Here is a 120,066-nt window from a genome sequence, read left to right as displayed (position 1 = left end):
TATCGTTTAATATGAATTTTTGTAGAAGTCTGATGCCTGGTGACGTACGCTGCTGTTCTTAGTGATTATACAGGTGTGCGCTTTTGATTATTCAGGTGTGCGCTTTTGATTACTCAGACAGTGTGAGCAGTTTTGGATGAAAACAGCTTTTTACCGTGTCCAAGCCTTATAGAATGAATGCAACTTGTACTACGGACCCTTTATGTTGGATTAAATTCAAGAACGCACCACAATCGTGTTCCAGTGAATTATTTCTTCTTTGGGTTGGATACGAGTCAGAAACCGCCTGCTGCGAACACTGAAGGAAGTGGCTTTATAATGGAACGCAAACTAAAAACAAAAATTTTGCCATTACACATACAAAGCTTTAAAATTCCACTGGCACTGATGAGTTGATGGAGATGTGTCAATTCAATCAAGTATTGGAGCTGAGGACAGTATTAAAGTGACTATTTCTTTTGTATCCTACTTTATAGCATTTATTCCTATAAATTAGTAGAATATAATAAACACTTTTCCATTTTTATTACAAAAAAGATTCGTTTTAATTTATTCATTTTCATTTTTACCCCACAAAGAAAACACATACGCAAAAATACTGTTTCAATGCATGTGTTCAGCTTCATTTTCCAACTTTAAGGCCAGATTAGAGTCCATGTGTTTCCACTCAGTATAATCAGACTGTCCATTTCTCCTCACCCTCCTAAATCTTTAAACCATATCTCTCTCTCTAAACTCTCCAGACTATATAAACGCTATCCAAACTCTGAACTGACCGCAACTCTCCATCAAAGAGTCTATATTGCTGTCAAACATCACGGCAAAGTCCGAACCACTTCCTGAAACAGTCACGTGGTACAGCCGGGCAGCGAGGCTTCGGACGTCATTATTTTTGGCTCCTCCCCTAAATCATCCAAGCCTCCATACCTGCTTCGCGGAAACGCCCCCTCCATGACTCGACACGCGCTTGGAAGCCTCGGCACGTCTCGTAACGTCACTAAATTTTAAATAATTTGACAAGTAAGTATATATTTTTTATATTTTTAAAGGGTTTCACTCTGTTTGTAGCGCTACCGAATTAAATTAAATAATCACAGGTTTGTTCGTGAATCAGTGATGTGTGCGTTCAAACTCACTGGAAGACACTTTAACTATTTTGGGAGCTAAACGGTGAATGTTTGACATGTTTAAAGAGAGCGAGACATTTAGATTAACATATAAAAGTAAAGATCTATGATGTCGCTAAATTTCTTCGCTGTCAGCTGCTCAGTGCTGCCTCTAGTGGCTTTAAATGACACCGCAACAACACTTATGTCGAATAATATTTTAATACTGTCGCATTTAACAAGTAACGATACAAGCTGCTTCAGATATTAAAAATATTATTAATATTATTTATGTTAAAGTCATTTAAAATGTTAAGAATGAAATATCCTCGAGACGTTTTTGTGATGTAGCTTCCGGCCAGCGGGGGCAGCACTGAGCTCACTGCTGCGGTGTGAGTGTGAGAGCAGGCAGAGAGCGAAGAAGACGGTGTTTATAACTTTAAAAGCTAAAGTAAACACTTTAAATACAACAGTCCTGCGTTAATGATGAGCTCCTTGGCCGCTGTAATGTTGAGTTGTTGTCAGAAAGGTGGTAATTGATGACCATGTTGGAGGATTTAGTTTGTGGTGCTGTTAGGATTTCCTTGCGGGGATTTTGGAACAAGAATAGAATAGAATAGAGTTAATTTGCCGCTTGCACAGGTACATTTGAATTATTGTGAATTTCCCATAGTCAAGCTTACTGAATTATTATTATTATTGTTATTATTTATTTATTTATTTTAAGAAAGCAGTCATAGATAATAAAAACAAATACTAAAAAATACAAAAGTTTGAAAGTGCACTTACAGGCACAGAATTATATTTATATTCAGTATATTTAATATGTACAAAATGTGACTAATATTGGCACAAAATCAGTATCAGACGTGGTCTTGGGGTCAAATCATGGAGGATGTGTAGTGTGAACAGAGTTGCCCATATTACACATAAGCTCTGGAGTCTCTCTCAGTACGTTTAAGACAATAGCACAAGTTATTTATTTATTTATTTATTTATTTATCTCCACCCTGATGTTAGCTGCACACTTGCACATCAGTTGCACAGGACGTGTGTTAATGTGAGGTCAGAACAGGCCTTTAGCTACCAGTGATAATGAATGAATTCTACTATAACAGTCCTGCTCTAAATTCTCCTTCATGACTTGTTCTAATGTCCAGTTGTTATCAGGTTGGATGTAGATTGTGGTGCTGTAAAAACTAAACTGGGTTGAATTAAAACACTAAAGTGTATCTGCTGTTTAGCCACGCCCACTGACTACAATGCCACAATAACAGGAACAAACGAACCTGAATACCAGATCCTTCATGGAGAGAAGATTTAGAGCAGGACTATTATATTAGAATGTCTTCACTACTGTACCTAATGAACTGGCATGTGAGTGTATTTCTGCTTCTTTACACTTGCCAATCGGTGGCTTGTGAAGTGTAGACGCTAAATAAAAGGATCTTATTCGACATCCTGCACATTCACACGAGCAAACACATCCCTCATCATTTGGAAAGAGATTTACAAGCTGTCTGATCTCTTTCAGCCTCCAGCAGGAGCAGGCAGGATGTCTGTGAGCATGAGCAAGGCTGATGGGGTCACTGTGTTCACTCTGACCTCTGACCCCCAAAGTCCTTGGCCTCCTCTGTGCCAGATCCTCAAGAGCCTTTGCTACAGCCCAGTGTGCTGCTTGGTGTCTCCTCAGCTGAGGAGGATCCAGGGAATGTCTCAGTCAGTGCTGGGGGTGAGTTACAACCTTCAGTGCTTCAGGTCACACGTCTTTGTTTTAGAACATAGTTTTTACACGGTCACAGTCCTGTAACTGTCTCAGAGCTTCGTTCTTTTATTATGGACAATTTCTTGAAAACACTTGTTGTTCCTCTTGTGCTTCCTCTTTCACAGGCTCTGCAGATTATGGTTGGGTTGCTCAATATTGGCTTTGGAGTCCTCCTCAGCTGCACCCGAGCTTCATTTGAACTTTGGTTCTTTGGATATCCTTATTGGCTCGGAGCCTTGGTAAGAGAGCTGATGCTGGATTAGATTACTTTTTCCTTATTTTTAAAATAAAGTTTCTCTTGTGTTGTAACCAACAATAAACCTGTTTACTCATAAGCCTCTGCAGTGTTTGTGTGAAATCATGGATCTTAAATGATATATTAATATCTTTATCTTTTATTTTTGTAGTTCATTCTCTTTGGCATCATGTGCATTGTGTCTGAGAAGTACCCCAGTCCATGTCTGGTGAGTAATTATGGCAACTCTACAGGTAATGTTGCAGGGAGTTCCTAAAATGAATACCAGCAGTTAGCTCTGCAGAGACTTATTTATTCCCTGACTGTAAATAAATTGACAAGTCTTGTGTTTTAGGTGGTGACCAGCGTGATTCTGAATCTGGTAGGAGTCGCCTTTGCCATCACAGGCATTGTGTTCTACTGCATTGAACTGGGAGATACATATGTGTGGTGGGATTGCGGGAATAATAATCGTAATTATCATAATTATGATTCCTGGGGCCGTCGCTCTACAACACCGAGCCCGTCTGCTGAGGAGCAGCTCATGATTCAGAAATGTGAGGAGGGAAGAGAGATGGTTAAGGTAAGTGTGCAAGTTATTTTACAGATATTGTTTTTAGAAATCCACGATCACCGTCTCCAGAGCTGCCTAGTAAGATGCGTTAGTCTGAGCTGATATTTGTAGATTGTTTTGGGGAGACTCTGTTCAGGAGCAGCTAACCAGTATGGTAGGCTTCATGGAATATTATTAATGTTTATGACTGGATCTAAGAAGTGGAACTAGGCTGGAGACAAAAATAATGTTTGCAGTGGCAGATGGATTTGTTCTGATCTTTATTAAACCTCTATCAAAGACAAATATGTTCACGTACTTTAAAGGAAACTCTGCTGTTTGTGTCCCGTCAGATGCTCCTGAGAAGCATCAAAGGCGTGCTGATCGTGTTGTCGGTCCTGGAGCTCTGTGTCGTCATCAGCGCCACCGTGTTGGGGATCAAGTCTCTGAGACGCAGAGGGAAGGAACAGAGCCAGGTAGAATCAGAATACCTTATTAATCCTTCAAGGAACGAGTCAAATACAAATAGAATAAGAAGTAATATATAAAATAAGATGTAAGATGCATATAAACCAAATATTTCACAAGTATTCCCAATGTGACAGAGGTAAATGGTTACAAACAGATTATAAAAGAGTGTTAAGAGTGACCAACACTCAGTGGGAGGAGTTATAAAGTCTGATAGCAACAGACATGAGCTCCTGTGGTGTTCTGTGGCTCATGTCAGTAGGAAGAGTTCACTGGCCACCACAGACTCAAAGAACATCCTCAACATTATCCAGCAGACATTGAAGGACCTCAGTCTCCTCAGAAAGTAGAGTCGACTCTGGTCCTTCCTGTAGAGTAGCCTCAGTGTTCTTCAACCAGTCCAGTTTATGTAGTCGTGTGTTATTTTATTGTGATATTTACTTTCCAAATGTTCTGTTTTTTTCTCTTTCAGAGCGCTCATGACCCAGAGCTGTGCAAACCACTGCTGGAGGAAGACCCCACTCAACCCACAGCCTAAATGTCTTTAACCCTGCAGGTTTATACCACTGACTCTGCGTAGATTCACAGAGTATAGTCTCCAACCTCTGGCTCTTATTTTCTACACTCATTTCAGTCTCTTTTTAACTGTGTCCAGTCATCGTCTGCAGAGCTCCTTGTGTTTAAGAAGGAGCTTCATGGATGTGTGTGGCATTCTGTTTTTGTTATTTTAGGATCTTGAGCTGAGCTTAAAAACTTGAATAAAGGCATCAACACTATTGACTGTTGCATATCTCATTACTGCTTATATTTCCATATCATACGAAGCTTTAAAATTCCACTGGCACAAATGAGTTGATGGAGATGTGTCAATTCAATCAAGTACTGGAGCTGAGGACAGTATTAAAGTGTGTGTTCATGACTATTTGTTTTGTATCCTACTTTATAGCATTTATTCCTATAAATTAGTAGAATATAATAAACACTTTTCCATTTTTATTACAAAAAAGATTCGTTTTAATTTATTCATTTTCATTTTTACCCCACAAAGAAAACACATACGCAAAAATACTGTTTCAATGCATGTGTTCAGCTTCATTTTCCAACTTTAAGGCCAGATTAGAGTCCATGTGTTTCCACTCAGTATAATCAGACTGTCCATTTCTCCTCACCCTCCTAAATCTTTAAACCATATCTCTCTCTCTAAACTCTCCAGACTATATAAACGCTATCCAAACTCTGAACTGACCGCAACTCTCCATCAAAGAGTCTATATTGCTGTCAAACATCACGGCAAAGTCCGAACCACTTCCTGAAACAGTCACGTGGTACAGCCGGGCAGCGAGGCTTCGGACGTCATTATTTTTGGCTCCTCCCCTAAATCATCCAAGCCTCCATACCTGCTTCGCGGAAACGCCCCCTCCATGACTCGACACGCGCTTGGAAGCCTCGGCACGTCTCGTAACGTCACTAAATTTTAAATAATTTGACAAGTAAGTATATATTTTTTATATTTTTAAAGGTTTCACTCTGTTTGTAACGCTACCGAATTAAATTAAATAATCACAGGTTTGTTCGTGAATCAGTGATGTGTGCGTTCAAACTCACTGGAAGACACTTTAACTATTTTGGGAGATTAACGGTGAATGTTTGACATGTTTAAAGAGAGCGAGACATTTAGATTAACATATAAAAGTAAAGATCTATGATAGCGCTAAGTTTCTTCGCTGTCAGCTGCTCAGTGCTGCCTCTAGTGGCTTTAAATGACACCGCAACAACACTTATGTCGAATAATATTTTAATACTGTCGCATTTAACAAAAAACGATACAAGCTGCTTCAGATATTAAAAATATTATTAATATTATTTATGTTAAACCCATTTTAAATGTTAAGAATGAAATATCCTCGAGACGTTTTTGTGATGTAGCTTCCGGCCAGCGGGGGCAGCACTGAGCTCACTGCTGCGGTGTGAGTGTGAGAGCAGGCAGAGAGCGAAGAAGACGATGTTTAGTGTTTATAGCTTTAAAAGCGAAAGTAAACACTTTAAATACAACAGTCCTGCGTTAATGATGAGCTCCTTGGCCGCTGTAATATTGAGTTGTTGTCAGAAAGGTGGTAATTGATGACCATGTTGGAGGATTTAGTTTGTGGTGCTGTTAGGATTTCCTTGCGGGGATTTTGGAACAAGAATAGAATAGAAACTTCAAGATAGATATCATCTGAACTGGAACCAGGATGCAATGAAATATTTGGGTGTACTGTTTCCTAAAGACATTTCTACATTAGCAAGGATCAACTATGACCCCCTCCTTACCAGAATAAAACAGGATATACAAAGATGGAACTCCAACCCCTTTATGAGCTTCACTCAAAGGGTGGAGACCATAAAAATTAACATACTCCCGAGACTTCTTTTTTTATTCCAGGCTCTTCCGGTGGAGATACCTACAAAACAATTCTCTGAGTGGGATAACATTATTTCCAGGTTCATATGGCAGGGAAAAAAACCCAGGATAAGGTTTAAAACATTACAATTATCGAAAGAGAGAGGAGGCATGGGAGTACCTAATTTAAAGGATTACTTTTTCTCAGCTCAAGTTAGACCACTGATAAGTCTGTGTAATAAAGACTACCATGCTAGGTGGAAAGATATTGAGCTCTCACTCATTAAGGACCCTCCACTCCTGGCAGTACTGGGTAATAAAGATCTGGAAAATTTTGTAAACAAGTTGCAGAATCCATGGACAAAATTCCAAATTAAAACCTGGAACTCAATTAAAGACACATATAAATTGCATGACAAATTAGGAATAATTAGGTGGTGCGCATACGACCCTGACTTTAAACGGAATCAATTGGACCATGGATTTAAAAGCTGGATAACTAAGGGAATAACAACATTTTATTCAATAATAGATAAGGGACAACTTAAGAGTTTTCAAACTTTGAGAAGAGACCATTCTTTAGAAAAGCAAGATTTCTTCAGGTACCTGCAACTACGTGACTACTTCAATAAGGTTATTAGAAACTATACAGTGGATCCAGAAGACCCCATATTGAAAGAGATATTACGTGCTTATTCATCGGAGCGAATCAAAGGTACCATATCTAGATTATATAAGGGCTTCATGATTAAAAAAACCCACTCTACAGATTACATTAAAGATAACTGGGAGAAGGAAGGTAATTTCCTAATTCCCAAGGAGGAATGGTATAGTTGTTGCGGGTATCAGTGGAAATGTACCAATTCGCATACATGGAGGGAATTTGCGTGGAAGTGTTTAATCAGATTTTTTGTAACCCCTAAACAAAAAACTCACTTTGCAGGAGAGGACCCACAGTGCTGGAGGAAGTGTGGGAGCCGGGATGCAAACCACTGCATATATTTTGGGGATGTCCAATAATTGTAAATTTCTGGTCAGAGATGCATAAAATATTAGAAAATATGTTTAATATGAAAATACCATATCATTTCAAAACTTTTATTCTGGGAGAAACTAACTTTCTCACAGGGCATCTCAACAAATATCTATTTGGCATTCTGATCTCCGCTGGCAAGAAAATCATCACACGACACTGGCTGCATCCTGACTCCCCCACAATAGAGGAATGGACGGATATTGTTAATGAAATATATAGACGGCAACGTCACAAGTGTTTGCGCGCGCAGACAGGGGTCAGAAAGACGTCTTTTCAGAGAGTGTTGATAACGGAGGAGGACTGAATCTTTGCGTGTTTCGTTTAGTAGTAGTAGTAGTACAGTCAAAATACCAAGGAGTTGTTGTGTTGGCTGCGCTAAAAGAGCCAGTGATGAGTGCCAGATGTTTAATATTCCTAGGGTGAATCATACTTTTGGAAAAAACCGGAGGAGGTTATGGCTTCAGGCAATAAAAAGGGCAGATTGGGGTCCAGATGGTGTTTTGTTTTAGAGCTATCTTAATTCGCTATCTATGAGTTTAAGTTAGCACTGCATACTCGTTCACGTTCATTCATGTTAAAGTTTAACAAAGTTGTAAACAAAAGACGTTGCGTTCAGTAAATCTGTTCGTAGCAGGCTAGCAGCTAGCGCTAGCTAAGTGATATCACGTTTGCGAGTGCTAATGTTGTTATAGCATGCCGGTTGGATCATTACTTCGGAGATATCCCCTTTCAACTTAACTACAGGTTGTATTTTAATACTTAAAACACGAAATACGTAAACATTAGCCAACATATCTTAGCATAGCCTGCACGTCAAATGACAAAGAGCTCGAAATCTACAAAAATGTAAATTCAGCTAAATGTTCAAGATATGTGAGCAAGCCAGGTAAGCTCTGTGACTAAAGAAAAACGAAGGGTTCTTAACTTTAATTTACATACCTGCCAACTTTTCAAAAAACCTTGGAGTGAGATTTTGTCGTGGGTGACCAAAATGATGCCGTGCACGCAGTCACACAAATTGGTGGCTCAGATATTAAGATAATTGGAATTAATTTGATGTTGTACCCATGTTGTACCCTGCATTCTGGTGGTTTGCGGGGAGGTCCAAAGCTGCTGATAGGGGCAGCCCAATGAAGATGGACAATATTGGTTACATTCTGTGAAGCAGACATAGCTGAAGGTCCACCCCCAGGAGATTCTGGATTAAGTAGATGTGGTTTCCAGCATTCTAGTGGATTTTTGGGCAGTCTGCTAAAGATGTGCAATACCTGAACTTATTCTGATTCATGTTCGGCATCATGACTTGTAGGTCTTAGTCTGTAGACTTGAGCTGAACATTCAACCAGAAAACTATTGGTGTGCCTAAATGACAATAAAGACTTATTCATAGATCAGTGTTTAAGATTTGACCTAGGTAGGTTGATTGATATTTTGATTAAAATGGTATTAAACTTAATGCTTTATATTCAGCCAAAAACGACACAAGATTAGTTAGAGAGGGACATTATTCTTCATTCAAAGTCTCCCACCACATGGTCCATCAGAGACAAATAAAGTGCAACAAATAAAGTGCTTAAACAGTACAACTTTTTCAAGCAATAAAACTGATGAATGCATTACAAAAATAGCTAAAATGAGGCATAATCAGTATCAGATGCAGATCAGAAGCTGGGTAAAGTCCTTCTCTATGTTCTGTGTGCATGGTTATACTGGCCTAGTCTCAGCTCAGATTCTCTTCTTTATCAGACTTCTCAAAGTAGTTTTTGGTTTCTCCTGCTGTCTTGGCGGTCTCTGTATCTCTTCTTCTGTCTACTTCGGGGTGCAGGCATAGACAGTAAAGGGGTGCACTGCAGGTGTAGCGCAGCGCAAAGGTTCAGGGGCGCTCATCAGCGCCATCTACCGTCGTGGAGTTGGAAAAGGAACGGAAGAGTCTCGGACCAAGAGCGGATTTTTTTTTGCGTGAGAAATTGAATGTGTGGCGTGAGTGCGTGTGAAAACAGGCAAAACCGTGTGTCACATGGCGAAAGCGTGAGAGTTGGCAGCTCTGAATTTAAAAGTAAAATCGGGCTGTCCGATTGATGCCGCTGTTAAAATGGGCTACGTTTTACATTACCCGCCTAACATGATAATTATAGCCTTACATATACGGTAACATTGCAAAATTAAAGATGGAAAAACAGATCCAACTAAAATCACGTTTTATTGAGTCTGCAGTTGTGCATTTATATACAAACAAAACAAAAAAGCTTCAATACTTAAGATTGTTGTCGTAGGGGACCAATAAGTCAGTCTGGCTTTCTGCCCCCTGGATGCGCGCGCACCCAGTAATGTTTGTAAACAGGAAACCCGTCTATATAATGGAAAAGATTACTTTCTCACTTCGTCTACAATTGGACAAATTCACAAGGTCATGGTCAAAATGGATTTCCTATGTTCAAATGTCACAGTCACACCCTAGAATCTAATTCACTTATCTATATCCATTTTCCATGTCATTTCTGTTGGTTGGAAGGACTGCCTGGTCTTATATGTCTTATATATACATAACAAAACTCAGATAATGTTGTTGTTTGGTCTTCCTACAACTGAATGCAGCCATTGTTACAAGCCCCTACATCCTGTTCTGGTTCATCTTTGTTGTTCTTATATATTTATGTATTTTTGTTTGTTTTGTTTTGTTTCTTTTGATATTCGACTTTTTGTCTGCCCTTGGTTAGTTTTGTGTTTTTTGTTTTTTTTTTTCTCTTTAAATATAAATATATGCAGGTTATGTTTCTTTTAACATTACACAAGGATATTATGGTGACAGCTATGATCTGATATGCTGATGTTTTCTTTTCTTCTTGTTATTCCGTAATTGTGAATCAAGAAATCGATACCAGTTGTGTAATGTATCATGTGAGAATAATAATAAAAAAGAAAAAATTGAAAAAAAAAGAAAAAAAAAAAAAGAATAGAATAGAATAGAGTTAATTTGCAGCTTGCACAGGTACATTTGAATTATTGTGAATTTCCCATAGTCAAGCTTACTGAATTATTATTATTATTATTGTTATTATTTATTTATTTATTTTAAAAAAGCAGTCATAGATAATAAAAACAAATACTAAAAAATACAAAAGTTTGAAAGTGCACTTACAGGCACAGAATTATATTTATATTCAGTATATTTAATATGTACAAAATGTGACTAATATTGGCACAAAATCAGTATCAGATGTGGTCTTGGGGTCAAATCATGGAGGATGTGTAGTGTGAACAGAGTTGCCCATATTACACATAAGCTCTGGAGTCTCTCTCAGTACGTTTAAGACAATAGCACAAGTTGTTTATTTATTTATTTATTTATTTATCTCCACCCTGATGTTAGCTGCACACTTGCACATCAGTTGCACAGGACGTGTGTTAATGTGAGGTCAGAACAGGCCTTTAGTTACCAGTGATAATGAATGAATTCTGCTATAACAGTCCTGCTCTAAGTTCTCCTTCATGACTTGTTCTAATGTCCAGTTGTTAACAGGTTGGATGTAGTTTGTGGTGCTGTAAAAACTAAACTGGGTTGAATTAAAACACTAAAGTGTATCTGCTGTTTAGCCACGCCCACTGACTACAATGCCACAATAACAGGAACAAACGAACCTGAATACCAGATCCTTCATGGAGAGAAGATTTAGAGCAGGACTATTATATTAGAATGTCTTCACTACTGTACCTAATGAACTGGCATGTGAGTGTATTTCTGCTTCTTTACACTTGCCCATCAGTGGCTTGTGAAGTGTAGACGCTAAATAAAAGGATCTTATTCGATATCCTGCACATTCAAGCAAGCAAACACATCCAGAGATTTACAAGCTGTCTGATCTCTTTCAGCCTCCAGCAGGAGCAGGCAGGATGTCTGTGAGCATGAGCAAGGCTGATGGGGTCACCGTGTTCACTCTGACCTCTGACCCCCAAAGTCCTTGGCCTCCTCTGTGCCAGATCCTGAAGAGCCTTTGCTACAGCCCAGTGTGCTGCTCGGTGTCTCCTCAGCTGAGGAGGATCCAGGGAATGTCTCAGTCAGTGCTGGGGGTGAGTTACAACCTTCAGTGCTTCAGGTCACACGTCTTTGTTTTAGAACATAGTTTTTACACGGTCACAGTCCTGTAACTGTCTCAGAGCTTCGTTCTTTTATTAAGGACAATTTCTTGAAAACACTTGTTGTTCCTCTTGTGCTTCCTCTTTCACAGGCTCTGCAGATTATGGTTGGGTTGCTCAATATCGGCTTTGGAGTCCTCCTCAGCTGCACCCGAGCTTCATTTGCACTTCGGTTCATTGGGTTTCCTTATTGGCTCGGAGCCTTGGTAAGAGAGCTGATGCTGGATTAGATTACCTTTTTCCTTATTTTTAAAATAAAGTTTCTCTTGTCTTGCAGTGTTTGTGTGAAATCATGGATCTTAAATGATATATTAATATTATTATCTTTTTATTTTTGTAGTTCATTCTCTTTGGCATCATGTGCATTGTGTCTGAGAAGTACCCCAGTCCATGTCTGGTGAGTAATTACGGCAACTCTATAGGTAATGTTGCAGGGAATTCCTAAAATGAATACCAGCAGTTAGCTCTGCAGAGACTTATTTATTCCCTGACTGTAAATAAATTGTCTTGTGTTTTAGGTGGTGACCAGCGTGATTCTGAATCTGGTAGGAGTCGGTTTTGCCATCACAGGCATTGTGTTCTACAGCATTGACATGGGATATATATATCTGTGGTGGGATTGCAGGGATGATAATCGTAATTATTATAATTATGATTCCTGGGATCGTCGCTCTACAACTGAGAAGCAGCTCATGATTCAGAAATGTGAGGAGGGAAGAGAGATGGTTAAGGTAAGTGTGCAAGTTATTTTACAGATATTGTTTTTAGAAATCCACGATCACCGTCTCCAGAGCTGCCTTTAGTCGATATATTGATCCAGTGTTTTTATGTTGATTGGACAAAAGAAGCACGGTTGCATTAGTCTGATCTGATATTTGTAGATTGTTTTGGGGAGACTCTGTTCAGGAGCAGCTAACCAGTATGGTAGGCTTCATGGAATATTATTAATGTTTGTGACTGGATCTAAGAAGTGGAACTAGGCTGGAGACAAAAATAATGTTTGCAGTAGCAGATGGATTTGTTCTGATCTTTATTAAACCTCTATCGAAGACAAATATGTTCACGTACTTTAAAGGAAACTCTGCTGTTTGTGTCCCGTCAGATGCTCCTGAGAAGCATCAATGGCGTGCTGATGGTGTTGTCGGTCCTGGAGCTCTGTGTCGTCATCAGCGCCACCGTGTTGGGGATCAAGTCTCTGAGACGCAGAGGGAAGGAACAGAGCCAGGTAGAATCAGAATACCTTATTAATCCTTCAAGGAACGAGTCAAATACAAATAGAATAAGAAGTAATATATAAAATAAGATGTAAGATGCATATAAACCAAATATTTCACAAGTATTCCCAATGTGACAGAGGTAAATGGTTACAAACAGATTATAAAAGAGTGTTAAGAGTGACCAACACTCAGTGGGAGGAGTTATAAAGTCTGATAGCAACAGACATGAGCTCCTGTGGTGTTCTGTGGTTCATGTCAGTAGGAAGAGTCTGTCCTCAAAGAGTCCAGCTCCACCTCTACAACATCACTGGCCTTGAGGATCAGTTTGTTGAGCCTGTTAGCGTCAGCCACTCTCAGCCTGCTTTCCCAGCATGCAACGGTGTACAGGAGCGAGCACTGACCACCACCGACTCATAGAACATCCTCAACATTATCCAGCAGATGTTGAAGGACCTCAGTCTCCTCAGAAAGTCGACTCTGGTCCTTCCTGTAGAGTATCCTCAGTGTTCTTCAACCAGTCCAGTTTATTGTCAATGTGCACTCCCAGATACTTGTAGTCCTCCACAATATCCACATGGTCCCCCGGATGGTAACAGGGATCACTGGAGCCTTTTTCCTCCTCGTGTCCACAACCAGCTCCTTTTGTCTTTGTCCTACTACCACAGAGTCATCAGAAACCCTCTGAAGGAGGCAGGACTCTGTGTGGTAGTTGAAGTCCGTGGTTGAAAAGACCACGTTGAGTTTCTTCCACAGTGGTTCTAATAAAGCAGACCAGCACCGCAGTCTAATTCATGAGTCTGAATGTAGTCGTGTGTTATTTTATTGTGATATTTACTTTCCAAATGTTCTGTTTTTTCTCTTTCAGAGCGCTCATGACCCAGAGCTGTGCAAACCACTGCTGGAGGAAGACCCCACTAAACCCACAGCCTAAATGTCTTCAACCCTGCAGGTTTATACCACTGACGTTGTTGTTCTTTTTATGTAAAGTGTCTTTGAGTACCTTGAAAAGCGCTTTTAAATAAAATGTATTATTATTATTATTAGATTCACAGAGTATAGTCTCCAACCTCTGGCTCTTATTTTGTACACATACACATTTCAGTCTCTTTTTAACTGTGTCCAGTCATCGTCTGCAGAGCTCCTTGTGTTTAAGAAGGAGCTTCATGGATGTGTGTGGCATTCTGTTTTTGTTATTTTAGCATCTTGAGCTGAGCTTAAAAACTTGAATAAAGGCATCAACACTATTGACTGTTGCATATCTCATTACTGCTTATATTTCCATATCATACGAAGCTTTAAAATTCCACTGGCACTGATGAGTTGATGGAGATGTGTCAATTCAATCAAGTACTGGAGCTGAGGACAGTATTAAAGTGTGTGTTCATGATTATTTCTTTCATATCCTACTTTATAGCATTTATTCCTATAAGTTAGTAGAATATAATAAACACTTTTCCCTTTTTATTACAAAAAGGATTAATTTTAATTTATTCATTTTCATTTTTACCCCACAAAGAAAACACATACGCAAAAACAGATGCATTACTGCACAATGTAAAGTTTTCTCAGAACTAGGCTCTCTTGTTCTGAATAAAATGACTCAAAACATCAGAAACATTTTCACAAAAGTCCTGAAAGTAAACAAAGAGAACCCAATCAAACCCATGAAACAGAAATATTACACTTTGGTGTTTGTTTAATCAGGAAAAAGAGCCAATATTACATATCAGTGAGGTGCAGAAGTTAACAAGTTAACCAGATTAGAGTCCGTGTGTGTTTCCAGTCAGTATAATCAGACTGTCCATTTCAGTCCCTGTTGACGTTCTTTTAAATGGTTTCCAGTCATTCTCTGTTTCTCTTAACCGTGTGTTCTGAATGTTAGTTTGGGATGTTTTCAAACTCCTGCTCCTCAGATAAAAAATGACAGGCTGTGCAGGAATAAAACTGAAACAAAGACCACTTTTACAGCCTTAGTTAGGGGCTAGACTAGCAGCATCAGCCAGCAGGGGCCTCTTAGGAAGGTCTGTTAGTGTAATCAAAAAGTTAATGCATTGGCACTGCTGTAGTCTAAAATGTCTAAGTTCTCAGGGGCCTCTTAGGAAAGTCCCCTCCTGCCATTGAAGATTTAGCACATTGCCACTGGTGAAGTTTCAAGTTTGTCAGCCTTCGGGGGCCCCTTAGTGAGGGCCTCCTTCTGTCACTGATAGTAGACTTAGCACGTTGCCACAACTGTAGTTTAATGTCTGTCTTGGGGGCCCATTTGGTAGGTTTGAAACTGTCACTGAAAACTTAGGACATTGCCGCCGCATAAGTGATGATGATTGGCTAAGGTAGGGTAAGATTTCATGGTAAGCCAATCAGCGGCAGGGCAGTGTTCAGTTGGGCGGGTGTTGTTTCCACACAAATGCGCGCATAGCAGTATCACACAAGTGATCAGAGATAGATAGATAGATAGATAGATAGACGACTTTATTGATCCCTTTGGGAGGTTCCCGCAGGGAAATTGACATCTCCATCGCAACCAGCACTTTCAGACATACATGTAGGAGACAGTATAAAAAGCCCAGAATACCAATACACCCAGTGAAGAATAATAAAAATAGTAATACAAAAATAAATATTGACTGTACATGCATGGTTGTTGCATAAATAGAGAAATAAATATTGTGACTGTACATGACTGTACATACACTGTTATTGCACTTTACTTTACTATTGCAGATTAGTTAAAAAAGTCATTCAGGCCCTTTCCTTTTTGTCCTCCTCCCCCCAAGTGAGTGGTGGTTGTACAGTCTGATGGCACGGGGGACAAAAGAGTTCCTCAGTCTATTTGTCCTGCACCTTGGGAGGAGCAGCCTCTCGCTGAAGGTGCTTGCCGCAGTAATGGAGAGTTTGGAGCATCCAGAGGCAAAGTTGCTGTTTTCAAGGTGGTAGTATAGGCACTATACACATAGTTTTACAAAAGGTTTTTTTAAACATTTTAAGATTTTTTTTTTCACCATGTGGCATTAACAATTTACCTCAACTAAAAGATCTGAGCACTTCCTCCAATACTTGTCAAATAAAATAAATAAAAACAGACCTTTTTCTTGGAGGTGTTAGATTTAGATGCTCATGTGGTGAAATAAGAATTTACTGACAGATAATCAGTAAATCATTTAGTAAAAAGCAAGGTCATTATTCCATCGTGTCACCTGTTTTTATTCAGTAAAGGGTTAAGTCTCCAGCTTCCTGATGGAGGCCGATACTTCTGGGAAATCAGTTTCTGATCCTGTTCTTCCAGTTGCCCAAATAAAAACTGCGCATCCAAACACAGAGGCTCGATTACCGGTGGATTCTGACAGTTCTAAATAATTCAATTGATTTGACAAGTAAGTGTGCGTTCAAACTCGCTGGAAGATGCTTTAACTGTTTTGGGAGCTAAACGTTGAATGTTTGACATGTTTAAAGAGAGCGAGACATTTAGATTAAAATATAAAAGTAAAAATCTATGATGTCGCTGGTTTTCTTCGCTGTCAGCTGCTCAGTGCTGAATGATTAGCTTTTTGGCCGCTGTAATGTCGAGTTGTTGTCAGAAAGGTGGTAATTGATGACCATGTTGGAGGATATAGTTTGTGGTTCTGTTAAACTGGATATTCTTGATGGGGATGATGCATATTTTGGAACAAGAATAGAATAGAATAGAATAGAATAGAATAGAGTTAATTTGCAGCTTGCACAGGTACATTACAACACAGGTACATTTGAATTATTGTGAGTTTCCCATAGTTAAGCTTACTGAATTGTTTTTGTGTTTTTTTTTTTTTATTAAAAAGCAGGCATAGATAATAAAAACAAATACAAAAGTTTGAAAGTGCACTTACAGGCACAGAATTATATTTATATTCAGTATATATTTAATATGTACAAAATGTGTCTAATATTGGCACAAAATCAGTATCAGACGTGGTCTTGGGGTCAAATCATGGAGGATGTGTTGTGTGAACAGAGTTGCCCATATTACACATAAGCTCTGGAGTCTCTCTCAGTACGTTTAAGACAATAGCACAAGTTGTTTATTTATTTATTTATTTATCTCCACCCTGATCTTAGCTGCACACTTGCATTTCAATTTCACAGGACGCATGTTAAGGTCAGAGGCCTTTAGCTACTAGTGATAATAAATGAGTTCTACTGTAACAGTCCTGCTCTAAGTTCTCCTTCATGACTTGTTCTAATGCTCAGTTGTTATCAGGTTGGATGTAGATTGTGGTGCTGTAAAAACTAAACTGGGTTGAATTAAAACACTAAAGTGTATCTGCTGTTTAGCCACGCCCACTGACTACAATGCCACAATAACAGGAACAAACGAACCTGAATACCAGATCCTTCATGGAGAGAAGATTTAGAGCAGGACTATTATATTAGAATGTCTTCACTACTGTACCTAATGAACTGGCATGTGAGAGTACTTCTGCTTCTTTACACTTGCCCATCGGTGGCTTGTGAAGTGTAGACGCTAAATAAAAGGATTTTGTTCGATATCCTGCACATTCACACAAGCAAACACATCCCTCATCGTTTGGAAAGAGATTTACAAACTGTCTGATCTCTTTCAGCCTCCAGCAGGAGCAGGCAGGATGTCTGTGAGCGTGAGCAAGGCTGATGGGGTCACTGTGTTCACTCTGACCTCTGACCCCCAAAGTCTTTGGCCTCCTCTGTGCCAGATCCTGAAGAGCCTTTGCTACAGCCCAGTGTGCTGCTCGGTGTCTCCTCAGCTGAGGAGGATCCAGGGAATGTCTCAGTCAGTGCTGGGGGTGAGTTACAACCTTCAGTGCTTCAGGTCACACGTCTTTGTTTTAGAACATAGTTTTTACACGGTCACAGTCCTGTAACTGTCTCAGAGCTTCGTTCTTTTATTAAGGACAATTTCTTGAAAACACTTGTTGTTCCTCTTGTGCTTCCTCTTTCACAGGCTCTGCAGATTATGGTTGGGTTGCTCAATATCGGCTTTGGAGTCCTCCTCAGCTGCACCCGAGCTTCACCTGCACTTCAGTACTTTGGGTATCCTTATTGGCTCGGAGCCTTGGTAAGAGAGCTGATGCTGGATTAGATTACTTTTTTCCTTATTTTTAAAATAAAGTTTCTCTTGTCTTGTAACCAGCAATAAACCTGTTTACTCATAAGCCTCTGCAGTGTTTGTGTGAAATCATGGATCTTAAATGATATATTAATATTTTTATCTTGTTATTTTTGTAGTTCATTCTCTTTGGCATCATGTGCATTGTGTCTGAGAAGTACCCCAGTCCATGTCTGGTGAGTAATTATGGCAACTCTACAGGTAATGTTGCAGGGAGTTCCTAAAATGAATACCAGCAGTTAGCTCTGCAGAGACTTATTTATTCCCTGACTGTAAATAAATTGACACGTCTTGTGTTTTAGGTGGTGACCAGCGTAATTCTGAATCTGGTAGGAGGCGCCTTTACCATGACAGGCATTGTGTTCTACTGCATGGAAGTGGCAGATACATATGCGTGGTGGGATTGCAGGGATGATAATCGTAATTATTATTTTGATTCCTGGGGCCGTCGCTCTACAACACCGAGCTCGTCTGCTGAGAAGCAGCTCATGATTGAGAAATGCGAGGAGGGAAGAGTGATAGTTATCGTAAGTGTGCAAGTTATTTTACAGATATTGTTTTTAGAAATCCACGATCACCGTCTCCAGAGCTGCCTTTAGTCGATATATTGATCCAGTGTTTTTATGTTGGTTGGACAATAGAAGCACGGATGCATTAGTCTGAGCTGATATTTGTAGATTGTTTTGGGGAGACTCTGTTCAGGAGCAGCTAACCAGTATGGTAGGCTTCATGGAATATTATTAATGTTTGTGACTGGATCTAAGAAGTGGAACTAGGCTGGAGACAAAAATAATGTTTGCAGTAGCAGATGGATTTGTTCTGATCTTTATTAAACCTCTATCAAAGACAAATATGTTCACGTACTTTAAAAGAAACTCTGCTGTTTGTGTCCCGTCAGATGCTCCTGAGAGGCATCAGTGGCGTGCTGATCGCGTTGTCGGTCCTGGAGCTCTGTCTCATCATCAGCGCCGCCGTGTTGGGGATCAAGTCTCTGGAGCCCAGAGAGAAGGAACAGAGCCAGGTAGAATCAGAATACCTTATTAATCCTTCAAGGAACGAGTCAAATACAAATAGAATAAGAAGTAATATATAAAATAAGATGTAAGATGCATATAAACCAAATATTTCACAAGTATTCCCAATGTGACAGAGGTAAATGGTTACAAACAGATTATAAAAGAGTGTTAAGAGTGACCAACACTCAGTGGGAGGAGTTATAAAGTCTGATAGCAAGAGGCAGGAATGAGCTCCTGTGGTGTTCTGTGGTTCATGTCAGTAGGAAGAGTTCACTGGCCACCACAGACTCAAAGAACATCCTCAACATTATCCAGGAGACATTGAAGGACCTCAGTCTCCTCAGAAAGTAGAGTCGACTCTGGTCCTTCCTGTAGAGTAGCCTCAGTGTTCTTCAACCAGTCCAGTTTATGTAGTCGTGTGTTATTTTATTGTGATATTTACTTTCCAAATGTTCTGTTTTTTCTCTTTCAGAGCGCTCATGACCCAGAGCTGTGCAAACCACTGCTGGAGGAAGAGCCCACTAAACCCACAGCCTAAATGTCTTTAACCCTGCAGGTTTATACCACTGACTCTGTGTAGATTCACAGAGTATAGTCTCCAACCTCTGGCTCTTATTTTGTACACATACTCATTTCAGTCTCTTTTTAACTGTGTCCAGTCATCGTCTGCAGAGCTCCTTGTGTTTAAGAAGGAGCTTCATGGATGTGTGTGGCATTCTGTTTTTGTTATTTTAGCATCTTGAGCGGAGCTTAAAAACTTGAATAAAGGCATCAACACTATTGACTGTTGCATATCTCATTACTGCTTATATTTCCATATCATACGAAGCTTTAAAATTCCACTGGCACTGATGAGTTGATGGAGATGTGTCAATTCAATCAAGTACTGGAGCTGAGGACAGTATTAAAGTGTGTGTTCATGATTATTTCTTTCATATCCTACTTTATAGCATTTATTCCTATAAGTTAGTAGAATATAATAAACACTTTTCCATTTTTATTACAAAAAGGATTAGTTTTAATTTATTCATTTTCATTTTTACCCCACAAAGAAAACACATATGCAAAAACAGATGCATTACTGCACAATGTAAAGTTTTCTCAGAACTGGGCTCTCTTGTTCTGAATAAAATGACTCAAAACATCAGAAACATTTTCACAAAAGTCCTGAAAGTAAACAAAGAGAACCCAATCAAACCCATGAAACAGAAATATTACACTTTGGTGTTTGTTTAATCAGGAAAAAGAGCCAATATTACATATCAGTGAGGTGCAGAAGTTAACAAGTTAACCAGATTAAAGTCCATGTGTGTGTTTCCAGTCAGTATAATCAGACTGTCCATTTCAGTCCTTGTTTATGTTCTTTTAAATGGTTTCCAGTCATTTTCTGTTTCTCTTAACCGTGTGTTCTGAATGTTAGTTTGGGATGTTTTCAAACTCCTGCTCCTCAGATAAAAAATGACAGGCTGTGCAGGAATAAAACTGAAACAAAGACCACTTTTACAGCCTTAGTTAGGAGCTAGACTAGCAGCATCAGCCAGCAGGGGCCTCTTAGGAAGGTCTGTTAGTGTAATCAAAAAGTTAATGCATTGGCACTGCTGTAGTCTAAAATGTCTAAGTTCTCAGGGGCCTCTTAGGAAAGTCCCCTCCTGCCACTGAAGATTTAGCACATTGCCACTGGTGAAGTTTCAAGTTTGTCAGCCTTCGGGGGCCCCTTAGTGAGGGCCTCCTTCTGTCACTGATAGTAGACTTAGCACGTTGCCACAACTGTAGTTTAATGTCTGTCTCGGGGGCCCATTTGGTAAGTTTGAAACTGTCACTGAAAACTTAGGACATTGCCGCCGCATAAGTGATGATGATTGGCTAAGGTAGGGTAAGATTTCATGGTAAGCCAATCAGCGGCAGGGCAGTGTTCAGTTGGGCGGGTGTTGTTTCCACACAAATGCGCGCATAGCAGTATCACACAAGTGATCAGAGATAGGCCGCAGTAATGGAGAGTTTGGAGCATCCAGAGGCAAAGCTGCTGTTTTCAAGGTGGTAGTATAGGCACTATACACATAGTTTTACAAAAGGTTTTTTAAACATTTTAAGAATTTTTTTTTTTTCACCATGTGGCATTAATACTTTACCTCAACTAAAAGATCTGAGCACTTCCTCCAACACTTGTCACATAAAATAAATAAAAACAGACCTTTTTCTTGGCAGTGTTAGATTTAGATGCTCATGTGGTGAAATAAGAATTTACTGACAGATAATCAGTAAATCATTTCGTAAAAAGCAAAGTCATTATTCCATCGTGTCACCTGTTTTTATTCAGTAAAGGGTTAAGTCTCCAGCTTCCTGATGGAGGCCGATACTTCTGGGAAATCAGTTTCTGATCCTGTTCTTCCAGTTGCCCAAGTAAAAACTGCGCATCCAAACACAGAGGCTCGATTACCGGTGGATTCTGACAGTTCTAAATAATTCAATCGATTTGACAAGTAAGTATGCGTTCAAACTCGCTGGAAGATGCTTTAACTGTTTTGGGAGCTAAACGGTGAATGTTTGACATGTTTAAAGAGAGCGAGACATTTAGATTAAAATATAAAAGTAAAGATCTATGATGTCGCTGGTTTTCTTCGCTGTCAGCTGCTCAGTGCTGCCTCTAGTGGCTTTAAATGACACAGCAACAACACTTATGTCGAATAATATTTTAATACTGTCGCATTTAACAAAAAACGATACAAGCTGCTTCAGATATTAAAAATATTATTTATGTTAAAGTCATTTAAAATGTTAAAAATGAAATATCCTCGAGACGTTTTTGTGATGTAGCTTCCGGCCAGCGGGGGCAGCACTGAGCTCACTGCTGCGGTGTGAGTGTGAGAGCAGGCAGAGAGCGAAGAAGACGATGTTTAGCGTTTATAACTTTAAAAGCTAAAGTAAACACTTTAAATACAACAGTTCTGCGTTAATGATGAGCTCCTTGGCCGCTGTAATGTTGAGTTGTTGTCAGAAAGGTGGTAATTGATGACCATGTTGGAGGATTTAGTTTGTGGTTCTGTTAAACTGGATATTCTTGCTGGGGATGATGCTTTGGAACAAGAATAGAATAGAACAGAACAGAATAGAATAGAATAGAATAGGATAGAGTTAAATAGAATAGAGTTAGATTTGTTATCGATAATAGTAATACATTTTATTTGGAGGTGCCTCTCTGGGCACTCGAGGACACCGTACAACATATAAATAATAATAAAAACACTAAGAAGAAATAAGAAACAGATAAGAAGAGACAATGAAGATGGTTAAGTTGGGTAGGCAGTTCGGAATAGGTGAGTTTTTAGTCCGATACCAAGTAGCCATCTGACTTTTTTAAAACTATTGTAAGCTCTGTCCAAACAGATCTGCAGCAATAATAAATTGCTCACTTCAATCAGGCGCGTTTCCTAAAGCCCTAAAAGTAGCTGCCATCAAACCACTCTTAAAAAAGAGAACGCTGGATGCTTCCATGTTAACCAACTACAGACCTATCTCAAATCTCCCTTTTATAGCCAAGATCATTGAGAAAGTGGTTTTTAATCAACTTAGCAACTTTTTAAACTCCAGTGGACTCTTTGATAAATTTCAATCAGGCTTTCGACCTCACCACAGTACAGAAACAGCTCTCATTAGAGTGTTGAATGATATAAGGTTGAACACTGACTCAGGCAAGGTGTCAGTTCTGGTCCTGTTGGATCTCAGTGCTGCTTTCGACACTGTAGACCACAGTATACTGCTGAACAGGTTGGAAACCTGGGCAGGACTCAGCGGAACAGTACTAGATTGGTTCAGGTCCTACTTGGAGGAGCGGAGTTATTTTGTGACCATTGGAAGCTATCAATCCGATCCAGTGGCTATGACATATGGAGTTCCTCAGGGGTCAGTTCTTGGACCCCTTCTGTTCAGCCTATATATGTTGCCTTTGGGTCAAATTCTCCAGAATTCAAATGTAAACTATCATAGTTATGCAGATGACACACAGATATATCTTGCATTGTCTCCAGATGACTGCAGTCAAATAGAGTCATTGTGTCACTGTTTAGAGAAAGTCAAAAATTGGATGAACCAAAACTTCCTGCAGTTAAATCAAGAAAAAACTGAGGTCATTGTTTTTGGCAATAAAGAGAAGAGGGTTACTGTCAGTAAACACCTTGAGTCACTGTCTCTAGAAACTAAAGACCAGGTCCGAAACCTTGGCGTGCTGATAGACTCAGATCTGACCTTCAACAGTCATATCAAATCAATCACCAAAACAGCCTTTTATCAACTTAAGAACATATCCAGAATTAAGGGCTTCATGTCGCAAACAGATCAGGAGAAGCTGATTCATGCTTTCATTTCCAATAGACTTGACTACTGTAACGGTCTTCTGACTGGACTCCCCCAAAAAAGTATCAAACAGCTGCAGCTCATCCAAAACGCTGCAGCTCGAGTTTTAACCAGAACAAAGAAATCAGAGCATATCACCCCAGTTCTTAAGTCTTTACATTGGCTCCCAGTCAGCTACAGAATAGATTTTAAAGTTCTGCTACTGGTTTACAAATCACTGAATGGTTTAGGTCCAGAATACATGAATGACATGTTAGCAATGTATAAACCCAGTCGAGCTCTGAGATCGACTGACTCAGGTCAGATAGTGGAGCACAGAGTTAAAACCAAACACGGTGAAGCAGCATTTAGCTGTTACGCTGCACACAAATGGAACAAACTACCAGCAGAGCTGAAATCAGCCCCAACTGTAAGCACTTTTAAATCTAGGTTAAAAACATTTCTTTTTTCATGTGCATATGGCTGAGCCCTTTTAAATCATTTTAAATCGTAATCTTGGATTTACACTGTAAGTCCTCTTAATCGTTTTAATATATGTATATATATAATACACTTTTCTTTTTCTTTTTTTTCTTTTTCTTTGTTCTTGCTTTTAACTGTGTGTTCTAATTTGTTCTGTTTTTATGTAAAGCACATTGAGTTGCCTCTTGGTATGAAATGCGCTATATAAATAAAAATGCCTTGCCTTGCCTAGCCTAAATACAGGACCAGTATCGCCGATACCGATACCGATATTGATACTTTTTAATAATTACGGTGGACGCATCAACAGTCTGAATTAAATCTAAATCTGAATGATTTTTCATGACATTTAAGTGTTCTTGTGACTTTCCTTTTGGATTATTAATCAGTTAAGATCCAGTACATAATTTGGGCAAAGTTTATAAGTAAATAGAAAATACTTTATTATCGCAATAAAGGTTTTTGTTCAGAAACAACACAAAATGATCACTTGAGGACAAATAAAAACAAATTATTTTTCAGGCAGTGTTCAGAAACTACAATACAATTATAAAACTAAATCTCTCCCTTCGTTGCACTTCTTCCTGGATTTTTTTTTCTTAAATAAACAAAGTGTACAAAATTAGGCTATCACTCCACAGCAAATATTATAAATGTAAGGAAGTGTTCAGAAACTACAATACAATACAGAAATAATACATTTATTTCCCAGTGCACGTTTTTTCTTCTTTTCAGGGCTCTGTCGGGGCCAGGTGGGCGGGGGATTTTAAAAAAAAATCCATATGCTTTAACAAGTTTGTTGTGTTACCACTGTATCTTACAGCCTTTTTACAAATAGCACAACTTGCTATCGTTTCATTTTCGGCCCGAAAATATAACCAAACAGCCCTACTCTTTCTCTCGTTGTGTGTAATGCGTTGCTGCTGGTACAACAAACACACGAAAAGGGGAGGAGGAGCTAAATGAGCTTCCTCTGCTCTGTGACAGCAGCGGTATTTAGACAGTCAGGTCGCCTCTTAATAAAACGAGAGAAACTGAAACTTAAGTATCGATCTCATTACATTGGTATCGATCAATCTCGATACCAACGTTGGTATCGATATTATCGATATTTGGATCGATCTGCCCACCACTACTAAAAAATACTAAACTGAAAGTGCACTTACAGGCACAGAATAATATGTATATTCAATATATTTAATATGTACAAAATGTGACTAATATTGGCACAAAGTCAGTATCAGATGTGGTCTTGGGGTCAAATCATGGAGGATGTGTAGTGTGAACAGAGTTGCCCATATTACACATAAGCTCTCTCTCAGTACGTTTAAGACAATAGCACAAGTTATTTAAATTTCACAGGACGCATGTTAAGGTCAGAGGCCTTTAGCTACCAGTGATAATTAATGAGTTCTACTGTAACAGTCCTGCTCTAAATTCTCCTTCATGACTTGTTCTAATGCTCAGTTGTTATCAGGTTGGATGTAGTTTGTGGTGCTGTAAAAACTGAACTGGGTTGAATTAAAACACTAAAGTGTATCTGCTGTTTAGCCACGCCCACTGACTACAATGCCACAATAACAGGAACAAACTAACCTGAATACCAGATCCTTCATGGAGAGAAGATTTAGAGCAGGACTATTATATTAGAATGTCTTCACTACTGTACCTAATGAACTGGCATGTGAGTGTATTTCTGCTTCTTTACACTTGCCCATCAGTGGCTTGTGAAGTGTAGACGCTAAATAAAAGGATCTTATTCGATATCCTGCACATTCACACGAGCAAACGCATCCCTCATCGTTTGGAAAGAGATTTACAAACTGTCTGATCTCTTTCAGCCTCCAGCAGGAGCAGGCAGGATGTCTGTGAGCATGAGCAAGGCTGATGGGGTCACTGTGTTCACTCTGACCTCTGACCCCCAAAGTCCTTGGCCTCCTCTGTGCCAGATCCTGAAGAGCCTTTGCTACAGCCCAGTGTGCTGCTCGGTGTCTCCTCAGCTGAGGAGGATCCAGGGAATGTCTCAGTCAGTGCTGGGGGTGAGTTACAACCTTCAGTGCTTCAGGTCACACGTCTTTGTTTTAGAACATAGTTTTTACACGGTCACAGTCCTGTAACTGTCTCAGAGCTTCGTTCTTTTATTAAGGACAATTTCTTGAAAACACTTGTTGTTCCTCTTGTGCTTCCTCTTTCACAGGCTCTGCAGATTATGGTTGGGTTGCTCAATATCGGCTTTGGAGTCCTCCTCAGCTGCACCCGAGCTTCATTTGCACATCAGTACTTTGGGTATCCTTATTGGCTCGGAGCCTTGGTAAGAGAGCTGATGCTGGATTAGATTACTTTTTTCCTTATTTTTAAAATAAAGTTTCTCTTGTCTTGTAACCAGGAATAAACCTGTTTACTCTGCAGTGTTTGTGTGAAAGCATGGATCTTAAATGATATATTAATATTATTATCTTTTTATTTTTGTAGTTCATTCTCTTTGGCATCATGTGCATTGTGTCTGAGAAGTACCCCAGTCCATGTCTGGTGAGTAATTACGGCAACTCTACAGGTAATGTTGCAGGGAGTTCCTAAAATGAATACCAGCAGTTAGCTCTGCAGAGACTTATTTATTCCCTGACTGTAAATAAATTGACACGTCTTGTGTTTTAGGTGGTGACCAGCGTGATTCTGAATCTGGTAGGAGGCGCCTTTGCCATGACAGCCATTATGTTCTACTGCATTGAACTGGTAGATTTATATGCGTTGTGGGATTGCGGGAATGATAATCCTAATTATCATAATTATGATTCCTGGGGCCGTCGCTCTAAAACACCGAGCTCGTCTGCTGAGGAGCAGCTCATGATTCAGAAATGTGAGGAGGGAAGAGCGATAGTTATCGTAAGTGTGCAAGTTATTTTACAGATATTGTTTTTAGAAATCCACGATCACCGTCTCCAGAGCTGCCTTTAGTCGATATATTGATACAGTGTTTTTATGTTGGTTGGACAAAAGAAGCACGGATGCATTAGTCTGATCTGATATTTGTAGATTGTTTTGGGGAGACTCTGTTCAGGAGCAGCTAACCAGTATGGTAGGCTTCATGGAATATTATTAATGTTTGTGACTGGATCTAAGAAGTGGAACTAGGCTGGAGACAAAATAATGTTTGCAGTGGCAGATGGATTTGGTCTGATCTTTATTAAACCTCTATCAAAGACAAATATGTTCACGTACTAAGTACTTTAAAGGAAACTCTGCTGTTTGTGTCCCGTCAGATGCTCCTGAGAAGCATCAAAGGCGTGCTGATGGTGTTGTCGGTCCTGGAGCTCTGTCTCGTCATCAGCGCCGCCGTGTTGGGGATCAAGTCTCTGGAGCGCAGAGGGAAGGAACAGAGCCAGGTAGAATCAGAATACCTTATTAATCCTTCAAGGAACGAGTCACATACAAATAGAATAAGAAGTAATATATACAATGTTGGGCCTGGGTACTAAGGCACTCAATATTGGGGTTTGGCTATCATAAATAATTAATAATTATCAAAAATAATTATTTATTATTAAATAATTGGATCTGAATTACTAGATCACCTCGGGGCACCACCCTTCTAGGAAGGGAAAAGATAGCCAATCAATCAAATCAGTCTCATAAATTATACTAAATTGTCAATTTGGATTTATGATTAATAATTAACTTAATAACTATAACCAAAATTACCACGTTAACAACTAGTTAAAGTTGAAGGAATTTGGAGTTCTTGACAGTGTAGAGGCTGGCAATATTCACTCTTATGCAATATTAAACAGACAGGTATGTTTAAAAGACATTTATTAACAAGAATAAAAGTAAACATACAATCTAACTACAGTATACTCAATACAGGTGTGTGTGTGTGCCAAAATGGCCGCCGGTTGTTGGCGTGCCAAGATGGCCGCCGGTTGTGGGCATGCCAAGATGGCCGCCGGTTGTGGCCGTGCCAAGATGGCCGCTGAGGCCTTGAGGTCTTGAACACTAAGGAAACAATGGCTGCTATAGGGACACTTTCAGACCGTGTGCTGGCTAGTAGATATGTGGAATGTGATAAGGGTTTTATGAGGTGCCAGGTTAGAGGAAGGATGGTTAGTTAAGCATGCAAGAGACCCTGAGTCTATGTGTTGCATAATCTAACTAACATCAAACCACTATACTATAAATAACTCAATATAAACAAATATCACATCAAATCAACATTTCTAACTCTAGCTTAGCTTAGCTTGACTAGGCCCAGGTCATACTACCAGATTTGGTGGAAAGTCAATTTCTGGTGTGTTGCTCCTTTAGCTGGCGGTTCCTGATGGAAAGCCAAACCGGGAAAAGTTGAAGTCCTTGCTGTGTGTTCCTGATGGCAGACGTTGGAAGGAAACCGGCCGCTCCTTGAGTCCTTTGAAGTGGCTTGTTAGCAGCTCGGTGCTAACTAGCTGTGTGGCTCCTGTTGTTTGGGAGTTTTAGCCTGCAAACCTTCTGTTTGTTGGCTAAAAGAGCTGGTGTAGATTCCTCAGCAGGATCTCGCTTCGCTGCTGTAAGGAGAACAGGCCTGGAAGTAGTTGCTCTTTGTTAGCAGACTACCTGGCACCCAGCTGCAGCCGAGCAGCTGGGGGTCTCCACGTGGAGGTGTGGAGTTGTAGAGGGTAAAGGTTAGATTATGCTTCCGCGTAGTGATCACGCAATGGTCACGCAATGGCCACGCAGTTGCTCGGACGCAGTCGTGAGACCGTGATGGTTCTGCGTGGGGTTTACGTGTCGAAATGCATGCCACACCGGTAGAGGGCGCTATGATTTTTTGTGACCGACCGACCGAGACTCTTGTGACGTATCTTGCCTCATATAGTTATTTACCTTCCGGCTTTTGTCGTAGTCACAGTGTACGATGGACACCGAGACAGAGAGACTGGCGTTGGAGCTCCAAATTATTCAAGCAGAGGAAGAAATACTTCTTTTGCAAATTAGGGCACGACAAAGGAGACAATGATGTTTATGAGTGGAAACCGGAAAAGCGGTCTCCAGCGGATGTAGTTAGCGGACCAATCACAGCCAATGCCGCTGCGTTGCTGCTGCGTCGCCTCGACGCACGTCGAGGATTTTTGGGAGGTGCGCGTCTGGCCCTTGCGGAAGCATAATTTGGGCTTAAAGCCCAAATTATGCTTCCGCGTTGACACAGCGCGTCCGTGCGTACGGACCTATTACGGACCTATTGCGTCCTTGCGGACTCCCGTGCGTCCTACGCAAGGGCCAGACGTGCACCTCCCAAAAATCCTCGACGCGCGTCGAGGCGACGCAACAGCAACGCAGCAGCAACGCAGCGGCATTGGCTGTGATTGGTCCGCTAACTACATCCGCTGGAGACCGCTTTTCCGGTTTCCACTCATAAACATCATTGTCTCCTTTGTCGTGCCCTAATTTGCAATAGAAGTATTTCTTCCTCTGCTTGAATAATTTGGAGCTCCAACGCCAGTCTCTCTGTCTCGGTGTCCATCGTACACTGTGACTACGACAAAAGCCGGAAGGTAAATAACTATATGAGGCAAGATACGTCACAAGAGTCTCGGTCGGTCGGTCACAAAAAATCATAGCGCCCTCTACCGGTGTGGCATGCATTTCGACACGTAAACCCCACGCAGAACCATCACGGTCTCACGACTGCGTCCAAGCAACTGCGTGGCCATTGCGTGACCATTGCGTGATCACTACGCGGAAGCATAGCATAGCTCACCACCAGGTTCAGGTCCCAACAAAAATAAGATGTGAGATGCATATAAACCAAATATTTCACAAGTATTCCCAATGTGACAGAGGTAAATGTTTACAAACAGATTATAAAAGAGTGTTAAGAGTGACCAACACTCAGTGGGAGGAGTTATAAAGTCTGATAGCAACAGGCAGGAATGAGCTCCTGTGGTGTTCTGTGGTTCATGTCAGTAGGAAGAGTCTGTCCTCAAAGAGTCCAGCTCCACCCCTACAACATCACTGGCCTTGAGGATCAGTTTGTTGAACCTGTTAGCATCAGCCACTCTCAGCCTGCTGTCCCAGCATGCAACGGTGTACAGGAGCGAGCACTGACCACCACCGACTCATAGAACATCCTCATCATTATCCAGCAGATGTTGAAGGACCTCAGTCTCCTCAGAAAGTAGAGTCGACTCTGGTCCTTCCTGTAGAGTAGCCTCAGTGTTCTTCAACCAGTCCAGTTTATTGTCAACGGCACTCCCAGATACTTGTAGTCCTCCACAATGTCCACATGGTCCCCCGGATGGTAACAGGGATCACTGGAGCCTTTTTCCTCCTCATGTCCACAACCAGCTCCTTTTGTCTTTGTCCTACTACCACAGAGTCATCAGAAACCCTCTGAAGGAGGCAGGACTCTGTGTGGTAGTTGAAGTCCGTGGTTGAACAGACCACGTTGAGTATCTTCCACAGTGGTTCTAATAAACCAGACCAGCACCGCAGTCTAATTCATGAGTCTGAATGTAGTTGTGTGTTTTTTTTTATTGTGATATTTACTTTCCAAATGCTCTGTTTTTTCTCTTTCAGAGCGCTCATGACCCAGAGCTGTGCAAACCACTGCTGGAGGAAGAGCCCACTAAACCCACAGCCTAAATGTCTTCAACCCTGCAGGTTTATACCACTGACTCTGTGTAGATTCACAGAGTATAGTCTCCAACCTCTGGCTCTTATTTTCTACACATACTCATTTCAGTCTCTTTTTAACTGTCTCCAGTCATCGTCTGCAGAGCTCCTTGTGTTTAAGAAGGAGCTTCATGGATGTGTGTGGCATTCTGTTTTTGTTATTTTAGCATCTTGAGCTGAGCTTAAAAACTTGAATAAAGGCATCAACACTATTGACTGTTGCATATCTCATTACTGCTTATATTTCCATATCATACGAAGCTTTAAACCAGTTCCACTGGCACTGATGAGTTGATGGAGATGTGTCAATTCTATCAAGTATTGGAGCTGAGGACAGTATTAAAGTGTTTGTTCTTGACTATTTGTTTTGTATCTTACTTTATAGCATTTATTCCTATAAATTAGTAGAATATAATAAACACTTTTCCATTTTTATTACAAAAAAGATTAGTTTTAATTAATTCATTTTCATTTTTACCCCACAAAGAAAACACATATGCAAAAACACTGTTTCAATGCATGTGTTCAGCTTCATGTTCAAATGGTTCCAACAGATGCATTCCTGTGAAATGAACATTTTAAGTTTTTTTTTTTTTCATTAATACTTTACATAAAGATCTGAGCACTTCCTCCAACACTTGTCAAATAAAAGAAATAAAAACAGACCTTTTTCTTGGAGGTGTTAGATTTAGATGCTCATGTGGTGAAATAAGAATTACTGACAGATAATAAGTAAATCATTTAGTAAAAAGCAAATTCATTATTCCATCGTGTCATCTGTTTTTATTCAGCAAAGGGTTAAGTCTCCAGCTTCCTGTTAGGGGCCGGAACTTTTGGGAAATCAGTTTCTGTTCCTGTTCTTCCCGTTATCCAAATAAAAACTGCGCATCCAAACACAGAGGCTCGGTTACCGGTGGATTCTAACAGTTCTAAATAATTCAATCGATTTGACAAGTAAGTATGCGTTCAAACTCGCTGGAAGATAGTTTTGGGAGATTAACGGTGAATGTTTTACATGTTTAAAGAGAGCGAGACATTTAGATTAAGACACAAAAGTAAAGATCTATGATGTCGCTGGTTTTCTTCGCTGTCAGCTGCTCAGTGCTGCCTCTAGTGGCTTTAAATGACACCGCAACAACACTTATGTTGAATAATATTTTAATACTGTCGCATTTAACAAAAAAAGGAAACAATATGCTTCAAATATTAAAAATATTATTAATATTATTCATGTTAAACCCATTTTAATTGTTAAGAATGAAATATCCTCGAGACGTTTTTGTGATGTAGCTTCCGGCCAGCGGGGGCAGCACTGAGCTCACTGCTGCGGTGTGAGTGTGAGAGCAGGCAGAGAGCGAAGAAGACGGTGTTTCGTGTTTATAACTTTAAAAGCTAAAGTAAACGCTTTAAATACAACAGTCCTGCGTTAATGATGAGCTCCTTGGCCGCTGTAATGTTGAGTTGTTGTCAGAAAGGTGGTAATTGATGACCATGTTGGAGGATTTAGTTTGTGGTTCTGTTAAACTGGATATTCTTGCTGGGGATGATGCTTTGGAACAAGAGTAGAATAGAATAGAATAGAATAGAGTTAATTTACCGTTTGCACAGGTACATTTGAATTATTGTGAGTTTCCTATAGTCAAGCTTACTGAATTGTTTTTGTGTATTTTTATTTTATTTTAAAAAAAACAGGCATAGATAATAAAAACAAATACAAAAGTTTGAAAGTGCACTTACAGGCACAGAATTATATATATATATATATATATTCAGTATATATATAATATGTACAAAATATATTGGCACAAAATCAGTAGGCTATCAGATGTGGTCTTGGGGTCAAATCATGGAGGATGTGTAGTGTGAACAGAGTTGCCCATATTACACATAAGCTCTAGAGTTTCTCTCAGTACGTTTAAGACAATAGCACAAGTTATTTATTTATTTATTTATTTATCTCCACCCCGCATGTGTTAATGCGAGGTCAGAACAGGCCTTTAGTTACCAGTGATAATGAATGAATTCTGCTATAACAGTCCTGCTCTAAGTTCTCCTTCATGACTTGTTCTAATGCTCAGTTGTTAACAGGTTGGATGTAGTTTGTGGTGCTGTAAAAACTAAACTGGGTTGAATTAAAACACTAAAGTGTATCTGCTGTTTAGCCACGCCCACTGACTACAATGCCACAATAACAGGAACAAACTAACCTGAATACCAGATCCTTCATGGAGAGAAGATTTAGAGCAGGACTATTATATTAGAATGTCTTCACTACTGTACCTAATGAACTGACATGTGAGAGTACTTCTGCTTCTTTACACTTGCCCATCGGTGGCTTGTGAAGTGTAGACGTTAAATAAAAGGATCTTATTCGATATCCTGCACATTCAAGCAAGCAAACACATCCAGAGATTTACAAACTGTCTGATCTCTTTCAGCCTCCAGCAGGAGCAGGCAGGATGTCTGTGAGCGTGAGCAAGGCTGATGGGGTCACCGTGTTCACTCTGACCTCTGACCCCCAAAGTCCTTGGCCTCCTCTGTGCCAGATCCTGAAGAGCCTTTGCTACAGCCCAGTGTGCTGCTCGGTGTCTCCTCAGCTGAGGAGGATCCAGGGAATGTCTCAGTCAGTGCTGGGGGTGAGTTACAACCTTCAGTGCTTCAGGTCACACGTCTTTGTTTTAGAACATAGTTTTTACATGGTCACAGTTCTTAGACTTAGACTTAGACTTAAACTTTATTCATCCACAAAGGAAATTGCTTGGTCACAGTAGCTTAGTTGTACATAAAAAACACTCTTAAGAACCTCAAATAAAAAAAAAAAAATTAAATAAAATATAAATAAAAATAAGTAAAATAAAATCTAGTAAAATAAAATAAAAATAGTATAAGCAAAAATTTACAAATTAGCATATGGACAAATGTACAAGAAATAGAGACGGAAGATTATAAATTATATATACAGGGTAAGGTGTAAGGTGCAGTAGTGTCCATTTACATGAATAACACGGAGTTGTCTGTTACAGAAAGGTGAGGACAGCTGGACAGAGAATGGTATGAATGACGTCCTGTAGCGTTCACTGTGGGAGTGGAGCTGGATCAATCTGTTGGAGAATGAGCTCCACTGTCCCTCTATTGTCTGGTGTGGTGGATGAGATGGATTGTCCATGATGGAGAGCAGTTTGTCCAGTGTCCTCCTGTCCCTCACTGAGACAAACGGCTCCAACTCACTGCCAATCACATGACCAGCCTTTAGGATCAATTTGTTGATCCTACTTATGTCCTTTCTGCTGGTGCTGCTCCCCCAACAAACCACAGCAAAGTCCAGACTGGTAGAAAGTCTCCAGCAACCTGCTGATCTTCCTCAGGAACTAGAGTCTACTCAGGCCCTTCTTGTACACAGCATCACTGTTGTCCCTCAAGTCCAGTCTGCTGTTCATGTGGACTCCCAGGTACTTAGTGGTCCACTACTTCCGCCTCCAGGCCCTGGATGGTGATGGGCTCAGTTGGTGTTCTCTTCTTCCTGAAGTCAATGACCAGCTCCTTGATCTTTTCCACATTCAGGAGTAGGTGGTTTGTCTGGGACCACTCCACAAAGTCTCTGATCAGTGTCCTATACTCCACCTCATGTCCATGTGTAAGACACCCAACCACTGCAGAGTCATCAGAGAACTTCTGCAGGTGTCAGGACCCAGAGCTGGACTGGAGATCAGAGGTGTAAAGAGTGGACAGAAATGGAGACAGGACAGTCCCCTGTGGTGCCCCCACATTACTGACAACAGTATCAGACAGAGAGCCCCCCAGCCGCACAAACTGGGGCCTGTCAGACAAGTAATCAGTAATCCAGGAGACACTGGAGGAGCTGACACCCATCCTGAGCAGCTTCTCACTAATCAGAAAGGGCTGAATGGTGTTTAAAGCACTGGAGAAATCAAAGAACATGATCCTCACAGAGCCCATCCCACCATCCAGGTGAGAGTGAGCACGGTGCAGCAGGTAGATGACAGCATCATCCACACCAACATGAGGCTGATACGCAAACTGAAGAGGGTCCAAGACAGGGTCCACCAGGGGTCTCAGCTGAGCCAGGACGAGTCTCTCCAGGACCTTCATGACATGTGACATCAGTGCAACCGGTCTGAAGTCGTTGAGGCCAGATGGGATGGGCTTCTTGGGCACCGGCACTACGCAGGATGTTTTCCACAGCACCGGTATCCTTTCCAGCTTCAGACTCAGGTTGAAGATGAAGTGCAGGATGCCAGACAGCTGTGAAGCGCAAGTCCTCAGGATCTGGGCCTGCTGTCTTGCCTTTCTTGACTCTCTCCAGCTGTCTTCTCACCTGGCCAGGCGTCACAGTCATAGGGCTGGTCTTCTCAGTGGGGGTGGGAGTTGGGGGGAGAGCAGAGGTGATAGACGGGAAGGGATCTATTGTGAGTTGTTGATTGGCCGTCTGGGGGGGTGTAAAGACTGGAGTGGTGGGGGGTGGAGGGCCAGCAGGGGGTCCAGTGGTGAATCTATTGAAGAAGACATTAAGCTTGTTGGCTCTGTCTGGGCCGCCGTCCTGTTGTTTGGCTTTGATATTGAATCCAGTGATCAACTTCATGCCCCTCCAGCTTCCTCCTGTAGGCGTCCTTACATTTCCTCAACTGGACCTTGAGTTGCCACTGCATCCTCTTCAACTCGTCCTTATCTCCAGGAGGCCTGCTTCTTCCTCAGCAGATCCTTCAGCTGGCTGGTGATCCAGGGCTTGCTGTAACTGTCTCAGTGCTTCGTTCTTTTATTAAGGACAATTTCTTGAAAACACTTGTTGTTCCTCTTGTGCTTCCTCTTTCACAGGCTCTGCAGATTATAGTCGGGTTCCTCAATATCGGCTTTGGAGTCCTCCTCAGCTGCCCCCGACCTTCATGGCAAATTCAGGACACGTTGTTTCCTTATTGGCTCGGAGCCTTGGTAAGAGAGCTGATGCTGAATTTGATTACTTTTTTCCTTATTTTTAAAATAAAGTTTCTCTTGTCTTGTAACCAGGAATAAACCTGTTTACACTGCAGTGTTTGTGTGAAAGCATGGATCTTAAATGATATATTAATATTTTTATCTTTTATTTTTGTAGTTCATTCTCTTTGGCATCATGTGCATTGTGTCTGAGAAGTACCCCAGTCCATGTCTGGTGAGTAATTACGGCAACTCTACAGGTAATGTTGCAGGGAGTTCCTAAAATGAATACCAGCAGTTAACTCTGCAGAGACTTATTTATTCCCTGACTGTAAATAAATTGACAAGTCTTGTGTTTTAGGTGGTGACCAGCGTGATTCTGAATCTGGTAGGAGTCGCCTTTGCCATGGTAGCCATTGTGCTCTACAGCCTGGGAGTGGGAGATTTGTATTTGTGGTGGGATTGCAGGGATGATGATTATCATAATTATGATTCCTGGGGCCGTCGCTCTACAACACAGAGCCCGTCTGCTGAGGAGGAGCTCATGATTGAGAAATGTGAGGAGGGGAAAGCGATGGCTATGGTAAGTGTGCAAGTTATTTTACAGATATTGTTTTTAGCAATCCACGATCACCATCTCCAGAGTTGCCTAGTAAGTTGCGTTAGTCTGAGCTGGTATTTGTAGATTGTTTTGGGGAGACTCTGTTCAGGAGCAGCTAACCAGTATGGTAGGCTTCATGGAATATTATTAATGTTTATGACTGGATCTAAGAAGTGGAACTAGGCTGGAGACAAAAAATAATGTTTGCAGTGGCCGATGGTTTGTTCTGATCTTTATTAAACCTCTATCAAAGACAAATATGTTCACGTACTTTAAAGGGAACTCTGCTGTTTGTGTCCCGTCAGATGCTCCTGAGAGGCATCAATGGCATGCTGATCGTGTTGTCGGTCCTGGAGCTCTGTGTCATCATCAGCGCCGCCGTGTTGGGGATCAAGTCTCTGAGACGCAGAGGGAAGGAACAGAGCCAGGTAGAATCAGAATACCTTATTAATCCTTCAAGGAACGAGTCAACGAGTCTCCTCCTTGAACCGTCACCTTATCGTGGTGGAGGAGTTTGAGTGTCCTAATGACCCTAGGGGTTATGCTGTCCGGGGCAATTTGCCCCTGGTAGGGCCACCCAAGGCAGACTGGTCTTAGGCGAAGGGCCAGACCAAGAACGGTTCAGAAGACCCCTCATGAAGAAGAACATGAAGAGACCGTGTACCCGGCCCGGAGGGTTACCGGGGGTATCTCAAGGCTCTGGATGTTGTAGGGCTGTCCTGGCTGACACTTCTCTGCAACATTGCGTGGACATCGGGGGCAGTACCTCTGGATTGGCAGACCGGGGTGGTGGTCCCCATCTTTAAAAAAGGGGACCAGAGGGTGTGTTCCAACTATAGGGGGATCACACTCCTCAGCCTCCCTGGCAAGGTCTATGCCAAGGTGCTGGAAAAGAGGGTCCGGTCGATTGTTGAACCTCAGCTCGAGGAGGAACAATGCGGTTTTCGTCCCGGACGTGGAACCATGGACCAGCTCTTTACCCTCACTAGGGTGCTGGAGGGGAAATGGGAGTTTGCCCAACCAGTCCACATGTGCTTTGTGGATCTGGAGAAGGCTTATAACTGTGTCCCCAGGAGCATCCTGTGGGGGGTACTCCGGGAGTATGGGGTGGATGGCCCCTTACTAAGGGCCATTCAGTCCCTGTACTGAAGGAGTGCGAGTTTGGTCCGTGTAGCCAGTAGTAAGTCAGACCTGTTCCCAGTGAGGGTCGGACTCCGCCAGGGCTGTCCTTTGTCACCGGTTCTGTTCATAACTTTTATGGACAGAATTTCTAGGCGCAGCCGGGTGGGGGAGAGTGTCGGGTTCGGTGATCAGAGGATCTCGTCCCTGCTTTTTGCGGATGACGTGGTCCTTTTAGCTTCATTGAACAACGACCTCCAGCTCTTGCTGGGGCGGTTCGCAGCCGAGTGTGAAGCGGCTAGGATGAAAATCAGCGCCTCCAAGTTTGAGGCCATGGTCCGCAGTCGAAAAGGGTGGATTGCCCACTACAGGTCGGGGAGGAGGTCCTGCCTCAAGAGGAGGAGTACAAGTATCTAGGGGCCTTGTTCACGAGTGAGGGTAGGAGGGGAGGGAGCGGGAGATCGACAGGCGGATCGGAGCGGCATCTGCAGTGATGCAGATTCTTAACCGGTCGGTCGTGGTGAAGAGAGAGCAAAGCCGAAAGGCGAAGCTCTCAATTTACCGGTCGATCTACTTTCCAATCCTCACCTATGGTCATGAACTTTGGGTAATGACCGAAAGAACAAGATCGCGAATACAAGCGGCCGAAATGAGTTTCCTTCGCAGGGTGGCCAGGCTCAGCCTTAGAGATAGGGTAAGGAGCTCGGACATACGGGAGGAGCTCAGAAGATGCGCTGCTCCTCCACGTCGAGTTGAGGTGGGTAGGGCACCTGGTAAGGATGCCTCCCGGACGCCTCCCGGGAGAGGTGTGTCGGGCATGTCCCACCGGAAGGAGACCTCCATGCCGACCCAGGACACGATGGAGGGATTATATCTCTCGTCTGGCCTGGGAACGCCTGGGGGTCCCTCCGGAGGAACTGGCTGAAGTGGCTGGGGAGAGGGCTGTCTGGCTTCCCTACTGAAGCTGCTGCCTCTGCGACCAGGACCTGGATAAGCGGAAGAAGACAAGACGAGACGGAACGAGTCATATACAAATAGAATGAGAAGTAATATATAAAATAAGATGTAAGATGCATATAAACCAAATATTTATTTTATAAGTATTCCCAATTTGACAGAGGTAAATGTTTACAAACAGATTATAAAAGAGTGTTAAGAGTGTCCAACACTCAGTGGGAGAAGTTATAAAGTCTGATGGCCACAGGCAGGAATGAGCTCCTATGACGTTCTGTGGTTCATGTCAGTAAGAAGAGTTCATTGGCCACCACAGACTCATAGAACATCCTCAACATTGTCCGCCGGATGTTGAAGGACCTCAGTCTCCTCAGAAAGTCGACTCTGGTCCTTCTGTAGAGTAGCCTCAGTGTTCTTCAACCAGTCAAGTTTATTGTCAGTGTGCACTTCCACATACTTGTAGTCCTCCACAAAGTCCACATGGTCCCCCAGATGGTAACAGGGATCACTGGAGCCTTTTTCCTCCTCATGTCCACAACCAGCTCCTTTTGTCTTTGTCCTACTACCAGAGAGTCATCAGAAAAAGTAGTTAAAGTCTGTGGTTGAAAAGACCACGTTGAGTTTCTTCCACAGTGGTTCTAATAAACCAGACCAGCACCGCAGTCTAATTCATGAGTCTGCATGTAGTCGTGTGTTATTTTATTGTGATATTTACTTTCCAAATGTTCTGCTTTTTCTCTTTCAGAGTGCTCACGACCCAGAGCTGTGCAAACCACTGCTGGAGGAAGACCCCACTAAACGCACAGCCTAAATGTCTTTAACCCTGCAGGTTTATACCACTGACTCTTTGTAGATTCACAGAGTATAGTCTCCAACCTCTGGCTCTTATTTTGTACACATACACATTTCAGTCTCTTTTTAACTGTGTCCAGTCATCGTCTGCAGAGCTCCTTGTGTTTAAGAAGGAGCTTCATGGATGTGTGTGGCATTCTGTTTTTGTTATTTTAGGATCTTGAGCCGAGCTTAAAAACTTGAATAAAGGCATCAACACTAGTGTTGTAGTACTTGAGACCGGTCTTGGTCTCGAGACCGCATTTTCAAGGTCTTGGTCTTGTCTCGGAATCGACTGCATTTTTACTCGGTCTTGTCTCGGTCTCGGTCGAACCTGTGACCCTTCGGCCCCAAGCCGCATCCTTAACCACTATACCACAGCTACCCCCAAAGTAAAATCGTTCAACCAATGTATAGGCCTATGTGTGTGTATAACCATCTGAAAAACTTGGCACCTTGATACCCTCTCAAGTTATGAACTTAGCTTTTAGATTTTCCTTTTCTTTGTTTTTTTGACGGGGGCGAAGGTGAAGTGTGTTTGAAGATTGGCCAGTTGGCCTTACCAACAGTTTGAAATAAATTTATTCTTCAATATGACAAATAAACTAATGCTTCTGTTATTCAGTTTGGTCTCGGTCTTGGACTTGGTCTCGCTCCTCCTTGGTTGTCTTGACTACAGCACTAATCAACACTATTGACTGTTGCATATCTCATTACTGCTTATATTTCCATATCATACGAAGCTTTAAACCAATTCCACTACCGCTGATGAGTTGATGAAGATGTGTCAATTCAATCAAGTACTGGAGCTGAGGACAGTATTAAAGTGTGTATTCATGACTATTTGTTTTGTATCTTACTTTATAGCATTTATTCCTATAAATTAATAGAATATAATAAGCACTTTTCCATTTTTATTACAAAAAGGATTAATTTTAATTTATTCATTTTCATTTTTACCCCACAAAGAAAACACATATGCAAAAACAGATGCATTACTGCACAATGTAAAGTTTTCTCAGAACTAGGCTCTCTTGTTCTGAATAAAATGACTCAAAACATCAGAAACATTTTCACAAAAGTCCTGAAAGTAAACAAAGAGAACCCAATCAAACCCATGAAACAGAAATATTACACTTTGGTGTTTGTTTAATCAGAAAAAAGAGCCAATATTACATATCAGTGAGGTGCAGAAGTTAACAAGTTAACCAGATTAGAGTCCATGTGTGTGTTTCCAGTCAGTATAATCAGACTGTCCATTTCAGTCCCTGTTGACGTTCTTTTAAATGGTTTCCAGTCATTCTCTGTTTCTCTTAACTGTGTGTTCTGAATGTTAGTTTGGGATGTTTTCAAACTCCTGCTCGCCATATAAAAAATGACAGGCTGTGCAGGAATAAAACTGAAACAAAGACCGCTTTTATTCTGGCAGCTGAATCCTGCTGCATAGTTGAGAGTTAATAAATAGAGAACTTCAAGAAAGGGACAATACGTGTAATCTCTCTGCTACGGTGAATAATCACGGCTGAGATGCATCTGCATATTTGGTTTTGATAGGGTTGTTGATCGATACCAGAGACTCTATTTGCTTTGGCAGCTGCTGAGACTTCCTTGCACTGGTTCGTTCTCTGTACAAACACCAACCCCTTACCTGCAAAACAAATGAGTCAAGAGCAGGAGGAACAGACGTCTCCAGTGGGAGACAGGTGTGAGTGCAGGACTGTGACGAGACCTGTAAACCGTCATCAGTGCGATGGAGGACGTGTTTCCACCTCCGTGCGGGATCCTGAAGAGTTGCTGCTGCTCTGTGCAGACCTGTGTGACGCCAGCTTTTGCAGTGAGACATGCGTTCACATATAGTTTGTAACTGGTGCTCAGACAAAGAGGTTTAAGGCTTTGGATTGTTTTGCAGATGATACAGATCATGGTGGGACTGTTCAACATTGGACTTGGTCCTGGACGAACGAGCACACATCCTGGGGACTTGACCAGCCTGGGAGCTGCCTACTGGCTGGGAGCCGTGGTAAATACATAGAGCTCTCCTCTTATGTTTTTAGCTGTAGATCCAGAACCAGTGAAATAATGTGATGGTAGTGGAAGTTATTTTATTCAGATGTCTCTCAGCCTTAGTTAGGGGCTAGACTAGCAGCATCAGCCTGCAGGGCCCCCTCAGGGAAGTCTGTTAGTGTAATCAAAAACTTAGTGCATTGGCACTGCTGTAGTCTAAAATGTGTAATAGGGGCCCCATTATGAAAGCCTCCTACTATCGTTGAAAACTTATCACATTGCCACTACTGTAATTTTAAGGTTGTCGGCCCTCAGGGGCCCCTTTACGGAGGTCTGTTTCTGTCATTGAAGATTTAGCACATTGTCACTGGTGTAGTTTAAAGTTAGCCAGCCTTTGGGGGCCCCTTAGGGAGGTTCCCCGCTGTCACTTGAAAACTTAGTACTGGTGAAGTTTAAAGTTTGGCAGCCCCTAGGTGCCCCAAGGAATCCCATTAAGAGAGCCTTCGTTGAAAATTTACCACATTGCCACTGGTCTAGTTTCAAGTTTGTGAGCCTTCGGGGATCCCTTACGGAAGTTTCCCACTGTCATTGAAGATTTGGCACATTGCCACTACTGTAGCTTAAAGTTCGTCATCACTCAGGGGCCCCTTCGGTAGGTCTGAAACTATTACTTAAAACTTAGCACATTGCCACTGGTGTAGTTTAAAATATGTAAGTTCCCTGGGGGGCCCTTAGAGAGGTCTCCTACTGTCACTTGAAAAATTAGCACATTGCCACTGGTGTAGTTTAAATTTGTCATCCCTCAGGGGCCCCTTAGGAAAGTCTCTACTGTCATTGCAAACTTAGCACATTGCCACTACGTGAAGTTTAAAGTTTGTCATCCTTCAGGGGCCCCTTAGGGAGGTCTCCATCTGTCGTTGACATTAGACTTAGCACGTTGCCACAGCTGTATGTCTGTCAGTTCTCGGGGGGCCCATTAGAGTGGTCTCCCACTGCTGTAGTTTCAGTCAACCCTTGGGGGACCCCTACTGGCCCGGGGCCCCAAGCAGTTGCCTTTCTTTGCTGTCAACAAGCTGCACCTCTGAGAACGAGTAGAGTTCATGTTTATTTACTGGTGAGGAAAGCTTCTTTAAAATTTGAGGATTAAAATCACAGATTAACTTCTACAATTATTACAAATTACTAGAGGCCCCCCAGATTAAACTAGTCCCCTGCACATTAATCTACATTCATGTCATTCACTCCTTTGTTTTATTAATTGCATATTATTATTTTTAGTTATCATTACGTCTACTGACTACTCTCATCAGTTCATAGCGTCTGGAGTCGTGACCTTTTTCACTGGGAAGTTCCCTTCAACCTGCCTGGTAAATAAAATCCACTGTTAATAGAACATTGTGTTGACTCTACTCTCAGAGAGAATTTCAACTAAAGGAAAGTTTCCTCTCAGATGGGCTTCGCTGTCTTCATGAACGTCGTCGGTGTGATCTTCGCCATCACCGGCATCGTCCTGTACGCCATAGACCTGGCAAACGCTTCTCTGCTCTGGATGTGTGACGGCAGCAGGGGCCACGCTGAATACTACCAGGACCCCTGCAGAAGAGTGGCACTGTTGGCCCAGGTAGATGCGTAGAGATGATCCTCTATTTTATTACTGTATGAATATTTATTTTAATTATACTCTGTCGTCTGTCCATCAGAGTTTATTGACATACATGGACATCACGCTGATCGTCCTGGCTGTTCTTCAGCTCGTCGTCAACATCTGGTCCACTGTTCTGGGCATCATGGCTCTGATCGGTGTGATGAAGAGGGAAGAGGTATGTTATTCATTGACCTTGTGAAATTAACTGACATGCTTCTATTATGCTTATGGTGACAATAGTCTTTGCTGACCCTAAGAGGGTCTAGGGGAATTTAGGGACAAACACAGGACAACCAGGAAGTAGAGTCTGGATGTAAAGAAAGCTTAACAGAATTTATTTAAACACAAAAGGTAACTGAAAAATCTGCTTGAAGCACAGTAACATAAATAAAAGTAACATACACTGCCTGGCCAAAAAAAAAGAAAAAGTCTCCACCTGGATTTAACTAATCAAACATGTAGGAGCCTCCTATTGGATAATTACTGCATGGATGATTATCTTTCAGCTGGAAACAAGTTATTTAACTCCAACTGATGCAATGAGTAGCTTCTCATTTCTTCAACAACCATGTCTAAAGACACATCCTGTGGTCGTGGAAAAGATGTTAGTCTGTTTGAGAAGGGTCAAATCATTGGCATGCATCAAGCAGAGAAAACATCTAAGGAGATTGTAGAAACTACTAAAACTAGGTTAAGAACTGTCCAAGGCATTATTAAAAACTGGAAGGATAGTGGAGAAGCATCGTATTCCAGGAAGAAAAACAACAGTAGAACTCAGGGCTATGTTTAATAGAGCATTACGTTTCATGTTGCTGTTTTATGTCAGGAGGATGATGGACAGAGATGTGGAGGATCAGTTGAAGGAACTGAAGATCGGACCTGGAGCTTAAAACCATTTCAGCCGTGGATGCAGGAATGAGCAGCGGGTCGTGGCCGTGCCTCTCTACACTCTAGCTAAACGTTTCATCGTCTTAATTTCTAAATGACTGGTGGGGAGTTGAGGGTTTTCTCTAACACGACTCCAGACTCAATCTGGGACACATTAACAGTGTGTTGTAATAAAACCACCCTGCAGCTGGCCTTTAGAACTGAAGAAGCTACCTGCATGAAACCAACCTGGATGACTGAGAATCTTCACGGACATAAATAGACAACCATTTATTATTTTTATTTTTTATTTTTTTTTGTATCTGTATGTTTGTGAGTTATTTTTAATGCTTGAATAAAAAGTTTGCTTTTTAAAAATGTGCATTGTTGTTTGAGTTTTCACAGTAGTTTAGTCTGTGTGTTTTTGTACTCTTTGAGACACATGAGATCTTAATCTGAATGAGGAAAGAAAATGAAAACTGAAACACAGATATGAGTGAATTATAACTAGATTACTTTGTACTAGTGCTACTTTTACTCAAATAAAGCCTCTAACTATAGGACAGTCACTTCTTTGTAACGGCGCTCTTATTTTGAAGAAACAGACAGGAAGTGAGAGGAAGGGGGTTTTTTGCAGCTGCTGGCTCAGAGCAGACTGTCAGTGAATGCACCGTTTGCAGAGAGTCAGCGGCAACTCATCAGGTGAGTTCACATTTATGATTATTTTGATGCTGTTTGAGTTATCATAGCTAATATTGAACTAAAAGGTAAGTTTGGTTCATTATAAACTAGGCAAAGTTGGGAAAAGCAAAGACATCTAACTGAAATAAAGACTGAAAACTGAAATGAAATGAAATGTGTGTCTTATATTTTTGTCTTTAGTCAGTAGGTCGACACAAGAAGAAGCACGATGAGACACTGGTGCATGTTTTTACTGAGACCAGCACAGACACATGACAATTTTAAAACAATGATAAATAAATTAAACAGCTTAGCTTCAAGCTGAGGGATAAAAAAGTCTTATAAACCTTTTTTCTGCCTGTATGAGATCATTTAAATGTTTATTTCAAGGTCACATGTCATCTTTTTGTAAAAGCCTTCGCTGCATTCTTTCTTGTGTCGGCAACAACATGTGATAGAAGGAAGTGTGGGACTTTCTGGGAAGTTCAAAGTACGGAACCGGTTGAGCATGCATGAGTCTTACTGTAAATCAGCTAAACTGACTCAACTTTGCGGGGGGGTTTACGGTTGTTTTGTGCCTGTGTTGGCATTTCTGCTTCCTCTGTATGCATTCGTGGTTGAATGAAAACTTCCTGACCCTGTTTTGTGTGTCTTTGAGGTAGTTTTGTGTCTGCGTCTGAATTTCCGCTCTCTTTGTTGCCATTTTGCATCTATTTGAGGTTGTTTTGCATCTTTCTGAGGATATTTTGTGTCTCGTTGAGGATGCTGTGTGTCCAACATCTCTGCTCTTGTTTTGTTGTGTCTCTTTGTGGTACATCTGTGTCTTTTGGAGGTTGTTGCATCTCTTCATGATTGTTTTGTGTCATTCTGAGGTGTTTTTTGTAACTTTGAGAGTCTGTTTTGCGTATGTTCATCACTTGTTTTGTGTCTACGGGTTATTTCCAGTCATTTGTGGTGATTTTGCGTCTCTCTGAGGTTGTTTTGTGTGTTTTTCCTGTCATTTATTGTCTTTTGTTTTGTGCATTATGTTTGTTTGGAGGCTTTTTCATATCCCGTTTGTTGCCAATTCTACTGTTTCGTGATGATTTCACAACTTTCTAAGATACGTTTGTGTCATCTGGATGATGTAAAAAATAGATTTTTTATTTGTCCCAGTAAAGCACAGTTGCCATGCTAGTGCACGACAATGTGCACCGCTGAGCATTTTGTGTGAATACATTAATTAACTGTGTGGTCCTGGTTTCCAGCGTATTCTCACTATCCCTCTATTGAAGCTTTCATCCTCAAGTCTCCTTCTCACATCACAGGTGTGAAAGATGACCTTCATTGCTCTTAAAGAGAAGAAAGCGACGGTGGTGTCTGTGCCGTCTGAGACCATGTGTCCTCCGTGGTGTAGACAGTGTTGCTCGATGTTCCTGGGTTGTTTCCTGAGCCCTCTGTCTGTTGGGGTGAGAGGAGTTTAAACTCTTTAAAGCCTAGCATTGATCAGGAGTGACACAATGTGATGTTATAGGTGTGACTCTTCCACAGGTTGTACTGATCATGTCGGGCATCTTCACCATCGGGCTCGGTCCTGGTCGAACCAGCACTCATCCTTATGATGTGACTGATTTGGGAGCTGCTTACTGGCTGGGTGGAGTGGTAGGATGTTACTGACAGATGAAAACCTTTACAAATATAATGATGTTTAGTTTAGAGAAGCAACACCATTTAATGTTTCATCTTGCTGTCTTCTGTTCAGTACTTGGCAACTGGAATCACAACACTTGCTATGATATGTATCCGTAGATTCTATGTAAGTAAAGACTAAAGACACAAACCTGATGACAGCTACAGGTGTGTTGGAGCAGGGTGAGGAGAATAATGACATCTCTCCTCTCAGTTTCTGTTCGCAGTGATCATGAACGTGATCAGCTCCCTCTTCAGCATCGCCGGCATCGTGCTGTACGCCATGGACCTGGAAAACACATCAGTCGTCCAGATGTGTGACAGGAGCGTGGACAAATCTGAGGACAACTGCTACTATGTGGCCTACCTTGCTCAGGTAAACATGTATTAAAAGATCTAACTGGCTTAAAGCTCGGTTTTTCTCCCACTGCCCTTCTCTTTCCTCTATCTATCTCTATCTATCTATCTATCTCTATCTATCTCTCTCTCTCTCTCTCTGTGTCTCTCTCTCTCTCTCTATATATATATATATATATATATCTTTATCTCTCTATATCTCTATATCTCTATAGCTCTATATCTATATCTCTATCTCTATTGCTCTATATATCTCTATATATCTCTCTATATCTCTATATCTATATCTCTATCTATATCTCTCTCTATATCTCTATATTTCTCTCTATTCCTCTCTATATATCTCTATATTTCTCTCTGTATCTCTATCTCTCTCTATATATCTCTATAGCTCTATATCTCTATCTGTATCTCTCTCTCTATCTCTATATATCTCTCTCTATATATCTCCATATCTATATCTATCTCTATATCTCTATCTATATCTCTATATCTATCTATCTCTATATATCTCTCTCTATATCTCTATCTCTCTCTCTATATCTCTATATCTCTCTATATATCTCTATAGCTCTATATCTATATCTATCTCAATATCTCTATCTATATCTCTCTATATATCTCTCTCTATCTCTATATCTCTCTATATCTCTATATCTCTATAGCTCTATATCTATATGTATCTCTATATCTGTCTCTATATCTCTATATCTCTATAGCTCTATATCTATGGTTTACTTTTAATCCTGTTTGACTGCGATTGTATTCATCCTTCCTTCTCTCCTTCTCTCCTCCTCTTTCAGAGGCTGTTGAAGGGGATGGACGTGACGTTGATCGTGGTGACTGTCATCCAGCTGTTACTCAGCGTCCCCTTCACGATTTATGCCCTCTATTACATGCACTGCAGACCAAAGAAAGACGTATGAACCCAAACACTCTCACAGTCTGAATAAACCAGTCTACCAGCGTCAGTCAGTCAGTCGTGTCTCTGCACAGAACAGCGTCTAACTTTGTCCTTGTGTTTTTTACTCTGTCTGTCTGCAGGGGGTTGCAGATGCTGAGGTTTACCAGCCAGTGTTGCAGGAAGTCCTCATGACCAGACCTGGTGCTTAAAACCAACTCTCCCAAACTATATCCTAAATTCACATATGACATTTAGCACTAATCAGCAGAAGATGATTGAACACTGATTTACAAGGATACAGTTTAATGATAAAGGGAATATTTACTCTTTTTCACTTCAGTTAAATCTTTTGAACTTGTTGATTAAAAGCTTGTTGAATAAAAACCTCATATTTTCCCCCATTCATATCATTCCATTCACTTCACCGCGTCTTTGCCAACATTTAGATCCTCTTACAACAAGTTTGAGGACCGACAGCAGCCCCGAGAGCTCAGAGCACATACAGAAGAAGTGATTAACCAGTGCACATCATGCATTGGTTTCATCTCCACACCATGCTGTTACGTTTTGGTATTTTATTCTCTGTAAAGATGCATCATTTCAATTTTCATCACTTCATTCGGCTGCCATGAAACAGTTGCCCACTAGATGGTGTTAACTCTCTTCATTTCATTAAATCATCCAGCACAGTGGTGTGATGGTTAGCACTGATGCCTCACAGCCAGAAGGTTCTGGGTTCTAATCCAGGCCGACTGGGTTCCTTTCTGTGTGTAGTTTGCATGTTCTCCCTGTGTCTGTGTGGGTTCTCTCCAGGTTCTCCAGCTTCCTCCCACCGTCCAAAGACATGCTGGTTAGGTTCATTGGTGATTCTAAATTATCCAACATGCAGCTTGATGACGTTATCCCTGAAAATAAAGATTAAACATTAGATCAGGAAACAACAAATGCATTTTCACATGCTCAGCCTTTAAATGTTGGTTGTAAAATGAGAGGAACGTTAGAGAAGGACACATGAAACATAACTGAGACATCTTGTTTATTATCCTCTTAGATTTATTTGAATTTAAACTAAAATTGCACATAATTTGTCATCACCAGAGAGTCCGTTTGAGCCTAAAGATAATGAATGAGTCCACTTTACTCAACATGACTCCTACTCATGGGATTCTGGGGAAAACTCTTGTTGATTCATGCAGGACAACTGTTGCACCATGCAGCTGCAAACCGAGCAGCTTGAGGCAGAGCCACAGGTATGTCTGTGTTTTCATGTACGTGTTAAGAAGTCTGCACGAGCTGCGTTTGAGAGGAGTGGAAGCTGGTGTCGCCCACGGTCACTGATGGCTCGTTTCATTGAACTCAGTTTTATTATTGAGTAACAGCTCCCTGCAGCTGAACTCAGACAAGACTGAAATCACAGCCGCAGATTAGTTCTACTCTGGGCTGGTTGCCTCGGCAACAACATCAGTCCTGCTGTGAGGAACCTGTTTGTCTGCTTGGACTCTAGCCTACGATTCTAGTCCCACATAACGAGACCAGGCTTTTAACCAGAACCGGAAAAGATGGTTCTATCAGATCTCCACTGGCTCCCAGGTTTTTGTAGAATCAATTTTAAGATCTTACTGATTACTGTTAAAGCTCTTCAAGGCCCTGGGTTACATTGCTGACGTTTTTTTGCACCATACAGGCTGGATCTTACCTTGAGATCTTTAGGTAGAGGTCTACCGCCAGGGGCCAGGGGCCAGGGGCCAGGGGCCAGGGGCATTGGTCAGCTGTGATCTCATTTAAAGCTCTACTTATTTTTTATCTTTATTTTATGAGATTGCTTCAAAGCCACTTTGTAATTTGACCTAGAAATATAGCATCAATAATAATGCAAATGACCTAAAAGACACTTTAGGGAACCCAGAGCCGTTATGTGTAAACAGCTGGACAATAAAAGCCGCTCTCTTGTGAGAAGTTGACTTATGAACCAAACATTCATGTTTTGAAGCCACCATCCTTTCTGCATCCTCCCAATTCCCTCCTAGAAAACATGAAATATGATATTCATTCATTTATCTTCATTTATCTAGTACTGTTCTAAAACAACTTTATAAGTCACCGAACAGAGCAGATGTGTAAATAAAATCTATAAAAACTGTGCTGGACACAAACAACAATAATATAAGAAGCTAGCACAGTGGAAAGTATAAGATAGAAGCACATAAGAAAAACAAAGCAAGATAAATTAAAGACAAGGCCTTACGATAAAAGAATGATTTAAAAGAAGATCCTCTGGTGGGGAACTTGTAATTTATAGGCCTGGTTACCTCTGGACACTATGCACCAGTGAGGAATGGTCATAGAGGTGCTCTAACATCTTTGATAACAGGAAGTAAAATCCTAAAATCTAACAGGCAACCAGTGAAACCAAGCAAGAGTTTGAGAAACGTATAAAAAAGCTTTTTTTTGGCCGTGCAGCAGGAGTCAGAGAGCAGATGATATTTAGCTGCATAGTTTGCATAGTTTGCTCTGGTGTCATTGTTTGTTCTTGTATTGCAGTCAAAACATGTGGCGTGAAGCGTTCTGATGGAAACCTTGAAAACGATAACAAGCCTGAATGTGAAACCAGCTCTGGAGCGTTCCATCGACACAGAGCCGGTGAGGAGAACCACTCACACGTGTTGGGTCTTGTCCAGATGCTGGTATGTACGTAGAGAGGACGAAGGACTGCAGCGAACATGGGTGGAGAAAGAGACCAACAGGGTTAGAGGAGCTCTTTCCCAGCAGGAGATAATATCTTCAAAGTTATTCAAAATATTTAAAGCTGAACTGAATAAGTTTCATCCACTAGGGGGCGGCAAAGTAAGCTGTAAACACAACCATCAGCTTTCTATGAATCATGTCAACCATGGAGGTTAAACAAATACTGACTGGAGTAATTGTCTCATGTGCAATATACATATGTACGACTTCTGTCCTGTACTTACATCAATCAGCCATAACATTATGACCCTTGATCTTGTGTGTGTGTGTCTGTGTCAGGCTGCATCCTGCTGGGGATGGCTGCTGCCATCAAGGAGTGTCATTGCTATGGGGTGGGGGTGCCTGGTCTGGTCTAGGTGGGTGCTACATGTCTAAGTAACATCCACACCAATGAATGCCAGGTCCAGAAGTTTCCCAGCAGAACATTGAACTGTCACAAGATGGTTTAAATGTTATTCACTTCTCCTGATTTATTTTGGACATTATTAAGCTTTGTTTTTTCTTTACTAATGAGTGAATTCTTCTAAATTAAGCTAAAACCACATTAGTTCCTGCCCAAAACTCTAAAATCTATTTATGTCTGAATGTATTTGATGCATGAAGAGGTCCTTTAAAGAACAAGACATGGACTCTTCATGGAACCATCAGTAACCAACTAACTGCGTTGGGTTTTCTTTGAAGTTTTCTCCAATTTGTTCAAAGTCAACCAAATATTTCATGACAGAAACTCAACAGATTTGCTTCCACATCCTGAACTGAGCTGCATTCAGATCCCGGAGCAGATGATGCTTGTCCAGCATTAAGCCCCTCCCACGAACCATCTGACCTGCAGCACCTGACGAAAATAAACATGCAACCTCCTGTTCTTCTTGAAATTACTTCTGTTTCCATTGAAACTGAATTAAGTCAGCGCCGAGGGTTACGCCGGGGTGACGGGTGGCAGCACAATGTATTCCTGCAAGGCGGGCGAATCTTATCGTGGCCCACGTGATGTTTTTCTGCGTTCCTGCGGTCACCTGATGGGCCGGCCTCAATGCAGGGCTGTGTGGCCAAATCATATTCATGGAGGAGTAATTCTGGTCTGATTAATAGCAGCACTTCGCCTATTCCACTGTTTTTTGGGTCAACGGGCCCTTTGACCTACCTGGACGTAGGCAGGAGAAAAAAAATAAGAAAAAACGGCCTCTGTGCAGCATGTTCTTACAGGAGAAGATCGGAAACACTTTAGATGCTGAGCACATTCAGTTCTTATGTTTCTGTATGTTTTGTACATCTCTTAAAGCCAGTAGAGAGATCTTATTAGGTATTTTAAATGTGATTTCAGCATGACTGAAATGATTTCTTTACGTTTGTATAGTTCCGCTGACGTTAAATTGTAAAATGAATCCAACATTTACAATCTAATGTGAAAGTTTGATGTTTTTTCACCACATTGGCGTCAAAATAAATAAATGAATAAATAAATCACTATCAATGGACATTAAGTTACATGTAGCATCACCTTTTGCGCGAATATAGAAAATGTAAGTTGTGTTTCTGACCACTAGATGAATGTCAGGACAAATATTTCCTCTCTTTTAGCTCCGTTTTTGGTCTCCATCTTCTCTCATAGGAAACGTCAGGCTCTTTCTGTGATAAACACCAAAGGTTTATTATCTTTCAGGCAACCTACTGTGTTTCTCTCTCTCCTATCCCTTGTTTGATTTTGTAGGCGTTAATTCCACAATTGGTTTCCACCTGGTAAGTCTAGTGGTGGCTGCTGATAGGTTGGTTTGGCCCCAGATCATCCAATCACTACCATGGGCCTACTTGAAAAGGGATCCGGTCTCTGCTGCTGCTGCTGCTTACTTTGGTTTCTGTTCTCCTGTCTTGTTAGTCATTGAGTCATGTGGACTCATGCTCTCTGTTCATGTTAGCTGTGGTGGAAGGGTGCCCTCTACACCTCCTCACATACCTATAGTTTATACACACTAGGGTTATTGGCTGGTTCCACACATGTATTTATGATTACACCTTAATTTGTAGATGAGATAGTTAGGCCTTTTGTTTATTGGTTTCATCCATAGACTGTATATAAATATGGACAACACGTCTCCTCTTCCTCTCATTGGCCAAACTGACTCTATTTTCCCGGGGATACGGGTGGCGCCATCTTGTGAGTTTGGATCCAGAGTCTGATCAGTACGGTCTGAGGCGGGAGCCACGTGGAGCCGTGATATTGATGCTCGTGTTTTAGTTTAATTAATAGTACGCTCTGCTCTACCTCCACCTGTTACAAGGACATGTTGGATTAGACACTGGACTTGTTTTGTTCTTATTTTAAAACTCTCACGGTCCTACTGGGCCACTTTACAGAGCGGTTGGCATGGCAGCCGGTGGTCACCATTATGTCACGTCCTGTTTCTATAGCATCAAATAAATAACTAAAACAAAACTTATCCAAAAAAATGACACTCGAATATTCATCAACATTGTATTAACTACCTAAAATGACAGAAATCATCCTTGAAAAAGATTTATGTGACGTGTATTTTAGTATTTTAGTTTGGCCCAAGTCCCGCCCACAAAACATGGAGGGGGTGGAGCTTATGACCTATACTGCAGTCAGCCACCAGGGGGAGCTCTACTTGATTTGGCTTCACTTTGGAGGAGCTGTTCTACCGTCCATCTTTCTACAGTCTATGCTTTCAACTGTTTTCAAGTGTGTCAGTCATGTCTTGTTTCGTTACACTGCTTTCATTTATTTGGCACAGTTTATTTGTCCATTCCTCTCCCCATTGTCTACACTTTTAGCATTTTTCAAGTACTTTTATTTTGCTGTTTAAATAAATAGCATCCTGACTCCACTTCCTTGGTTGTCCTGTGTCTGACCCTAAAGTCCCCTGCACTGTAGAACATTACAGCCCTGTTATGTTTTTCTTCTCTTTAACTCCAATAGTCATGACAACCTTTTGATACTGTCTTCTAAACATAAAGTAATCCATTGTTTTGACTTCTTGTGAGTTTTTGTCTGTGTGCTCATGTCTGTAAGTTTTGAGTTGAAAAAAGTGATGGGAGCGGAGGAGGAGGAGGAGGAGGAGGAGGAGGAGGAGGGGTGATATGATTTGAATACTGGGAAATATATAAGCTGCTGACACTTTCTCAGTTTTTTAATTAGATTGAACTATTACTATAAAATGGAGTTAGCTTTGAAACAAGGTTCTGCAGAAGAGGATTAAACCACGGTATTACAACATCAGCAAAACTATTGGCACCATAAGCGTAACAGAAGCTGTTTCGCTGCCAGTAATGAATTCCAGCGTGTCTGTTTTTGGTTGATAAAATTTAAAGTCCTCCTCTTTAAACAGCCTGAATAAAATAAATGTTAAATTTCTGTGAGCTCAGTCTGTCTGACATTTAGATACGCTTTAAACTTGCCATTAGTCGTCAAGATGTGAAATCCAAGTGGAAACTAAAACATTAGTGCTCTCAGCTTCATATGGCAGTTTATGTGAATTTAGTTAAATTGATCAGAACCTGGAAATCTGAGTTTTGAATTGAATGTTTTACGGTGTAGATCCACCTATAACATCTGGTGGAGGCCAAACACGGAGCTAAAAGAGCGTGAAGACTGGATAAAAAAAAAAAAAAAAACACAACTCCACATGGATGATGGTTTTCTTTCTTTCTGCTTTACGCCTGTGAACCCTCAAATAAACCAGATACATTCCTGCAGTGTTGCACATTCTTGTTGCCGTTTGCCAGTTTCGATTAGTTTCAGGCTCATTTTCTGAGAGTTGCTGATGAAGCAGCGTGAGGGCCACGGCTCACTGAACGCTGATTCAACAGAGTCGCTCTGCCAGTGGAAATCTGGAGAGAGAACCTGGGAGAGATTTTGGTTCGTAAGGAAGCTAAGGGAATGTTTAAATTTCTTCTGTCAGGCAACAGTGTCCAGACAACAAGGCCAGGTTTGATAAATGGAAACTTTGTTTAGCCTTAATGATGCATCTGTTCTATCCTCCAGCCTCTACTCTCTCTGCTTTATTGTGAATCTATTTAGAGCCTCTTGTTCATTGACCCTGAACATGAAATTGACAAAGAGCAGACGCTGATAAAGACGGGGCCGTGCAGTTCTCAGCACAGACTCAGCAAAATCCTCTCACAAGCCCTTCACAAAGGTATTCATATGAGTTGTGAGCATTTTCAGGGAAACTCAGACTCATTTTTATTTCTTTATATGGAAGGACCTTGTATATTTTATTGTAGGTAAAACATCACAGGTAATTGTTATGAAAAAGTCCTGAAAATGTCTTTCACATCCTTCGTTCTTCGTCTTTGTCTTTGTCTTCTCCCGCTTATCCAGACAGCCTCTCCCCAGCCACTTCAACCAGCTCCTCCGGAGGAACCCCCAGGTGCTCCCAGGTGAGACGAGAGATATAATCCATCCATCGTGTCCTGGGTCGGCCCTGAGGTCATGGGACATGCCCAAAACACCTCTCCCGGGAGGCGTCCGGGTCTTTCACATCCATAAAACCAAATTCATGGACCTGAATTTTGTTTATATATTAATTATTTTAGACTTGTCACAAACAAAACCACCAATAAACACATAAATATTCAGAATTATTTAAATAAATGTATTTATTTTGACCTACTCTGTTATCTTTATCTATAACTTGTAATATATTATTTAAATTCATTCAATTTAACTATATATATATATATTTAACTATTTTGTATATATGTTTGTGTATGAGCTGTCGTGTACTGTATGTAGAGGGAACATTCTTGGATTGAATCCCAGTAATCTGAATCTTTCTTTTCTCAGAATTTTCTTTTTTTTTCATGTACAATAAAAGTAAATCTCAGTAAAAATAAATCTTTGCTCCTCGTGGATTCCCTTGCACTTGTTCATTTCTGTCTGAGGCACTTGTCTGTAAAATACTGCAGGGACGTGAGTGTTCATGTGCCCAAGATAGAAAAGCCACAACCACATAATTACAGAGCATCATTGGGTGTTTCCAAGCTAGAAAACCAGCGGTATCCTGTTTCTCTTTCTCTTCTAAACTATAAAATGTCTCCAAAGAACAGCTGAGTGTTAAACATCTCCCTCAGAAGCAGATATTTATTCTCTTTTTGGTGGTATTTAAACAGATCTCTGCTGTTTATCTGTGACGTTTGACTGGGGAGGAGGAAAGTTCCAGATTCACCCTGGAGGCGTCTGCACCAGGACCGAGCTTGATCTGATGTTTCCTGTGAAGGCTGCAGAGCGTGACACGTTTACTGAAGAGGCTACTCGATGCTCCTCCAATTAACATGTTTGTGCCTCTTTTAGTCTGTTGAACAGGTTCAACAACTTTTTATAAAAATAAGGCTGAAACATTCTTGAAGATGTTTCTTTAACTGTTGGGGAGCTGGGCTTTAAACAGGAACATCTGTGGGTGTTGCTCATCATATGACTGGGGTCTGTCAGCAACCAGATACCTGAGCTATAAGGCTGTTCTTTACAGTTTAGATTAGGCACAAGTAAAAATGTCTCATATCTCACTCTGACCTGTTGATGGAGACACACAGACTTATTCTCAGGGTCAGTAAATGCTGAAATCTGATGAGGCGACAACTTCTCCCATCTTTCTATCTTTATTTTATTTTTATTCTTGTTTTATTTTATTTTATTTTTTTATTCTTGTTCTTATTTTTATTTTTATTTATTTTATTTTAAGTTATTTTATTTTTTTATTTTTATTTTTAGTCTTGTTCTTATTTTTATTTTTAGTTATTTTATTTTAAGTTATTTTATTATTTATTTATTTTTAGTCTTGTTCTTATTTTATTTTATTATATTTTTAATTATTTTATTATTTATTTATTTTATTTTATTTTTCTTGTTCTTATTTTTAATTTTTAATTCTTAATTTTAATTTCTTGTTATTTTATTTATATTTTTAATTTATTCGTATTATATTTATTTACCCATACTACCTCTGCAATAACATGTAAATATATCATCCCTGTAATTCATGTTTACAATTGCATTTTATTCTCTTTACCCTTATTTACATCCTCCATGGTCAGTTTGGACAGTTAATACATTTAAAGCATAGTGTTTTCTTTTTTATATATATATATTCTTTGTATTGTTCTATTTTTTGTATTTTGCTTCCTTAAAAGTGTCTTTACTTGCACGTTAAGCTGCTCACTTGTGCCTTAAATCGCCCCCCGGGGACAAATATACTTTTCTGAATCTGAATCTGAATCTGGTCCTGATGCTGACATCTGGAGGACCAAATATCTGGATGTTCCTTTCAAGAATCAATAAAACATCAAAACATTCTGTTAATGTAATGAATGAGTCCACAGAGAATAACTACACATGTGGGTAGCTTTAAGTTCCTTGGTGTCTCTGCTGATCTCACCTGGGCTTCACTCATCTCCCACCAGGTGATCAAAGCACAACAAAGACTCTACTTCCTTAGGAGGCTAAGGTCTGCTCACCTCCCCCAGCAGCTCCAGACAAACTTCTACAGGTCAGATATAAAGAGCATCCTGACCTCCTGCTGCACCGTGTGGTTCAGCAGCTGCACAGAGGAAGAGGAACAGGAAGGATCTGCAGCAAGTGGTGAGGGCGGCAGAGCGGACCATCGGTTCACCACTACCCCCCGAGAGTCATCTAAAAGAAAGCCAGTCATATTCCCAGGGACCACACCCACCCTGGATATAGTCTGTTCACCACTCTGCCTTCTGGGAGTCATCAAATCCAGAACTAATAGATTAAAAACCAGCTGGATTAATCTGAACGGATCTCCTAGAAACACCCCTACAGTCAGCTGATTAAAGTGGAGGAGGGATGAGACATTTATGAATGGACGTTGAGCTAAATGATCAACCATCCCCCGAAAATGTGCATCATAGACAAACTCCAAGTGATTCACAAAAACACACAATCAGAATATGTACGACTGATTTTATTTATTTATTACATTCACTGCTTTACCCACAGGATTCACCCAAACATATTGAAAAACAGATCATATAAAACAAGATGTGCAACATTTTTTGTACATTTAGGGAAATAACACACAAACAATCCAGTGGTTCTATGATACATGTCTAGTGTTCCCAAACCAAAGCATGCAGCATCTAAAACAGCTTCTTCTGTGTCAAAGTAAAACCGTTCAAAGCTTCTTCCAGTTTGTGTTGCACAACCACACAGCTAAAGAACAGAGCTATGCTAGGCATCTGCATGTAAACAAGAGGTTTCCGTCCTTGCGCCTCAGCTTGTTCACGGCAGAGTGTGCAAACAAGGTTTCATGGGTTCTTACACACGGCGGCAGAAATTACGTTAGAGGCCTCAAACTGGACGCCTCCATCTTAGTCTCTGTGAGCTGTGAGTCAGAATCTAGCTAAAGCAGGGGTATGAAAATTAGTGGGAGTGCTGGGACAAGTAAGAAACCAGTGCAAGATATCAGAGAACGTGACCATAAATGTAATTGAGTCATAAGGGTTCATGCAGTTTTGCAAGGTGTGCCAACATACAAGACACAGTAGCTGCTCTAGACAAACTCATTTGCTATCAGTATCGAGGGTTTCTCCAAAAGATTTAAAATCTTCTGCTCTCCTGACAAAAAGAAACACAAGAATATAAAAGCATCAAGGGCGAGAAAGTTAAAACAAGTAAGAATTTGATTTTGATTTCTTGTGGCTGCAACTCATGTCAGTAAAATGTCTTAGAAAAAGAGTATAGAGAGAATAAAAAGGCAGCGTTCAAGGCACATACGGTGGGTCAGATAAGGTGAGAGGCAGATGTGCAAACAAAGAATGAGAGACTTTTGAGAGTTTTTGTTTCCGGAGTGTCAAACTTCAAGCCGAGTGAGCGCAGACGTAGAAGTCATTGTGCTTGTCCCAGTAGTGAAGCTTGTCGTTGAAGCTCCAGGAGCAGGCCAGGTCTTTGCTGGGTTTGATCGTGTGCACCACGCAGTCGCCAGGTAACTTCTCAAACAGGATCTCTGCTGCCACCTTGAGTTTCTTCTCGTTCTGGATCAGTTGCTGGACCTGATTCTTATCCACGGGTTCAGGGGAGGAGCTGTAGGACACCCAGACGTTGAGATTGTCGTCTGACGTGGGCACCTGGAAGCGACTCTTCCCCTTTGGGCAGTGGAAGTCCTTCTTGTTGGCAAAACAACCTGAGGGGGCCCTGAACACGCGCACCGACCAGCCCACCCAGTCGTACTTTTTCTTTAGCTTCTCTATGATAGCATCCGCTAGCTGCTGGTTGGTTAAGTTGGACTGGTCTCTCACCAGTCGCTTTGAATCCAGCTCAGCTTGTGTGGGGAAGCTGACGATACAGTCTTCAATGGCAACGTTCATTTTAGCCTGGACGTCTTTCATCTTCTCGGCCCATTCCTTCAGAAGCTCGTCCTCCTCGTCGTATCCCTTCAGAGCGGCGTGGCCCAGCAGCGCAATGAGCCCAATGCAGAAGAGCTTCTTGAGCCTGGCGCAGAAGTCCTCCAACGGCCGGCGACTCTTCTCCTCGTAGTTCAGAATGATCTCCAGCACAGGCTCCCCGTTGAGGTTATCCCCCGTCACAGCGCTGTACAGGGTGTGGAGGTTTTTGTCACCTCCAGTCTTTGCAAAGTGCTCCAGGAAAAGCTTCTTCTTGACATCCCGGAATTTCGGTTTGGCGCTGAGTATGTCCATGTACTTCCTGAACTGGTTGGTGATGTTTTCCTCCACTAAGAAATACTTTGCGTCCATACCGCTCTTCTTGAGCTCGTCGTTGATGCGCTTCATCTCCTCGGAGGCCACCTCCAGGCGCTCTCGGACCTTCTGAAACTGCTCCTTCATGAACGCAGCCTCTGTGCTTTCCACGTTGTCCAGGGCCAGCTTCACGATCGGGGCAGCGATGGAGAAAATGGGGAAGAGGTCGCCAGCGATACTGGCCACCACCTCAGCTCCCTGTTCGAACACTTCCATCACAGTCTCCACCATGTCCTTTTTATCGGCTACAAGCTTTTGCAGCTGGTTGGCCATCTTTGCTGGTGTCTCTCTCAGGAGTGATTCTAACAAGAATAAAAGCATTTAGAAACTTAGAAAACACCAAGAACTATCTCTCCTAGTAAACTTTTTCTACAAATGAAAACACAGATTAGTGGATTTACTTACAGCTCTGTCTCCGGCGCTGTTGGACCGTGGCCTGCTGCCGTGCTCCTCTTGCAAAAAACTGATAAGGAAAGAAGAGAAACAGCCAAGTGAGCTCGAGTGCAAGTCACACCCAGTGAGCAGTGACTCAACAATGCAGAGAGGACTGGTACGACTGGAATTGTTGGTGTGCTGGATATCGTAAGAATTGTGTTTAAAGTTTAAAGCCTGCGAGAAAGGAGAGTCGCTGTTGTTCCTTTTAAAACCTCTAGTCAACATTTCTCAGCAGACTAGCTTGTTCTATTGTCAAGAAAACACAGAGAAGCAGCTTCGAAATGCACAACCAAGAAATACAGTCTCACTGAGCTCCAAAACAAACAAGCTGAGGCCTTTGTCTCGGCTTGTTTTTGGGATATACCATGACCTGGATGACTGAGAACCTCCACAGATGTCTCACTGAACACCTGCAATAATAGTTAACACCAAAGTAGCATGTAGAATGGTGTGCATGAAAATATCTTAAGAAGACCAACAGCATTTCCTTAGCTGTCCGTTAGTTATAAAACTGCAGCCAGTTAGCTCAGCTCAAACTGCAGACATGTTCACTTGAAGCCCGGCGCAAACAGGGAGTCCTAAAAGTTTACCAACCTCAGAGGAAGATTGTGTGATATGTTTGAAATCTCTGGAGGTTTAACTAGAGATAAAAGGCCTGTTATTGTGTCTGCGATGAAGGAAAGCTGTTTCCGTCCTGCACCATTTCTCCTTAGAAACGTGAAGTCCGCTGGAGTTGGACAATGTTAATCTAATTCAAACTCATCTCGTCTAAGTGCCAGGAATCACGGAAATAAGTCAGAGAGAGAGGGAGAGAGAGAGAGAATCTGTGGACATGTTCAGAAATGTCTCTTTGCAAAACTGGAAAAAGAACAGAGTAACTGGGAGGTAATGTGATTTTATTGCCAAATAATGATGCAGTCACCCTCGTGGCTTCACAAACACAGTGTCACTATCAGAGCTTTACTGTTCTTGGTAACAAACAACAGGTTTCTGGTTTTATTTTTAATTTTGTCTGAAGGAGAAGCAGCAGCAGCTTCAGGAGCAGAGGAGGAGGAACAGGAAGGACCTGCAGCGAGTGGTGAGGGCAGCAGAGCGGACCATCGGTTCACCACTACTACTACCACACTAGAGTCATCTAATAGAAAGCCAGTCACATTCCCAGGGACCACACCCACCCTGGATATAGTGTGTTCACCACTCTGCCTTCTGGGACTCATCAAATCTGCAACTAATAGATTAAAAACCAGCTTCTACCCTCAAGCCGTCAAATCCTTCACACCTTCAACACCTTTACTCTCCAGTCCACCTGCACTTAATGGGCACATTTGTACTAACATGGATACCATTTGCACTATTGTTTAACTGTTTACTGTTTTAAAATGCTGCTATTTTTTTCCTCATTGTACCAATTACATTCAGTTGTGTGCAACGGTGTGCTTTTATTGTATATATTGTATTTTATTGTGGATAGCTGCTATGGTTTCTACTTTTATTGCTCCGGAACCAAAAAGCTGCCAAACTGTATTTCCTTATTTTTCACCAGACAATGACAAAAAAACTTCTTATTCTTATTTCACTAAGAAAGAGTTTGCCTTAAAGGATGCTAGGAGGTTTATTGGTAGACAGGACATGAGGGAAATGGATGAAGGGATGAGAGTGGTTGATGGATCACGGATGGATGATGGCAGAGAAACCCAGGGAGTGAGACCCGGAGTGGGGGTTTGTCTTCTCCCCCTGGTTCCTGTGATGAAAGGTGGACGTGGAGGAGAGCAGGATGAGGAGGGAAGGAGCTGAGATCTGAGACGAACAGAGAGGGGGAGGGTTAAAATACACCTTTGTAGGTAAAACGTTTGAAACAGGATGACATGTGGGGTGGTCTTGTTCTTGAACTTAGGTTAAAATAACTTTATATATTTGTTTGAAGAGTGAGGATTTATCACGTGAGAATGATCTCAATCAGGAAACACATAAAGATTTATTCCATGATGTGCATTTCAAAAAATTGAAAAAGTCATCGGTGAATAGATCTATAAGTACAGAGTATAAGATTTAACTGGATGCAATTTAACTGGATGAGGAACGAACTCTGATGACCTGGAGCTGGGTGTGGGTGGAGGAGGGGCACAACGACATCTGACAATATGAGAATGTGGATAAATGTGAACGGATCTCCTAGAAACACCCCTACAGTCAGCTGATTAAAGTGGAGGAGGGATGAGACGTTTGTGAATGGACGTTGAGCTAAATGATCAACTATCCCCCGAAAATGTGCATCACAGACAAACTCCAAGTGATTCACAAAAACACACAATCAGAATATGTACGACTGATTTTATTTATTTATTACATTCACTGCTTTACCCACAGGATTTTGAACGTGAGATCACCCAAACATATGGAAAAACAAAAAATATAAAACAAGATGTGCAACTTAAACATTTTCTATCTGTATCTTTACAGTAAAAGGAGGATTGTACGTGTTTTAACTAGAGGAACATTTAGGGAAATAACACACAAACAATCCAGTGGTTCTATGATACATGTCTAGTGTTCCCAAACCAAAGCACACAGCATCTAAAACAGCTTCTTCTGTGTCAAAGTAAAACCGTTCAAAGCTTCTTCCAGTTTGTGTTGCACAACCACACAGCTAAAGAACAGAGCTATGCTAGGCATCTGCATGTAAACAAGAGGTTTCCGTCCCTGCGCCTCAGCTTGTTCACGGCAGAGTGTGCAAACAAGGTTTCATGGGTTCTTATACTAAATGACGTTAGAGGCCTCAAACTGGACGCCTCCATCTTAGTCTCTGTGAAAACCTGCTGCCATTTTCTCCACGACTGTCCCCGACTGGGGCGAGGTCGGCACTTATCACCAGCAGCTCTGACATAATCTCTGTTTAACAGCTGGACTCTAGACCAACACAGTCAGTCGCTAGCGGTAATAGAAACAAACACCTCCCACAGACTTTCAAAATAGAGTTTTTCCAAAAGTTAAAAAAAAAAAAATCCTGCTAAAAACGACAAACAAGAATATAAAAGACCATGAGAGAGGAAGTTAAACTAAGAGCTGTGAGTGAGAATCTAGCTAAAGCAGGGGTATGAAAATTAGTGGGAGTGCTGGGACAAGTAAGAAACCAGTGCAGGATATCAGAGAACGTGACCATAAATGTAATTGAGTCATAAGGGTTCATGTAGTTTTGCAAGGTGCACCAACATATAAGACACAGTAGCTGCTCTAGACAAACTCATTTGCTATCAGTATCAAGGGTTTCTCCAAAAGATATAAAGAATATAAAAAGATCAAGGGTAAGAAAGTTAAACTCATGTCAGTAAAACGTCTTAGAAAAAGAGTATAGAGAGAATAAAAAGGCAGCGTTTAAGGCACATACGGTGGCAAAGTTAAGGCGAGAGGCAGATGTGCAAACAAAGACTTTGTCAAACTTCAAGCCGAGTGAGCGCAGACGTAGAAGTCTTTGTGATCCTCCCAGTAGTGAAGGTCGTCGTTGAAGCTCCAGGAGCAGGCCAGGTCTTTGCTGGGTTTGATCGTGTGCACCACGCAGTCGCCCGGTAACTTCTCAAACAGGATCTCTGCTGCTACCTTGAGTTTCTTCTCATTCTGGATCAGCTGCTGGACCTGATTCTTATCCACGGGTTCAGGGGAGGAGCTGTAGGACACCCAGACGTTAAGTTTGTCGTTTGACGTGGGCACCTGGAAGCGACTCTTCCCTGTTGGGCAGTGGAAGTCCTTCTTGTTGGCGAACAGGCCTGAGGGGGTCCGGAACACGCGCACCGACCAGCCCACCCAGTCGTACTTTTTCTTTAGCTTCTCTATGATAGCATCCGCTAGCTGCTGGTTGGTTAAGTTGGACTGGTCTCTCACCAGTCGCTTTGAATCCAGCTCAGCTTGTGTGGGGAAGCTGACGATACAGTCTTCAATGGCAACGTTCATTTTAGCCTGGACGTCCTTCATCTTCTCGCCCCATTCCTTCAGAAGCTCGTCCTCCTCGTCGTATCCCTTCAGAGCGGCGTGGCCCAGCAGCGCAATGAGCCCAATGCAGAAGAGCTTCTTGAGCCTGGCGCAGAAGTCCTCCAACGGCCGGCGACTCTTCTCCTCGTAGTTCAGAATGATCTCCAGCACAGGCTCCCCGTTGAGGTTATCCCCCGTCACAGCGCTGTACAGGGTGTGGAGGTTTTTGTCACCTCCAGTCTTTGCAAAGTGCTCCAGGAAAAGCTTCTTCTTGACATCCCGGAATTTCGGTTTGGCGCTGAGTATGTCCATGTACTTCCTGAACTGGTTGGTGATGTTTTCCTCCACTAAGAAATACTTTGCGTCCATACCGCTCTTCTTGATCTCGTCGTTGATGCGCTGGATCTCCTCGGAAGCCACCTCCAGGCGCTCTCGGACCTTCTGAAACTGCTCCTTCATGAACGCAGCCTCTGTGCTTTCCACGTTGTCCAGGGCCAGCTTCACGATCGGGGCAGCGATGGAGAAAACGGGGAAGAGGTCGCCGGCGATACTGGCCAACATCTCAGCTCCCTGTTCAAACACTTCCATCACATTCTCCACCATGTCCTTTTTATCCGCTACAAGCTTCTGCAGCTGGTTGGCCATCTTTGCTGGTGTCTCTCTCAGGAGTGATTCTAACAAGAATAAAAGCATTTAGAAACTTAGAAAACACCAAGAACTATCTCTCCTAGTAAACTTTTTCTACAAATGAAAACACAGATTAGTGGGTTTACTTACAGCTCTGTCTCCGGCGCTGTTGGACCGTGGCCTGCTGCCGTGCTCCTCTTGCAAAAAACTGATAAGGAAAGAAGAGAAACAGCCAAGTGAGCTCGAGTGCAAGTCACACCCAGTGAGCAGTGACTCAACAATGCGGCTGTACAGTACGGCTGGATATCGTAAGAATGGTGTTTAAAGTTTAAAGCCTGCGAGAAAGGAGAGTCGCTGTTGTTCCTTTTAAAAACCTCTAGTCAACATTTCTCAGCAGACTAGCTTGTTCTATTGTCAAGACAACACAGAGAAGCAGCTTCGAAATGCACAACCAAGAAATACAGTCTCACTGAGCTCCAAAACAAACAAGCTGAGGCCTTTGTCTCGGCTGACTGAGAACCTCCACAGATGTCTCACTGGACACCTGCAATAATAGTTAACATCAAAGTAGCATGTAGAACGGTGTGCATGAAAATATATACGCTACTATCTCCGTTCTAAACTTTCAGGATCAATCAGGACCAATCGGCCAGTTAGCTCAGCTCAAACTGCAGACATGTTCACTTGAAGCCCGGCGCAAACAGGGAGTCCTAAAAGTTGAGCAGCCTCAGAGGAAGATTATGTGATATGTTTGAAAGCTCCTAACTTGAGGTAAAAGGCCTGTTATTGTGTCTGCGATGAAGGAAAGCTGTTTCCGTCCTGCACCATTTCTCCTTAGAAACGTGAAGTCCGCTGGAAAATGTTAATCTAATTCAAACTCATCTCGTCTAAGTGCCAGGAATCACAGAAGTAAGTCAGAGAGAGAGAGAGAGGGAGGGAGAAGCTGTGGACATGTCCAGACATGTCCAGACATGTTTCTTTGCAAAACTGGAAAAAGAGTAAAAAAGAGTAACTGGGAGGTAATGTGATTTTATTACCAAATAATGATGCAGTCATCCTCGTGGCTTCACAAACACAGTGTCACTATCAGAGCTTTTATCGTTCTTGGTAACAAACAACAGGTTTCTGGTTTTATTTTTAATTTCGTCTGAAGGAGAAGCAGCAGCAGCTTCTCCTCAGTCGATATTAGAGCGGCAGGCGTGGGAAGTGATTAAGTACGTGGCGTTAAACTTGCTGGGCGAGGGTGCCGTTTTCCAATGAAACTCAGCAAGTTACCACGGCAACAAGACAATGGAAACGAATCTGTCAGCTCATTTGTCTTTCTGCTGAAGTCTGTTCTGTCCCAAGGGGAGGGAGGGGAGGGGGGGTGTTATCTCACTAGGCTGCAGAGAGAAGACGGGACCCATTCCTCAGCCTGAAGCATCGCACACCTCTGCAGCTGTCAGACATCGATGAGAAGGATGTCTAGCTGGGTGCACAGATCTGAACAAAGATGCCTAATGGCTCCAAAATGAATGAAAATACATTTAAAGCCAAGAGTGGGTTAGCTTAATTGACACATATCCTGTTTGTCTACTCTGCACAAACAATAGCAAACTGTGGTTTTATTATAGTCAGGACTCTTCTTGGCCAAAAGCACAAACTTCTTGGAGTCAAAGCCACTGATTCAGAGCCCGGCTCGTTGTTTCCCTTCGTTTTTCTGGACTTTATGCTAAGCTAAGCTAGCATAGGTTGAGTCTCCATCAAAATGCAACTTTTCTGCATTCAACAAGAATCCACACCGAGCTCTAACACTCTTCTACTGATCTAAATAAAACATCTAATATTTTACTAACTGAGACCTGAAGCCTCAGAGAACAGGGCGGGGGGTTTCGGCAGGATGTCGGAGCAGATCCTGTATCTCATCTGATTTGCTGCCGCTAAAACTGTGATTCCTGTTTCCACTGATGTTCTCTTTCTGCCTCAGGCTCCCGGGGGTTTTGTAACTGCAGTCTAAGTGCGTGAAGCACCTTCACACAGACAATTCTAACACAAAAGAGCTTAAAGAAATTGCATTTTCAGAGACGAAGAGCTGCCGAAGCTCGCGTAACGGGATACATGGACGTCAGCCTGTAGACAAGCTAAACGGGACTCATTCCTCACAATCTGCTTTTCTTATTTTGGCTGCATTTCGGAGGGAACTCTTTTACATTTAACCTGCTGCATTTAATTAACTTCCACTCTAGAGTTCAGATTATAAATTTACACTAACGTCAGATAACCTTTGGGGCCCTTTTGTCATGTTTCAGGTGGCTGTGAGTTGTTTGCATGAAAAAAAATCATCCTTTACATAAAAGTTTCCAAAGAAAAGAAAGCTGGTGATCTAGCATGTGATGATGTGCAGGGGCTTGACCTTTAGGTGTGAAGTGAAACTATGCACTGATGCATATGCACGAACAATCTCATCCTGCAATATAATAACATACTCAACATACTGAATGCAGCATTTAAAGAAACGTTTAGTCTGAGGCTATGTTTTCTGGGTCTGGCACCAAGCGTGCAAAAGAAAGCTCCTTTTCCTGATATTTTATTTATGTTATTTGATTATTTTTATTCGCTGGCATTTGTGGTAATGATAAGAGCAAAATAGAGTGAACTCTAGCTGCTATGTCAGAGAATGGCTTTAACTGGAGCCATTTCACTCTGAACAGATAGATGACCAAAGCCTCCTCCCCTCCTCCCTCCCTCTGACAGCTGACCGCCCGGTCTGACCAGACGACTCCACGCTCTTAATGCGCCCTCATAATGGAGAAGGCATCGATCAGGCCGTGTACAACAGCTCTAATTGTATCATTTTACAGTCGACAGGACAGAAGGAAACAAACAAACCAGGCATGTTAACACCACAGATTAGATTTTTGTTACGACGCGACTTTAAAGAAGTTAAGACAAACACTTCCTGGAAAAAGTGGAGCGGTGGTGGCAGCAGAGCTGGCAACCAACGCCCATTAAAGTTTCTCTTCTTTCTTTTTTTTAGTTAGAACAGCATTAAATGTTGCTGATTCTTCTAATCACACACTTTAATAAATGAAGCTGCGTCGACAAAAACATAAATCTATACGCGCGTTTTGGGTTTTAACAGCACCGCGGTGCGTAAAAGGGATTTAATAAGAAGAAGAGCTCGATTATGTAATAAGAGGCTGAGATCACGTCGACGAATCGATCATTTCCTATCGAGTAGCTGTGTCACTGCCTCACGGTTAACTTAGACACGTGTGTTTGAAGCATTTTGAACAGAAACGGACTCACCTTGTAAAGTTTGCGGAAGGACTCTAACTTCCAGACTGTTTGTCTTCCTATTGGTCATGTGGCTCTCGTGTTACAGAGAAGAGGCACACCCAGTCAGACAGAGTACAAGAAAATGCTTGGGTGGTGGTGGTGGAGGAGGGGGTGGAGGAGGAGGGGGAAGAAAAAAAAAGTTGTAAGCATAATAGGCTGTAGCTGATATTACAGATCAGCCTCCACCCTTTTGATAAACAAGTGTCAACTGAATTAGATCTGACTAACAGTACGGTCTACAGCCATTCTTTGCATCAGCTGTAGAAGAGTTTGGCTCATTGAATATGAATAAAGATGACAAAAAAAGATCCTGATTTCTTGTTTATTACAAATCAAACTAAAACATACATGAACAGATTGTGGGTCATTTAAAACTTTGGCCCTGCAGCGCTAGATATTCCACCAGAAGCAGCACAGTTATTACTATTATTGTAATAAACCCAGATATTTCTAGGGAATGGAAACATAAATGACATCCTCCACCGTTGCGTGCACCACTTTTTGTGTAAAAATCAACTGATTGAAAGATATTTATGCATAAAATGATTAAGGGACAAACCAGTTGCTCACTCGCCTCTGGAGCTATTTGATCGTATTACATGTTCCTCCTCAGTTCCTCCTTTCTTGTCAAGAGTTAGCTGAGAAGATCCACTACTACTACTTTAATGTTTGAGCTATAGACACAGTTAGCTTAGCTTAGCGTGAAGACCGGAAACAGGGAGAAACAGCGGACCGGCCTTCGTCCAATCTGTTTGTTTAAGCCGTTGTCATTTCTTTACTCCGTTTTATATGCTAATGGGACGATTATATTGTGTTGCAGCGTTGTTTCCAGTCTTTACGCTATGCTAAGCTAACTGTCCTCTGGCTTTAGCTTCATTTTTACTTCAGGTTTCAAAGTGCGAGCAAGTAAATTAGCACATTTAACCAAAATGTGAGATTATTTCTTTAAATGCCGCATCTGAAGGTTCATTTTTGACCTTGGATAAACCACTTCCTTGCTTGTCCGCTTGTTCTAAAGATTTTGGCGACAAATAATGAACTGAAAAACTCAAAATGACCAACAGTGTGGCAAACAAAGCAGAACGTTTCGTCACAGGGATGCAAGAACATCGTTGCCCTGGGAGCAGCTTAATTTAAAACAAAATCAAAGTCATAGTCCAAATCTAGAAATATCCAGTGGGTACAGAGTCTTTACCATAACACTGAGATGAAGCTGGCACGTAGATATATGGCTCTGATATCTCTCTATCACCCTGAAGCTGCTTTGTCAACAAAATAAAGACACATCTATAAGAAGAAAGACAATGAATCACATACCAGAATCCAGACGGAGCAGATTATACATGAACAGAGACGATATTTATGAATACATTTCTAGATCTCATCGAGATATTTCCAAGTCTCTGGTGAGGACATTCATGAATTCATTTTAAACGTCACATTCCTCCGCGAGCCTACTCGGGGTGGACGCACACGTAGGCTGATTTGTGTTTACCATAGTAGTAACAGTCCTCGGGGAAGTTGTTGGTCTCCACCACGGCCTTGTAGTGGCTGACAGCGTGGACCAGGCAGTTGGGGAAGCTCTTGTTCAAAGACAGAGCCGCTGCCATCATGTTGCCCTTCAGCTTCTGCTGGTCTATCTGCTCCTGGATCTGACTCTTGTTGATGGTCTTCGGGCTGACGCAGAAGGACACCACCACTTTGATCTTGTTCTTGGTCAAAATGTCAAACCAGTTGGCGCCTCTGCTCCCGTGGTACTTCTTCCCCGCCAGCCAGTTGAAGAAGAAAATGCGCTCCCTGTCATTGAACACCCTGATGGACCAGTTCACCCAGTCGTATTTCTTAACGAGCGGCTCCAGCAGGGACTTGGTGAAGTCCTGATCGACGGTGCCGGGATTCTCCTGCAGCTGATGCTCCATGTCCAGCTTGGCTTGCTCGTGAAACTTCTCAGTGCATTCATCCACGGCCGCTTTCATTCGCTTTTCCACATCCTCCATTCGATGTTGCCACGTCTTCACCATCTCCTCCCCGACTGCTCCTTCCTTGAGGGCGGCATAGCCCATGACAGCGATAATACCCACCACGAACAGCTTCTTCAGCCGAGCACAGAAATCCTCGACGGCCCTTCTGCTTCTCTGCTCCACGGTGACCACCGTCTCCAGCATGGGATCGCCCGACGTGTTCTCCCCGGTGACGGAGTTGTAGAGGGCGTCCAAGTTCAAGTCGGCTTCCGTGTTCTCGTAGTGACTGAGGAACTTCTCCATCTTCTTCTCCTTGAACTTGGGCTTGGCGTTGACAAAGTCCTGGAACTTTTCATACTGACTGAGCATCTGCGCCTCCCGGTCAAAGTTCTGCTTGTTCAGTGACGTCCTCTGCAGCTCCAGGGCGATTTTATCAATCTCGTCTTGGATGCCTTCAAGCTTCTGGTTGACCTGTTCAAACTGCTGGCTGAGGTAGCGAGCCTCTTTGCCCTCCGGGTTGCTCAGCAGCTCGGCCGAGGCCACGAACACGGCCTCCAGGATGGGATGGAGCTGGCCCACGGTGGAAGCCAGCACCTCAGAGGCCTGCCCCATGATCTCCACACCTTTCTCAATCTTGTCCCTGTTCTGCACGAGCCAGTCTGCCACACTGTTCATCTTTGCACTATGAATTGCACTGCACCTAATCTAATTTGTTTTCCCGAGACTTTGCTGGAGCCTGAAAGAAGAAGAAACATGAAACCCTTGTAAAGTTCATTGTAGAGGGAATTTACCACTTTTCTAAAACAAAAAGCTTGTTTGCTTTTTTTTTCTTTTTATTCACGTATGGCAAAGCAAATGTAATCAACCAACATTAGTCAGGGTTTTTTTTTTCCTTTGAGGAGATTTTCCTGACAAACAAAACCTACAATAAAGCAAACGGTAGGTCATGTCAGCACATGTAGGCATCCAGTTTCATGCCGCACCCTCACAGCCTCAGTTAATGACAGGGACTCGTTTTTTTAAGCCTTAGTGGCATTGACACGAATAATAATAAAAAAAGCTTCATGAAAGTACACAAGCTAGACGCTCAGCGAATATCAAACAAGCTATGTGTACTCATGAATTATGACGTGACGTATTGTGCAACGCTGCAGCATTGGCCCTCTGGGATGCCATTTTTTTTTTTTTACAGCTTTAACAATAGCCAAGAGTCAAAGCAAATACAGATGTTCACAACATGGGTTAAAAAAAAAAGGGGGGGATTTACTAATAATGATAGAATGCTCTTCGATGTAAAATACTCAGGAGAGATGACCTAACTCTTGTTCCCTGGAGTCCATATCCAGTTCAGAAAAAAAAAAGGCACACCCAAGTCTGAGAGCAGAAAACCCCCACCACTGCACTTGTTCATTAATGCAATCACACTTCCCTCCTCATTACAGCCTCAATATATCCAAAACACAACCAAATCTCAAGTTTTTGGGGTTTTTTTAGGGTTTAGCATGAAGTAAAACACAAATACAGGCTGATAAGTGTAACCACAGAACATAGGCTCACCAATAATTGCTGCAGTGATGAGATCAGTGGTGTCATTTTACAGCCTTTCCTGTCACAACGCTAATTAGATTCACTTCATTCAGTCACATGCCTTCAGTGTTGTCTTTTACCACAAATTCTATGTGAACCAGGTGATTAGGAAAAAAAAACAAGAAGTGCATCATTTAAAATTTGGAATTACACAACTGAGTTAAATTCTATTTAAATGGAAAAGGTTTAAATAAATTAATAATGATTTAAAAATACTTAATGAGTATTTATCTACCAATCTGCTGGGCTGTTGTTGGAAATAACTTCTATCTGTTTAATACCAAAGGTGAAATATAGTTTTTGTGGAAGGAAAAAAGGCGAGTCCCTCACACAGCACTTGATCAAACACTGGTGTCCTCTTTCACTGGGACAAAGCTTAAAAGATTTAATAAAAACAGCTCCACAAGAACAAAAATAACAATTATCTCTAAGTCTGACATCTGAATTTGAGCATTTTATTCTCATTTCAAAGAAACAGGTGGTTTATAGAAACTAAATCAAAGGTCAGAGGACAAAACTAGGGCTGAAAGTTTTTCTTTCTGTCAATTTTTTTTTGCAGAAAATTGAAAATAGTGATAGAGCAGAGATAAATGAGGGGGATGCTGAAAGAAGAATTAGGAACAATTAAGAGGGACTCACCTTTTTGGCTAAAAAAAAAGATCCAATGGGCTACAGTCCAGTTATCCAGTTATTCCAGCTGTGTCTGTGTGCACCAGCCTCCTTAGAATATATATGCCCTCTCTCTCTCTCTCTCTCCCTCTCTTTCTCACTGTCTCTCTCTCTCTCTCTCGTCACTCCCCCTTTGGAACTCCTCCATCCCTTTCCAGCATTCCACCAAAACCCACTCAGAGGGATGAGGGGCCGGCACTGAGACAGATAACATCCTGTAAACACTCCCCCATGCAGGGACACCAAGCACCCTGGGAAAATTAAAAAAAAAAAAAAAAGAGAGAGAGAGAGAGTGAGAGAGAGAGGCTGGTTTGTGTTTGTGTGCATGCATGTGAGAATGACAGCCAGGATAAAGAGGAGACCAGTCCCAGTAGGGCTCAGCCAAGTGGCCCACCAGGACAAAACCCCTCTTGTTGCGGCTCCAGCATGGTTACCATGGCCACCGCACCGGCTCCTCAGACCTATTTGAGACTACTGTGCATGTTTGAAGGTCTCCAGCAAGTTAGCGGTTAGACTTGTGAGATGATTTTTATAAACGCTGACCTACTTCAACCCTGATTCAGACAATTAGCGATGGAAGGCCATTGGTCGCTGGATTCACGCTTCGCTAAGAGGGGGGTGACATTTGCCCTGCAGGGGCGGCGCACTCAGGATCAGTCGGTCACAGATCGGTGAAAGACGGTCTGTGTTTCTGAGTGTTCACCATGACAGACAGCCAGAGCTCCCTCATGGCCTTTGTGCTTTATAAAGCAGCCACAGTTCACTGTGCTGGATCGTAAAGAGGCGGGAACAGGAAGCAGAGGCGGAAATGCAGAAAGGAAAGTGACCATGGTCAGCCGGGCGGGGAAATGTCCACCGGCTGGTTCCTGTGTCATCCCTCTGTCAGATCTCACAGTTGACTCGCCGGTGACTCGTCAGGAAGTGGAGACGAGCTTTAGCAGGGACTCTGTGGCGTGATGGGTGGTGCAGGCCGACGCTGGTGAACAGGCCCGATTCCTGACGTCACCCAGCTGGACGGCCTCCTCCCCTGCTCTGTATGGGCGCCGTGCAGTGTGGTTGGGTTTCTTTTACGTTGGCAAAGAAAGCGATCTCCACACACATAATGTCCCGACAATTTGGAGCTTTTACGTGAGCAAACAACGCTGCCTGTTAACGACAGACAGGCTCCAGCATCAATGGAACGTGTTGAGTTTGTGGAGAAGTTTGTTCTTTGTTTGATTGTTGTGGTTTCATGCTCACCAGGTGGCTGAAATGTTTCAGATAATGGTAGCCAGCTGAGGGAAGAGAGCCAGAAAGCTTACAACTCTCTGTACTCAACATGTTAGACGAGAAGAACTAAAAGAAATCTCTTTCATTTCATGTTTTTTGCTGCGTTTATGTGGATAAAGCACAGATTTCTACTAACATTAACACGCACTTGCACAGTGAGATGTTCTGGATGCAATTATAACTTTAATTCAAGTTTAGTTCAATCAAACAAGAGCTGTGATGGTGCATTAATGCTAAGTTAAGATAACGGCTGTTTTGTCTCGTTGCTTTTTCTTTAAGTCTAATAAGAAATTCCGGTCACAGGGTTGTTGTTTGTGTCTAGAAGCTGAAATGATAAACGACGTCCTTGTCCTCCGAGGTCGTTGGCCGTGTTTTATCTTTTTAACCTTGGTCAATGACTAGTGGTTCCTCCTCGCCACAAGATGTCTCTTCAGCTCACAGCGAGTCGAAGGTGCACGCCGTTTTCTGGACGTTGGAAAACATCAATAATTCTAATTGCTTCACGCTTATTCATAAGAGAAGGGTTTTATCATGCATACGTACGCGTTTTATCTAAATCAGTCAACGATATGCAAGTTCCTCCATGTTTTGATCACCCCTGCCTGCAGCCTCAGAAGGATTGCTTCATCAGTAGAACGCTGTCAGTGGGAAAGACGGGATTCAGAAACCGTCACGCTGGATTTGGCTGACTCGCATGGGAAAATAAATGTGGGCAGGATAGACAGGTTCTTAATAAACATCTGAGGTGTAAAAACGAAAACTGCGGTGTAATGGATGCTGCATTTTGGGATATCGCCAGAAGCTCTGAACAGAAGCTTCACAGACAGTTGATCTCTCTCTTCAGGCTTTATCACCTTTTAACATTTCCCTTAAAAGCTGCATGAGTTTGAATGAGAGGAAGGGATGAGGGATGAGTGTGTGGTGATATAAAGACATGCTGTAGGTAATCAGATTACATGAAAGAAGGATATTAATATATATATATATTTTATGATTTATGATTTATTAAGAAAAATGTGTCTTTGTAAAGTGATTGGTCTTCGTTCACTTTTGAATGTTTTATGTTTTTATTCCTGCTTAGTCTTTAACACAACATTTTGTTGTTGTCCTCATAAGCTTGCACATGCACACTTTATGCTTTATACACACTTTATGCTCTTGTCCTCAGTCCTGTGTCTTCATGTAGCTCCACGGTTCTGCAGGAGCGTCCTCTCATCTCACTATGTGCTGCACCTGCTGTATATGGTTGAAATGACAATAAAAATCTTGTTGACTTTTGACTTTCAGATGCCGCGCATGACCACTGTTACTCTTCTGTCCATCACCACATAAAGACCCGCCCCCAAGCTGTCTGATTGGCTCATTACATCTTTCTTTGCAGGAGTAGAATCAGCTCCCAACGGAGAGACTCCCAACTAACGTCCTGTGTGCCGGGTGGTGTTGCTCTAGCTTCAGAGCTGGTTTTTGCTCCTCCTGCCACAACATGATGTGCAGCCATTGCAGAGCGATGATGTTTCACATTTTCAATCCATTAACTTCCTTAAAACAGTTTAAAAAAGGATAAGGAACGTGTATGTGTTGCGTGCTGGGACTCAGATGGGACATTAAGAGGTGATCTGGCTTGAACTGCTAAGTCGGCTTTAAATGCAATAGATTCATGAACCACTTTGAACTCTGCAGATACAGTAGCTCACCCGTCTACTCCTCCCACCTTAACCAAACACGATGATGTTCAGCAACAGTATAAATCAGCTGGACCTGATCAGGAAGCTTTCTTATCTAGAGATGTCTTGTCACCCAGTTTACACAGAGGCCTGTGTTTAAACCACAGCATGACTGGGAGGGGTCAGTGCTGAACTTTTTTTTATCTTACTACATTTCTCCATCTCTTCAGATTTACCACACATTCAAGGAGCATCTCATGGAGGGCTTACTTTCTTAGACCACCTTGATTTGGTTAAATATGTTCGTATAAACTCTGTTGTGACCTTATTTGCTGGTTACCAACCTGGACTCTGCAGAATTTCATAACTTTAATATCTTGCAAACTACATATATATCTCAGATACTCTATCTATCTATCTATCTATCTATCTATCTATCTATCTATCTATCTATCTATCTATCTATCTATCTATCTATCTATCTATCACTGTCTGGAGCTCCTGCATCTGATTTCAGATCTCTGCAACTTATCCCCAAACCAAACCTCTCCTTGGCTCTCTACCTGGATCCACGTCGCTGTGTCAAAACCAGTTAAAATCTCTGGTGCAAGCCCTAGTCAAACCTTAGGCTACACCCTGGCCTGTCCATGCCTCTGGATGTTGAGCTGTCCCAGTGTCAGGACGGCAGAGTCTCTAACCACAAGATAAAACCCCACCTCTTCAGCCTGCATCTCAACAGATCTATGGCAAAGTTCAGAAATACATCAAATTTCACATCCAGTTATTTCTTGCACAAGGGTTGACTTTCCTGTGTGTCACTAAGACGTGAATGCAAAGCCACTGTTAGGGCAAGAACGGCACGCTGTTGTTTAGCTCGCGTGAACATGACTGCAAAGACAATTCTTAAATCAGTTGTCCAGACATTTTACTGCAAATCCTAGAAGGGCAACCTGCCATTAGAGATATGTCATCATGCTGCATCCTTCAGGGCCGTGGGCGTGTGTGTGTTCAAATTCCACATTCCAGTGTATTTTATAGCTGTTGAGATATTTAAGTTTGGAAAGAGGAAGACTGAGTGACCTACCAGCTAACACACACTCATAATGAGACTGTAACGTCAGCAGCAGGGCGACTTCTTGTTTGTTTCTAAATTGTCCTGTAGGGAGTTTTTAGGGTGAAGTCAGCCCAGTACGTCAGCTCGCTCTGTATTTTCACAGGAATGTCAGTAGTTTGGGTTTTTGTGAAGGTGGTGTTTGCAGCCTGAGCCACGCCAGGCGTTCCTCCTCTCCTCCCCTTCCCTCCCCTCCCCTCCCCTCTCCAGATGTTTCCAGGTCACAGAGAGCTGGGCCGTCCCGTCCGATGGCAGAGTGGAACATCATATGGAGTAAAGAAGTCCGGGGAGGGAGAGAGCTTTCCTCGGTCTCTGCTATCAGTTCCTCATTGCTGACTGTTCACTTATTATCACACGCTGTAACTTTAACTGTGGGGTTAAAGTCCTTGTTTAAATGACACCTTATGCAAGTTTTTCTTTTCTTTTTGATGAATAATCAGATCTGATTTTATCTCAGTTCAACGTGGTTATGATTGAGACGGGGCTTCAACCTGCTAGTAATTTTGCAAAAATGATTTAATTCAGAAATTAGCGATAACAATAATCACTGTTGAATTAGGAGTATCACGGAGCAACACTTTGTAATGGCACTTATCGCTCCCTAACCCTCTTTTTATTGAGTGGCTGTGTACAGTTTGCTCGTGAACTTTGCCCAGTCTGAGTCACGCGCCAACGATCTGTATGCACAACAGAGGCTCAGCGGCAGAGAAAAGGCCGACAGTCCGCCTCCATGCAAGCCCATCTGTCACTCACGCAGATCAATACAAACTCGGGTTAGATCTGAGGAAACAGATAAAGGTTCAGAGGCTGGAAGAAGAAGAAGAAGAAGAAGAAGAAGAAGAAGAAGAAGGCGGAGTATTGATTCCAGGCAAATTCACCCCTGAGTCCATGTTTGTCCTCACACAGGAGAGTCAAAGCACCTTCAAGCTAAATGGAAATTGCAAATCCAATTACTCATGCTGGCAGACATCTTGTTTAACCATGTTGGTGAACACCGGTTTGACTGATTTATCCTCCAAAAACAAGCCTGTGTGTTCTGTGTTCAGACTGCACATAGATATTATTAATTTAGATTGATGTAGTCCAGAGTAAAACCAGTCTGTGTCGCCAGGGCCCGTAAAGAAAGACCTGGCCACCAGACGCTCCCCTCCAAGGTCTGGCTCCAGACGGGTGACCCGGTTTCCTTAATCCGGGCGAGGTGCTGCAGTTCGTATGGTGCAGACTCATCGAGGTCTATGAATCGGAGGAAGCTCAGAGTAGAAGCGCTGCTCCCTCGAAAGGGATTGTAGAAGTATATCTCGTCTGGCCTGGGAACTTCCCCGTAAGAACTGGACTGTGTTGCTGAGGAGAGGGACGTCTGGAGTTCCTTACTTAGCCTGTTTCCACAGCAACCTGAACTCGGATAAGCGGATGGAAGAATAAAACTGGCGACTTAGTTAAAGGATAAAAGAAACTCATGCAGGAAATAGAAAATGTTAAAAAAAAAAAAAACAGATCAATAGAGCAATTACCAGTGTCATTAGCTAATGGTTCTGAGGACTGACAAGTACGCCTGGGAGACTATTTATACTGTGTGTGTGGTGGTGGTGGTGGTGGTGGGGGGGGGGGACGCTTCCAGCACCTCCCTGAAATTTGAGGTTACACATCGTCCCCCCCGGACTCTTAGAGAAATTTAAACCTTTGAGAAACCACACTCAAACACAGTGGACTCCCACACATGATGCAGGAGCGGTTCCTTTGAAATGAAACGGCTCCTTGAATTATCTGTTAGTGGAAAAATATCATATGTTAAAGACTCACAATCAGGCTTAAAGTTCAGCTGGATAAACATGTGCCACATTCAGTCACGCGCTGACTTAAAATCCAGATCTATTTTTTGTTTTTATATTGTGCAACAGCGGTCAGATGGTCAGTCTTCTCTAGCTGACCTTTGACCCTAAACACAGCAGCTATAAAATCATCTATCGATCTATCTATCTATCTGTCTATCTGAAATGACAGGTTCTGGTTCTGGTTCTGGTTCTGGCTCTGTTGCTGCTGTACCTGTTCACGATGCATGTGATGAACAATAAACCTTGACTCTTTAAATCGAGGCTGAGTCTCTGTAGGAACATTAAACCTGGTCTCCTGTTGTTAAAGTTCAGCGTTGTGCTGATTCATGACTCCAGTCTGAGCCTCTGTCAGACTCAGAGAGCATACTTACATTAAACCACAATCATTTTTCTTTTTTTTAACCTAAACCTAACCACACGCGCACTTAGCTGACCCACCATCCACCCCGACCACCTCCTAATGCCTGAGTGCAGCTCCCAGAATAACGTCACGGCAGTAGACGGGGCGGGGCAGCAGCTACGAGTCCCAAAACAAACCAGAAACAACTGTCTTTGCAGCTATGTAGCTTACAGCTGCAACACAGAAACATCTGCCTCTGGTTCTGGCTTTCAGATTTTGTATGATTGTCATTTAAAGACTGAACTTTTCTCAGACTCTGTGCAGGAACATCAGGTTTCGTTGAAACAAGCCTCGTTCTAAAACGCATCTTCATAAATACTTTGCTGAAACCGGCTCAACTGAAACTCTCAGGGGCACGGGGTGGAATTTTCCCTCGGGCCTTTAAATCATTAAAGCCCGCTCCTGCATCTGATCCCGCTATTTGCTGATGCTCTCATGAGGATTTGGGTCGAGACTGTGAGGGATAAACCCTCTGAAGGCGGGGGGGGGGGGGGGGCTCTCTGTGACGTGGCATTTCCTGGTTCACTCTCCTCCATTTCCTCTTTCTCACGCTGTTACTCATTTACCTCCCACTCCCATGGGATCATTACGGTACTGTTGCACGGGTCGTACTCGTGGAAATGGAGTGGCTGTTTCTGATTTAGATACAGAAAGGGGATTTTTGCTCCAGTCATTGTCAAAAGTGTCTTTTGAACTTTAAAAGCATTAAATTTACTGACAGGCTGGTAACTCCTGATTAATGCAATATGTGGAAAATGTGTTTCTCTTTTTCTGCTGGGGAGTTGTTGATGCTTTGTGAGAGGTGGGATTTAAATCTTCTTAATAAACACAGAATTAGAGGCTTAACAAGCTGCAGACTACAAATGAGCAAAGAGAAAGAGGTCAGGGAGAACATGGGTTCATTTTCTAACATTCCTCAATGCTGACAGGACCAGTGACCTGCTGGAAGTGAGAGGAATCTGAATGTCTAGGGGTGGTGGAGGGTGGTAGTGGAGGGTGGGGGCAACATGAGGCCTTGTAAAGGGGGAATGCAGACAGAGATGGAGCAGAAAAGAAAGTAAGAAAGCGTTGGAAAACATGTGGGAAATATTGAGGCAGTGCAGGCGGCCAAGACACGTGTTTACCACCCGGTGGATTTCCACTTAAAAGCTTCACAGGCTGATGGATTCAGCAGACACACCCAGGAACATAAACACGCCCCACGCCCCCACTGCCCCCACCCCTACAGATGTATAATAAAATATTACCCAGGTATCATCCACAGTCATCAAAGCTCCTCTAAATAACAGACTGATTGAGTTTAAACTTGACGAACACGAGCTGGTTGCTTCAGATTTACAGCTCGATAACACACGATAAGGACACATAAAAACTGAATCCACTCGTAATGTTAAATCTGTAAGGCATTCATTGCTAAAATATAAAAATAAAAAACACAGGTTACTTTATTAATTTCAGAATGTATTGAAAAAGAAAATGTCTAAAACTGTTGTCTTCTGAACCTTGACATGAGGATGGAGGGTATTTAACAGGATGCTGCACGCCCAGTCACAGAGGTTTCACTTTAAAAGACGGCTGCAGTCCAGCACAAAGTACAATCAAATAAGGAAGTCATTTACCGTAGGATAAAGGGTGATAATGATTGTAAAACAAAACCTGTAAAACCATTAAAGCCTTTTATGTCCAGCACTTGCATATTTTTAGTAACACGTTTGTTGCATGCTTTTATTTTGAAACGTTTCACTTTCAGGGGCTGGCCTTTTTGATTTGTCAAGCTCTCATTGGATAATTGGTAAAGAGTCGGCCATCTTGCAGCTGTATATATGTCCTGCTGCTGAATGTGCTCTGTAACCCCTCTGAGGACGACCCTGCTGGACGTCTGTGGTGAGTTTAGTGTTCATGGTTCAGCTGTACGGTTACTGAAGCACGTAGAGGACTCATGTGGCAGCTATTTTGGAATGGAAGGCCTCACCTTGATCCAGGTGGACAGCTTGTTGGATTTCTAAAGATAAAACCAAGTCACCTCAATGTGATTCTGTAGCTTGTATTACTTTCTGTCCAGCTTTTTACTGAGACACAATAAATTAAAGATTCTCCTTGATGCAGCAGTAGATGGTGAGGTAGCCGCTAATGCTAACAGCTAACAGCTAACAGCTAACAAACAAGTTGCATAAAGACTGAACGACACCACTTAGCCAGTGCACATCATTCCATTTAGAAGTTAACCCATGAAGGGCAGGCATATGATTGGTTCAGCCTGACAAATGTCACACATACACAGATGAGCCACAAGATTATGACCACTGACAGTAGAAGTGAATAACATTTAAACCATCTTGTGACAGTTCAATGTTCTGCTGGGAAACTTCTGGACCTGGCATTCATTGGTGTGGATGTTACTTAGACATGTAGCACCCACCTAGACCAGACCAGACCAGGCACCCCCACCCCATAGCAATGACACTCCTTGATGGCAGCAGACATCCCCAGCAGGATGCAGCCTGACACAGACACACACACAAAAACACTTTAGGAACAACTAAAAAAAAAACATGAAGAACGGCACAAGGTGTTGACCTGGCCTCCAGATTCACTAGATCCCAAACTGATCAAGTATCTGTGGGATGATCCACAGAGGCCCCTCCCCTCAAAGGCCCCCCCACTGAAAAACAGGACACCCTCAGAAGGCCCATGTCCATTCTCTGATGTCTCCACTGTTTTGCAGGCACAAGGAATGATGATATGCATGATCGGTGTATGTGTGTGTCTTTATTATTTGTCTTTCAGAATCAGTCCTAAAGCCTTTTCCTTGACTCTAAATCTAAATCTCTTCATGTCAGTCCTTAGTTCTGGGCTCAGACCTGCAGCCAGTGTGTCACTGAACAAATGTTTTAATGCTTTTTATTGGATTAGTCCACTCAAAGAGCAGCAGGCTGGTCGATGGTCCACTCGGACTGATGGGTAATAGCATTATCCCGCGCGGGGAGCTGGGATTGGCAGACAGCGGCGGGGCAGGAGCTATCCTACCACTGATCGATCCTTTCCCCTCCAGGGCCGCTCTGATGCGAGCCTCCATCCAGTCTTTCATTTGTTTATGAAATATTGATATTGGCTGCTATCTCCTGTTGGATGAGGAGATTCACTCTGATGGAAAGGAGAGCACGTGGGGGATGCGGCGGGCAATTCTGTTTATTGTTTCCAGAATTGCACAATGTTGGCTTTCCACTCTTAATGCCACGCTTCCTCCTTTAAAACTCCCCTTTATTGACTCATAGCTCTACGACGCAGCAGAGAAAGGGAAACGTCTCTGAGAAAGTGTCATAAAAATTGCATTTGCACTGATTCTCCAAAGCTTGAGAAGCCTTTTTACTGCAAATAAATAATCAACATTGTGAAATAGGTTGAAAAGCATCTCGTTGTTAATGTTTCTAAATTGACCTCTTGAGAAAATGCTTTAAAATGAAGCAGCAGGCTGATGGTTCCTGTCTGGAGTTGGTTTCTTGAGTCCATTATCTTCTAGTTCTATATGTTGACAGCGCCCTCTGTCTGCAAACCCCCTGTGGTACCAGTTCCTCACTAGATCTCACTCTTTTCTTTCTGAAAACCTCACTTTTAACTTTCCTTCGACCACAGAACCCTGCAGCGTGAAATGGATGCAGCAGATCCTGGTCAGTGAGCGGATGCTTCAGTCTTCCAGTAATGACGGTCAGGATTGACGTGTTAACACAGCCAGAGCCTTTTATGCAGGAGATGAGCCTCACGGATCAATAGTTGTTACCTCGGCTGAGCCCACACAACCACTAATGAATCCTCTGGCTTACAGCTCGGGGAGCTGCTGCTCTGAGGGGAGGGGTGGTGGGGGGGCAGAGAAACACTCCTGATGTTAATGTTAAATATTCACCACACTGGATTTAGGATTAAATGAACCACAAATGGAAATCCTGACATGTGAGCAGGCCTGCAGTCCAACAGCAGGTTTGTGGTTTTTAATGGTTGTGACATGTCAGTGGTCTGGTCTCTGAGACCGGTTCTGTGTCTGAAGGCTGAGCCGACGTCTGGCGCTCCCTTTCTCACTGTCTGCTCCGAGTTTTCTGCTGTTTTTTAACCCCAGGATTAGAGATACAGATATATCAGGGGCGCTGGAGCACGTTAGTCACCTGTCTGGGACGTCTAAATGTTAAAAGGCTTTGAGCCAACGAGGGAGCAGGTGCAGGATTCTGTTGAATTGTTCTCAGGAGGAGGAGGAGGAGTTTCTTGCTGTTTTGATCCTCAGTTGTTGTTGTTGTTTTGTTTTTTTTTGATATTACAAGAGGCAATGATAAGGTTATAGTTTCTAATCCCTCAGCACAGAAGAATCATAAATTCATGCACTTCTTATTCCTCGTGGATGTTGTTGTCTTGGGCTGTCATGTCATTATCAGTTCCTTCTTTTTAATCTGTGAGTGATTTAGGGAATGTGTTGCCTTAAGTTGCCTGTAGAAGGAAGATTTAAGTATTTTGACTTGAACTCATCGTTTATTTTTTGCAGCAAACATCAGTTTGTTTTCTTAAGAGCTTGATGCAGTGATCATGTTAAAATGTAAATGACCAGTTAAATTAGATTAGATTAGATTAGCAACAGGAAGCTAAAGCCTGACATGTTCCCATGTTCAGCACCTATTAATGCTGCACATCCATAAAGCTACAGACAGTTAGCTTAGCTTAGCATGACTATATTAATACTGCTGTCAGGTTTGTCTCTCCTTCATGACTTTATTTTTCTCTGCCTCTTCTTCCTCCTTTGTATGCATATACTGTACGTCTTTCCAGACTCAACACACACTGATCAGCCATAACATTATGACCATTGACCATCTTGTGACAGTTTAATATTCTGTTGGGAAACTTCTGGACCTGGCATTCATTGGTGTGGATGTTACTTAGACATGTAGCACCCACCTAGACCAGACCAGACACCCCCACCCCATAGCAATGACACTCCTTGAAGTGTCAAGGAGGTGGTCATAATGTTATGCCTGATCCTGTGTCTTATAGATGTCCTGAAAGTAGTTGCGTTCAAAAAATAGTGATAGAACTTAAAATCCTGAGGATTATAATGGACTAGTTATTATTTTGTCCTCATCTACACATTTATGAATTGTCTGATCTTTAATTCAGTGTCTGCTGCAAAGTAAACCTCGTGATGATTCCTCTCCGTCCACGTCCTCCTGAGCTGTTCTGTATATCACAGGAAGCTCTGGATAGATTCTGACAGATTTACGACAGAGCAGCCCAGCAGCCTCGGGCCCTGCAGATCCACCGAGATAAGAAATGATCTCCACCCGCTCGGCGCCCACACCCAGCTCCGCCATCCTGCTAAGCCAAGCACTTTGCTGCTCGTCTGCAGGATATTAGCTCGGCCAGAGGTTATTCATAGACTATCAAACCTGGGCTGCGGTCAGGAAACGCTGACTTATGTGTAAATATCAATTCAATTAGCGGGAGTCAGTGTTGCTGATGGTGCACTGCCTCGTTTTAATGGGATCAGGCACTAAGAGCGCTGCGTTAATCACATCTGTACAAGAAAACAGAGGCAGATATTAGATTAGATGTGTTTACACGTCCATTTACTGTTTGTGTTTGGTCGTTAGTTGTCATAAAGAATAACAGTCACACTGACCACGGATCATCATGCACTGAGTTTATTGAGATTTGTTGGAGCTGATGTGGTAAAAAAAATACATGAATAATACTTTCTGATTTACAATATATACACTGATCATGGCGTAACATTATGACCACCTTCCTAATATTGTATAGGCATCACGGATAGCCATCAAGGAGTGTCATTGCTATGGGGTGGGGGTGCCTGGTCTGGTCTAGGTGGGTGCTACATGTCTAAGTAACATCCACGCCAATGAATGCCAGGTCCAAGTTTACCAGCAGAAGATGGTCGATGTTATTCACTTCTCCTGTCAGTGGTCATAATGTCATGTCTGATCAGTGTACATAGATGCCAAACATGGTGAATTTACTAATTTATAAAAAATAATTCATTTAATGTGCAAACAATAGTAAAATTATTTTGAAAAATTAAAAGGCATTGTTGTGTTTTAAAGAGTTTAATCAGGAATCAGACAGACCCAGAATAAAAGCATGGAATGGAATGGAACATAAATAATTAAAAATTGTTCACATTTGGTTAAGACCTGCAGAGCAGCTCAGTCTTTGCCATCAACACATTTTGCAGAATGTGAAATCACAGAAATCTTTCCATAATCTCAGGCACGGCACTGGTCAGCAGTGAGGTTCGGCAGTTTGGGTTTCCTCTCTGGAGGCTTTGACTGTATTTAGAACACAAGGCACGGCGTCTCGTCTCCAGGCCTCTGGAAACATCCCTGTCACAGCTATGTAGGCCAGCGTGCTGAGCGGAGATGAAATGGGAGCACGGCTCTGTGGATGCAGCCTCAGCAAAAAAAAAAAAAAAAAAACATCTCCTCAGAGCTGAAGGTGCAGGATGTGTTTCCCGGGAGGAGGGGGCTCATGCAGCTGAGCTAAAAGCCTAGAGTAATATTTGTTAAACTGTTAGTAAGGCATTACATAGATGCAAGTGGTTAGTATTTATAGAATAAATTCACATCTAATATTTGTTATTAAACATATAGAGCTGACAGAACACTGGCAGCTCATAAAAAAAGTGCATTTGTGGTTAAATTAAATAAATTCTAAATCTGAATCAGTTTGTTTCTCACAGTGATGAACTGATCTGATATCTTTTATCCATATAAATCTGAGGTATTTGTCACTGCTGAGCTCTAACCTGATCTCAGTGCTCCTCTTCATTCTCCATGATTTACTGCATTGGATCTAAAGGATGCAGTTCTTGCATAAAGTGACAGAAAGGAAATCAAAGAGTAGATAAGGAGGTAGAGCCTTCAGCTACCAGCTCCCAGTCTGAGTTCAGGATGCAGACACCCTCCCTCATACTGAACCATCGCTGCGTTCTGCTGCTACAGGTCCAGGCTCTCTTGCTCTCTATGCATTCAAGTGCTACTACTGTCTAGCATGTTATTAGCTGTTTTATGCCCCTTTGGCATTTCTATAATTAAGATTTTGAATGCCAGCTCTTTCCTTTCTCTCTTTCCTTTCTGTTCAATCTCTCATGTAACCTGCATCAATTTATCTTATACTCTTGTATGCTCCTATCTCATCTTATCTTATCTTATCTTTGGTCAGATGTATTTATGGAAGACGGATGTAGTGACCGTCTCCTTCCTTCTCTCCTCTCTTATCTTTCGTTTCCTGTCTCTAATCGGCTGACCTCAAGCAGATGTCCCCAAAAGTGAGTTAAAATTCCTTCCTTTGCTATAATTTCCGTTTAACTTCACTGAATTGATCTTGCTGCTGGAGTCACTAATCAAACGTTGTGTTTGATTAGTGACTCCAGCAGCTAGTGAAATATCTAAATAATTATTTGTGGCTCAAACCTGTATCCAGTCTTTCACAAAAGGTAAATAATGTATTTCTTTCTTTTCTCACCATTAATTCATTAATCTGACATCTTAAATGTATCTGACACTTTACAACATCAATAATCTAATAAAGACTTGTGCAAAATACTTCACAATTAATATTTTAACTGTACTGCTGATAATATTTAAGTTTTATTTCAATATTTTATTTTAATAGATCCCCTGAAGCATTTTTACTTACTTGCGATATTGAAACTGAAGACACATCACCCAGCTGAAGCCCACTGTTTGGGTCGTTGCAAATAATTTAAGATGCATAAAGAAAAACTAAGGTACTGGAGTCAGTAACTGCAGGGAAATATAGAAAATGACGTCCCTGATGGAGCCAGTGTATCAGATCAGTGCACCACTATTTTCAGCTCTGTCCTGCAGCTAAACCCCCCTAGATTACCTGTTTTTATTTTATCTTTTGCTGTAAAATCCTAAAACCGTAAACCGTGTGTCAGCTTCACTCTGAGTGGACGCACACGGCCACGTTCTTGTGTCTCTCCCAGTAGTGACAGTCCTCCGGGAAGCTCCACGCTGCCGCCGACTGCTTGTGGCGACTGACCGCGTGAACGACAAACCCGCACAGCTGCTTCTCCAACACCTCCACCACCGCCGGGGCGTTCCCCTTCTTCCCCTGACCCTCCATCGCCTGCTGGATGCAGTCGCGGGGCACGGGCTGGGGCTTGGTGCTGAACGACACCACCAGGTTGATGTTGTTCACCTGGAGCACCTCGAACCAGTTCTGTCCTGCCACGTGGTGGAAGTGTTCCCCCGCTCTCCAGTTGCGGTAGGTGCTTCCTGAGTGGTTGATTAGCCGCACTGACCAGCTGACCCAGTCGTACTTTTTCACCAAGAACTCCAGGAGCCGCTGAGATGTCTCCTGCAGGGTTTCTCCTTCCTTTTCCAGCAGGAGGCGCTGGGTGTCTTGTTTGGCTTGCTCCGGGAAGGCAGCAACACAAGACTCGATGGTGGCCTTCATCCTGGACTCCACTTCTTCTATTTTAGCGCTCCACTCCTGGATCTTGTCCTGTTCCTCGTCTTGGCCCTGGGTTAAGGCGCAGTGGCCCAGCAGAGCAATGAGGCCCAGGCAGAAGAGCTCCTTCATCCGAACACAGAAGTCCTCCAGGAGACGGCGGTTCCTCGCCACATACCTGCAAAACAGAACCATTTGTCTTTATATTTTGATCTGATCCTACAACGAGAATCTATAAAAATAATGAAATATGAAAATGTACCTTTCCACCAGCTCTAAAACCGACTCTCCGAAGCAGGTGGTGACCATCAGAGCATCATAGAGGATAAACAAGTTCTTATCTCCTCCAGTTTTGGCAAAGTGCTCCAGAAAAAGTTTGGTCTTCACCTCCCTGAACTGCTGCTTCGCCTCCAAGATGTCCATGTACTTCCGAAACTGGTTCCTGATGTTCTCCTCCACAGAGAATAAGTTGAAGTCCATTCGGCTCTTCTTGATCTCGCAGTCGATGTCTCCCAGTTGGCTGGAGAGCACGTCCAGTTTGTTCCTCACCGCCAGGAACTGCTCCTTGACGTAGAAGACCTCTTTGCTGTGGACGTTGTCTAGGGCCAGTTTTAGAACGGGAGCAGCGGCCTCGCAGAGGGGGAAGAGCTCCCCGACGGCGCTGGCCAGCACCTCGGCCCCCTTCTCAAACATATCCATCACTGCCTCGATGGCCTCCTTCTTCTGGGCCACGACCCTCTCCAGTGAACTGCTCATGTTCTGGGACGCAGAGGGAAAAATCAAACATGCATCACAGTTTGGGGGAAAAGGGAAAGATGCTACGCATGTGTATAGGCTGCATTAGATTTACAAGTTTAGAGCAGCAGACCATAGATCTAGCAGACTGTTCTGTTGATTAATAACTTATAGACACAAAAGACATCCTCCTGTTTCGTAGTGAAAAAGCTTGGATATAAACATATTACCATAATAATAAAACTGTAGAGCAGAACTCATCCACGCCCCTGAGGATTGTCAAGGTTATCATTTGTTTTTCTAAAGAATATTAAAGGCAGTCGACTCAGAATGCTTTTAGCAAATCCCAAAATTAAATCAAATCAGCTTTATTTGCCATGAATGCAGCACCACTTAAAGGTTTTTAAGTCCTTTAGAATGTAGACAAAGAGAACACAATCACACTTATATAGTTATATTAATCATTTCTACATAAATGTGACTTGGAAAAGTCAGAGTCTCCTTGTGTCCAGTATCTGCTGTGACCTCCTTGTCACTAACTGTTTCTGGTAACTGCTGATCAGTGGTCTACAGCAGCTTGGAGGAATTTTAGCCCATTCCTCAGAACAGAACCACTTCAGTTCTGAGATGTTGGTGGGTTTCCTCACATCAACTGCTTGCTTCAGGTCCTTCCACAACATTTCTATTGGATTAAGGTCAGGACTTTGACTTGGCCGTTCCTAAACATTCATCTTGTTCTTCTTTAACCGTTCTTTTGTAGAACCACTTGTGTTCTTGGTTCTCGTTGTCTTGCTGCATGACCCAGTTTCTCTTCACATTCAGCTCATGGACAGATGTCCTGACATTTTCTTTTAGAGTTCACTGGTAGAATTCAGAATTCATTGGTCCATCAATGATGACAAGCCGTCCTGGTCCAGATGCAGCAGAACAGGCCCAAACCAGGACATTAGCACCCCCATGTTTGATGGAGGGATGAGGTTCTGATGCTGGAATGATGCAGTGTTGGTTCATCTCATTTAAACCAAACTATTCTACTTTGGTCTCATCTGTCCACTAAACATTGTCCCAATAGTCTTCTGTCTTGTCCACGTGATGTTTAGAAATGTTCTTCTTGGAGAGCAGTGTCTTTGTCCATCACACCATGGTTGTTCAGTGGATTCATCAACATTAACATCAGCCAATGAGAGAGAGGCCTTTAGCTGCTTAGAAGTTCCCCTGGGTTCCTTTGGGACCTCTCAGACTATGATGGAGTGATGTTTGTTGGTGGACCACTCCTGTGGAGGGGAACAGTCGTCTTCAATCTGTCTGACTGTGGATTATTTGTGGGTTCCAAACTCTTTAGAGATGGTTTTGGAACCTTACTTTTCCAAATACAAAAGTATGTTTCTGACTGAGTTCTCTTTGTGTCTAAGTTTACACCTTGTGTGACGTTTTTAATCACTTTTATACAGAAATGTAAAAAATTCTAAAGGGCGCAAAAACTTTAAAGCTCATATGTCACACACATTCTGTACAGGGAATTTGTTCTCTGCATTTAACCCATTCAAGTTAGAACTCACACTTGGATACTTGGGGAGGTATTACATGCTTCATAAAAGCCCCCCAGCCACGGACATGAACCAGTGACTTCACAGTCCCAAAGCTGCTTCTCTAAGGGCGTCTTTCCCTCAGCTCAACCCAAATTTTCACCGTTAACATCCAAAAGAAGAAAAGTACCATTTTTTATCGTCATAAAAGGAGTTATTCATGAGGCATTACACCTTTTTATTAACACTAAAGATTTTCCAAATAATTTTAAGCATAAATCACCAAAAACATGATCATGAACATCTCCTCTTTACTGTCTTTAAGCTATGGAGAGCAGATATTTGAGGCTCAAATGATCAAACCTTCATCAGTCCCTAAACTACAGGAGAGAGAGAAAAAAACGACCTTCGTAAAGGATGCAGGTAATTATGTCATGTAAACAAAATGGAGGCCTGAGATACTCGGATGAGAAAATGTCACACATGCCCTTGGGTCTGAGAATGAGTCATTTCAGAACAAAGCAGACCAAGGCCAACACGAAATAATCTCCCATCCTTCCCTGCAGCCTGACGTGCATGAATCAGGACACGGTGCCCTCTCTGTGGAGGAAGATGAACTCCAGAAGCTGCGTCACCCAACTCCTCCACAGATTCATGTTGTTTATGTTGTTCATGTTGAACATTTATACCTGAAAAACGTCTGTTTTTAACAAGCAGGTAGACTGGGTGAGAGAAATAATCTTCAACTGAATTAATGAAGAAGATGTTTCAACTGTCAAACTGAAATGCGCAACGGCAGCCTTTTGACGCACAGATCCCCTCAGAGCTGTGGACACACCTCACAGCATATTAACCCCCCCCCCCCCCCCCCAGATGGAAGCTAAACACATTCGTCACATTCCTGGAGTAAAAGCGTTTTTTTCTGTACCTGAATGTAAAGACTCCTTCACGCCTGATGACCTCCAACAGCTGCAAACTTTCAGAAAAATCCCCACCCTGTTTCTGTCCGCCGTGGAGCTGTGGAGCTGTGGAGGGGTCCAACACAGGATCCAGGAGAAGATGCGCACTCAATATCTGCAAAGGAGAGAGAGGGAAAGAGAGAGAGGGAGAGAGAGGAGGAGGAGGAAAGAGCGCAAAATGCAGGAGGTGAAATATGTGGCGGATCCATTTTTCTTTTCAGTCTTACAGCTTAAATAGGCGAGTTGGATTCATCAGCGAAACATCATTTAATTCAGATAATTTTCTTTTAACCTGTCTACCACATATTGTGACTGTTTTATTTTTGTTTTTTAGTTTTTTGCCGTATTGAGGCTTTTTTATTTTTGCGCACATTCTTGGCGCAAATGTCTCACCCTGGCGTGTCTGAGCCGTCGTGAAAAGGATCCAGACTTGAGGTAAGACCTTCAGGAAAATAACTGTGTTTTTGTCTTTTTCGTGTTTGAATATTTAACAACCAGATTTATTTCTTTTTATGTATTTATTATTTTTTACCAGAAGCTCATCTCAGATCCTGAAATGACTGACTTGTTCCTCGGCTTTAAAATAAATCTCCTGCTCCAGTCGTTTAGATGTGTCATCTAAGACTGTACTGATGTTAAATGAGATCTTAAATGTGCACGGATATTTATAACAAGACGTGCGTCATCCTTCTCCATTCAGATCCATCAACCAGACATACACAGCCTGAGGAAAGATTCGTTTTTAATTGGAAATAAACACCTATGATGGTTTTATTTTTATGATCCGAAGAGTTTGTGATGATCAAATTAAACCTAACATCCACCTCCCTCTCTCTCTCCCTCTGTTCTGTGCGCACACGACGCGCCCTGAGTCCAGGCTGAGCCTCCCTCACCAAAAAGAAATAATCATTACGCAAATCATTTCTCCTCCAAGAATTCATCAAGCCTTTCACGTCATACACAAACATTTAATATTTATCTAGTGTTTTATTTTAATCTCTGATCCAAAATAATCCAAAATGTCTTCAGGTGAAAAATCTTCGACTCGAGCTCATGTCATGAAGGAAGAGGAGAGGAACATAAAAGGAGCAGCTCCATCACATGACAGACGACGTGCGTCGGCGGCTCAGAGCCTCATTAGTCTGCAGCAGGTAATCCTCGTGTTTCACTCATCTGCTCTGTTAATGTCTGCAATGCACATTTTCCTGTTTCGGTTCCCAGCTCTGAGCTTTTAAGTCAAACCTGTTCAGCTGGATAATGATGCATGAGGGCCATACCAGAGGGACTTAACCTCGGCTCTTTGTGCACATTTTCATCTTTCTCCTTTTGATCCGGTGAGTGAGTTTAGGTTTGTACTGGTGCAGCTCCTATAAAAGACTCAAAATGAAAAAGGAAACAGTTTTTTATTTGTAGATCTTAAGTGTCGAGACGCAGATGTGATGCTCCAGTGCTGTGGCCCCTCAGAGAAAACAGGTGTAACAGGGACGTGAGTGCAGTGTTGGCGCCCTCTTGTGTGGAAAACGGTGAATTACACATCAGCTGAAACGAGGACGCATGGACTTGTTGGGTTTCTTAGAGACATTTCATCCAAGTCTTCAGTTCTAAATGACTGGTGTCAGGGTTAGAGGTTTATTAGGAACATCTGTGCGTGGTGTTCACCTGAAACTCATATGACTGGAGTCTGACAATGACTAAACTCTCACCTCTAGTTGGAGGAATCTATTTTGATCTTCCCCAATTTCTGTTTCTCTAACAATTGATTATCAGCCGGAGGCTCCAAACAAGGAGTGAACCGGGGTGAAACCTTTTGGGGACAGGTGTTCAGACCTTCCCTCCTTTCGTCCCTGGCTAATGTGTGGATGCTGTCGTCCTGAAAAGACTGTCCTTTGTCCTTCAGGTGAATGTGGACGGCTGAATTCTGACCTAAAAAGTCTGAATTGCACATTATTCTGGCCTCCACTTGTTATGGAGTCCTACCAGTTCTTCTGGACGCGTGCAGCATGAATAGGACATAAAATAACTCTCTGATTTATTTCAGAATCTGATTTTCTGTGATAAACAGCCGTCTCAAAGAAACAAAAACTAACAGGATGACATGAGGTCTGTACTGGTGGAGCTCCTCTCTGCTGTTTGCTATTTAACACGAGCTCCTGTGATGACGGTTAGACGGCAGGTTAGAACACGCTCATAAGAAGTTGGGATCTTTAATTCCTTCATACTTTCTTGTTAAAATGATGAATGTTTTGTGATATTTGAGGGACAGCAGCTGCAGTTTAGTTTATTTTTGGAAGTTGCTTTGTGAGTTTTTAAGAAATGTTATTTAGCTAACGTATGTCCAGGCACGGGCGGCACAGTGGTGTGGAGTTTGCATGTTCTCCCTGTGTCTGTTGACGAAATATAAAAAAAATGCCACTAGAGTCCTGGGGCAGGTCTCTAGAATTGCAGCACATCATCAGTAGGCCACAGCGTGACATGAGGTACTTAGAGCTCAGCGCTTCTGCAAAAACCTCCACCTTGACGCATCACTGTGTCTTGATGCAACGAGTCATACATTGAAGGACAACAGTCTTTTGATATTTCCTCAAAGGCCTTTGTTACGGTGGCCCTGAAGGTCAAACCACAACGACATTTCACAAAACACAGGCGGCACAGTGGTGTGGTGGTTAGCACTGATGCCTCACAGCAAGAAGGTTGTGGGTTCTAATCCATGAGCCGATTGGTTCCTTTCTGTGTGTAGTTTGCATGTTCTCCCTGTGTCTGTGTGGGTTCTCTCCAGGTTCTCCAGCTTCCTCCCACCGTCCAAAGACATGCTGGTTAGGTTCATTGGTGATTCTAAATTGGCCGTAGGTGTGAGTGTCTCTCTGTGTTAGCCCTGTGATAGACTGGAGACCTGTCCAGGGTGGACCCCCCCTCTAGACCAATGACAGCTGGGATAGGCTACAGGACCCCTGCAATCCTCCAGAGGACAAGAGGTTATAGAAGATGAATGAATGAATGAATGAATATCCAGGCACAAACGGTACCCGGCATAGCCAAATATATTAATATCAGTCTGTGAGTGTTTTGGACTGTTTAGGCTGCAGGGATGTGATTCATCATGGTGAGACGGCCTCTGTTATAGATTCAGTGTTTCAGATCTTCTCAGAGGAGTTTAATGAATCTGATATCAGAGCTCTGAGTAGGTCACTCAGGTGTTTCTGTACCTGTACGGAGAACAGTTTCTTTATGGAGCTGGCTTTGTTTGGAGGTTGTCTTCATCCGTTTCTGGGATCGTCCCAAACTTGAGATTTTCTGGGGGCAACACGATGTATGACAGTCCCTGTTGTCTGGCACGGATCAGACTCCCCAACTGTTTTTTTAAAAAATGGCTGAATGAGATGGATTCCTGTCTGTATCATCCATAACATTATGACCACCTTCCTAATATTGTGTAAAATGGACATAGGCCTTCTGAGGGTGTCCTGTTGTGTTAGTGGGGGGGTCTTTGAGGGGAGGGGCCTCTGTGGATCATCCCACAGATACTTGATCAGTTTGGGATCTAGTGAATTTGGAGGCCAGGTCAACACCTTGTGCTGTTCTTCATGTTTTTTTTTAGTTGTTCCTAAAGTGTTTTTGTGTGTGTGTCTGTGTCAGGCAGCATCCTGCTGGGGATGTCTGCTGCCATCAAGGAGTGTCATTGCTATGGGGTGGGGGTGCCTGGTCTGGTCTAGGTGGGTGCTACATGTCTAAGTAACATCCACACCAATGAATGCCAGGTCCAGAAGTTTCCCAGCAGAACACTGAACCGTCACAAGATGGTTTAAATGTTATTGACTTCTCCTGTGATTGTATATGTGTATGTTGGTATTTTATCTCCTATTCCCATCAGAAAATAAGTCACAACACCAAGTATTATTCACATATATATTTATTTGTGTCATTGCATAATACATCCAGGCTTCAAATATCAAAACAGGCAACATATTCACATGTAGAACAGTTAATAAAATAAAAAAACAAAGCCAGGAGAGCTCCACACATCCACAGCATTCTGACCAGACTCATGTAGAATAGTGTTGTATCAACAGGAGACACGACGGCCACAGAGAGGATTTATAAAACACGAGTAAAGTCAAATGTTGGTTAGTGTGTGATCATCGCGTTTACCTGCCGACACTCAGGAACCACAGACATTTACAATACGCTTAAACATTTCAAAACACAGTGGCTCAAATAATCTAAATGATTCAAATTAAACCCCTTAGACAGAAAATACGATGATAAACCTTCCGGCACATTTAGGCACTGTCGGTCAGGAGAGGAGCACAGAAAGAGAAATAGATCCATCTTCATGTTGAGGATTAATTTAAAGAGTCAAATAATGACTGTCGTAGTGTTTTATAGATCTTAACCCTCCACCGTCTAAGGAACTAAAGCTTAATGTATAAAAAACTTGGTGCATTTCCTGCCTTAATAATAAAAATAATAAAAAAAAACAGACTAAACAGAAGCGAGCTGCTGAAAATGGAAGCGAGTCTGATTAACTGACCTCAGGATCAGGTTTGTTTTTGTGTCACTGCAGCAGCAAAAGATAAAAAATATTAATGTGGCACCAGTTTGACTACTTTTCACAAAGGCTGCTCAGATGATTATACGACTCAGGTTACATTCATAGGTGGTTAAACTTCTGAGCTCGTTTCCTGTTCCTCTGCTCATGCTGAATTTCTTGTAGTGTTATATATATATATACACATATATGGTTTTATATTTTCTAGAAGGTAAAATAAGTGGCTAATATTGAAAGTGCTTAAAGGAGCCACAGTGAAGCTGCGATCTAGATGATGTCAGTGACTTTTTTGTATAATCTATAATGACATGTAGTGAATAATTAGTGTATCATCATAACATCAGCAATTTCTCTGCAAATATATCCAGCTCTGAAGAGGAACCGGTTGGATGAATAGTGTTTTACAGGATCAAGTTCAGAAAGTGCTTGTTGATAGAGAAAGAGGAAGAAAAAGAGGAAGAGGTTACAGCTGGAATGTGGACACGAGTCCCGAATACAAAGGGAAAAGCAGCGGTGAAGACATAAACCCAGAGCCTCTTCTCCACGCTCCTCCTTTACTTGCACCTGCGCAGAGCTTCCTGCATCGCCTCCTGCACGCGCTCCATCTTCTCGGCCCACTCCTCGCTCAGGCTCTCCTCGTCGTCTCCGATGACGGCGCTGTAGCCCATGAAGGCGATGAGGCCGATGCAGAACAGGTAGGTGAGGCGCGTGCACAGCCGCTCCATGGTGCGGCGGTCGCCCTTCGAGTGCTTCAGGTAGACCTCCAGGATGGGTTTGCTGAAGAGCTTGCGCGTGCCCACCACGCCGTCGTAGAGCGTGTGCAGGTTCTGGTCGCCCATGTCGTTGGCGTAGCTCTCCTCGAAGTCTTCCTTCATGCGCTCGTGGGCCTCCGGCCGCGCCTCCACCATCTTCATGAACTTTCGGAACTGGTTCTTCAGGTTCTCCTCCACGTGGCAGTACTGGCCGTCCAGCGTCTCCTTCTCGATCTGCCCCAGCGTGTTGCGGTTCTGCTCAGAGAGGTCATCCAGCGCCTTTTTCACCGAGTTGAACTCGCGCTTCAGGGTGCGGATGTCCTCGTCGTCGACGTGGTGCAGCACCACCCGGATCAGGGAGCCGGCCACGCCGAAGATGGGGTTGACCACGGCGGCGGCGGAGGAGATGGTGGCCACGCACTGCAGCACTTTGACCAGGCCCTGCTTCAGCTTGGCCCGGTCCTCGTTGATCTCCTCTTCCATCATGGTGAGCTGCTTCTGAGGACAGGGATCTGGGACAGAGGGCAAGGGGGGGGGGTCAGTTTTAAATCTGAAACGGATCAAGAGTTTTCTCAAAGCGAGGCTCTCTAGATGCAACATTAGAACATTTTACACTTGATGCTGCTTCAGTTTGGTTTCAGATTCCCTTATTTATACAAATTTATATTCCCACAAATCCCACAAAAGCATAATTAAATTCATTCTAATCCATTATTTAAAAGCATAACCAAGGTTTAATAGACACCAGGGAAGCAGAACACGGAGAATTAAAACAGGCAAACTATTCATTTAACATAAAGAATGACATTTTACTTAATTGGCTTTAAATCGAATCTTACTTTTATGGTAATTTAGTTTTCTTTAGCTATCAGACTGTATGGATGTTTCCCTTTGTTTTAGTGCAAAGAAGAGTAATTATCTAAATAACCAGTGGCCTGGCGAATCAAGACATACCCAGAATAAATGCAGAGCTGCTCTTTAACCACTTGGAGCACAGGCCTGGTTTTAGCCTCTTTTGAAAGATAACACTCTGAATGTTTCTCCCCAACAGCCTGGATCTGTCTAAGTGCTGCTGGCACGGAGTAATAGGAGTTTGAATACACTGAGAAAGAAGGATTTTAGGTCCGCCTAGTTGTTTTTTCAATAATATTTGCCTTCAAAATGACTGTAGCTTGGTGGCGTGGACTGGAAAACACAATGGGGTCACAGCTTTAAGTCTTACCTAGTCCCATTTATTTCACATATGGTAATAATACTACAGATAGTTAGTATTTATAGTTTTTTCCTAAGGATAGCACCAAGAGTGCACCAAAGACATCAGTGAGGTGCCAATCAGACGTTCAGAGCTGTTTTAGTGTCACGGTGTGGCTAACACATGCAAGCTAACTGAAGTTAGGGTCTAGAATATGTGGAAAACGCGCTTCAGATGGACACTGTGAAGGTTTTACTGCAGCAGACTTTTACAGATGGAAGCCTTGGTGTGTAATCTCTGCACGTTGCTGCCACCTGCTGTTTAGATCTGGGTCTCAGTCGTGTTGTTACGTCTCCAACTCTGACTAAAGCAGCAATCTAATCAGGGACAGTAGTTTGTTTTGTTGATAAATGGCAGTTAGAGTCGTCTGTGTCATTTTCACCCTCTGGTCTGGACTGTTCAACAATATGATTAACCTCTGGGCCTCTGTCTGATGATTTACAGACACAATAAATACAAAAGAAACTGTAAACATAAACTTTACATATATAATTTAAATCGTGGATTTTTCAGGACTAGATCAACCACCGTGAAGAACAGAGAAAGTCAGTTGTTCTGGTTTAAAGGTTCAGTGACTCCCAGCAGATCTAATCTGGAGCTAACATTTACGCTGATTCTCTGAGAAGCTCGAGTCGATGCTGATTGATTATTCTGGGTCGTGACAGTCTGACAGCCACAGAGAATCAGTCTCATGGTGGATTCAACATGACGGGGTAAGGACTGAGAAATGTGAGGCTGGAAGATGAGAGCTGCTGAGCCTTACATCAAGTCTTCTCTCTCCGAGCTCTGGACTCAGGGACGCCGATGATTCCTGAAACAAAAACACAGAAAGTGTCGTGTTACACGTTTCTGTTTGCTCTGTGTCTCTGAAGCAGGAAGTGAACACATGCATGTCCCTTGCTGGCTGCAGCTGTCAGCAGTGAAGGAGTTAACGGAGCCTGTTTCTCCTGTGGCACAGCTGCTCTTGGATTTGCAGCCTTTCAGCACCAGGCGGCTCTCTGTGTGTTTCTATGGGCCGAGCTGATAGCTCCTCAGCAGCAGCAGCAGCAGCAGCAGCAGCAGCAGCGGGGCGGGACAGAGGGAAAACAAGTATACCCAGAGACTCTTACAACCACGAGGTGAAGAACTGGTTTGAAACAGGATCCAGGAGTAAACATGTTTGTTTTCAGACTGGTTTAGAGGATGAAGTGAGCAGTGAAGGCTCCAACAACGACACAGGGCTGATTTTACAACCACCACCAGGACGGTAGAGTCAGCCAGGACACGTCTCTCCTGTCAGAGTGTCTGGCGTCCTCTTATCTTCCTGGACTCCTTCTGTAACTGCCGGTTATGGATCGGCATGTGAAGTGGTTTACCACCGGCACGTTGCAACTCAAAGATAATCACACCCAAAGAGCAGACGATCGTGAGGCTGAGTGAGTCCAAACAGGACCCTGAGACGGGCTCATAAAATACCCGTGAGCACCAGAGGGGGCAGTAATTTACCCGCAACACACACCCACAACATCCAGCTTGTGATTTCAGCACCACCACTGTGGACTGACTGCACTGACGCCCAGCTCAGTTAACCCTTTAACTCCAGGGTAACTTTAAATGGAAGCGTTTAAACTTATTTAATCAACAAAAATATGAGAAAATTGTCAACTTATTTAAACACTCGTCAGACCTGCTCTCGTAGAACGCTGTAAAATATCCACGAGCTGTTTCTGAAATGTCGCGCTTGCATGTTTTTATGAACATCTTTCCAACTTTTGTGCAAAATAATCATAAATTGCACCTTTTTTCTTTTGCTTTTCCCTTCTACACTCCTCTAGCTGATGCTTAACAGCAACAAAATCATCCACAGACTGCATTCATGTGCGTTCTACCTCTTTACTGTGTTCACAGAAGGCCATCTGCAGGGGGTGACGCTCCAATTCCTGACATAATACAGCTAAATGCAGGAGGAGACGCAGGTAATTAAAGGGTTAATTCAAGTATATGCACTAATGAATTAGGTCTACTTTAAATTTGTAGACTTCCATGAGCTCTGAGGACGATCTGAGCTGTGTTTATCATGAATTAGATGAATCAAACGGCCGCCGATGGCAGAGTTTTTATTGCTATTTGTAAATTAACCCTTTGTGCACATGAAATGATCCTTTAATTGACTTTTGACCTTTAAAGGTATGTCTTAACAAGTGATTTTTGGGTGTTTTGAGCAATTTTTTGAGTTTTGAGCAGAATAAAAATGTACTTATAAGTTGCGGATATTCATGAAAATGAACGGCATAAATGCTGCTGATTTAAGGTTGTGCATTAAAAATCTACCGAGTGCATTAACCAATCACTGCTCAGAGACAGCATGGCCTTTAAAGACGTCAGAGGACACACGCCTCTCAATCAGAAAGCTGTGGCCTCAAGTGACTCAGCTGCTGTAGTATTTAGTGTGAGGCTGCACATAAATAGATATATATATAAAAACAGCCAGAGGTAAATGTAAATTAAATAAATATAAAAGTAATAGGAAGAAGCAGTGACTACATGCTGGTTGTAAACAGAGCAGCTGTGTCGGTGAAATCAGGAAGTGTCAGGAGCCTCTCACCTGTCTCCAGGCAGAGCAGCCATCTTGAATGTTTGCTATGATCACAGCTGTGCTAAGCTAATCCCCATTTTACACAAAATCATTCTTAAAGTTAAAACCTTCACATATTCCCTTACTTTTTTTTTTTACACATATATATATCTAAATGTTTCTGTGGGTCTAGTCTGGGCTCATGGAGGTGTGATCTCTCTCCACACAGCTCCAGCCTCTGAGGCAGCTGGGCCACTTCTCTGGAGGAAGTCAACACAAATGAGTGGAAACAGTTCAGACAATAACTGCACTAATGGAGGCTAACACACAACAATGAGGTGACATCCGGACTTCTCCAGTGTTTGTGAGTACTTCAACCATCAAACCCTCTGACTAGAGCTCAGGGCCAGACCTCTGCCTCCCTGCTCAGCTATGGCTCCCCCTAGCCGTGCCTCCATATTTCCTTGTTAGTGCACACCATACTGCCCTGACCCTCCCTTGTCTATTACGCATTAAAGACACCAAAATACACCTGGAAACCTCCATTTCTCGGTCAAAATGTTGAGTATACAGCCTCCGTCTGCCTCTCAGCCAACATTGGGCTCCAATGGCCAAAGCACAGCAGAGGATTCCTTACCTTTCTTAGACTGGCTCTGCCTAAACCTCCCTCTCCACAGTCCCAAGCTCGACAGCCTCCTTCTTCTTCCCAGCAATCCCTGCAAAAAGGACACTTCCATGTATGTTGAATATGTAGGGGTGATCAAAATGGACAAAACCATTTCTAAAGAGCCCAGAAAGCCCCAAAAAGCCAAAAATGGCTCTATGGGCCTCAAATAGACATAATTTCCAATATTCCATTTTAAAATGGCACATTAATGGCTTTAAATAGAAAAACCCCTTCCTCATATAGACTCCCTCCTACCCCCATGATTTGAACTTATTTTGGTCCATCCAATAGTCAAACACATGCTACTGAAGAACAGTTGTCAGTGACTGCGCAGCTGAACTCCCGGAGACTTTCTGCAGCCTTTTGTGCGTCTGCCAGGCCCCGGAGCATCTTTGAGAGGCTACATTAACTCCACTGGTGGTGTTGTTGGGTAAAAGAGACCCTTGTCTTGACGACTCGACCGTAAAAAGTCGAAGAAAAATGTTTTTTATCGGAGTAAAATCCAACAACGCCAAGAGAGAGCCGCGCATCCAAACGGACCTCTCCAAAAGTGGACAGGTGTTTCCAAAGACACAGAGAGCTCTCCAAATGCTCCAGGAGGAAAAAAAGAAAAGATTATCCAGTTTAAAAGGTAAATATAAGAATAATTATGTCTAAACTTATTTAGGTATGCTCAAAAATTAAAAGCTACACTCAAACAGTGTAGAATTTAAAGACCCCTGGAGACGAAGAGAAACGAGAACATGTTCCAGAAGGCGCAAGGGTGCCACAGACGAAAACGTTTGTTATTTTTAAAGTGTTTAAATAAGTAATTTATTAAATTATACATCTAATAATGTAGACAGCACCGACGCACAGTTTCCAGATGTACATGACCGTCCATGTGGCCAACAATAGATATCAAGCGGACAAGAAGCTGAGCTGCAGACGCACCCGTTCAGTGCGCCAGGCTGGTCCTGCTCTGTCCCAGTCTGCTCCTTCCTCCAGGCTTCTATACGCGTAGATTCAACCCTGCACACCAACCCAGTCAGTTATCTGGTGGTGGATCACTGCGATGACGGTTGAAGCTGTTTCCCCCTAAATAAACCAAATGCAAATGATGGTAGCAGCTGCCAGCGCGCCGTTAAAGGACAGCCCTGCTCCCCCCTCATCCCGACCGATGCCTGGGATGTTTACGTCGCGTATTACCACAGCACATACAGTAGGCACAAATAGGACGGGCGTTTGCCTCCCTGCGTGTTCAGACCTGAGCCTGCAGCAGGTTAAAGACCCCGCATCCCCTCTCTGGAGCACCAAGCCTCAGGCTGCAGCAGAACAGCAGACGCCCTGTCCTCTGCGCTCTGACTGCACTGGAAAAAATAGGAATAAAAAGGCTTCTGTCTTGTTTTGAACTGACAAAGCCTTCGTTCTCTGCTCAGAAACGTTCAAACCCACTCAGATCTTGTTGGTGGTGGAGCAGGCGCATGTATTAACGGTCTTTATTCAGCACCGAGCCACAGCCGGAGCGCCGGACGGACGCACGCCTGTCCTCATTGTTCATTCGCAGCAGCAGCAGCAGCAGCTGTCTGTCGGCTCACATATCAGACAGGAGTCCCAGAGCCACGGATCCTCAGACACATATGATGCTACACTCACCACACTTGTGCAGGATCAGCTGTGCCTGTGCGTCGGTCGGCGGTTTGAACGCGTAATGTTCAGACTCCAGATAAACGGCCTCTGTTGTTAGACGGCCCTGTTTGTTTGTTTGGCTGGGGGGCAGAAGGAGGAGCAGGTGGAGGAGCACATGGAGGAGCAGATGGAGGACGGAGGACTGAGGTAGTGGCTCATGAACAGAAAGAGGCGCAGAGACAAACCAGCAGAAACAGAATAATAGAGTCAGGGTTTCTATGCACTGTAACTTATTTTCTTCTGTATCTACAACAAGTTATCGGCAGCAATTTACTTTAATAATTTACTGATTGACATTAATTTAATGTAAGTGTGCTGTAATGTAGTTTATATTCGAAACAATACTGCAGTACTACAAAACAGTGTTTGATCATTCTGTGTTGTCCTTTCATTTAGGAAGTAATATTACTAGTGAAAGTGATCACTTCCTTTAATCTAATGGTTCAGACTAATATTATAAATCAAGAAATGTCAGTACCAGCTGTAGAGCTATAAGAAATGAAATGAAATTGTTGTTTCTTTTTGAGCATGTTTTGGCTTTAACTCCAAAAACTAACATTTATTTTAGGTAAAAGCCATAAAAAATATATTTTGTGGTACATTAGCGCGTTAAATCCTTTTTGTGATCAATTCTTTCTTGAGATAAAGACACAGTACAGCAATCAAACACAGAATTTTTAGAGCGTTAAATCCTAAAACCAACTCCCAGAAATCCTCTGGATGTCTCAGGTCTGCTCCAGTAATGCCTTCTAGTGAACAGTGAACTCTATTTACAGCAGCCCTGAGATATTACCCTGCTGTATCACAGCCAGGTCCAGAATATACTGTAGATAAAAATATACTGCTCAATGAGAATTACCCAGAATATTTTGTTGTCAAGTCTACAGCAACGTTTAACAGTGTAGAGTTCCTGTTTCTTGAACATAAATCCTTTTAATGTGACACATTTTAAGTGAATAATTTAAAATAATAATAAAAAACAAATAATGTCATTTTCTTTTATTCTTTTAGAGCCTCATGAAGAAAATAAAACTTGTTGGACACACTTCTTTCAGCAGGAATAATCAGTCACACAGTTATATTTGCATCATGTTTTTTTTTATTATTTATATTTAAAAACAAAAAAAAGCAAAAAGCATTTATATATATTTTCCCTCTATAAATTCTGCTGGTTTTTCTGAAGCCACCATGAACCTGAAGATGTGGCGCTGCAGCCTTTAGACACTAAGATGAGCTGTAGTTACAGATGTTGGACTCCAGGGGCGCTGTGTGGCTGTTACAGCAGATAGGCACTCACTTGGCCACTTCATTAGGTACACTAGTGAACGCTTTCTAATCTAAATCCTTCTTCATGACGGCGTCAGAAAGGTTGTGATTCACCTGAGTGATCATTTTGGAGGCTGTGGTGTTTCTGTTATTTTGTCTAGCCCACTGACTTAAAATGGGGTGGCCAAAATAATAGGAACCTCCAGAATGAAAACATAGCTGAATCAACATCTCTCAGAAACAGAACAGAAACTTAAAGACAAGACTTAGCGCAGGACTATTTTTATTATTTTTTATTTGATTAGAAGGCATTCACTAGTGTACCTAATGAAGTGGCCAGTGGGTGTGATTGTAGTGTTGTTCCCAGGGAGGTTAGCTGCATAAATAAACTGAGTACACGAAGGACTTTCCATTTGACCTGAGACGAATCCACATCAGTTCAAAGAATATTAATAAAATGCATTTACATAGTGTTCTCTAAACCACAGTGAATTAAATAATGTTCCATCAGCTGCACAGTATCCCTCCACTGTTGGCTCCTTTTCTGTTCGCTGCCTGCATGTCTCCAGACGGGTTCATGTTCTCAAACAGGTGTCCGTACTGCGTCTCCGTCTGGTGGTGACCGATCTTCCGGGATTTGAACGCCGTGGCCGCGCCTCTCCACGGCTCCCTCTGCAGCGACTGAGACTCTTCAGGTAACTCCGACATGAGCGTCCTCCGGCTGCCGTCCCCCAGAGAGCCGGGCTGTGAAAACGGAGCGTTTGTAATGTGGAGGAACTGGTCGGAGCGCGAGGGGTTCACCTTCTGGCGGGCTATCTTCCGGGCGTAATATCGCCGGGAGGCTGCTCGCCACGCCGCCCTCTTCAGCCTCTGGGCCTCCTCCGGCAGCTGGGACATCGGCACGCTCTTCCTCTTGTTCCTGGGGAGGTGAGAAAGGATCACACAGAAGATTCAGGTTACTAATGTTTAAATGTTAAAGAAAAGCTTTGACCACAGATGTATTAAGGACGGCTGCATTCCACTTAGAAAGAGGTTCTGCTGTTGTACACGCAGCTTGTCTGGACACTAAGGGAACGCAGCCGTCCTTAATGTTATTAATTCTAACTGTACTTTTCAGTTTATCGTCTTCAGATCACCGTGGGAGTCTGACTTGATTGGTCCCAGGGTGAACCTTCAGTAACAGGTGAGTTTGAAGGTGGTTGAATGTCTATTTACTCGTCTACAAATACTTTTCTGGAGGAAAGTTGTTCTGGAGTCGCTCCTGCAAAGATCTGTTGAGCCAATCAGATCATTTGGGGGCGGGGCTTTATGTGGTGATGGACAGAAGAGTAACAGTCATAGGTCATAGGTGTCACCTGAGAAGATGTGGAGTTGAATTAGTTTACGACTGAATGTCTATGATTAGCTGGAGGACTATTTTCTTTCTCTGTATGTATTGAAGCATACCTCATAATGAAATACATTGTGTGTTAACAGAATAGAGTCTGACTACACTGGGCTACTCAGTTTCTAACTCTTGAATCCTGAGGAGACAAGATTTAACTGTAGTCAATGCATATAGAGCAGGTACATGCACAACAATTTGTATTTTTCAATATTTTTGCAAAAAGTCCTTAAAGGGAACTACTGTTTTTTACAACCTGGACCTTATTTCTGGCATAAAATACAATCATTTACCCACCCATATAACTTTTGTGTCATTTGCAGTTGTTTAGGAAATAATTAGATCTGCGTATATCCATATAGCGGGAGTGACAGGGCACCGAGACGCAGCCTCTAAATAACACATTATGTGTATATGTAATATTTTGTTATGATACGCTAGTGCTATTCCCCGTTGAGTCAAGAGTTACCTGTTATCATGATGTCGTCTGTGAGCGGTGCGCGCACCCGCGACGGTCGGCTTGTTTACCTGTAATTTGCTGCTGCTAGTTTTTTTGCAACATGGCTGAATATTTTTCAGACTCTGACATTGTGGACGAACCATAGCAGTAGCAAACTACAGGTAAACGCTCAGAGATAACAGGTAACTCTGGACTCAACGCGGAATAGCACTAGCGTATCATAACAAAATATGGGTGAAATGAACGAGTTTCGCTGCAGATAAATGTTATTTAGAGGCTGCGTCTCGGTGCCCTGTCACTCCCGCTATATGGATTTAGGTTGATCTAATTATTTCGAGTGCAAATGACACAAAAGTTATATGGGTGAGTAAATGATTGTATTTTATACCAGAAATTAAGTCCAGGTTGTAAAAAAAACAGTAGTTCCCCTTTAATTAACCCAATAACAAGGAACAAGCTATGGTTATTGTACAGGTTATGACTATTGTATTAAGTATGTTAGTATTTTTAAAAAAAAAAGTAATACTAATATATAGATTATTTTCTTAGATTATATTCTCATAAAGTGATATTCTTTTTAATATTTTATTGACGGCTGGACAAAACTAGAACTTTTCCTATTCTTTCTCTTTGCTGTGAAAATTGTGTTTGCTATATTATGTAATAAAATCCATTAATCAAACTGAAGAAACTGTCGTCATTATTCACTCTTCATTTTCATTTCATTTTCCCTACGGCCAATTTCACCTATGAACCTAACCAGCATGTTTTTTGGACGGTGGGAGGAAGCTGGAGTCTGTCATGATTATTTCATAGAATATTTAAATTTCGAGAACAAATGTAGGGTTGAGGGGAACTTCTTCTTTTCAAGCGCCTCTACAAGTATTCGGCTCATTGTGTGTTTTATAAAATGACTCACCTCAGGTGTTCGTCAGCCATTATGAATCTCAAAGGGTCTACGTGAGGGTTCTCCATGAGCCTGGTTCCGTCTTGGTTCCCCGGTGTTTCTGCAGGGATCAGAAAGGAGGGACACATTCTTAGGAACAAAATTACTGAACACGGCAACTAGATAAACAACATAGACAAGATTTAAATCAGAAAATATCAGATCAACGGTTAATTAAACAAGCTTAATCTTAAATTTAATTGCTCTGTGCTGCAGACATATTTTGGATCTTTAACTCCAGCCCTATTTGACACTATTTGTCACTTGTATAACAGTAAATCAGAGTTAAAGCAGTAGTTCATAATGGTTCAGTGTGGTGAAGAATACTGATAACATTGGTGCATTACTTTTTCCACTGGGACCCTCTCTGTCCTGACGTGGACTGCCGGCGCTGTCCTGACGCTCTGCAGCTCTCTCCTCACTCATCTCCCACTTGATTAAGTCGATGTCACAGGGCTCTTCTTTGACCACGAGGCCGCTGGGAGATGTAGGCATATTTCTGACGGCCTCCGTCACGCACGAAGCGTCCGAGGAGCGGGAGGTGCTGCTGGTCTGGTCCAGGCCCATTCTGCTGGGGGACGATGGGAGAGCCGACTCGTGGCTCTGGGAGGACAAGTGCGAGGCGGGTCTCGCGAAAAAGCCCACTGTGGAGATAGGAGGACAAAAATGTGTTTATTATCAGTGTTTGAAGAATAAATGACTTTAAATCATTGTGTTCTTTATCAAGATGTGGTATAAAAAAATGCTTTTGAGCTGCTTCAGGAGACAAACGGTTGTTTTTGAGTCACCATGTGACACTGAGGTGATTGAAGTCTATTAAAGGGTTAGTTGGCAACAAATTGATCATTGGTGATTTAAATCTGTTTAGTAAAAGAATAAAATCTTCTATCCCAGAAGTGTTTGCCGTCTTTTAGTCTTGTCTTTGGGTTGTGGACGCCTGAATGAATTAAAAAACTACCTGAGTAAGTTCAGTTTTGTTTTGTAAAACATTGTAAGTTAAATATATTTTCCTTCTGTCCTGTTTGAAATACAACAGTATAGTTTAAATCAGTAGAAACGATTCATTAATCAATAATGAATAATGCAAGATGAAATGCATTTGATGTTTAAGTATTTCATCAAGCAAACACTTTCTGATTCCACTTTCAGAGTCTTAATGAGACAGTTTTCTGTTTTTATTTTCATGTGCAACACTGGACATTAAATATTTTTTAGTTTTTGGTACAGAACTAGTAATCTGAAGAAACCAAATTTACCACAAAGATTGAAATGGATTGTTTTTTCCCCACTATAAGTTATAGTACAAATATAGCAATGATTAGCGCTTGTTAATTTTTACACATACAGTACTTCTTTAACTTGCCTTCCTGGAGGCTGTGAGCCTTGTTAAACACCTCAAAAAACACATTTAACAACATCTGATGACTTGAATCCATCATGTGTTTTCCTAATTTTAAAAGAACTATTACTACCAGAAGACCACTGGCAGTACTTTTGAGTTTCTCTGACACCTGAGTGACTCCAAACTTGAGTAACAGCACTGTGTATGAAAGCATTATCTTTACATTTCTTTGATTGAAAAACAAATAAACTCAGCTGTCATTATATCAGACAAACCTTTTCTTGTAATGTCTCTGTAGAATCTTTTAGGGGGCTGTTTCTGGATATACATGAAGTAGACAGACCTGACTTTAACCATACAGTTAAATCTAATAGTAATAGTTGAATTTAGCATACACCCCTTAAGGCAGGACATGTTGCAGGACTGTCTAGTTTTAACTAGGTGTTCCTAATAAACTGTGGCTGCATGCTTATTAGGAACAAACCCAACCTGTAGGAAGAGTTTCTACTTAAATCCTTTATGTATAGTGGGTTTAACAGGGTCTGAAGATTGGTAAAGTTAAAGGAAAACATCTGAACTGTGGGAGTTTTAGGAACCAAACCAACAGATATTATTATAACTTACATGAGATGCTCATCTCACACTCCTGCTGCCCCGCTGCCATCATCTCATTGTCGGTGCCTCCCGTGTCAAACCCGCCCTGCTCTCCTCCTCCGGTGTGACGGTCCCCGGGGCTCCGTGACATGCCCGGGCCGTGCTCGTCTCCAAACAGCCTGCAGGTGCATCCGTGTCGGCGCAGCGCCTGCAGCTCGTCCTCTATCTCCGTCAGCCTGCACTCCAGCCGCTGGATCTCTTTGTCCCTGTCGGCCACCATCCGCTGGTACTCATGAGTCCTGGCGCTGTTTACGCCGTACAGCACGTTCACGATGGAGTCTATCGCCAGCCGGATGGCGTTTTCCACCACCAGAGCCTCCTCGTCGCGCATGTGCGGGTGCAAACTCCTGTTCTGGGCCAAATTCATCTTTGAAGTCGGCTCCTTGTTGACGTTAGCGAGCTGTCCGGAGCGTTAGCCGCCGAGGATGCTAAGCTATCAGGGCTCACTGACGACACCAGCCGCGAAAACACGTTAGACAAAAACAAAAGTCGCATCCAACACGCGAATCTAGAAGGTTTTAGTGATGTGAAACAATTTAAAATAAAGCATTATAACACAGAGCTGTGTTTATTAGGCACCGACGAGCCTTGAACCGTCAGCTTCAGGTGTGTTTCCTTCGCCGTTCTCTTCTTCGCTAAGAGCAGCGGTCAGTGCGTGATCTGACGGCGGCCACGGCGCCCCCTGGTGGCCAATCTATGCACCGCTACTACAGGCTGTTAGTGGCATTTCTAGATATAAGAGACTTAATAAGTTTATTAAAAGATTAATTGACGAACAGATTTGATCATTCGTTAGATTATCATTATTGAATCAGCTCAGTTTTTTGTTTTTTTGTTTTTAGTTAAATGTGAATGTCTCTGGGGTTTGGACAGACTAATAAGTAGTAATCTAATTATTATTATTATTAACAGTAATTAGATTGTATATTAAAATAGCTCTGCCCTCTGTCCCATTTAAAAGCAATGGTTTAGTTGATCTTCACAAAATTAATTGCCACTATTTTAATGTACTACTTATGTATTTTATCAAGCAAATATTTCTTGATTCTACTTTGAGTTTATAAGAAAATAAAAACGGAATAAAATAAAACTAAAATAGTTTTGTTTTTTTAAATTACTGCCTTTTATGACTGACTGGCACATGTTCGAATGAATTGTGTGGCGTGTAGAAAACCACATCAATAACTGTACGAAGGCTGTCCTATTTTTTTAAAAATCTAACTAATTTGAATTAAATTCTTATGTATACAGCTTTAATAACAATCCAGAATGGCTCAGCAGGCTTTACAGAACCCAGAGCCTTTTATTGTATTCCAGATTTTTATAGTTTTTATATTTCTGTTGCTGATTTTTTATTTTTATTTATTTATTTATTTTTAAAATATCTGCAGCTGCGACTTTGTAAATTTCCTCACAGTTGGATAAATAAAGGTTTATCTTATCTCATGCTACTGGACGCCTATAAAGTGTCTCTCCATCGATCTATTTATGTAAAAGGCTTCTTATTCAGTTTGGATGTAAAGATGGACACACACGTCTCCTGTCTGCAGAACGTCTCCAGTGAGACAAGAACCTCCAGAAGCTCTGCTTAAAAAATAAATACGCAAATTAGCCGTTTGAAAGCTGACACAAATGAATGTGCTTTGACTAAAAGAACATTCATTGTGTCATTCAGCTGCATTGTATCTGTGGTTTAACGCTCTGTTTGCTTCTACACGTGATGCCAGCTGTGGCTGATGGGTGGCAGCAGACAACCTTCAGGTTTTATTGGTCTGACTGAAGCAGCTCTAGTGGTTAACCCATTCACTCTGAGCCTCAGTGGGGAGGAAAAGATGTACGAAGCCGACACGCTGCTGTACGTCTCGTGTTGTGCGTTTAAGTTTGAAGTGATGCCTCTGCAGCTGTGTAGAGCTGAAACAACGTTATCTGCCGGTGGTTTTCTGACACAGGGTGGAATCTGTTTCTTTCTCTGGATACAAAACAAGAGTAAACACAGAAGATCAAATTACTTTTTTACCTCGACTTTCCTGACAAGAGAACACAAAGCATCTGGATCATTAATTCAATTCAACTCAATTTTATTTATATAGCGTCAATAACAATACAAATCGTCTCAAGACGCTTTACAAAAACCCGGCCTGAAACCCCCAGAGCAGCCTGAAGGCGATGGTGGCAAGGAAAAACTCCCTTTTAACAGGAAGAAACCCTGAGCAGAACCCAGCTCATATGGAGGGACCCATCTGCCTAAGGCCAGCCGGGTACAGACAGAAGAAAGAGAGAAGAGAACAGCAAGATAAACATACATCTGCCATAGATGCTAAAGCGTACATGTGGAATCTTATGATACAAACTGATGATGTTACATGACAGACATTAAATGATCGATTTGTGACGGAGGTCAGCGATGGATCCTTTCTTCACCGTCTCCTCCTGCAGCTCTATTCTCTTTGAGTTTGAAGAATAATTACTAATAATTTAAAAAGCACATTCCCTCTTGAATTCAGTCAGGGACACAATCATGTGCAGACACTTTCTTGCTCTCAGTCCATGGAGCAAGAAAAGAACAAGAGGTCTGGATTCGTACTGATTCTGAGTTGATGCACCTGGAAATATTTTCAAATGAACATTAAAACCATATTCTATCAAAACAACATATCTGCAGTTTTAACAATTCAATTCAGTTCAATTGAGGGTTAGGGTTGGAGGAGGAGGGGGGAGAGGGACACACAGCAGTTAATATGCTATACAGTAATAGCACAGACTTGCATGACTAGTAGCAGATAGGAAGTTAGAGGACAAGAGCTCTGTGCCAGAGAAAAGAAAGAGGAAGATGCGAGAGAGGAGAGAGAAGAGAGAAGAGAGAAGAGGACATGTGTTCGGTGCATCGTCCCCCAACAGCCTAGGCCTATAGCAGCATAACAAGAATACAAAGTCAAAACTCATGGACATGTGGTCATGATAGGAACTTTTAAAGTCTGCATCAATGTACGGATTAACAGATTAATTGTTTCTCATATCTGTGTGCAGGTTCAGGACTCCTAGAGGACAACGAAAGACTCCAATATCAACATCACAGTGAGACATAATAATTAAGAGGGACTCAGACACATATACATACCAGGGCAGGGTGCAGAAGGTCTGGCGGTGGTGGTCCTGGACAATGAGGACCCTAAGTTTCTTCTGAGATGAGTCACAGGTTGGCCATGTAGCTCATCTGGTTGAGCTGGTCAACATTTCGGGTGGATTTCCTGTTCCAAGTTTGTTTGCTTGGTGTCTGAAGATGTGGTGATTCACTGACATCGATGTGAAACTTCCACCTTCCAGACACTGACTCAAATCTCTTGAGCGCCCAAATGTACACAAGTCGTTGGTAAGCCGGCGTGGTTTAGCTTTTTTTTTTGTTGTTGTTGGCACGTCTTGGGAAATTATAAAGAAATGTAAAAAGGATGATTTGATTGTTACTCAACCATCCAGCAGTGAAAAGCGTTGAAGTTAAAGCGTGTTCTGTGTGAAAAGCTGGTGGATGAACATGGTTTGACCTCAACAGCTGGGACAGTGGTGGATAGGAAAGTGTGGAGCCAGTAATACGTCCTCTGACTCTCCTTTAAAGACGGGGCGGGTGGATGTATATGATCGGAGTGCTGTGTCCTCTTGAGATGCAGTTGCCAACTTCACAGTCAATGGTAGGTGTATTTGTTGGGTGGGATATCTGAGGGTGACATACACTGATCAGTCATAACATTACCTTCAGTTTACAGTCATACGTGGGAGGTGCAACCTCTCCAGAAATGTAGCTACGTGCATGGATTCCTCTAGACCTCTGAAGGTGAGCCGTGGGATCAGAAACCGAGAAGTCAGCAGCATTTTGTTTCAAATGCTCCAGGCTGAGCGGTGGAGCTTCCACGGATAGAACTTGTTGGATCAGCTCATCCCAGCGATGCTCAAATGAATTTGGAGGTCAAGACAACATACGTGACTGCTCCTTCATGTAAAAACAAAAACAGTTCATCAGACCAGGCCACATGCACGCATACCCTGACTGGTCTGCAGCTACACAGCATCAACTTCTTCGGCAATGTCAGCTACAGAAGCTCGTCTGTTGGATCTGACCACACGGGTCCAGCCTTCTCTGCTCTGGTGTGTGTCTCCACCACGGTTTGGTCCTTTTAGTCAGAGTCACTTTATCTGTCAGTGGTGATAATGTTATGGTTGATCAATGTATATAGCACTTTGGCGGTCAGTGCGCATCGTGGCCGTGAGGCTCACACCGTGCACTGCTCTCTTATTAAATGGTCGGGTGCACGTCAAGCGTCAGCTCCGGTCACGTTCGCTGATTCGGGGTCTGACGGTTTTTAGACCTGTGAAAAAACACAAGAGCTAAATTAGTTTTTAAATGTTCAAGTGCACGTTCAGTACGTGTGTTACACAGGCAATATGACAAATAATACCGTCATACCTTTCTTCTTTTCAGCAGTAATCCCTGTACACACAGACAGAAGAAAGTCACATAAAGGGTAAATCACAGATTGGAGGTGTTGACAATTCAAAATACAAACCGTCTTACCGTGTAGTTTTTGCAAGTGGTATTTAAAATTTAAGTCCCTCGAGTACGAGCGGTATCTGCAGAAAGGACAGTGGTAATGGCTCCTCTTAGACTGTGAAGCAGAATCGCTGCAGAAGCAAGCCACCACAAACTTTTCTGTGGAAAAAAATAAAACAAAAACTAATTTTCTGTTCATATGCTACACTTATTAACCCCAAGCAGTGACTGTGTCGTACCTTTGGCCTGGTGAGTGAAAAATATAGCCTCTTTGAGGTGTTTTCTCTGCAGGTGGCCCTCAGTGGCCGGCTGTTTGATCCGACAGAACACACACTCTGCAGAGATGCAAGCGAAGAATGCGTTCAGGTCTTCAAAAGCTCGGTGAGAACCTGCAACAGAGACAACTTTTATCAGTTTAAAGGAGTGATGAGCCGTATGTGGCACCGTGATCCTGAAGGAACGTTGTTTCAATTGAACTTTGAGGCAGATCAAGGTCAATCTCAGGATTTTTATTGTCATTCCAACCCAACATAGCAGAGGTACACACTTCATCTACTATGGCAGAAGTACCAAACACACAAAAAGGAAAAAACTTGTGCAACGTTTACGAAAAAAAATGTCACTAGAGTCCTGGGGCAGGTCCCTAGAATTGCAGCACATCATCAGTAGGCTACAGTCTGCCATAAGGTACTTAGACGTCAGCGCTTCTGCAAAAACCTCCACCTTGACGCATCACTTTGCCTTGATGCAATGAGTCATTCAAGGACAACGCGCTCTTTTTATATTTCCTTAAAGACCTTTGCTATGGTGGCCCTGAAGGTCAAACCACAATGACGTTTCAGGTGGCACAGTGGCAGGGTGGTTGGAGTTTGCATGTTCTCTCTATGTCTGCGTGGGTTCTCTCCAGGTTCTCCAGCTTCCTCCCACCGTCCAAAGACATGCTGGTTAGGTTCATTGGTGATTCTAAATTGGCTGTAGATGTGAGTGTCTCTCTGTGTTAGCCCTGTGATAGACTGGAGACCTTTCCAGGGTGGACCCCACCTCTAGACCAATGACAGCTGGGATAGGCTCCAGCCCCTCCCCGTGACCCTTCACGGGACAAGCAGTTACAGAAGATGAAACACAACGACATTTCAGATTATGGAAAGGGTTTCTGATTGGACAGAACCTGACAGTGTAACGTCACTTCCTGTTTCTACTCTGCTGTGCCCGTGCACGAGTTTTAAACCGCGTTGGAAAGAATGGGGGACAAGATGGCATTAATAGAGGAATATTTTGAAAGAGGACATACATTAAATGTCATTCTTGATATTCTTTTAACCCATCATGACATTAAACGTCCCTCGGAACCCTGAAAGGAGTTAGGACTGAGGAGACAGGGCAACTATATCCTAAACAAATGAAGTTATAAGGGTCATAATATCAGAGCTGCGCGGACCTGGACAAATGTTTGGCTACAGAACTATGTGTCTGACATTAAAGCAAATACATGGACTCTATGTTAAAAGTGGACGATGCTGTGATACCGTCTTATAGGTTTGGATCACGAGACTGTGGCTTTGCCGTGGAAGACGCATCGGCACACATTTTTCAAGACGAGCGTCAGACAGAAGATCCACGTGGTGATCCACACACCTATGATTATCATCAGCAGCAACAAGGACTTCAACATCACAGCTGTACATTACACTGAAGGGATTAACTGGGCTATAAATGGGACAGAGGATCATCGGCTGCCCCATCCCGTCTTTACAGGAACTGTACAACTCCCGGACACTCACTTTTTGCTACCATCCGGTAGACGGTCCAGGACACTGAAGGCCACTACTAAGAGACTGAGGAATGGCTTCTATGCAAGAGCCATAAGACATAAGACATAAGACGTTTATTTAATCTCACGTGTGAGAAAGTTCCTTGTTCCAGTAGCACAGAATTTGGCAAAAATATATATACAGAAGACAGTGACGACTTTGAACAGGGAAAAGGTTATCAAAAAAGCACAAAAAACACAAATACAAAAATTTAAAAAAATATATATCAAAATATATCCAAAAAAGAATAACCATACTCTGAGAAAATATAGGGAGGAGAAATAACTAGAAATATAAATCACATTGAACAGCTCAAACACTAAAGAAATACTAACGTGAATTGTGCTATAATTCATACAATCATTCTCATAATGTGCAACACATCAGTGCAACAAATTCATGTGCAGTTTCTCACAAACAAGTGCAATAACATCAAGTGATGTGCAATAACAGTGACGTCTTATTATGTGTGAATAGGGCTGTTAATGTTTTATTTATTTCTATTCCAATACTTCTACTGCACCTATGAGGGACCTCAGGTCACCTTAATTTTGTTGTACCTGTACAACGACAATGAAGACATTGTCTATTCTATTCTATTCTCTCACTACCTTCATAGTGAGGCAGCCGTCAGCCCTCACAGAGTTGGCAGGACTTGGTCTTGTGGACTGTGAAATATTAAAGACTTAGCCTTGAGCATTGGAAAACAGTAACACACTTTTTTATTTTACATTTTTAACAAATAACTGTTATGACAGAGTTAATACATCTTGAGAAAACACTTTGAAACAGTGTTGTGTTTATAAAAAAAATAATAAAAAGAGGTCCAAGTGAAGTTTCCTTGATACTTGATGAACTTGTATCAAAAGACCAAACAGAGCTTTTCCTCACACAACTCACTGAGAGTTACTCCAAGGCTGAGAAAAGTCCGGTAGTCAAAACAAAGCCACAGACGTCCAAATCCTGGCGAGTTCTGAATCCCAAAAACCTGCTTTATTTGCTATGAAATCACCACAGGTTTGCAAGAGTGGAAGTTTGATGGTGTTTGGACATGTGCTAGCTGTGGGATACGCAGACCCCTGTGAAAATGTGATGCATGGCTGGGGAGTCATTCCTGTGGGGGGTGGTGTCTTCAGGCCTGTGATGCATCCCTAATGCTTTCTGGGGAACTTTCGTGCTCAGGTTGCCAGGGCTGAAAAACAAAAACAAAAACAAAACAGTAAAACAACAGTAACCAAGGTAACAGTAACAGTGAGCTTATTGACGCCATTATTGGTCTGTAGGTGTTGTATGTGATTTACTTTAGGTATTGACACAGGGTCTGATTCATTTTTATTGGTATTTAACAAAAGTATATTGAGGTAGAATGAGTTTACAAGTTGACAGATAACAAAACATTTACCCACAGCATTTTGAGAGCATAGGATGCACTTTGTTGATGGAAAAGCTTTAACTGTTTCCAGTGTACGTATGTGTCTCCCTATGTGTGTGTGTGTGTGTGTTTACAAAGTTTTTCCGTGTTATGTGAATCTATTTACAGCAATTAAACGCCTTGTGGTTATAAACCACCCACACGTCCACACAAGCTTTTAAGAAACTGACATGTAAAGTCGATTAGTCGTTCTTAGGCTCAACATACTCAACATTTTTACAAAATCTTGTGGGAGTCTGTAAATCCATTTGGAAGTTATGTGCCTTTCTAAGGAAAGCCAATGCCGTTCCCCCTTTGAGCCAACTGGCATGAACATGAACACACAAACACACACCTACCAGTGTGTAGGAAGGTCCACCTCTGTCACATGGTCTTCCTCATCTGTGTCCGACGTATCTTGTAGTTCACCTATGACAAAGCAGCTGGTGAGTGACACTGTGAAGGGCAACCAACCTGAAACCAAACAAATCAAATCTGCTTTCCATGAGACACCTGAGTGCTTACTTCTGTCATAATCTGTCCTACGACATATAAACAGAGTAATCCGGTTGTATGGTTTTCCTATTTCAGCTTTATACTCTCTCACAGTGAATGGCTTTAAAGTCCCAGGAATGGTATTGACTTCTGTCCTGTCTGGGTAAATGAGGACGTAGGGACCCTCGTCCAAATCAGAATGGAAGTCAGTCATCTTCTTGACTGCCAACAGATGTAGCCCGGCTGCATCGGTGTCTGGATCAACGATCAGTGGAAGAGTTCTGCCTCTGACGGGTTTCATGGTGTCGTGTTGAAAACACATGATTCCAATATTTATCTGCACAAAGAAAATAAATCAGGTATAGTCAAGCTGGTGCATCAAACCACACAACAGGTAAGAATGTACAAGACTCTATTACAGAAAGTAGTTTAACAAATTATTTACATCAAACTACTTCTAAAAAGCTGTCCAAATTTACTTAACTTAACTTGATTAGGCTAACAAATGCTTCTTTTCTATGCCTTAAACAAAAACCCTTGATAAGTAACAGGCACACTACTCTCTTTTCTCCCACAAGGACACATCATACAGCTGACATAGTCTCAACCACAGGTGACCTCCCACAAATGTAAATAACCAAGATGAACTGACATGACCGCATTCAATAATTCCCTAAACATCTTTTTGACAGTTATCTTATCATGAACCACATACATGATTTCATTTTCAGACACAAATTTGTCTCTTTCATCATCATTTGATTATCTATATCGTCCAGTTAACCATCATTTCCAGCACCTCCCCTTCACCCCAAACTGCCTGAGGTTACCTGTATTTTTTTCTGGTGTTTCTTCTTCAGACTCCTCCTCTGACAAGCAAAATTCAGCCTTTCCTCCAACTTCTTCCTCCTGTGTTTGGGGAATGTTGCAATTTTTGGGGACGCATCCAGCGCAGCTACACAGACAAGACAAAAAACTAGTTTTGACTACCTAGCTGAATGTGGCCCCGGGTTGTGTTTTTGTGATTCACGTTTTACACGAGTGAGCCCAAACATCAATCACGAGACATACATAGCATGTCAACCTCAGTCAAACGTGACATTTTACTCAAAGTTGACATCCTCACCGTGCTTCCCCTCGGCCAGACACGCAAGACATGCAGAAATCTGGCAACGACTCATACTTCTTTCTACAATGTGGAGCTTTCTACAGTGTGTGCTTTCAAAGTGTCTACACTTTTACAGGGTGTCATTTCTGAACTGGCAGCGAAACAACAAATATATTTTAGCAGGGGACGTGTCCAATCAGAAACAAGAAGTGTTGTCCCTATCCTTTCTGTAATCTGAAGTGTTGTTGTGTGTTTTGACCTTCAGGGCCACAGTACTTTGCATCTTACTCTGGCAGGATAAGTAAAAAGAAAGCTTGAGAGAGAGAGAGAGAGTGCATGCCCTCCATCTGTACTGTGCACATGATCTGACTTTGCTTATCTGAACTTTCATTTCCACAGGTAATTCATGGGTTAACTAGTGGGGTAACACCTACCAACCACATATGACTAAAGTCTGGAGTTGTGTACGTGCTAAATTATGCCAACTGCTTATTAATTTCACATTGTCACTTATCTATTCAGATTTGCCCCTCGTGGCACTTTCTACCGCAACTGCCTTTTCCTCGTAATTTACAGATGAATCTATTCGTCATAACTCACATGGAGATTAAAACCTACCTATCTTTGCAGGTTTCTGGTGGTGGGCTCCACCTCCACTCTGCTGCTGGTCCGCACAGCTCTCCTCACACATTTCCCATTCGATGACCGGCCCCAAGTCGGACGGTTCCTCTTTAACCGCAAAGGTGGCCCATCCAGGAGACTGAGCTCCAGCTGCTCCGCCGTCACTCTCCCGAGACCCAGCAGCAGACGGGGCGCGTTGGTGGGGAAAAGATTCCATAGTGTCGGGGGAAATTAGTGTGGGTGTCTCTGCGCCCACATCTGATAACAACAGATAGAGGAGTTGAGAAGTGAGTGGGTGCAAGTACTGGCTTTGATGATCTGATTTAATATTGGCAGACTTCTCTTACCACAACACTTCTCTTCCTGCTCAGTTTTCAGCTGGTTCACTGCTTCATCGCTTAGGGAAGCTTTGGAGCAACAAGTGGCCGAGCAGGGGAGCTCATCCTCGGGCGTCTGCATCGTCTCCTCATCCAGCTCACTTTTCTGCAACTTGCACTTGAGACTCCAGATCTCCTTGTCCCTGTCCGCCACCATCCTCTGGTACTCCAGCATCCTGCGGTTGTAGGCGCCGCACATGACGCTGAGCACGGCGTCCACGGCCGTCCTGATGACGCTCTCTACGGCCTCAGCCTCGTCCTGGTTGTGGAGACCCGGGTGTAAACCAGACGACCTGTGGCCGTCGTGGCTCATTGTTAAACGAGTGGACACAAAGACACCGTCTTAATGCTGGTTCTCTAGTTAAAACAGCCCCAAAACAACACAGGCTAGCGGGGGAGCTAACGATGCTAACTGAACTTCTTCTTTTTCTTCTTCTCCTTCTCCTCCTCTGGTTTCTTCTTCTTCTACGTTTCAATGCGAGCAACAGCCACGTAAAGCTTCATTATCGCCACTGCTGCTTTGGAGTACGGAGTTCTATTTTTGTTTTTAGTTTATCTCATAAAAAACACATTTGACAAAGCATGTTGCCCTGATTCTGCTCCTTGGCAGAGATCAAATCATTAACTGTAGGAAGAAATGGACGCCATGACAGCTTCTCTAAAAACACATGGAGCGCCCCCTGGTGGCAGGTTGCAGTAAAGTTCATTTATTCCGTTAGTGGATGGGACTTGGGCTAAACCAGAGAACGTCTAATATGGGGAGAAGTTCCACTCTCACTGAACTTCCGGGTTCTGAACTGTTGCAGTTCCACTCTGATTCCATATGAGGGCGCTCTCAGGACGAGTGCAGAATGAATGGCGGTCTATGGAGCAGTACCCCTCAAAATCCACTTTTCTCAGGATATAATTTTTTTGTGCAGTAATTTGAATATTGAATTTGAAAGGAGATGCAAAGAAATTACACATTGCTTGGTGTTAGATTTTTTAGAGTCACTTATTTTGCTTTAAAAAGTATTTTAAAATGTCAATGACGTCATACACATCGTACGACCAGATACTGCTTTACGGCAATTCTTCAGTCACTGCTTTGGTGCTTTCGCGCTCTGCACTTTCTTTTCTCTCGAGGCATGGACAACACAGCTGACACGGGTAAATAATCGTGCTAGAAGAGTTTCTGTTTTGTTGTTTTAAAAGACCGGGCCGAAAAAAAAAAAACTTGGGCGAAAAAGTCCGCCTTAACATTCTGGTCCCGCTTCGGATGCCACGATGCCGTCAAGCGGGATCTGGTCGTAATCAGTCCTTCACTGACCAATCAGCGTTCATTAGCACAATGCTAGCGTGTTATGGGCAACAACAACTCAACCTGTAAGAAAACGAAAGGACATAAGTTCTCGTTCATTCAACTTTTGACCTATAACCCATGTTGAACTTGCAAAACCTACAATCAAATCTGAGATTTCTCACCGACAATCGGGTGAAAGAGACACATTTAGCCGTTTAGCTCCATAGACTCCCATTCACGTTGCACTCATGGCGATCGCCCCCAGTGGAAATCTGGTGGAACTGCAACCCAAATTCGTTACAATGGGACTTAATAGAGAGTGGGAAGGCTCTCCGTAGACGGGCTCTGGCTAAACTAAAACACTAAAATACACGTTTTGTTTTTTTTTCTTCAAAGATCGTTTCTGTCATTTTCGTACTTAATGTTATGTATGTTCAAGTGTTCACGTTTTGTTTTAGTTTTTTGACACTATTAAAAACCGGAGGTGACATCGTGACGATTGACAGTTGCCATTGACAACCGCTCCAATGAAGCTGTCTAGTCCAGGGGTTCCCAAACTTTTCCATGTAATTCAAGTCAGGAATATATTTTATTTATCTAGAAGTATCAGGCACATCTACACTAGTTGCAAGGAAGCTTGGTATTGTCATTCATTATTTAAAGAGAAGGGGTGGGAGTTTATAAGTTATTCTTCTTCTCACTCCTTTTCAAATACGTATTTCTATGTTTAAATGTTTTGCCTTACTTTTCTTTTTTCTTTTGGTTTGCATATTCGAAATAAACACTTCAATCAATCAATCATGCCAAGGCCCCCTAAACAGCATTAGCTTCTGGCCGGGGACCCCCTTTTATAATGTATTTTCTTGCTTTTATTCACTATTCAATAATTATTACATTTGTTTAGCATAAGAGCTGCCTCATATTTTCTGATTTTAGTTGGAGTTCTTTTTTGCAGCAGTGTCCTCCACGACAGGGCTGTTGGTCTGTTCCTTTGGTCTCTTTCTTGTCAAAAACCTGGCAATTTTTTGCTAGCTACATGCTAGCTACATGCTAGCTACATGCTAGCTTGAGGAGCAAAGCAGCTTGATAAATGGCGCAAACCGCCAGGTCTACACAGATTATGAGGTCATGAACGATGTTTTGACTGGCAGGGAATCAGAAAGATGAGCATGGCAAATAACATTTAGATATGATATATTATTAATAATTATGTTTTATGATAATAATTTAAAAAAAGATTATAATTTATAATAATGATTCACAAAATATTTAGATTTTATAATAATGATTAAAAATAATTCGATTATATTTTTTTTTCTCATCTTCCCTCCAATTGTCTGAGGCCCCCCTAGCGAACCCTGGCGGCCCTAATCTACAGTCTATGGGGCAAACAACAGACTGTAAAATAAATGGCCGAAATGACAGCTCATACAAACGTCATTTCAGCCCCACCCCCTCCATGTTAGTGGATGGGACTTGGGCTAAACTAAAACACTAAAATACACGTCGAATTAATTAATTTTTTTATTTATTTTTTGGTGCTTAATGTCATGTACGTTCAAGAGTCCATTTTTTTCTAAGAAGTTTCGGTTTTAGTTATTTGACACTATTAAAAACAGGATGTGACATCATGGGGATTGACAGTTGCCATTCTATCTGTCCCGTCTGTAATCATTTATAATAGTGGTTGCGTGTTTTTATTGTGAATGAATGTGTTAAACTCCTTTTCCTCAGATCAGCCCTGTTGAGTAGGTGGTCTTTAATGTGACCCAGGACTCATCGTGTGTTAACACTACCAAAGGAAGGAGGTCACATGTGTCCCAGACCACCTCCACATGTGGACTGAGATCATATTATTCTACTTTAAGCCGG

The 120,066-nt window shown here is 42.3% G+C and overlaps 13 protein-coding genes across 18 annotated transcripts; 7 read left to right on the top strand and 6 right to left on the bottom strand.

The window, feature by feature from the left end:
* The first annotated feature begins 3,240 nt into the window (after nt 1-3,240).
* On the top strand, nt 3,241-5,085 carry LOC311496956 (uncharacterized protein). Its single transcript, XM_084557020.1, has 4 exons — nt 3,241-3,335; nt 3,462-3,689; nt 4,013-4,135; nt 4,600-5,085. The coding sequence occupies exons 1-4, from the start codon at nt 3,297-3,299 to the stop codon at nt 4,663-4,665; spliced, it is 456 nt and encodes a 151-aa protein (XP_084413146.1). The 5' UTR covers nt 3,241-3,296; the 3' UTR covers nt 4,666-5,085.
* A 5,855-nt stretch (nt 5,086-10,940) lies between these two features.
* On the top strand, nt 10,941-14,295 carry LOC311496562 (uncharacterized protein). The gene is made up of 6 exons (XM_084556449.1): nt 10,941-11,614; nt 11,773-11,886; nt 12,021-12,107; nt 12,199-12,411; nt 12,783-12,905; nt 13,763-14,295. Exons 1-6 carry the CDS (start codon nt 11,438-11,440, stop codon nt 13,826-13,828), a joined length of 780 nt encoding a protein of 259 aa, XP_084412575.1. The 5' UTR covers nt 10,941-11,437; the 3' UTR covers nt 13,829-14,295.
* A 1,794-nt stretch (nt 14,296-16,089) lies between these two features.
* Nucleotides 16,090-19,812, top strand: LOC311496955 (membrane-spanning 4-domains subfamily A member 4A-like). Its single transcript, XM_084557019.1, has 7 exons — nt 16,090-16,268; nt 17,496-17,693; nt 17,852-17,965; nt 18,136-18,192; nt 18,319-18,543; nt 18,915-19,037; nt 19,505-19,812. The coding sequence occupies exons 2-7, from the start codon at nt 17,517-17,519 to the stop codon at nt 19,568-19,570; spliced, it is 762 nt and encodes a 253-aa protein (XP_084413145.1). The 5' UTR covers nt 16,090-16,268; nt 17,496-17,516; the 3' UTR covers nt 19,571-19,812.
* A 1,633-nt stretch (nt 19,813-21,445) lies between these two features.
* On the top strand, nt 21,446-30,701 carry LOC311496954 (uncharacterized protein). 2 transcript variants are annotated; one of them, XM_084557018.1, is made up of 7 exons: nt 21,446-21,512; nt 25,686-25,883; nt 26,051-26,155; nt 26,317-26,373; nt 26,500-26,727; nt 27,105-27,227; nt 30,394-30,701. In XM_084557018.1, exons 2-7 carry the CDS (start codon nt 25,707-25,709, stop codon nt 30,457-30,459), a joined length of 756 nt encoding a protein of 251 aa, XP_084413144.1. In that variant the 5' UTR covers nt 21,446-21,512; nt 25,686-25,706; the 3' UTR covers nt 30,460-30,701. The 2 variants fall into 2 exon arrangements, with proteins under 2 accessions (XP_084413144.1, XP_084413143.1); XM_084557017.1 differs by having other exon boundaries at nt 26,042-26,155.
* Nucleotides 30,702-31,124: 423 nt separating this feature from the next.
* LOC311497047 (uncharacterized protein) lies at nt 31,125-39,744 on the top strand. Its single transcript, XM_084557148.1, has 7 exons — nt 31,125-31,443; nt 32,928-33,125; nt 35,323-35,436; nt 35,597-35,653; nt 35,780-36,001; nt 36,325-36,447; nt 38,838-39,744. Exons 2-7 carry the CDS (start codon nt 32,949-32,951, stop codon nt 38,901-38,903), a joined length of 759 nt encoding a protein of 252 aa, XP_084413274.1. The 5' UTR covers nt 31,125-31,443; nt 32,928-32,948; the 3' UTR covers nt 38,904-39,744.
* Nucleotides 39,745-39,970: 226 nt separating this feature from the next.
* Nucleotides 39,971-42,609, top strand: LOC311496561 (uncharacterized protein). Its single transcript, XM_084556448.1, has 2 exons — nt 39,971-40,943; nt 42,378-42,609. The coding sequence occupies exons 1-2, from the start codon at nt 40,833-40,835 to the stop codon at nt 42,558-42,560; spliced, it is 294 nt and encodes a 97-aa protein (XP_084412574.1). The 5' UTR covers nt 39,971-40,832; the 3' UTR covers nt 42,561-42,609.
* Nucleotides 42,610-43,974: 1,365 nt separating this feature from the next.
* LOC311497658 (uncharacterized protein) lies at nt 43,975-47,438 on the top strand. Of its 2 annotated transcripts, none has more exons than XM_084558003.1 (7): nt 43,975-44,141; nt 45,428-45,568; nt 45,651-45,761; nt 45,862-45,915; nt 46,003-46,164; nt 46,949-47,065; nt 47,190-47,438. In XM_084558003.1, exons 2-7 carry the CDS (start codon nt 45,437-45,439, stop codon nt 47,256-47,258), a joined length of 645 nt encoding a protein of 214 aa, XP_084414129.1. In that variant the 5' UTR covers nt 43,975-44,141; nt 45,428-45,436; the 3' UTR covers nt 47,259-47,438. The 2 variants fall into 2 exon arrangements, with proteins under 2 accessions (XP_084414129.1, XP_084414130.1); XM_084558004.1 differs by lacking the exon at nt 43,975-44,141 and adding an exon at nt 44,163-44,778.
* A 9,165-nt stretch (nt 47,439-56,603) lies between these two features.
* On the bottom strand, nt 56,604-59,780 carry LOC311496459 (protein rapunzel-like). The gene is made up of 2 exons (XM_084556329.1): nt 58,936-59,780; nt 56,604-58,832 (listed from the first exon to the last, which is right to left on the bottom strand). Exon 2 carries the CDS (start codon nt 58,801-58,803, stop codon nt 57,634-57,636), a length of 1,170 nt encoding a protein of 389 aa, XP_084412455.1. The 5' UTR covers nt 58,804-58,832; nt 58,936-59,780; the 3' UTR covers nt 56,604-57,633.
* Nucleotides 59,781-61,276: 1,496 nt separating this feature from the next.
* On the bottom strand, nt 61,277-71,159 carry LOC311497045 (protein rapunzel-like). Of its 3 annotated transcripts, none has more exons than XM_084557146.1 (3): nt 71,061-71,129; nt 63,706-63,763; nt 61,277-63,602 (listed from the first exon to the last, which is right to left on the bottom strand). In XM_084557146.1, exon 3 carries the CDS (start codon nt 63,571-63,573, stop codon nt 62,404-62,406), a length of 1,170 nt encoding a protein of 389 aa, XP_084413272.1. In that variant the 5' UTR covers nt 63,574-63,602; nt 63,706-63,763; nt 71,061-71,129; the 3' UTR covers nt 61,277-62,403. The 3 variants fall into 3 exon arrangements, with proteins under 3 accessions (XP_084413272.1, XP_084413271.1, XP_084413270.1); XM_084557145.1 differs by lacking the exon at nt 71,061-71,129 and adding an exon at nt 66,844-66,935; XM_084557144.1 differs by lacking the exons at nt 61,277-63,602; nt 63,706-63,763 and adding an exon at nt 67,182-69,570 and having other exon boundaries at nt 71,061-71,159.
* A 14,070-nt stretch (nt 71,160-85,229) lies between these two features.
* rpz6 (rapunzel 6) lies at nt 85,230-87,011 on the bottom strand. The gene is made up of 2 exons (XM_084557913.1): nt 86,101-87,011; nt 85,230-86,016 (listed from the first exon to the last, which is right to left on the bottom strand). Exons 1-2 carry the CDS (start codon nt 86,592-86,594, stop codon nt 85,326-85,328), a joined length of 1,185 nt encoding a protein of 394 aa, XP_084414039.1. The 5' UTR covers nt 86,595-87,011; the 3' UTR covers nt 85,230-85,325.
* Nucleotides 87,012-92,947: 5,936 nt separating this feature from the next.
* On the bottom strand, nt 92,948-98,850 carry rpz (rapunzel). The gene is made up of 3 exons (XM_084557395.1): nt 98,800-98,850; nt 96,372-96,419; nt 92,948-94,868 (listed from the first exon to the last, which is right to left on the bottom strand). The coding sequence occupies exon 3, from the start codon at nt 94,840-94,842 to the stop codon at nt 94,159-94,161; it is 684 nt and encodes a 227-aa protein (XP_084413521.1). The 5' UTR covers nt 94,843-94,868; nt 96,372-96,419; nt 98,800-98,850; the 3' UTR covers nt 92,948-94,158.
* A 2,737-nt stretch (nt 98,851-101,587) lies between these two features.
* LOC311496440 (uncharacterized protein) lies at nt 101,588-107,549 on the bottom strand. The gene is made up of 4 exons (XM_084556307.1): nt 106,520-107,549; nt 104,901-105,197; nt 104,527-104,614; nt 101,588-102,682 (listed from the first exon to the last, which is right to left on the bottom strand). Exons 1-4 carry the CDS (start codon nt 106,914-106,916, stop codon nt 102,271-102,273), a joined length of 1,194 nt encoding a protein of 397 aa, XP_084412433.1. The 5' UTR covers nt 106,917-107,549; the 3' UTR covers nt 101,588-102,270.
* A 6,056-nt stretch (nt 107,550-113,605) lies between these two features.
* Nucleotides 113,606-118,325, bottom strand: LOC311496746 (uncharacterized protein). 2 transcript variants are annotated; one of them, XM_084556709.1, is made up of 6 exons: nt 116,883-118,325; nt 116,533-116,793; nt 115,637-115,761; nt 114,837-115,143; nt 114,671-114,740; nt 113,606-114,092 (listed from the first exon to the last, which is right to left on the bottom strand). In XM_084556709.1, exons 1-6 carry the CDS (start codon nt 117,223-117,225, stop codon nt 113,957-113,959), a joined length of 1,242 nt encoding a protein of 413 aa, XP_084412835.1. In that variant the 5' UTR covers nt 117,226-118,325; the 3' UTR covers nt 113,606-113,956. The 2 variants fall into 2 exon arrangements, with proteins under 2 accessions (XP_084412835.1, XP_084412834.1); XM_084556708.1 differs by having other exon boundaries at nt 114,671-115,143.
* Nucleotides 118,326-120,066: the final 1,741 nt, after the last annotated feature.

This window comes from Chelon labrosus (genome assembly GCF_963514085.1).
Source record: "Chelon labrosus genome assembly, chromosome: 12".
NCBI classification, from domain to species: Eukaryota; Metazoa; Chordata; class Actinopteri; order Mugiliformes; family Mugilidae; genus Chelon; species Chelon labrosus.
The sequence above is the reverse complement of the archived record's forward strand: the minus strand, read 5'-3'. Positions and strand labels throughout refer to the sequence as shown.

Coding starts and splice junctions, on each gene's coding strand:
- LOC311496956 (XM_084557020.1), top strand. CDS start 3,297: ATGTGCATTGTGTCTGAGAAGTACCCCAGTCCATGTCTG. Junction 3,336..3,461: donor AGTACCCCAGTCCATGTCTG/GTGAGTAATTAT, acceptor CTTGTGTTTTAG/GTGGTGACCAGCGTGATTCT. Junction 3,690..4,012: donor AGGGAAGAGAGATGGTTAAG/GTAAGTGTGCAA, acceptor GTGTCCCGTCAG/ATGCTCCTGAGAAGCATCAA.
- LOC311496562 (XM_084556449.1), top strand. CDS start 11,438: ATGTCTGTGAGCATGAGCAAGGCTGATGGGGTCACCGTGTTCACTCTG. Junction 11,887..12,020: donor CTTATTGGCTCGGAGCCTTG/GTAAGAGAGCTG, acceptor TTATTTTTGTAG/TTCATTCTCTTTGGCATCAT. Junction 12,108..12,198: donor ACGGCAACTCTATAGGTAAT/GTTGCAGGGAAT, acceptor CTTGTGTTTTAG/GTGGTGACCAGCGTGATTCT.
- LOC311496955 (XM_084557019.1), top strand. CDS start 17,517: ATGTCTGTGAGCGTGAGCAAGGCTGATGGGGTCACTGTGTTCACTCTG. Junction 18,544..18,914: donor AGGGAAGAGTGATAGTTATC/GTAAGTGTGCAA, acceptor GTGTCCCGTCAG/ATGCTCCTGAGAGGCATCAG. Junction 19,038..19,504: donor GAGAGAAGGAACAGAGCCAG/GTAGAATCAGAA, acceptor TTTCTCTTTCAG/AGCGCTCATGACCCAGAGCT.
- LOC311496954 (XM_084557017.1), top strand. CDS start 25,707: ATGTCTGTGAGCATGAGCAAGGCTGATGGGGTCACTGTGTTCACTCTG. Junction 26,374..26,499: donor AGTACCCCAGTCCATGTCTG/GTGAGTAATTAC, acceptor CTTGTGTTTTAG/GTGGTGACCAGCGTGATTCT. Junction 27,228..30,393: donor GAGGGAAGGAACAGAGCCAG/GTAGAATCAGAA, acceptor TTTCTCTTTCAG/AGCGCTCATGACCCAGAGCT.
- LOC311497047 (XM_084557148.1), top strand. CDS start 32,949: ATGTCTGTGAGCGTGAGCAAGGCTGATGGGGTCACCGTGTTCACTCTG. Junction 33,126..35,322: donor TGTCTCAGTCAGTGCTGGGG/GTGAGTTACAAC, acceptor CCTCTTTCACAG/GCTCTGCAGATTATAGTCGG. Junction 36,448..38,837: donor GAGGGAAGGAACAGAGCCAG/GTAGAATCAGAA, acceptor TTTCTCTTTCAG/AGTGCTCACGACCCAGAGCT.
- LOC311496561 (XM_084556448.1), top strand. CDS start 40,833: ATGATACAGATCATGGTGGGACTGTTCAACATTGGACTTGGTCCTGGA. Junction 40,944..42,377: donor CCTACTGGCTGGGAGCCGTG/GTAAATACATAG, acceptor GTTTCCTCTCAG/ATGGGCTTCGCTGTCTTCAT.
- LOC311497658 (XM_084558003.1), top strand. CDS start 45,437: ATGACCTTCATTGCTCTTAAAGAGAAGAAAGCGACGGTGGTGTCTGTG. Junction 45,762..45,861: donor CTTACTGGCTGGGTGGAGTG/GTAGGATGTTAC, acceptor TCTTCTGTTCAG/TACTTGGCAACTGGAATCAC. Junction 47,066..47,189: donor ACTGCAGACCAAAGAAAGAC/GTATGAACCCAA, acceptor GTCTGTCTGCAG/GGGGTTGCAGATGCTGAGGT.
- LOC311496459 (XM_084556329.1), bottom strand. CDS start 58,803: ATGGCCAACCAGCTGCAAAAGCTTGTAGCCGATAAAAAGGACATGGTG.
- LOC311497045 (XM_084557144.1), bottom strand. CDS start 69,509: ATGAACAGTGTGGCAGACTGGCTCGTGCAGAACAGGGACAAGATTGAG.
- rpz6 (XM_084557913.1), bottom strand. CDS start 86,594: ATGAGCAGTTCACTGGAGAGGGTCGTGGCCCAGAAGAAGGAGGCCATC. Junction 86,017..86,100: donor GTTTTAGAGCTGGTGGAAAG/GTACATTTTCAT, acceptor TCTGTTTTGCAG/GTATGTGGCGAGGAACCGCC.
- rpz (XM_084557395.1), bottom strand. CDS start 94,842: ATGATGGAAGAGGAGATCAACGAGGACCGGGCCAAGCTGAAGCAGGGC.
- LOC311496440 (XM_084556307.1), bottom strand. CDS start 106,916: ATGAATTTGGCCCAGAACAGGAGTTTGCACCCGCACATGCGCGACGAG. Junction 105,198..106,519: donor GTGTGAGATGAGCATCTCAT/GTAAGTTATAAT, acceptor CTATCTCCACAG/TGGGCTTTTTCGCGAGACCC. Junction 102,683..104,526: donor ATGGCTGACGAACACCTGAG/GTGAGTCATTTT, acceptor TCACCTCCCCAG/GAACAAGAGGAAGAGCGTGC.
- LOC311496746 (XM_084556708.1), bottom strand. CDS start 117,225: ATGAGCCACGACGGCCACAGGTCGTCTGGTTTACACCCGGGTCTCCAC. Junction 115,762..116,532: donor CCAGAAACCTGCAAAGATAG/GTAGGTTTTAAT, acceptor TTGTCTGTGTAG/CTGCGCTGGATGCGTCCCCA. Junction 114,093..114,670: donor GTGGACCTTCCTACACACTG/GTAGGTGTGTGT, acceptor TTTGTTTTTCAG/CCCTGGCAACCTGAGCACGA.